At 39.9% G+C, this 144,179-nt stretch overlaps 1 protein-coding gene and 1 long non-coding RNA gene across 2 annotated transcripts in view; both read left to right on the forward strand.

The window, feature by feature from the left end:
- Window positions 1–1,871, forward strand: part of LOC142138520 (protein FAM200C-like) — a 1,938-nt gene extending 67 nt beyond the window's left edge. Inside the window, exon 1 of the mRNA XM_075195299.1 lies at window positions 1–1,871. This exon is cut by the window's left edge and continues 67 nt beyond it. Within this exon, the coding sequence (XP_075051400.1) occupies window positions 1–1,871 (1,871 nt within the window).
- A 62,955-nt stretch (window positions 1,872–64,826) lies between these two features.
- Window positions 64,827–108,896, forward strand: LOC142105816 (uncharacterized). Its single transcript, XR_012679722.1, has 5 exons — window positions 64,827–64,936; window positions 75,473–75,518; window positions 102,024–102,737; window positions 108,388–108,472; window positions 108,759–108,896. It is a non-coding gene; the product is annotated as an uncharacterized LOC142105816 (long non-coding RNA).
- Window positions 108,897–144,179: the final 35,283 nt, after the last annotated feature.

Genomic DNA, 144,179 nt, shown 5'->3' on the forward strand with positions numbered 1-144,179 from the left:
TTGTGGAGAGAGCAGGTTCTGCGGTGTGTCTAATTTGCAATGACAAAATTGCATCGATGAAACGGTCGAATGTAAAGCGGCACTTCGACACGCGCCATGCTACCTTTGCATCAAAATACCCTGCGGGAGACAGCAGAAAGAAAGCGGCCCAAGAGCTACTGAGCAGGGTGCAAGCTAGCCAGCAGCAACTCCGCGTATGGACCCGGCAAGGTGACTATAATTCCGCTAGCTTTGCTGGATCTTTAGCAATAGTGAGGAACAGAAAACCATTCACAGATGGCGAGTATGCTAAAACGTTCATGCTGGATGTAGCCAATGAACTTTTTGATGATCTTCCGAACAAAGACAAGATAATCAAACGGATACAAGACATGCCTCTGTCGGCAAGAACTGTTCATGATCGTACCATCATGATGGCAAACAAAGTGGAGGAAACGCAAGTGAAGGACATAAATGCAGCACCGTTCTTTTCCCTGGCTTTGGATGAGTCAACAGACGTGAGCCATTTGTCGCAGTTCAGCGTGATTGCAAGATATGCTGTTGATGACACACTGCGCGAAGAAAGTCTTGCTGTTCTGGCAATAAAAAGGTCCACAAGAGGTGAGGATTTATTCAAGTCTTTCATGGAGTTTGCTCAAGAAAAAAATCTACCTATGGATAAACTTCTCTCAGTGTGTACTGATGGTGCTCCGTGTATGGTGGGGAAAAACAAAGGATTTGTGGCGCTTCTTCGTGAACATGAAAATAGACCCATCCTAAGTTTCCATTGCATTCTACACCAGGAGGCACTTTGTGCTCAGATGTGTGACGGGCAGTTTGGCGAAGTGATGTCGCTGGTCATTCGTGTGATCAAATTTATTGCTGCCCGAGCCTTAAATGATCGCCAGTTTAAAACACTGCTGGATGAAGTTGGAAATAACTATCCTGGTCTGCTTTTGCACAGCAATGTGCGTTGGTTGTCAAGAGGGAAGGTGCTTAGCCGTTTTGCGGCTTGCCTGAATGAAATCCAGACTTTTCTTGAAATGAAAGGCATCGAGCATCCTGAGCTAGCCGAAACTGAGTGGCTCCTCAAGTTTTACTATCTTGTAGATATGACTGAACATCTGAACCAGCTCAACGTGAAAATGCAAGGCATTGGAAATACAGTGTTATCCCTTCAACAAGCTGTGTTTGCTTTTGAAAACAAGCTAGAGCTCTTCATTATGGATCTTGAAACAGGTCGTTTACTACATTTTGAAAAACTGAGCCAGTTTAAAGATGCATGCACAGCAAGTGAGCCCATTCAAAACTTTGATCTCCACCAGCTAGCTGGCTTCACATCCAGTCTCCTACAGTCCTTCAAAGCACGCTTTACAGAATTTCGTGAGCACGCTCGTCTTTTTAAGTTCATCACCCATCCAACCGAGTGTTCACTGAACACAGTCGACCGGAGTTACATTGCTGGTGTCTCCGTCAGAGATTTTGAAGCAGAAGTGGCTGACCTGAAGGCCTCAGACATGTGGGTGAATAAGTTCAAGTCACTGAATGAAGATTTGGAAAGAATCACACGACAGAAAGCGGAGTTGGCGAGCAAGCACATGTGGACAGAAATGAAAAAACTTCAACCCGAAGACCAGCTGATTCTCAAAACTTGGAACGTGCTTCCTGTCACATACCACACACTGCAGCGTGTGAGTATTGCTGTGTTGACCATGTTTGGATCTACGTATGCATGTGAGCAGTCATTCTCACATCTTAAAAACATCAAGTCCAATCTGCGATCACGTTTAACGGATGAAAGTCTCAACGCTTGCATGAAGCTTAACCTCACCAAGTACCAACCAGACTACAAAGACATCAGCAAATCCATGCAGCACCAGAAGTCGCATTAATGGTGAGTATTATAACAACATTATTTAAAAGAATAAATTCAGAGGCGTTTTATACTGACATTTAGTTGAATTCACTTTTAAAATATATTATATGGCTCTCACTGAAATAAATTTCCAAATATTTTGCTTTCATGGCTCTCTTAGTCAAAAAGGTTCCCGACCCCTGATCTAGATCATACCCTTCCCCAACTATTAATCTGTCCCCACATTTTAAATTTAGCTCCCCCTAGTCACAATCTGCCTCCTGCAGCTCCTGTCTGCCAAGAACTATATTGGACTTTTGCTTTTTAGGTATCCAACTTCCAGTACCACTGGTCCACCAAAGGGGCCACTGTGATATTTGGACTGCTCTCCTACCTGCCAGAGCTAAGCTTGTTACTCCTGGACGCTTAGCACCTGTCCCTGCCCTATTAAAACCTGCCTGTCCCAGCAGCCTTTGCCAGTTCAACTGTTGCCTTTAGTGCTGCTGGTTTTCCTGTGTATGAATCCTGATTTATTTCCTGATTTTGACCTCTGCTTGGTTCCTCATTTTGCACCTCATCTTATGACCCAGACGCCGGTTTTGTTGTGACTTCTCTTCTGCCGTCTCCCTGGTATCGTAGTGGACCGTATGGCTTTGACCCCTGGTTTGTTTAACCCTCCTGCTTTACTGTGTCTGCATTAGCAATCCTGCACCTACACTGGCATATCCTGTTCCTGCGTCTGCATTCCACTGTACCTCTAGCATTCCAGCATCTACTCTATGTTTCATATCCAGATCCTGTGTCTGCAGTTGTTACACCTCTGTGTCAGATCCAATCTACTGGGTGTCTGCCTATCTGTAACGCATCTGGTGCCTAGTGCCCCCCAAGTGACCTGCAGTCCTGACACTTGTGACTCATCCTGTACCTCGAGCCTCCCAAGTAACCTGCAGTCCTGACACCTGTGACTCATTCACTGCCTTGTGCCTCCAGAGTAAACCAGGTATCCTGACACCTGTGGTTTTTCCAGCTTATCAGCACTTCCTCTTTGAACTATATTACCATTGACCATCCTCTTCATCTGTGGCTTCCCGAGTAACCCTTGCTAAAACTGCCATACTCTGCTGACTTGTACTTGATGCCTTACCATTTATTGCATCCCTAACCTATGTAATCTGTGTAATAATAAACCACTTTCTTCCACTTACACTCTCTCAGTGGTTTTCATATTGGGAATGCTGACAGTATGAAGTGGCCTTAAAAATTGAATCTACTGTTGTACGCTTTTCACCCTTGCTCAGAGGATTCCCAGTTCGTTTATAAACACAGTATTCCTCTAATGCAACATGATTTTGCTAAGGTGCAAAGTTACTCAATTTTTGGTTTACTTTCCTTAATGAATCAGGCACATTGTGCTTGTATAATTTGTCTGTCTTTGCTAATATATTAACCAGTCTATATTAAATAAATATCGCGTCAAAGGGACGTTCATTGTTTGAGTGTCCTTTGGAGGGGGACCAGGTCTGATATGGGCAGGGGATCTACTTAATCAACCCCAAGTGTTCAAATTCCAAAAAGACAGCCCGGAGATGGAATTCAGGTTCAGGTGCAGGTGACTTAAAGGTGAGAATCACATACACAGTTCCTATTTACAATCACACAGCCTTCTACAGTCAAGGGCCCAAAAGGATGTTACAGTCAGAGTACTGATGGCATGTCGGTGCAGTTACAACAGGGAGTGGTGCCATTTGGAGGGCACAGTTAGGCATATTAAAGGCACAATGTTATATCAAGTGGGCACAGCGGGGCAGGGGTGGTTTTGAGAAGTATAACAGAGGGCAGGAAAGTAGCATAAACGCTGAGGTTGTCTAAACGGAGAAAAATATTATGCTTAGCAAGAATTAACTTAGCATGGAAGGTTTGGGTGAGGCTCAGTCAATCATTGTGAGGACTTAAGGAGGAGCTATAGCTAGGGAAAGATTATAAGGTCATTTGGTTACAATTAGTTTTCTCTTGCCTGTCTGGAATGTTCCTGGTGAGTATAGCCTTAACTGACTGGGCTGGTAAGTATTTATAGTGTTTTTTCACTGCACTTCTTATCGTAAAAATTTTTCTCTCTTTCTCTCAATTTTTATTGCTGTTTTTCTCTTTAATTTCCCTAGACCCCTTTCTATGAATAAACTTTAATCATTCCTTAGTCATTTTATTCCTGCTTCACTTATTCTTTAAGCATGTATATTTTCTTTACTCTTTATTGTATTGCTTTATACCCCATATTTTTTCATTTTCCTTTCCTTTTTGTCAGTATTACCTGCCTCTCCCCGATGTCGTGCGCATGCATTTGTAGAATCGGGCTGCCGCGGATGCGCAGACGGCTTCGGTATCCATTGATAGCTATTGATATGCTGCTAATTGTGCAGGAGAAACTGGATAAGGAGGTGTCATTGGGTAGAATGTGATGCCCTTTTCCTTTCACTTCTAAACACGGTCTGAGTCTTTCACCAGTGGACGTGGTTCCAAAAAAGTAATTAGGCAAATTCAGGCTAATCCAACATTTGTCACATGTGCCTGGTATGGCTATGAATGATGCAATTGCAGAATCTGAATGCTCAGTTGTGCATCAATCCTTAGAGGATGCTTTGTTGATAGTGTAGCGGTGTGGGTCTGGCACGCTGCTGGCGAAACTTCATATTGAGTCAGCATTTAGACTTTTGCCTTTCTATCCATCTCCATTTAGATATATAGGGGTTTCCTTAAATGGGCGGTTATTATGTGGACAAATGTTTGCCTATGGGATGTTCGGTGTCATGTTCATTTTTTGAGTGTTTTAGTACTTTTCTTCATTGGTGTAATATCGCCAGTTCTGGGCATCAGGGTGTGGCCCATTATTTGGATGATTTTCTATTTTTTGGTCCGAGTGCCAGGTCTGCCAGGAATTGTTTTTTCAGCCCAATAATTGTTTAGGGTCATGGGGGTTCCCATTGCAGCAGACAAGTCAGTGGGCCGACAGTAAAATTACAGTAAAATTATAGTATTTAGGTATTGAGATTGACACTCAGGCTGGGTGTTGTAGGCTACCAAATGAGAAAGTGGCTAAGTTACAGGATTTTTTGTTGTAAGCTGGAAAGGGCTACAGCTAGGGTAGCAAAGGTCCATCATTTTGTAAGGCTCTCTAAGGAAATTAAGGATGGTTTGGCTGTGTGGCGCCTTTTTCTGGATAATTTCAACGGGGTTTGTTGTGAACTCCTCTTCCCACTGTTGAGCTTCAACTTTTTTGGTGATGCTGCAGGTTCTTCTGGGTTTGGGGCTTTTTTTGGACGGTGAGTAGTGTGCTGCCTCTTGGCCCTTTTTTTTTAGCAGTAGGGCCTCACAAAGAATCTTTTGTTGTTAGAATTATTTCCAGTTATTGTTGCACTGGAATTGTGGGGTCATCTCCTAAGGGATAGTAACATAAATTTCTGGTGTGATAATTTTTGGGTTGTACATGCTATCAATAATCAAAGAGCCACCTCCCCTCCTGCTTTGAGGTTACTGAGACATTTGATTTATAAATAGTCAACATTTAACATTGTTTTAACGCCAGACCTGTGCCTGTTCTTCTAATGGGGTTGCGCATACTTTGTCAAGATTTGATTGGCGGAAGTTTCATTATCGAGCCCCTGATGCTAAAGATGTTGGTTTTGTCTGGCAGATTATAAGTCCAGTATAGATGACCTTGCAAAATATGCGGTAACCCCGGGTACTTTTTAATATAAGGAGGCCTGGTCAGCATGGGCATGGTTTTGTTTGTCAAGGAAGGCCGGAGGTAAGACTGATGAAAAACGCATTCTGTCCTTCATTTGGCATTGTTTTACCGTTTGGAAATCTAAAGCATATATGGTGACGGCCTTGTCAGGCATCTCCTTTTTCTTGCAGCTGAAAGGTTTTTGTGATGTCACTAAGATTTTTCTAGTTCGCAAGGCGTTAAAGGGTTGGGCTAGATTTTCTCCAATGTAGAAGATAGGAGGCCTATTGATAGGGGAATGTTAGTTCGATTGTTGACTGTCGAAAGTCGCTACTGATATGTTTGAAGCATCCTTGTTTTGTGTAGCTTTTTCAATGGCCTTTTTCGGAGCTTTTAGAATAAGTGAGTTAGTGGCTTCTTCTAAATTGGCTATTGGTTTGGGGTTACTTCATAAAAATGTTTTCGGCAAGGGTGATAGCATAGTTTGTAAGAGTAATAGGTCTAAGACTGACCTACTCGAAAAAGGGCAGTGGATCAATTTACAACGCAGTCAGGATCTTACAGTTTGCCCTGTGCAATTAACTATGTTGTATCGGAGTATGGATTCGGCCCCTGGTAGCAATTGGTTATCCTCTGACGAAGTTTCAGTTTTCTGCTGTTTTTAAAAATTGTGTATCTAAACTTGCTCTGAGTAGTGCTGATTATGTTCCAATATTTGGTTCAAAGCTTATAGCTTATGGATGTGATCTAAGGCTGATTGGTCTCCTTATATTTGCCACCATGTAAATATATTTTAATCTGTCAATAACTTTTTGGCCTTTCCTTTCACCAAAAAAGTGTCTTGTGTGGTTATTTATAATGGTAAGATCACTTTTGTTAGGTGTAAGAATATTAAGAAAGAAGCACACCAACTGATAAGCTGATTAAGGAAAGGTGTGTTGTGGGCACATTAATAACATGTTGGGTTCAGTGGACATAGTGATGGCATTTGGGGACTAGCTGATGAAATGAGGCTGGGAAACTGTTGCCCTGATGAGGCCGGAATGTTGGGAGGTATGCAGGGGCGGTGAGAGGCGTGTGTTGTGTGCAACTGATGATGTGACTATGCACCCTTTGGTGGTAACAAGGCAGTGCACAACCTCTATCCTAAGCATCCATGAAGGGGGCCCTAAAAAATTGCTGTACCAAGACCCAAAATTTCTCTTGGCAGCCCTGAGTGTATCAGGAACAGCAGCAGTGCTGGGGTTTTCATTGCATTACATGTGCAGAGAAGAAATCAGGCTATAGTACAGGCTGAGGACAATTATGGTACTGAAAGAAGAATATCAAAGCTTATTGTACCTTGTCACAAATGGGGTATGGCAGTTGAAGGCTAAATGACTGGCAAAAAAAAGAATTGGGTAGCAGTGGCTTAGAAATGCAAACACTGATCAGTGGAGGATTGGAGTAACATAATCTGGTGTGATGACTCCCAGCAACTGTTCTTTCACACTGATGGGAGGAACAGACAGTTGCAAAGACGGTTTAGGTCCATGGACCAAGTCTTGAAAGTGCAGGCTTCTAGTGGCAGTGAAATTGTTTGGTATGTTTTTGTGATACACTTTGGTTTCCTTGATATGGCTAGAGCAATGCTTGAAGTCTACAGAATATCTGAAGATCATTGCAGATCAGCTACATCTGTTCATGGCAGCAGTGTAGCCATATGTGAATATTTTTTAGCGAGATAATGCTCCATGTCGCAAAGCCTGAAAGGTCCAGCAATGCTTCTAGGGACATAATAGTAAATTTATGTAATGTATTGCCCCTCCCCCACCCCCTATTCAATCGATCCATCAACTAACAAATGAAATGGCACAAACTATTCAGATAATTTGCAACAATTATGGACCACAGAGGAGTTGGCAAGGGCCACATCCAATGTTTTCTGGAGGAAAATAGGGGAGCAACTCACTTTCAAGTAGAGGTAGCTAATAAAGTTGCCACTCAACAGAAGCATAATTCCTTACAATACAAGCAAATTTTCCCCAAACAAAGCTCACTTTTTATTACACAAATAATAACTTTTTTAAACTTACTAGTTATTTACTTAATACATTTTCTCTTTTTATTTTAAAAGACAAAAATAAAATGCATCACACTGTGTTAGATTGTCACACCTTGCAACTTCCCTGTTCTTATGAGCCAAGGACAGAACGAGGGAGATTGAGTAGAGTTTTGTGTATTTCACAGTTTATACCACTAGAATGTGCCAATGGTAAGAACATGTTTCACAATTGTGTATTCAAGTATTCACACCACTCCTGCTACATTCCAACCATTCTGTTGCTTGAGGCGGCACTGTAACCACATCACTACCACCACACCTCATTGATCTCATCAACAGCTGTTCACTGACGGAGAGAGATCAGTGACTGACATGGAGAGATGTGACTTATGAAGAATACTTCTACTTCATGGATCAGAACAGCTAGTGTTTTTTTTTATCAGGTTCTTAAATTCTGTGGTGTTTGACAGATACTACTAACTTTCCAACCTGATTTGCTACAACTGATTTCGATGATGTTTCATTTTTATACTCTTTTGATGTTAATAGTTTATTGTTTTGTATTTTTAAAAAAAAATAATTGGGTGACTATAATATTTACTATATTTAATCAGGATATTTTTTCGATTTATTTATTGATAGCATTTTTTCTACTGTCTCATGAATTTGCACTTATTATGTATAAGTTGTATTTCATATTTTGTATTTTAAAATGTGTAGGTATATATTCATTATGTTGTTCTGACGTGACTTTGTGGCAGCAATTATTGTGATTTAATTTGTTTTTGTTTCACTGGTTTGTTTTATGTCTTCAGCGAGGAAGGTTTCTTCCAAAATATCGCTTTATGACTGCTTTGTATTAATAAATACTTGAATATCGTGTTCACCTATATGTGAAGTGCAAAGATTTTTAAAGACTAAGGTGTCATCTTATTAAACTAAAATGCAGTATGTTACGCATAGTGTGGCGTTTGGCTATCTTTCATCACATTACATTTCTGTTTCTAAGATGTGGTACCCAGTAATGATGTACAAACTTGTAGAGAGAGCCTTAGATTAAAAACTCTGTTATTCCTATGGGAGCTGATTCTACTGTAATAGTGGTTAGAAAAATATTTGTACAGTTACTAATTAAGGATGAATTCCATGCCTATTTTTAAATTTATTTTTATATGCATTCATATATTCATAGAGTAAATCGGTAATAAAAACAAATGTTATTTTCAGAATAATTAATTGCAACTTAAACTCCCAATTGTTTACAATTTATTATAGGAAGCATCTGTTAATGGTACTTAACATATGTTGGAGATAACTTCAGACCTGTTAGCAATGCTGAAGTATTTGATTTTTAACACAATATTGCATATTATTTATTTATGTAAACCCCATATTTTTAATGATTCAGAGGATTTTTAAAAGAGACTATTGAATGATGAAAGCAGATGTCTGATTTATTACTATAGTTTTAATGCAGGTTTGCTCCTTCGAGCAACGTTAATAAACCTCACTGGACTGACACACTGGGGCTGCTATCCTGCATACTGCAGATGTGTTGAGGACACAGGGTTACTTTTAAGAATCAACTGTAGCAATTTCTCTGTACAAGTACAAAGAAGCTCAAGAGGGAATCCATAGCTCTTATCCCTCAAGGTTCTAGGTTCTATGATTGATTTATGAAGAACTTAAAACCTATGCTATATAAATATGTCAATCTGAGCAAAAATATTCCAGAAAGGTATCTTGGATTGTATTTGCTCGCTGAGAGTGTGGCCTGGTGAAACAAAACCTGTCTTATTACTCTTATACTCCTTATGTATGGGTCCATCATCAATGGCAAAAGCATGTGTGCAGGTTTACACCTTTTCTGTTGCAAGAGAGATGTGCACTATTGCACTATTTATTTTGTTTTGAGTTTGTTGACTCTCAGGCTGTGATCTTAATGCAGGATAGTTTGCAACTGTCTCTTATTTTCACACTGGACATCCAGGTCCTGGGTAGTATAGTATATGACCAGTACAGGGACATCATTTTTACTCCTGAGTCTGCTTGTACTCTGGAAAGTTCCTCTTGGGTATATAGATTGCAAGTTGTATTTTAGCATTCAGTTTCCTGGGGCTGTATTGTTTGGTAAATCCTGTGTTGTGAAACAGTAGATATTTCTCTCAAACTATGATGCAAAAGAAGAAAGGGCTGTATGGTATGGCTGTACATTATAAAATCTTTTTTTGTCTTTGGGGCAATTTGTGTACAGCAGATTGTCCCTGGTGGGACTGTGATTTTCAAAGGTAATCTCAGGAGGAGGATCTGAGTTTTTTAGGAAATGTTGATCCTGACCCAATAAGTATAACACTTATAGCAAACTCTACAGACCCTTTCTTAATCTTTAATTCATATAATTAATATTTTGTTTTGATAACATACATTTTACAGTTCTAAATTTAGATTCTATGTAGTGTTTAATTTCATCCATATTAATTATAATGAATGAAAGTACTTTTTAATTTTTATTTGCATATTTTTCTCTTTATTTGATTGATGTTGAGCTGTCAGTTACCAGACATACCGGCATCAGGAAGTCCTTTTAATGTTTGTCTACAATTGTATTAAAAGATCCATTTTTCATCAAGTATTTGGAAAATTTTATTTTATTTGAATACCATAATTATAAAGGATTTTATGCATCATGCCTTTTTTCTATATCATCTTGTAAGTACATACCTGAGAGGGGAGAGAGAGACAAGAAACAATAAAGACACAAGAAACAATAATCTATATGTAGAAGAAGTTCCCTTTTGGAAGATTATCTGAGTGTTGATGTTATAATGTGTACAATTATTTTCTTTTTAGTATGTGAATCCCCAAAAGGGGCCTAATAGGAATCCGCTCTAAAAGATTCCAAGGAATATTGCTATTTTATTATCTACTTTTGTGTCTATATTTGTTATATTCCTCATATCAAACAGTATTATGCTATGTTGTCTCTTTTATTTGTTTTCTATATGATTCCCACATGGAGAATAAATTTTATGTAAGAAGAATCTGATCTCAAATAATTATAAGTATACTTTTCCTATATTTGTTTATATTTCTGTATTTTATAACCCATGTTAGAACACTAAGAGCGCTTGAAGTTTCTAGCAATTGTATGTCTAAATCTTCTCTATAGGAAGTGTATATCCTGTTTTAGAATAGAAAAGCTGCACTTAGAAGGAGCGCAGTTATATCTCAGCTTTTTTATATTTATCTGTAATAATTGGTGAACCCCAAAAACCGTTGTGTTGCTTTAAGACCGAGGGGTTGAGACCAGTCCAAAATAGCCTTGAGTTTCTCAGGGTCCATTTGAAGTCCAGAACCAGAAACAATATAACCCAGGAATGGCAGCTGTTTAGACTCAAAAATACATTTCTCCATCTTGCAAAATAATTGATTTTGCTGGAGTCGCCTCAGGACAGTTGAAACATGTTCTCGGTGGGTTTTTAAGTCAGAAGAAAAGATAAGGATGTCATCTAAGTAGATTACTACAGAATGATAAAGTAAGTCCCGGAAGATCTCATTCATGAAGTGTTGGAATACTGCCGGTGCATTACGTAGCCCGAAGGGCATTACATTGTATTCGAAGTGACAGTCGTGCATATAAAAAGCCGTCTTCCATTCATCCCCTTTCTTGAATCAAATTAAATTATAGGCTCCTCTAAGGTCCAGTTTCGTGAAAACGGTAGCTCCTTTGATTCTGTTAAAGAGTTTGGAGAGGAGGGGTAAAGGGTACCTGTTTTTTACAGTAATAGAATTCAGCCCCCTATAATCGATGCAGGGGCGGAGTCCCTCATCCTTTTTGTTTACAAAAAAGAACCCGCCGCTCGCAGGGGAAGTCGAATTCCTAATGATCCTCTCTTCAGATTGTCAGCAATATATGTAGATATAGCCTGTGATTCAGGCAAGGAAAAAAGATAAATACGACCCCGTGGAGGGCACTGTAGCGATCTGCTTACAGCCCGCTGCTTGTATTGGCAGCTCCTGTCTCCTGGAGTTTTGGACTGTATTATTGTGTTCACTTTATGTGTTAGCAGCAGTACCTCTGATAACCAGGGGTGCTGCAATTGTGCCTGCTTTTGTGTTTTAGGAGTTAACCTTTCTGTTCATTCATTATCCCATGTACCTGGGTGTGTTCGATTTAAACCTGTTTCTCCCAGCAGTCATTGCTGGTTATTGTTGTCATATCCTGATGGTATACTCTGTGGTCACTTCCTCCTGGATTCATGCTGCCTGGAATCTTTCCTCACCTCCCATTTACCTGCAACTGCTGTACTTCTGGTAATTTCTGCAATTTCATTATTTGATCACCTGTTCATACTCTCCAGCATTAAACATTGTTGTTTTTTTCACCTTATCCATGGCTCCTTAGCTGTATTTCTACATTGATCCGTGACAGGCACTTCTCGGGTACTAATTCTATTGCACAATCCCAAGGACGGTGAGGAGGTAACCTGGAAGCTTCTCATTCACAAAACACATACGCAAAGATGGCATATTGAGCTGGGATGTCTAGAGAAGAATTATGTAAACATAAGGTGTTGTTAACCAGGAGGAGGACTTTCTGAAGGCATCGGGAGTGACAGGAAGAACCCCAGGAAAATACTTGAGCTTTTTGCCTGTCCAGGACAGGAGAGTGAGTTTTAAGCAAAGGGAGTCCTAAAACCAGAGGATTAACAGCCTTGGGGATCACCAGGAAGGAGATAGATTTGGTGTGAAGAGCCCCCAATTTGAAGAGTTAGAAGCGCAGTGCGATTCTTAATAGAGCCCCCCACAATCCTGCTGTCTATGGCAGTGATAGCAATGGGTTGAAGAAGTGGAACCGTGGGCACGGAGAACTTAGAAACGGTATCAGCAGAAATGAAATTCTCCACAGCACCAGAATCAATAAGCGCTGAGCGGGGAACTAGGGGATCAGAGAGATAGAGGGTAGTTTCAATAGAAAAATTGGCATTACACAGAGAGATTTCAGATATACCTAACATGGCTTCTCCAGAAAAGGTTAGGCACTCTCGTTTTCCGGGCGCTTAGGACAGAGATTTAGAACGTATCCGGGTCCACCGCAATAATGGCATAAGTTAGTTTTAAAACGTCTCTCCCGTTCTTCAGGCGTAAGTCGAGTACGGCCCACCTGCATAGGTTTCTCAATTGGTGTTACGGGAACTTGAAACCTGGATGCCAAGCGTGGAATAGAATTCCGGGAGACTTCCCTCTCCAGATTTCTCTCTTTAAATCAAATATCAATTTGATTGCACAGGGTGATGAGTGCATCCAAGATTGCAGGAAGTTCCCTACTAGCTACTTCGTCTTTTATCCAATCAGATAAAGATTTTCCAGAAGGTGGCTGTTAGCGCCTCCTTGTTCCACTGTAGCTCCGAAGCTAAAGTATGAAACTGGATGGCTTATTGTCCCAGGGTTAATGTTCTTTGACGTAGACGTAGGAGCTCAGAGGCTGCACTCGAGATTCTACCCAGTTCGTCAAATATTCTCTTGAACGTCTCCAGAAATTAGTTATAATTCGGGAGGCCCATGCCAGGGCTTGTCCTGATAAAAGAGAAATAATGAAAGCTACCTTTGTATTTTCAGTGCGGAAGTTGGCCGCTTGCAACTCAAACTGTATTGCATACTGATTCAGAAACCCTGGCAAGTATTAGGATCACCATCAAACTTGGCTGGATTTGGAATGCAAAGTTTCGAAGAGGTAAACGAAGTGACAGCAGCGCCAGCTACCAGAGGAAAGGAAGGCGGGGGGTTAACTTGGGCTACAAGAGTGTTTTGCAGGGTATCCATGCGTGTGGAAAGGAGCTGAGCCTGATTTTTCTCTTGTTCGTCAAGACGTCCTACTATTTGACCCAGGAGATCTTGTGGCAGGGGATTGCCCGTTTTATTCTTCTTAAGTTAGGTCAGAGCAAACTGTTATGCTCAAGGGAGTCCCTCAGTCAGTATTTACACTAGCCTAGCAGAGCACGGAGTCTAACAGCCTCTCAGGTCTTCATCAAGAACTGCGGCGGAGAAGGATGGGTTTGGCTGCTGAGAAACTGCAGGTCGCGGCCCCTGATTAAGCCTACTAATGTGGGAGACAGATAGAGGAAGCAGTAATATAATACAGGATTGGTACCTGCAGGAGGTTCTGGATCTATCGTTGAATAGTCTGAAAACAGCTGGTTCTGGTACACAGTCGCAGGTGTCAGACGTGCAGAGGAGATTCCAGCAGAGTGGTAAGGAACTAGCCAGTCTGGCACACGATAGCAGATGACAGCCGTGCACAAGGAGAATCTAATAGAGTAGTGAGGTTGTAGCCAGGTCTGGTACACAACAGCAGAGTAGGCAACAGGAGGTCCAAGGAGAAGGAAGCAAGGATTCAGAAGAGTAACCTGTTGCTCTCGGACACAGGGCTTGTGTCAGAGCGCAATCTTTTTACAGGCGGAGGAGGAGTTTGAATTCCCCACCAGAGATCACATGATCGGGACTGCCGCAACCCAGAAGTGACAAGCGGCCGGCGGAGCGGAGGATCGTGGAGCGGGTAAGTATTACATCATGACAATGAGGAGAAGGGTCAGTTGTAAATAGGGCATTAGCTCAAATAGCAGTTACTGAGAGAGTGAACAATTTTACAATACATGTGGAGCAGTATTCAATAATAAAGAAAACATCATAGCTGAGTGTAGAATTAAAATTGCCCAGAACACTGTCAAGTCTTTCATAAAGAAATGGAGATGATCTGGCAAAACTGTGAATTTGTCGAGAAGAGCTGTCCTCCAAAACTGAGAGCCTGTACAAGTAGGAGACTTTTTATGGAGGCCATTAAGAGACATTTGGCAACCTAGACAAAGGTAAAGTCTTCCATGGCATAGGTGGGAAAAATTGTCCATGAGACAAAAATAGACCAGGCATCTCACATATCTGCTCTTTAACTGGTGGACATTTGCATCATTATTATTACATCAGCATTTATAAGGGGAGAGGGATAGAGTAATTAATTATATATATTAGGTCTGACCAACATATATGAATATAATTATGAGAAGAAAAACAATATTATAAAGACAATTATTTTTGTATTGTGTTTTTAAGGTTGTTTATAGAATGAATAAAAATGTCCTGTGTTTTTATATAGAAACACCCACAAACTTTATTTTATGCTTTGTGCATACTTAGTTATATACTCTTTCTTATATACTCACCTAGTTGGTGAGCGCTGAATCTATCAATTTCTTCCTCCCTTTCATTTATATCTACAGGATACAGCTGGTAGAACTGTCTTTGTCAATTTTGAGTAATATATGATCCCGTGAGGGTTTCTTTTTGTTGTTCATATTTAGTAAATATTTTTTAACCATTTTATGTAAAGCATCATTTAATACTAGCATTTTTGGTTTTAAGTAAATGATTGGGCAGCATGGTGGCTCAGTGGTTAACATTTCTGATTCCCAGTGCTGGGGTCATGGGTTCAATTCTCAATCAGGGTGTGCAGTTTGTAAGTCCTCCCCATGTTCGTGTGGATTTCCTCTGGATGCTCTGGTTTCTTTGCACACTACAAAAACATTCTAGTAGGTTAATTGGCTGCTAAAAAAAATAATCCTTGTCTATGGGGCATATTCAATTGTCCGGATTCCCTGCCGCGTTAAAACTACTACCGTTATTACGGTAATAGTTAGCTCAGGGAGCTGCAAGCTGAAATCCAGCGAGAAAACTACCATAATAACTGTTTTTCCGTGCACTATTACCGTAATAATGGTAATAATGCACCGAGCACAAAATTTTCGACTTTTACGCCGACAATTGAATATGCCCCTATGTGTTAGGAAATTTAGACTGAAAGTTCCAATGGGACAGGGACTGATGTGAATGATACATATTCTCTTTCACTTTAAAGATGAAGATCTTATACACAATTTTGATAAGAGTTTCCTTAAAACTAACAAAAATAAACCAATATTTAGCACATGCATTTGCACTGAAATTCAATTACTATAGTGGGCAACATAGAAAAAGGTGGTCCTCTATATGGGTGATTTTAACTATTCAGATATAAATTACAATAATAAAAAAAAATGGTTAAGGCAGTTTTTATCTATTTTAAAACATAACTAACTTTTGCAAGCAGTATAAGAACCAACTAGCTGGGGGGGAGCTCATGGACTTGGTACTATCTAATAGAATGATATTATGTCTAATACACAGGTGAGGCTGCATTTAGGGAATAGTGATCACAAAATATGGTGATATTTGAGTTTCAATAAAATATTTTATAACAGAACTCCAACAATTATAAATTTTAAAAGAGCAAAATTTGATCGTCTCAAAGAAGCTTTGAAGCTTGTAGACTGAGAAATTTAGTCTTAAATAAATGCAAAGGTGAAATGGGAAGATATTTTTAATTAATACATTTGCAAGTATATTGCTGATTGGGCAACATTCCTAGGAATAAAAGGCAATCAGTGTGGTTAGATAAGTATTGGAGGTAATGAGGGAAAAAGAATAGCATGCAATTGCTAAAACTAGGAGAAACTAAAAATGCATTATGGAAATACAGAAAAATGGATTGCAGAATACATGAAGTCTACTCCTAAAATATTTTCAAGTACATACAGAGGAAGTGGAGTGGACAATGAAATAATACGGTGGGGAAGCAATTGTAAAAGATAAATAGAAAACTTATCTTTTACAATTAGAGGGAGGGGGACATGCAGTTATGATTAATCAAGATTAAAAGAAAACCTGGACTAGATAGCATCCACACCTCTGTGCTAAAAGAACTAGCTACTGTAATTGATAGACCACTATTTATTATATTTATGTACACCCACAAGATTGGCAGATAGCAGATGTAGTAGTTATCTTAGTAAATTATTTGAATGTACTTTAAGGGAAAGAGAAATATGCTTTTAACAAAGGCTCAGCATGGTTTTAAGAGGGACTGGTCATGTCTAACAAGTAAGATTACTTTTCATGAGATGGTAAGTTTCAAACTGGATCTTGGTAGTGCAATTTATATGATATATTTGTTTTTTTTGTGAAAGTGTTCAAAACTGTCCCACACAAGAATACTAAGCCTAGGGGGAAAAGCATAGGCGAGAACCGGTTGAATGATAGAAGACAAATAATAGATTCTTGCAGGGTCACCCGGCGTTGCGCGACTCCGATTAGTAATGTATAGCAGTTTTTATATATTAGCAAATTATTTGGTAAATAGGCCAAAAACGCTATTTAGAAAATAAGATTTGTTGCTTTGTTGCGTTGTTGTTATGTTGTGTTGCTGTGAGGTTTCCTTTCAGCAGTCAAACAATTGTTTACAATTGTTTACCCAAAATTATGTTTTCAATATTTGTCGCTTTGTTGCTATGTTGTCTGATAGGTTACCTTTTCAATACTAAATAACTATGTAAGATTTAGCAGCTCTACCTTGAGAGTTGTGGAATATATTCACAAACAAACAAACTTCTTCTTTTATATACAGTATATAGATAAGTAGAACAGTCAAACTGGGCTAAAGTTATTATATTGTGTACACAGGTATCGGTATTAGGCCGGTGCTTCTTTTTTTTTTTTCTTTTTAATAATGAGCTTATGGCCTAGAATGTATGGTGCCTATATTTGCTGATGACCGTAAGTTATTAAGGGTTATTAACATGGAGCAGCCTACTGACTTCTTACAGAAACATTTAGACAAAACAGTAAACTAGGCTGTGACATGGCAGATGGAATTTAATGTAGATAAATTTAGGTTTATGCATCTAGGTCAAGATAATAACTATGATACTTACACTTTAAATGGAATACAACTTGATAAATGTGAGATGGAAAAGGACTTGGGCATACTAGTGGGCAGAAAGCTGAGGAGCAGCACTTGACAGGCAGCAGCTGCAAATATAAATAATATCCCAGGATGATTAAAAATAACTCACCGTAACAAAGACATAGGAGGACTAGAGAGGGTTGAGACGTAGACAACTTTATTAATAATAGTAAAGGTTACATTATAATGAGGGCTAAAAGAACTAGGCTTGTTTATATTGGAAAAAGGTGCCTTTTAGGTGATATAATTAATATGTTTAAATATATTTGAGGTCAATACAAAGATATATCTAATGGAATTTTTCGTACCAAGAATTATACAGAGAACAATGGTTCATCAATTGCAAGTGCGAGAAGCACAGTTTCACATGTGGGGTTGATTAAGATGTGAAATCACTTATCATATAAAGAGATAAAGACAAACTCACAAACAGAATTTAAAAATTGCCTGCCTTTCTTACAAGAAATCGCATCTGCAGTGATTGGTAATTGGTAGAGCCTTCAATTTATTTAGAATACTTCTTTTTTTATATTATTTCTACTTTTGATTATGTCATCAGTATGTTTGTAAGTAGAGGTTTGAATATTTTAAAAGTAGGACACATCTTGGAGGAGTTGCTTGCAAACGGTGTATTGAACTGAAGGATAAACAGAGCCAAGACGTCATTAAATGTGGCAAGGTTAAAATATATGCAAGCAACGTACATATAATTGTTATTGTTATTTTCACTGTGTCACGAACCGCGGCTTCACTGTAGACCGTGACTCATTGTTTGCTGATGCCTCGCGTCCCAGCCGTAGCCATGATGACTGGGCATAGCCGGATTAAGGGGGGGGGCACAGGGGGCACGTGCCCCGGGCCCCCCTCTCTCTGAGGGCCCCCCGCCGCCATCTGATCGGATCACCTGTCAGTTGGTGATCCGATTCTGTTGCTTTTGCTTTGCGGCCATGGTGCCCCCCTGACGCAGGCGCACCGCCCCCCGCAAAATTTGACAGCTGTCCTGATGTACAGCAGTCGCGGTGCTGCTGTACATCAGGCTATTCTAAGATGGCCGAAATAGAGCTGCTGCGCATGTGCAGCAGCAGCTCCTCACATGCAATACCAGAAGAGACTGTCTGGGATGCTGTGCTGAACGTGGGTTCCTAGGTAAGTCCCACTTTCACTTGGAGTATGTATGTGTGTATTTATGTGTATATGTGTAATATATATTATATATATATATTACACATATACACACACATATATATATATATATATATATATATATATATTATAATATGTGTATGTATATGTTAATTGAACCTTTTAATAGAAGAGGCATAATTACTTTAATAATTACTGACAAAATAGGGGATCCCATAACATATTTGTTGTGTGTGCCTACGTATATACATATATTATATATATATATATATATATATATATATATATATATATATATATAGATAGATAGATATATCAAAATTATTGACATGTTATAAATGTTTCTTTCATTTTAATGTGCGGCATCATTGCTCTTTATGTATGTGTATTTATATGTATACATATATATACATTTATACACATACACATACATAAAGAGCAATGATACCGCACATTAAAAAGAAAGAAACATTTATAACATGTCAATAAGTTTGAGATATATATATATATATAAGTTAAAACTGATGTAATTTTATCAGTGTTTTTTTTTTGTTTTTTTTTAATGTGCAGTATCAGTACTATTAAATGAGGCGGGCTGGGCCGGGGAGAATAAAAAAGACTATTTTGGGCCGGTCCCTGCAATGGCCCAAGTCTCTATTACTTGGTGGATGGCCCCTCCTCCGAGACCAGCCACGTTCTATCATTGGCTGCAGATTCTTACAATCCGTTCCCCCCCTTCCCCTATGTGTGGCTGCTATTGTTGTCAGGGACGTGCACCACGTGACAGGTGCCGTCCCATTTGTGAAGAGAAACAAGGCCATACAGCGTGCAGATAAAACAAAGTTAGTGGGGGTAGTATGTTAATATAATGTGTGTGTGAGGGGGGTAGTATGTTAATATAATGTGTGTGTGAGGGGGGTAGTATGTTAATATAATGTGTGTGTGAGGGGTGTAGTATGGTAATATAATGTGTGAGGGAAGGGGGGTTTTTAATATAATGTGTGAGGGAAGGGGGGTTTTTAATATAATGTGGGAGGGAAGGGGGGTTTTTAATTTAATCTTGGATTGCAGGTAGATGCTAATTATTTAATGGGTGCTATTTTATTTGTGGAGTGATGGTGGGGCAATTTAATGTAATAGTGTGGGCTATCAATTTAAGATGGGGTGATTGGACCTTTAAATTTGATGCTGGGGTGGTTTGGAAGCTCATAAATGAATGTGGGGCTGTTTGGGGAAAATTAGGTCTGTTTATTAAATGTGGATATGAATTATTTAATGCAGTGGATGATTGTGCAAAATGGTTATATTTTTTAAACATAAATGCCATTTAATTTATTGATAGGGCTGTTTCGAGGGAGGGAAATATGTTTATATATTAAATGGGAATACTATTGATTTAATGCTGGGGTTGGTTGGAATTTTCTAATTTTCATGTACCCATTTTTTTTTCCAAATAGGGCCCCCATCATTCCAGTATCCAGACAAGCAGCAACTGAGCTAAAGGCACCAGCAGCCACAGGTGGAGAAAGTGACAAGAACAGGTAGGAGAGAGCAGGGCAGTCTGCCAACTGTCCTGAATCTGGTCGGGCAGTCCTGAATTTGGGTGACTGTCTCAGCGTAGTCAGGATTGGGTCCGACTACAAGGACAGTTGGGAGGTATGTCCCGCTTCACCTTGTACTGCTTGTGAAGGCAGAGCTGCGTGCACCTAACAGCAGTGCACACAGCATTGCCTGTGTGTTTGTCTAAAATGATAACCATGTTACATCATAGGGGCCCCCCTGCCTAAAGTGCCCCGGGCCCCCCAGAGCCTTAATCCAGCTCTGTGACTGGGACGTTATTTCCTGCCTCACGTCCCGGCTGTCACCAGGGCAACAGCTGGGACGCTGCTGATATTCACCACCAAGGCCTGGCTAGTTTGAAAGCTGGGCACGTGTGCACACTCTGCACTCCATTAATTAGCAGCCTCCTGTGGCTCCTCCTTGTTCACTGGTTCCCATATGTTTATAAGGCAGGGACAGCTTAGCCTCCCTGCCGGTTATAGCGTTCACTACCTGAGTTTTGCTGAAATGCTACTTTATCTTCTCACTATTTGATTGATCTCCTGTTGTAACCCGTGCCTGATCTTTGGACCTTGCTTGACTGCCTGTAGCCCCAACCTGATTATTTGACTTCGCTATTTTGCTTGTGGCCCTGACCTCTGCTTGAATACTGGACTTGCTTGTTAGCTGCCAGCCCTGACCCTTTGGCCTGTACCTAACCTCTCTGCCTGCCTCGGACCCTTGACCCCGGCCTGTTCTGTCAATCCGCTCCTATCTTGATTACCGCTTCCAATTCACCAGCTGCGATATAGTATATAAACTTCCACTACACTAGAGCTTAAGACCTGGGGGCATCCAAGTACCTGTGAGCATATAAAGCTCTACGGGAAAGGCGCCTGCTATAGGCGAAGACCTCTGTCTCCTGTTCTGGAAGTTCATATCTATAGCTGCTAGCCGTAACACACTTATAATTAGTTAGTAGAAACTGTTATGCGAACTATTCACTGTTCATTCCATCAAATTATATGATGCCTTCATGCTGATCTAAAGTATCTGTAGTGCTTTATTATATTGTGCCTCGGAAGAATAGAAGCTTCATAAAAGATATTTTAAAGTTTTAATGCAGTTTGGATCTCCGACAAGTAGTGGTCATTATGAGAATGGTTCAAATTGCATTTTTTGGGCCAGGAAATATTTTTTTCCTCAGAAGTTAGGTTATTTTGGCAACTGTCACATTAGAGGTTTTGTTTAGCTTCCCTCTGGAGTAATGTAATTAAACTTTTCTTACTAACCATGTAAGTATGAAACTGTTGGCGTTACTATATGATGAAGCTGTTAACTTTGACATTTTCAAATTACACAAGCACAAGTTACACTTTAGAGCTCAATTAGCCTCCAACAGTTGTGGTCATGACAACCCTGGTGGAAGTGTATCCTGATAAATGGGCAGCTCACTTTAAATCTAGATGTAATTTATGAAAGGAAGAATCTGCAACTTGCAAATAGATAATACACTATTTTTTAGCTATTCTGACTAGCTAAGATAACATGAGAGGACTAACAGGCTAAAAGGTTCACTGACTGGAACCTCTGTCGTTTTTTCATTTTAGATTTAAAACTGAGATTTTTTTATTCACCTCTCTTCAATCCTGAACATCTGCATAGAACCACTTCACTTACTATATGAAATATTTACATTTTATTTGGTATGCAGTATATTTGCACAAACAGCACTATAACTGTAACTAAACTTCCCTTTAGACTTCTAGTTGCTGTCTCCAGTCCCAAAAATATATATTCAATGGGAAAAACTTAATCCCTATGGCCTGAGAGTGGCTCAGTTGTAAAAACACTACGGGTCTGAGTCATTAAGGAGCGAATCTGCAGGAAGTAGCAAAACCCCACGCAAATAGGCTCTGCATACACCTGTAGTCAACAAGGAACGGATCTCTGTATTTTGACTGTGTTGTGCTCTACTTCACAGGACACTGCAAGATACTTATCTGTCAGCTCCTAGAACAGCTGGAAGCAGCTGGCGGGTCCAGTGGCATTAGATCCGCCGGCAAAATAAGAGTGTTTAAATAAAGCAGTTATAACAAAAAACAGTGTTCACCCCCTACCCCCCAACAGACCAGCCCTTGTGCTTTTTGTTCCTCCAATTTTGCAACTACCAGGCTACTAGGCTGGCAACGCAAGGATTAATCTGATTGCGAGGGGAAGGGGAATGCGGTTTTATATTTTTATTTATTTATTTAAACACTTCTAGTGGTGCCAGGCTTGGTGGCTGTAATGCCAACCAGACCCAGGGCACGCACTTAGACTAGACCCCCAGCTAGAGCAGGAGATATGGCATAAATCGCTGGAAACTGACTTGGATGTCCCTGCATGGGAACACCCTTACTGTATATTGGCTGTGTATGCCCATTCCCCACCCCATTCACTCCCCTAAATCGTAAGCTGTAGTAAGTCTTTTTTCCACACCTAAACCAGCAAGTTCTGCGCATGTGCAGATTGATTTTGCGGAATATACACTCAAAACAGCCAGATATGTTCCTTATAGACTTAGGCTCTACATGTTCACAAGCACCTATGTGACACCATCCATATAGAACAGTTATGGGCTTACGTGAAAGAGGTGGAGGGCTGCATGTGCATTCCTCCAGCCTTCAAAGGGGCCGCACAGAAGAAGAAAGGAGAGCACAGTGCACTATGTAGAGGAGGTCACAAGACACGGAAGTCTTCTGCCCTCTTCTAATAAGATCAGAAGCAGCTGGCTGGGGTGCAGCTCTCTGATCAATAAAGCAATTATAGAATGATTCTGCAGCATTGTCTTCATCAGGGCCCGATTAAGGGTTCTGGTCGCCCTAGCCTAATACAGCCCTACTGTCCCCTATGTTCACCTCCAATGTATAGTCGCATAGTATTACTTCTGAACATGAATATTCAGGAGTATTCTCCAGCAATCAAATTTAGACAGATTGTGCCATTCTTTCTTATCTGTTCTTGCTCTTCTCTCTTGCTTGTTCTTGCAGCTTTGTTGTCTTCTCGCAGGCTTCTGGATAGTTGGGGTCCTGTTTTGAAAAGGCAAAAATTGTATTTTAATGCAAAATGTTAACAAACTCTGAATGATTAGGCTCTTTAGCTAAAACAAAACACTCCATTATGGCCCTATAAAACTACCCAATTATACAGGCATATATAAGCAATATCTGAACATTTGTGGTCAATCAAATACAAACCTCTACCAGCCCCTTCTCACTAGTATTTAGTAGAGATGTTCACTGACCCCCATGTTTTAGTTTTGGTTTTGGCAAAACCACCATTGTGTGTTTTGGTTTTAGTTTTGAATTTGTATTTTTTAGAAAAAATTGCTAAAATATGCTAAAATCACATAATTTTGCTCTTTTTTTGTTTCTACATTATTATTAACTTCAATAACACTAATTTCCAGTCATTTCCAGTCAATTTTGACCACCTCACAGGTCACAATATTATTTTCATTAACTCTCTGACAAAGACTGCAGCAAGCTGGCTGGATGCTAAGCAACAGAGCAACGACACAAACACACGGCAGTTCATAGCACATCTAGGAAACATTGCCACACAGCAGTGGCAGAAAAGAAAAGTGGTGCAAGTTGGATATTGAAAAGGACATGTACCGTTTAACAAAGCAAGAATTCCAGCGAAAAGGAGTGCAAGTTTTATGACTGAAGTGCTTGGTTTGTTAGGGCCCCCCACAAAACAAGCTAACAATGGGCTTAAGGCACCTAAGCAACAGTGTTGTTCATGAACTCTACTGTGGCAAGTCATGCATCAGAGGAAGCAGTTCTTGCCAGTGATAAGAAGAAAGCCATTGTCATGCATGGGCATAAGACCAAAAAATCCACCTCTTATGTGTGGAATTATTTTTCCACAAATCATGATAACAGTTGTCTAGCCATTTGTAGCATTGTAAAGCCACAGTCAGTAGAGGTAAGGATCCTAGCCATCTAGGAACCTCATCCATTTTACGCAATTTGAAGCGAGTTCATGGAAATCTTTTGTGAAAACCAGAAACTTATGCAAAAAAATAACAACAAGAGGTCCAGCATCAGCTACCTCCCTTCTCTCAGCTAAATCCCAGCACCAGCAATCTACACCCCCAACACCTTCATCATCAATATCCTCACTAGTGATCGGAGTTAGTCCTGCACCCAAGTTGCTAAGGTGAGATGACTCCTCCCTTATCCAGGACTCCTCTGAAGAATCCTTGAGCGTTAGGTCCACTGCTGCTGCTCCTGCTGCTGAGGGGTGATCTTCAACCCAGAAGTAGACCAAGAAGAAGACTACTAGTAGTTTTCAACAATTGACTGTTAAACAATCCTGTGCAAGAGGAAGCAAGTATGGCAACTGTCAACCAGTCGCAAAGCTAATCACAAGCGCCATGGCAATTATATTAGTATTAGATCTGCATCCAATATCCACCATTATTGTAGCAGGAATAAGGCAGTTAATTAAAGTCCTGTGTCCCCGTTACCAAATTCCATCACAACACCATTTTACTAAACAAGCAATTCCTCACCTGTACAAGGAGGTTACAAAAAAGAAAATTATTGGGCTACAAAATGCCATTCTACCCACTGTACACTTAACTATAGATATGGGGACAAGCGGAAATGGGAAAACTAAAGATTATATGACTGTGACAGCCCACTGGGTTAGTAAATCGCCTTCAGCAGCAGGAACAACAGGAGCATCTAACAAACAAGGCCAGATCTTTCTCTGTGTATCGTCTGCTTCACTATGAGGCATACCACTGACAACCTGTTTGAAAAAAATGTCTTTGCAACATAGCTCATCCTGCTTGGACTCTCCTGAGGATATGTGATTTCTGATAACACCAAAAATATTGTTAGAGCATTACAGCGGGGGGAATGCCATCACATTCCCTGTTTTGCTCACACAATCAACTTGAGCTTTTTAAAAAATGACAGTGACATGCAGGTGATGCTGTCTGTGTGCTAAAATATTTACGGTCATTTTCGGCATTCTGCAACAGCACGTAGGAGAATACAGCAGCTGTAAGAAGAATATAATTTAGGGGGAATTTTCTTTAGTCCAACGCAATGAAGAATACTTTCCGTGTTGTGCAAGGTTGCCGAAACCTCTCGAAGTAGTCACCTGTGAAGAATGGAGACACTGTTAGCTTGAGTCAAGTGATTCCCCTAACTAGACTTTTGGAAAAGCAGCTACAGAAATTGAAGGAGGAAATGAAGCAAAGCAATTCTGCTGTCACTCACCAGACTGTGAGTGCTTCTTCCCGTGTGTTTAGGAACCGTGGTCGTCCACCATCCTGAGGGTCTGCGCATGCGCAGCCCTTTCAAAACCTTCAGTACCTGTTCCTTTAACTTAATTGGCTGATCAGGCAACACTCCCTATTTAAAGCACCTGCTGTCCATACCTCGTTGCCTGATCTTGGAGTCTCATCCCCCATGAGCCTCTGAAGGTGTTCCTGTGTTTCCTCGTGTATTCAGCGCTGCTGATTCCTGTGGTTTCCAGACCACTTCTACTCCTGTGGTTTCCAGACCACTTCAACTCTCCTGTGTTTCATCGTGACTGTTGCTGATTCCTATCCGCTGCCTCCGTGCACTACAGTCCTCAGACCACTTCAACTCTCCTGTGTTTCATCGTGACTGTTGCTGATTCCTATCCGCTGCCTCCGTGCACTACAGCCCTCAGACCACTTCAACTCTCCTGTGTTTCATCGTGACTGTTAGCTGATTCCTATCCGCTGCCTCCGTGCACTACAGTCTTCAGACCACTTCAACTCTGCTGTGTTTCATCGTGACTGTTAGCTGATTCCTATCCGCTGCCTCCGTGCACTACAGTCCTCAGACCACTTCAACTCTCCTGTGTTTCATCGTGACTGTTTGGCTGATTCCTATCTGCTGCCTCCGTGCGCTACAGTCTTCAGCTCATCTCAACTCTCCCGTGTTTCCTCGAGACTGCTACAACTGATTCCTATCCGCTGCTCTCCGTGCTCAACAGTTCCAGCTCAGCTCTACTCTCCCGTGTTTCATCGTGGCTGCACCTGCTGGTTGCTATCCGCTACCTCTGTGTACCTGCAGAGTCCTGCTGGCTGCTACTCCTCAGTTCTACTCGTGTCTGCAGCAGCTGATCCGCTCTCCGTGCTTCTCAGTGTTCCTGCTGGTCTCTACTCGCCAGTCTGCCTCGGATCTGCGCCTCACTGCTTTCATCTCGTCTCGACCATCGCTACTCTTCAGGGTCCTCCAGGAGTCCAGTTCTACATACTACTGCTTTCTGAGTATTTTTTCCCCTGCTGGTCTACCTACCTGTGCGCTGCACCTACTTGATTACCGCTTCACCCTCCAGGGACTTCGCATCCTGCCGGCCTCCAGCCGTTCAGGTATCTCTGCACTCCTGTCTGACAGCCTGCTCCTGAACCACGGTATGCATACTTCTCATTGACTGTGCTGGTGTATTGCATATCTTGCTGGACTGAGTTGTTCTCCTCTGGAGCTTACTATCCGCTGAGACTTTTGCCATCATTGACTGTGTTATCTTTTGCCCGGATAGTTTCTATGACTTTGTATTATTGCAGTGCTGTTCAGTCATTACTATATTGTGCATGTCATTGTGGATCAAGTTCAAGGTGCCCGTGTATCCTCTGTATTGCAGTCTCTCCCCGTTCTCCTCCTCACATATATATTCAGTGGTACAACTTGCTAGAGGCAGATCACTGATTCCTGTTTCCAGTGTCACCTGTTCCAGTGTCCTCTCACATAGCAGTGGTACAACTTGCTAACGCAGACCACTGACTTCCCGGATACCTTCAACTGGATCCTATTCCTTCACCCTAGCAGTGGTACAACTTGCTACCGCAGACCACTGACTACCCTCACGTGTCCTTTGTCCATTCAGTTCCTCGTGTATTACTACATATATATTACCAGTGCTGCTAGTCATAGACTTTCCCGAGCATCTCTATCATCAGCTGTCTCCTGTTCCGTGATCACCCCGCTACCAGAGTACCATATTACCACCTATACTGCTCTGGTAAGCTTATCACCTGGTGATCCCTGGGTAAAGACTCCTAGTGCCCGTGACATCTGCTAACTATTTTGGTCTTGTAGATTAAGTACTTTATTCGCTTTGCCTGGATCCAAGAGTTATCAACATCTTGAAATCAGATCATTACATTTTGGCAACTGTGCTTGATCATAAATTTAAGAGCTATGTCTTCTCTTTCTTTACAACTGACCCAGATCTCAAGAGATGCAATGAGCTCCTGGTCAGCAAGCTGACAGCTCAAGTAGTACATGACACAATGATGCCTCCTCCTTCAGTTTCTCTGGAAACTACTGCTAGGAAAAAACTAAGCTTTCCAAAGACACCCAGTTGTGATGCAGATGAGTCTGCACAACATTTTGACATTTGGCCTGGTCTAAAAGAATTGCCCACAAATCGTTACGGCTCTGCTTTAAAATGAACTACAAAATTCCACGAGGAAGGCCGTTACCGGCAATTACATCAAAGTACACATACTTCTGTGATGGTGGATTCCAGCAGGATGAATTGGTATTGTTTGAGATTGATGTACACACTAATGAGGGTGAATATGATGTGTAGATATGAAGTGTAGATTGTAGGTGCTGAGATCTAGCTGAGAGGAAGGAGCTAGCTAATGCTTCTAAGCTTGGTAATATTTTGGGTAGAATGGCATGTTGGCAATTTTATGTTTTTCTACAGTAAATTTTCACCTTAATTAGAGAGGTATTTTTTCTTTAAAAAGGTACAAGCTTTTTTTTTACATTTTTGTTTCCCTGACTTAAAACCACTATGCACTTGAACATAGGCTTTAGCACATGAGGTAGTGGGATTAGTATCATCATGACTGAGACTGGAGTGTGACAGAACAATGTGACTGAAGACTGGAGAGTGACAAGGACACTGCCACCTCTCCTGGTTCTGTATGAGCTATGGCACCGTAAAATGTGACTGGAGCCTTTTAATAACACTGCCAGCCCTATTATTGGAATTTTTATTTCAGCACTAAACACTGCCACCTCTCCTATTACTGGGTGAGCTATGGCACAGTGCAATGTGACTGCAGATTTAGAACAAGACTGTCAGCCCTATTATTTCTATTTCAGCAATGACAATTAGCAATGAAGCTCTCCTGTTTCTGTGTGAGCTATAACTCCGTAAAATGTCACTGGAGACTTTGAAGAACACTGCTACCCCTCCTCTTTCTTTTCTAGCTATGATTCTTAACTACACTAGAGACTGTCAGGAACCGTGCTACCCCTTCTGTGTCTCTCTGTGAAATGGAGCCAGTGGAGGGCGATACTTATAGAATCCAAAACCCTGGAGATTCAACAACATAACAATGACATTTTGCCTCGTTTTCAGTTCTGAGGGCACGCAAAAGTACAGATCCAAGTACCGAGTCGGCTCGGTACTTGGATCTGCTAAGTTCGTGTGGATTCGGTTCTCGGGGAACCGAGCCTGAGCATCTCTAGTATTTAGTATTCTGCTGATAACTGAGACCACAGAGAGCATCCATGTAGCTGTCACACAATAAAGAGATCATGCCCCCCAAAAGTTAATTTTTTTGCAATATCCCCTAAGCCATTTCATTACCCCTTCAGCCATTTTCATTACTCCCCTGCAGTCACTTTCATTACCTCAACCAGCCCTGCAGCCACTTTCATTACCTCCCACACTGCAGCCTTTCCCCCCTGCTGCCATTTTCCTTAACCAGCCCACAGCCATTGCCCCCCCTATTTTCCTTACATCCCCATTCATCCATTGCCCCCCCTGCAGCATATTTTCTTACCTCCCACCCTGCATCCATTTTCCTTACATCCCCCCTACAGCCATTGCCCCCCCACAACCATTTTCCTAACCTACCACCCAGCAGCCATTTTCCTTACATCCCTCTGCAGCCATAGCCCCCCTATAGCCATTCTCCATACCTCCCAGCTTGTAGCTATTTTCATCACCTCTCTCTGCATGAATTTTCCTTACCTCCCACCCTGCATCCATCCCACCCCTGTAGCAAATTTCCTTACCTCCTACTTTGCATTCACCCCTCTGCAATTTTCCTTACCTCCCACCTTGCATCCATTCCTCCCCTAACCCCTGCAGCTATTTCCTTCACTTTCTTCACCTCCTCTCTTGCAGCCATTCCCCTCCACCCAACCCACTCACTCACTTATCTCATTACAGCAGTTCCTCTTCTACGACAGGCCGCCTGCAGAGAAATCCACTTGCCTCTCAGTACAGGGACAGAGAATGCTTAGTCAAGTCTTGTGAGATGTGGTAATCTGGTGTGATGAGAACAGGTCCCATTGGGATAAAATTGGATCAACCTGGTCTGTCATGAGTGGGCCCAACCGAGGATATCAATTCCCTTGTACTGTTATTAAATTTCACCTGTTGGACAGATCCAGTACTACATGTGCCAAGGAGGGAGGGGGAGGTTGTCACAGGAAGCTTGGATCAGCTAAAGCCACTGTGACATCACAAAGTAGTGTAGGGGGTTAAACAGGGTAGGATGTGACCCTGATCTAAATACAGGGGGTGGATTTTATGATGGTTGTGGATGTGAGATGAAGCACCTAACCCCTAAGACTTGCTGGTGGTAGGAAAACCACAGGGGGACCTTTGTTGAAAATACACTCCTTACCACACCCCGGTCACCACCCCTATGCTGTTGTTACACCCCTATGCTATGCTGCTGTTACCAGGCTGTGGACTGGTGAAGAGGGCAGGGGGAGAGAGGGGTAAAAACACGGGTCCCAGGAGAGGGGAGGGGTGTGTGTGCTTAGATTTTTGAAGGAGCAGGAACTCTGTCTGGGATAAGGTTATTGAACTCTACCAGGGGAAAAATACTGGTTGGACTGGCTATTCCAGTGAGGAAGTTTGTTGGACCCTTACTCTATAGGGAGTCACTCGTGATCCAGAGGAAACTGGTGAGCCTACTTGGAGTAGAGAGACTGGTACTCTGGGTCCCATTAAGCTAGTGGAGAGTTGGCCCCAGCGGCCGGGATCAGCAAGATTGGAGGACAACAACTTGAGATCGGCCCACTGGCCATCCTGTGAAATAACTTTAGGACTCATTTGTGGCCTGACTGGGACTCTGTGGAACTTCCTGTGTCATGAGTCCTCTCCTATGTTCTGTTTGGCACGACAGCAATATTGAGAGACTTAACTGAAAAACAACTCTGGAGATATCCGATGGCATCAGAAGGCTGACAGGACCTCCTTCCGACTGCCCAGCTCTCCGGCATAAGTGTGTGACGTCAGTGCGACCTTCATACATTTAAATTTAAAGCAGCAATATCGGGACCCTTGTTTCAACAATTTACCTGCGGGGTCCCATCACAGTCTAGTCATGGGAAGTGTTTCCAGACCCCTGTAATCCACCCTGCATTTGCCTATAAAGCAAAATGCTTTAAACCCAAATTTTATTGTAGGTCTGGTCTGTGTCGGAGTTCTCGTAATCGTTCACCTGTAACCAACCCCTTTCAAAATATTGTACTTACATCTGGGGTGGAAGGAGCAAAGTTAAAAGGTCAGCAATATCCATTTGAAAGTTGGCTGTCAAATCATCTCTTTGTGTGAATGTCCATGGACTTCCCCATGATTGTCAATTCTCAATTGATTGTCGATTCTCAATTGTTCACCATTGAATGTACGTTAGAACATTTTCATATTTGTACTATATTTAGAAAGGTAAACATCTTTAATACTGTAATGAAAATTATGAGCTATGTAATTAGATTGCCAACAGCAGATATATAATTTACTTTGCTAATTACATAAAATCTAGCAAATTATACATACAAAAATCTTTAAACCTTCCATGAACAGTTTCCATGAATTGTCTGCAATTAAATTTGTATATATATTGATAACAGCTTTTAAATACATTTATAATGACTACTAATATAAACTTTGTGCTTGCCATTATTTTGTAGCAAACGGAGAATTGCAAAAACATTATAGGGTTATGTATTAGCTACCTCTATTACTTATAGTATACATGTGTTTTTTGGCTTTGTCATTTATGCCTGTTATTGTAAAATCATTTAATTTCTATAACTTTATATAAGCTGTATCGGGAATAGGCTGACAAGTATGACAGGGAAGGAGTGCACTTAGGGGGGTTTTCCAGTTGGCCAGAACATCCCCCATCACCATGCTCACATCACCATCTAGTCTTGCAGCCCCATTTACTTCAAGGAGGTTCCCCATTCATCCATACTATGGTCCATGTGTGCCATTAAACACAGCGGACGTGATCATCACCAGGATATCCCAGAATTCATTTGTCAGTTGGATTCCTAAAGCAGTCAGTTATCAACCCCTGCTGTAGCCTGGTAGGCTGAGCTGACTGTAGGCCAGGTCGTCCACAGCATACCTCTTATGGTGCGGATGAGACCTGCTGCATCTCCTTCAACGCCAAGTACGGAGGCACTGCCACTCAGTTGCTACCCAAGGAGAACCACAATAGAAAATGGTGGAGTGTGGATAACAGTCAGTAACTAATGGGAAAGAAGGCTATTATGTAGGCTTGACCATTATTTTTTGTCCCAGTATCATTATTTGACCTCATAAGGGATGTTAAAAACAAGGGGCCTGATTCATTAGTGATCTTATCTGCTGTTTCTTGCGGATCTTACGAAAATCATGTCTGCGTATGCCCAGAAAACAGAGATAAGAAGAAAAATCCAGTGCGTAAGTTAAGATTCTCTTAAGTTAAGATGAAAATCTTTCTTAAGTTCACTTAAGAAGTTCTCTGACCACTTAAGAAAAAAGGGTTGGGAAAGGGAGGGGAATGGACGGAGATTGGGCGGAGATTGTACTGACTTAAGAAGAGTAGGCGTTTACCACCGGATCCGTCAGATAGATAAAAAGAAATGCTTTACGTTTTTCTTAACTTCATGCTTAAACTTAAGGAAGCTTGGGGTCATGTTTAAATCCAAAAAACCTATAGCAGCTGCGCTGAAAAACAACACTAAACTGTTCAAAAAGCATTGTTCGTTTAAAACACTCTGTCACGGTTGGCTTACAGGAAATTGATCCCTAGGCTTTGATGAACATGGCTAAGCCCACCCATGGGCGCGGAGTCTAACAGGTGGTTTTCACTAGAGATGAGCGCACTCGGATTTCCTGAATCCGAGCCCACCCGAACGTTGCTGATCCGAGTCGGATCCGAGACAGATCCGGGTATTGGCGTCAAATGAAAAATTGAAACCGAGGCTCGGAGTCATAATCCCGCTGTCGGATCTCGCGATACTCAGAACCTATAAATTCCCTGCTAGTCGCCGCCATCTTCACTCGGGCATTGATCAGGGTAGAGGGAGGGTGTGTTAGGTGGTCCTCTGTTCTGGTAGATCTCGTGCTGTTCTGTTTAGTTCTGTGCTGTGCTGTGCTGAGCTGTGCTGTGCTGTGTTCTGCAGTATCAGTCCAGTGGTGCTGTGTGCTGTGCTCTGTCAATTTTGAGTTCAGTGGTGCTGCTGGGTCCTGTGTGCTGTGTCCTGTTCAGTCCAATGGTCCTGTGTCCCGTGCTCTGTGCTTCTAAGGGCATAGTTATTTCCCCAATATTCCCAAGTGTTTAAAAATTTTTTAAAAAAGTTAATAAAAAAAATATACAAAAAACTAATTAAAAAAAAATTTAATTACAACAAAATTTGCCAAACCAATCCTGCAGTATAAGCCCATTGGTACTGCAATATTACCAAGTTCACACATTCTGCAGTATCTTGTGCTACATATAATGGAGAGCAAAAATTTGGAGGATAAAGTAGGGAAAGATCAAGACCCACTTCCTCCTAATGCTGAAGCTGCTGCCACTAGTCATGACATAGACGATGAAATGCCATCAACGTCGTCTTCCAAGCCTGATGACCAATCTCCTAGTACAGGGCATGTAAAATCCAAAAAGCCCAAGTTCTCAAAAAAAAAGCAAAAAGAGAAACTTAAAATCATCTGAGGAGAAACGTAAAGTTGGCAATATGCACTTTATACGACACGTAGTGGCAAGGAACGGCTTAGGCCCTGGCCCGTGTTCATGACTAGTGGTCCATCTTCACCCAAGGATCTTAGCCCTCCTCCTCCTCCCCCTCCCTACAAAAAATTGAAGAGAGTTATGCTGTCAGCAACAAAACGGCAAACAACTCTGCCTTCTTAAGAGAAATTATCACAAATCCCCAAGACGAGTCCAAGGGTGTTGGTGGTTGTCAAGCCTGACCTTCCCATTACTGTACGGGAAGAGGTGGCTCGGGAGGAGGCTATTGATGATGTAACTGGCGCTGTGGAGGAACTTGATGATGAGGATGGTGATGTGGTTATTGTAAATGAGGCACCAGGGGGGGAAACAGCTGATGTCCATGGGATGAAAAAGCCCATCGTCATGCCTGGTCAGAAGACCAAAAAATGCACCTCTTCGGTCTGGAGTTATTTTTATCCAAATCCGGACAACCAATGTATGACCATATGTAGCTTATGTAAAGTACAAATAAGCAGGGGTAAGGATCTTGCCCACCTAGGGACATCCTCCCTTATACGTCACCTGAATAACCTTCATAGTTCAGTGGTTAGTTCAGGAACTGGGGCTAGGACCGTCATCGATACAGGGACACCTAAATCCCGTGGTCCAGTTGGATACACACCAGCAACACCCTCCTCATCAACTTCCTCCACGATCTCCATCAGATTCAGTCCTGCAGCCCAAGTCAGCAGCCAGACTGAGTCCTCTCCAATACGGGATTCCTCCGAGGAATCCTGCAGCGGTACGCCTACTACTGCCACTGCTGCTGTTGCTGCTGTTAGTCGGTCATCTTCCCAGAGGGAAATTCGTAAGACCGCTAAGTCTTTCACGAAACAATTGACCGTCCAACAGTCGTTTGCCATGACCACAAAATACGATAGTAGTCACCTTATTGCAAAGCGTATAACTGCGGCTGTAACTGCAATGTTGGTGTAAGACGTGCGCTCGGTGTCCGCCATCAGTGGAGTGGGATTTAGAGGGTTGATGGAGGTATTGTGTCCCCGGTACCAAATCCCATCGAGATTCCACTTCACTAGGCAGGCGATACCAAAAATGTACAGAGAAGTACGATCAAGTGTCCTCAGTGCTTTGAAAAATGCGGTTGTACCCACTGTCCACTTAACCACGGACATGTGGACAAGTGGTTCTGGGCAAACGAAGGACTATATGACTGTGACAGCCCACTGGGTAGATGCATCGCCTTCCGCAGCAACAGCAACAGCTGCATCAGTAGCAGCATCTACAAAATGGCTGCTCGTGCAAAGGCAGGCAACATTGTGTATTACAGGCTTTAATAAGGGGCACAACGCTGACAACATATTAGAGAAACTGAGGGAAATTATCTCCCAGTGGCTTACCCCACTTAGATTCTCATGGGGATTTCTGGTGTCAGACAATGCCAGTAACATTGTGCGGGCATTAAATATGGGCAATTTCCAGCACGTCCCATGTTTTGCCCACACCATTAATTTGGTGGTGCAGCATTACCTCAAGAGTGACAGGGGTGTGCAGGAGATGCTTACGGTGGCGCGCAAAATTGCTGGACACTTTAGGCATTCAGCCAGTGCCTACCGCAGACTAGAGGCACATCAAAAAACCATGAACCTGCCCTGCCATCACCTCAAACAAGAGGTTGTGACACGCTGGAACTCCACCCTCTATATGCTGCAGAGGATGGAGGAGCAGCAAAAGGCCATTCAGGCCTACACAGCCACCTACGACATAGGCAAAGGAGTGGGGATGCGCCTGAGTCAAGCGCAGTGGAGACTGATTTCCGTGTTGTGCAAGGTTCTCCAGCCGTTTGAACTTGCCACACGAGAAGTCAGTTCCGACACTGCCAGCTTGAGTCAGGTCATTCCCCTGATCAGGCTGTTTCAGAAGCAGCTGGAGAAAGTGAGGGAGGAGCTGGTAAACCATTGCGATTACACCAAGCATGTAGCTCTTGTGGATGTAGCCCTTTGTACACTTTGCCAGGATGCGAGGGTGGTCACTCTTTTAAAGTCAGAGGAATACATTCTGGCCACCGTGCTCGATCCTCGGTTTAAAGCGTATGTTGTGTCTCTGTTTCCAGTGGACACAAGTCTACAGCTGTGCAAAGACCTGCTGGTCAGGAGATTGTCCTCTGAAGAGGACCGTGACATGCCACCAGCTCCACCCTCATTTTCTTCCACATCTATGGCTGCGAGGAAAAAGCTCAGTTTTCCTAAAAGAGCCGCTGGCGGGGATGCTGATAACATCTGGTCCGGACTGAAGGACCTGCCAACCATTGCAGACATGTCTACTGTCGCTGCATTGGATGCTGTCACAATTGAAAAAATGGTGGAGGATTATTTTGCTGACACCATCCAAATAGACATGTCAGACAGTCCATATTGTTACTTGCAGGAAAAAAAGGCAGTTTGGAAGCCCCTGTACAAACTGGCTCTATTTTACCTGAGTTGTCCCCCCCCTCCAGTGTGTACTCGGAAAGAGTTTTTAGTGCAGCGGGGAACCTGGTCAGTTAGCGGCGAAGACGGTTGCTTCCTCACAACGTTGAAAAAATGATGTTTATAAAAATTAATAATCAATTCCTCAATGAAGTACAGCACTGCCCTCCAGATAGTACAGAGGGACCTGTGGTTGTGGAGTCCAGCAGGGACGAATTGATAATGTGTGAGGAGGAGGAAGTACACACTGTAGGGGGAGAGGAATCAGAGGTTGAGAATGAGGACGACATCTTTCCTCAGTAGAGCCTGTTTAGTTTGTACAGGGAGAGATGAATAGCTTTTTTGGTGTGGGGGCCCAAACAAACCAATCATTTCAGCCACAGTTGTTTGGTAGGCCCTGTCGCTGAAATGATTGGTTTGTTAAAGTGTGCATGTCCTATTTCAACAACATAAGGGTGGGTGGGAAGGCCCAAGGACAATTCCATCTTGCAACTATTTTTTTGGCATTATGTGACCATTCAACAGTCGTTTGCCATGTTCAAAAAGTAAAAGAAAATGTCAACAAATTCAAAAAATGTAATCAAAAGTTAAATGCCCTGTCATTATTTAAAACAAGAGAGTTTGACGTGCTAGAATTAGTGTAGTGTTAATATGTTATAAACACTACACTTGGAACTTGGAGGAGGTATTGTGGCCCCGGTATCAAATTTAGTACCGGGGCCACCCCACTACGCAGTCCAGATTTTTTTTGGGGGAATTCAGAGCCGTGTAGGGTATTTTATTAATTATATTGTGGTGACCCACTCCTCTACGCAGTCCAGATACATTTATTGGTGCGAATCATACAAGCTCAGGGTTTTTAATTTATATTGTGGTGACCACTCCTCTACGCAGTCCAGGTACATTATTCGGTGTGATTCATACCAGTTGATGGTTTTCTTATTATATTGTGGTGACCCACTCCTCTACGCAGTCCAGAAACATTTATTGGTGCGAATCATACAACTTCAGGGTTTTTAATTTATATTGTGGTGACCACTCCTCTACGCAGGCCAGGTACATTATTCGGTGCGATTCATACCAGTTGATGGTTTTCTTATTATATTGTGGTGACCACTCCTCTACGCAGTCCAGATACATTTATTGGTGCGAATCATACAAGTTCAGGGTTTTTAATTTATATTGTGGTGACCACTCCTCTACGCAGTCCAGGTACATTATTCGGTGCGATTCATACCAGTTGATGGTTTTCTTATTATATTGTGGTGACCCACTCCTCTACGCAGTCCAGATACTTTTATTGGTGCGAATCATACAAGCTCAGGGTTTTTAATTTATATTGTGGTGACCACTCCTCTACGCAGTCCAGGTACATTATTCGGTGCGATTCATACCAGTTGATGGTTTTCTTATTATATTGTGGTGACCCACTCCTCTACGCAGTCCAGATACATTTATTGGTGCGAATCATACAACTTCAGGGTTTTTAATTTATATTGTGGTGACCACTCCTCTACGCAGTCCAGGTACATTATTCGGTGCGATTCATACCAGTTGATGGTTTTCTTATTATATTGTGGTGACCCACTCCTCTACGCAGTCCAGATACTTTTATTGGTGCGAATCATACAAGCTCAGGGTTTTTAATTTATATTGTGGTGACCACTCCTCTACGCAGTCCAGGTACATTATTCGGTGCGATTCATACCAGTTGATGGTTTTCTTATTATATTGTGGTGACCCACTCCTCTACGCAGTCCAGATACATTTATTGGTGCGAATCATACAACTTCAGGGTTTTTAATTTATATTGTGGTGACCACTCCTCTACGCAGTCCAGGTACATTATTCGGTGCGATTCATACCAGTTGATGCTTTTCTTATTATATTGTGGTGACCACTCCTCTACGCAGTCCAGATACATTTATTGGTGCGAATCATACAAGTTCAGGGTTTTTAATTTATATTGTGGTGACCACTCCTCTACGCAGTCCAGGTACATTATTCGGTGCGATTCATACCAGTTGATGGTTTTCTTATTATATTGTGGTGACCACTCCTCTACGCAGTCCAGATACATTTATTGGTGCGATTCATACAAGTTCAGGGTTTTTAAATTATATTGTGGTGACCCACTCCTCTACGCAGTCCAGGTACATTTTTTGGTGCGATTAAGACCAGTTGATGGTTTTCTTATTATATTGTGGGGACCACTCCACTACGCAGTCCAGAAAGATACCTCGTTGCAACGTTTTGGACTAATAACTATATTGTGAGGTGTTCAGAATACACTGTAAATTAGTGGAAATGCTTGTTGTTGAATGTTATTGAGGTTAATAATAGCGTAGGAGTGAAAATAAGCCCAAAAACTTGATTTTTTAACTTTTTATGCTTTTTTCAAAAAAAATCCGAATCCAAAACCTTAAATCTGAACCAAAACCTTTCGGCAGGTGTTTTGCAAAACAAATCCGAACCCAAAACATCACGAAAATCCGAATCCAAAACACAAAACACGAGACACCAAAAGTCGCCGGTGCACATCCCTAGTTTTCACCAGGAACCCCCGCAAGGAGGTATGGTCTTAGCTGCACCAAGTCTGCAGGTCGTGGTCCTGTGAGTGAGTGTATAGCAGAATGATGTGGGGGAGCCAGGTGAAGTGGATGTAGACGACGGAGAATACAGGCACAACAGTAATATAGGCTGATGGTCAGCAGCCAATGAGTCACTAGGAGAATAGGTGCTTTGTGGTATAGAACGAGAAGACAGAGGCTGTCACTGTGAAGTACTCTGGAGATTGTAATGGAAGTACTGGAGCAGCAATAGTTCAACACAGCCAAAGCCTGAAGGCTGACTGGAGTGGTGGAGGTAACTCGTAGTAACAGCTGATGAGTCCCAGATGAAATACCAGCTCTGAACGGTAGTGTTGAGAGAAATGGAGCTGTCACAATAGAGTACACTGGAGATGGTAATAGAGGTACTGGAACAGCGATAGTTCAACACGGCTGCAGGCTGAGAGCAAACTAGAGTTATGGAGGTAACTCGTAGTAACAGCAGATGAGTCACAGAAAGAGCAGCGTGTCACAATGAAGAAGACTGGAGACGGTAAGAGAGGTACTGGAACAGCGCTGGTTTAGCACAGACCACGAACTGAGAGCAGACTGGACCACAGGCAAACCACAAGGAGAACAGAAACCAGAACCACAGGCTGCAGGAAGTGAGCTTGAAGAACAGGCATCAGACAGGTGAATCCAGGAGGTTTAAATAGTGCTCCAGAAGTGCTTAGCCAATGAAAAAGAGGGAGGAGGTCCTGAAGTGCAAATGGGCTTGCACCTGCACAGATCTGAATATAGCTGAATGAATGAACTGGAGAATGTCTGATGCTGGGACATGGCAGTTTCCAGATGAATGGACTGCAGGTAACGAGATAGGTACTATCTGTGGGACCGGAGCGTTACACACTCCCAACTAAATATGCACAATATACATCTTGATACACTTCACTCAGCATTTTATTTTATTTTTTAATATAAATGTCAAACATTAAACAATGTACTATTTTTTTTAAAACAAGCATGGTGGATACACAGTTGTAATAAATTGCAATGTGAAGTGGTTGATATGTAATATCTAATAGTTAGCCTATACCTTGTTTGATATTTTTTTTAAAACGGCTAATAATACGCTATTATAAATAAAAGACATTCATTTGTTAAAACTATATAGATAAAATGTGCAAACTCAAGTCATACGTACTCTTCCATAAGGAACACATAGGAAACCCAGACAAACATGGGCAGGATATTTAAACTCTACAGAGATAAGGCCATGACTGAGGATTTGAACTCATAACCCCATTGTGGGAAGGTGGATTGTCTAACCACTAAACCAACATGCAGATGGAAACAATATGTGCATGATATAGACTAGAACGAAAAGCTCAACAATACACCATTGCATGCAAGTGAAGTGCTCCTGGCAGGTAAAATGTTACTGTGAAAAATTAACAATTACTCACACCAGCACAGCCAAATAAGCCACCACACTAAACTGTTGTGAAAACAATGTTTGCTTCAAAAACCTGTAATAAAAAAAAATTATGCACAACATACACCTGCATACACTTCTCTCAAAACAAACTGTTTTTCTTGTTAAACTTTTATTAATGTCAATAATTATACAATTAAATACTTTGCTCTAATTCCATGATAGATGCACAGTTTTAATAATGTGCAATGTAAATTAATTTATGTATAATATAATAATAGTAATAATTGAACTTTAAATTGTTTGTCAAGTTTTGCCTTCTGCCTTTTTTTGGGACTTAGGTGTTGTTTGCTTTTAGCTGTGGATATTTTCTATTTGTTTGGATTCACTTTATTAGGAACAGCTGCTTGTCTCTGTTGTAGCTCCACACAAATTTCAACATGCAATATAGTCATATTCCACAAAATGGGTTAGGAATCGAACTCATGACCCCACTGATAAAAAGTGGATTGTCTAACCACTAAGGCAATGTGCAGATTGAGCATTACATACATTATATAGACTTAAATGACAAGCACCATGTTTGAAAGTCCTGGTAGGTTAAATAAAAATAAATGTGGATGCGAATTCAGCGGCTAATAATTTGCAATCATAAATATACATGCACGATACAATACTCTATAGACAGAGCCAACACTAAAGCATATACTAATGAGCGCTTCTATAAGTGACACATTGGAGTTAACCCACAGAAACATGGGGATATACAAAGCCCACACAGTTACAGGCATGACTCTGGATTAAAACTCATGACCCTACTATTGGCAGCTGGTTCTTCTAACCACTAAGGCATACTTCAGAATGAAACAAAGATATAACACAACACAGGCACAAGTAGCAACCTAAAGTGTTAATGAGCATAATAAATGAAAAATTGCACACACCTTCTTAATTACCGACATGAAGGATGATATTTTTTTTCAAAAATTTAAAATAAGAATGTCTATTCAAATGCATCTCAGAATAAATCAAAATCAGAAATAAATGCAAATATATTTTTAATCAGTATAAAATTAAACAACAGATATCCGTAAACAGCATTGCATAGACCCAGCATCAGATCTCATCGCTTGATACCATAGTGAGCCATACACCTGCATATACTTGTCTTGTCTCCTTACAATCCACTATAAAAGACTGCTTCATGCACACTTGAAGTTGGTTAGGAGTCTATAGTGGAGTTTAGTAGTGTGGATATATATATATATATATATATATATATATATATATATATTATATATATATATTGGACTTTTATTTGTATTGACAGTCATCTTTTATCTTACTCTTTTATAGGCACTTTAAAAGTTTGTGTGTAAGATATTTTATGTTCCACAATAAAATATGTCCTCGCAAAATTGAACTGCCTGTCTTATGTTTAATTTTCCAGACAGGTAAAGGAAACTCTTGCTGACACTTTTATGAAGATCGCTAAACATGGCGCGAAATGACAGACCACCATGTACGAGTTGTTATCAGTTTTGCTTTGGCCCTATATCATACCCCCTTTCCCCTACTATTGCATTCTCCTCCTTCTTTTCTCTCTCCACCATTCCCCCCTGCCCTCCCCCCCATGTTTTGTTTTTAGCAGGTCAACGGAGTGCATCACCCGACTTCTTGGTGTTTGGCTTCAATATGAACGCAACAGTGGGAAGAGACACTTCACACCTGAAATACCAGGTTTTTTCTTTTGTACTAATGTTTATATTGACATGACAAATTACATGTTTATACGGTATGCGACATAACATTGGTAATTGACTTATTTCTTTTTCTATAAACTACATACTGTTATGGGTCCCTGCTAGGATTCCTTCACAGGGAATTCTATACCTTTAGTTATTTTATAATAGAATCTGTTCTATCTGACATTCCGGAATAATACCCGACTGATAATGCCTAGTTGCATATGGCCACGTTGCTCATGGTTTGTGTTGTTTATATGTCTTTATGTTTGTTTTCTCTTTTCTATAACTCTGAATCACAATATTTTACCTTTTAAGGTTCGTTGTATTCAGCATCAGGCACCTCTGGTGGAGGGGGATGATAAATGTGTAATTGGAGGAGAGTTAAACATGGTAGCCTCACATGTACTGGATGGTTGGTGGTCCTCCATCACGTGCAATGGGTCAACGCAATCAGAGTATTCATTATATAACATTACATCTTTATTTGATTGACGTTTGGCGAACCCACAACCCTACATCACATGAATAAACATGTCTATCTGCTGCACATGGCACTCTTTTATGAATTGATTACTTTCTTATCTCCTCCTCATTTCTTCCTAAGTGTGAACATGTTGGCATGGAGCCCAAGGGACCATCGGACCACTCTCTTATCTGGCTTAAATTACAAAACCAGAATGTTAAGGGTTCTTACATACAGTGGAGATTCCCTGCCAAACTTTCAAACTCTTTGAAATTTTGCAACATGTTGATTGCGGCTTGGCATGAGTATCCCAATGATAATATTCAACATAGGGAAAAGCCTTAATTGCTATGGCAAACTGCTAAATCTGTACTACAGGGTCGTATCATGTTGTTTGTTAAACAGCAAAGAAAATATCAATCTAAACTATATCTAGAAGCACAGACTTGCCTAACCTCTGCTTATCAAAATCTAAAAACCAATCCCTCCCCTATCTCCAGATGACAATACATAGAAAAGAAGGCCTATTTTAATAGTGTAGTGTCACAAATCGGTGACACGCATACTTGAAGTACTAAATTTAAATTTTACAAATTCGGCAATAAATCTAGCCATTTGCTGACCGATCTTTACAGGGAGACAGGGCCCCAAACGTCATCTCTGCCCTCCGAGATGAGAGTGGTTCTCTTATATATGATAGGAGAGGGATTGCGGAACTAATGCAGATCTTTTACACAGACCTTTATTCCCAAGACGCTCTAAACCTCACTTATAAAGGCAAGTTCTGGGATTGCATTTAATTACCACAGATCACAGAACAACAAGCAGAGTCACTTACAGCCCCCTTCACATTAGGTGAGGTCCAACAAATCATCAAATTCATAAAAATATTGAAAGCACCCGGACCTGATGGTATGTCTGGGAAATTCTATAAGATTTTGCTGGGCCCTATCTCTGAGTGCTTGCGAGATTTCTTTAATGATATAATGAAACAAAATCTTCTTCCCATCAATCTTAATTCAGCCCTGATAAATGTACTGCCCAAACCAGGGCGAGATTTGGAAAAGCCAGCCTCATATCGCCCGATATCATTAGTTAATGTTGATTACAAAATGTTTACAAAATTATTAGCAGAGAGACTTATATTGATATTACCTGATACAGTGCATCTTGACCAAACAGGTTTCATTTGGGGCAGGCATTCTGCAACCAATGTGAGGAAGGTTCTGGCTGTGAATCAGCATTTACAGTCATGGGGGGACTCAGACCCAGGCATCGTCCTATCAATTGACGCCGAAAAGGCTTTTGACTTAGTTACATGAGATCATCTATTTGAGATGTTGCGTTGGTTTGGGTTCCCTGATGTTTCTATTAAAAACCTACAGACATTGTACACACAACCGATGACTCAACTTTTAACTAATGACTATCTCTCAGACATGTTTTCTATCCAGCGGGGCACACGCCAGGGGAGTCCATTGTCACTATTATTGTTTACCCTCACTTTGGAGCCCTTGGCAATTGCCTTACGAGCAAACACTAGTTACCAAATATCAAGGTTGGCAAAACCGATAATAAAGTAGCATTATTTGCTGAAGATATGCTATTATTGAAATCAGACCCTATACGTTCTATTCCATCTATATTGGACACCACTGAAGTGTTCAGTTCTTTCGCTGGTTACAAGATCAATATAGACAGTTAGAGGCTCTACTCCTTACTGACCACACTTCCAAACTCGAAATTCGTAATGCACTGTCCAAATTAAAAATAATTCGGAAATCAGTGGCAGTGGATACCGATTTTTAACGGTAATGGCATTCAGGCCTCTGTAATCAATGCAAGGGCGGAGGCCCCCATCTTTCTTTTTTACGAAGAAGAAGCCAGCCCCAGCTGGGGAGGCAGACTTGCGGATGAAGCCCCTTTTTAGATTTTCTTGGACGTACTCCTCCATAGCCTTAGACTCCGGGAGGGAAAGGGGGTAAACACGGCCCCTGGGAATGGGTCTACCAGGTATCAGGTCAATGCCACAATCCCAGATTCTGTGAGGGGGAAGTCTAGTGGCCTCTTGTTGACAAAAAACATCAGAGAAAGTTTGGTATGGTTCAGACAAAAGAGTCACAGGAATTTCTTGGGAACGTCTGAACTATTCGGAGGAACCACTCTCTGTAGGCAGTGAGAGAAGCAGGACTGTCCCCAGGACAATATGTGACCTGATTTCCAGTCCAAGGTGGGGGAGTGGAGACGAAGCCATGGAAGTCCTAGGATGACTGGGTTGGTAGATCTTTGAATTACTAGGAAAGAAATCTTCTCCCGATGAAGTGCTCCTATCTGAATCAGTATGGGAATAATGCGTACCAGAATGGACCCCTCAGGAATTCTTTCCCCATCAATGGCCATTAGAGAGATGGGTTGTTCCAAAGCTTGTGTGAGAATGGCAAATTGTTTAACTACCGCGGCAGAGATGAAATTTCCTACGGCTCCGGAATCAAGAAGAGCCAACTGCGGGAAAGTTTTTTGTCCTAACTGAAGGGAAATGGGAATAGACAGGCAATCATTACTACTGGGAACTGACTGACACTGATAAAAGAGGCCCAACGATACAGCTCCTGAACTCGTTAGGCCCTGTCGTTTCCCGAGCGTTTAGAACAAGAACTCAGAAGATGGCCGGTCTCTCCACAATATAAACACAACTTGTTCCGAAATCTCCTCTCCCTTTCTTCGGCTGACAGGCGGGTCCTCCCCAGTTGCATGGGCTCTTCAGGAGGAAGAACAGGGGTTTGGAAGTTGGGGGCCAAGCGAATAATGCTACGCCGAGACTGTTCCTTCTCAGAATTACGTTCCTTGAAACGCAAGTCAATTTTGACACAGAGGGAGATAACATCGTCCAAAGACGTAGGGAGTTCCTGTGATACCAGCTCGTCTTTGATTCGGTCTGAAAGGCCCTGCCAGAACGTAGCTACTAGGGCTTCATCGTTCCAGCTAAGTTCAGAAGCCATAGTTCTAAAGTGGACCGCATACTGTCCCACAGACTGGTTTCCCTGGCGGAGACGTAATAAGCCGGAAGCAGCATTGGACACCCTTCCTGGCTCATCAAATATTTTCTTGAAAGTAGACAAAAAGACGCTGAAGTTATGTAGAATGGGGTCGTCCCTCTCCCAAAAGGGGGAAGCCCATGCTAAGGCTTGACCGGACAATAATGAAATCACATAGGCCACTTTCATTTTTTCGGAAGGGAAGTTCCCGGGTAAAAGCTCGAATTGTATGGAGCATTGATTTAAAAATCCTCTGCAATACTTGGGATCTCCATCGAACTTGGGTGGGTTAGGTAACCGTAACTGTGAGGAAGAAGTTGCTGCTGCGGCCTGAGGTACAGGAGCCACTGCCGGCCCGGGTGATCCACCAGCCACTAGGGTGTTCTGGACAACATCCAACCGAGTGGATAAACTATTGAGGAATTTTAAAAGTTGCTCTTGGTTAGCTTCTTGCTTATCCATCCTTCCTACTAAATGCTCCAACAGATCTTTAGCTGTGGTATCCATGGTCAGAGCAAACTGTAACGGATTCTGGATACTATATTACTAATCTTGATTAGCGCTGGCTTACCTGAGGTGCGGAGTCTAACGATCTCCCCGGTGTTCACCAAGAACCGCCGCAAGGCATGGTGGGCTTCGCTGCCAGGAGTCGCAGGTCGCGGTCCCCAGGTTCGCCCCAAGATGTAGTACAGCGGAGTGAAGCGGAGGTAGCGGAGTCAAACAAGCCAGTTCGGTACACAGGAATGGAGTCAGGCAGAATCAGAAGGCAATTCGGAGTCAACGAGCCAGGTTCGGTACACGGGTCACAAGAATAGGAGAATGGTAAGCAAGCCGGGTCGGTACACAGGGGTAGGAGAGCCAGAGAAGTCAAACAGGCAGAAATCAGCACACAGGTAGATACTGGAAACTGGAAGACACTGCAATCCACGAAGAATAGGAGCCAGGAACAGGTAAGTGTTGCTCTGACACTCAGCGAGTGCCAGAGTGAGGTTTTTATGCTGAAGGGGATTCAAAATCCCCGCCTCTAAAATGTGGTCATGTGACCGCCTCCGGGTGCGGTCACGTGGTCCTTGATGCGGAAGTGCGGCTTCCGGATGGAGCGGCGGGGATAAGGTAAGTCCGTTACAATGTAATACCATATGGGGTAATCCCTCTTTTGAGCCACAAATATCCAACAAACATTTTTTGGAATGGAGCGAGAAAGGGATCTCCTCTGTCAGGGATGTGTTTGATCCTGGAGGATCTCTATACTCATTTCAGCAACTTAAAATATGAAGAAGATGGCGCTTCCGATTGAACAAAGTTTCTCACATGAATTCCTTGATGCGGACCAATTGTCCCAAGATGATATGAATATCTAATTTCACATATATGCTTCAACCCTAACCAAAATGTCTTCTTTGATCAGCTATAAGTGACTTAATTTCTCCACATAGTACATAGAAAGGGAATCAGAAAATTATCATAGTGCGACCCATATATTTCAATGTCTTGGATATCTCTCGATCCCACTTAAACCAATGTATAAAGCAAAGATGTACAAAAATCACCACTTGATACACTCCTTGGCCCCTTTTGGGTAAGCACTTACATGTAGAGAAAAAATATATATGTCTTATATGTCAAGCAATCATCCGACCGATTCTCCCCAAACCCAAATCTCCACTCCTCTCAAAATCTACATTTAGGCCCCTCGGGGCCAAAGTACCCCTGGAATAAATCATTTTCATTTCTGTTTTTCGCCAAATCGCTTTTTGTTTTTTTCTTTCTCTAATCCCCTAAAACTTTTTTCAAACCACAGAAAAATTTGATAGAATTGACATCACATTTATGTGTGTCTTTAAAATGAGATGACAATGAGTGCTGATCGTAACCCCTCTTAATAGTTCTTATGTGCTTATTCCATTTATCTTTCAATTTTCTCCCTGTTCTCCCTATATATTGTTTGCCACAAACACACTCAACAAGATACACACAGTTTTTTGTGTTACATGTTATAAAGTCCTCCACTTTGTGTACAAAACCATTAGAGTTGGATTTAACCTCTACAATTTTTGCAGAGTAACATTTGGTACTTCTACATCCACCACATGATCTGCATCTAAAAAACCCTTTGGTGTGAAACCGATCTCTACATGGTTTAGTAATTACACTTTTAACTAATATATCTTTAAGGGTAAGTACAATGTCCAATGTCGTTTAATAATCTTCTCTACATCTTTATACTGTGTGTTGTACTGTGTTATAAACTGCAAACTAGGACTATTCATTTTTAACGTTTTACATTTAGGGATAAGCAAATCTTCTCTCTTCATATTATATAATTTATTAATAGTCTGATTTAGTATTTCCTCCCGATACCCTTTTTGCACAAAATGATCTTTCAACATTTGTTCTTGTATTTGAAATGTCTCTGTCTCCGTACAGTTTGGTCTAATTCTTTGGAACTGACCGTTGGGAATATTATCAAGCCAATTTACATAGTGGTTACTGTTCTTGGGAATGGGTTTATTATAATTTTTTTGTTAATAATCTACCTTCCTGGATGTAGATATTAAGGTCCAAGATGTGTACTTCATTTTTACTTTTATCAAATGCTAACTTGATATTCAGGGGATTGTTGTTCAATTTCGCACAAACATTGTGAATATCCCTATCTATTCTTAAGTTGAACAACCAAAATGTTCTCTTTTGTGGGGGCCCAAACAAATCAAGCTCTCAGCCACAAAAAAAACATTCCATGTCACTGAAATCATCATCATCATCAGTTATTTATATAGCGCCACTAATTCCGCAACGCTGTACAGAGAACTCATTCACATTACTCCATGCCCCATCTCTAACAAACATACACACTAGGGTCAATTTAGATAGCAGTGAATTAACCTACTAGTATGTTTTTTGGAGTGTGGGAGGAACCTGGAGCACCTGGAGGAAACCCACACAAACACAGGGAGAACATACAAACTCCACACAGATAAGGCCATGGTTGGGAATCGAACTCATGACCCCGGTGCTGTGAGGCAGAAGTGCTAACTACTAGGCCACCATGCTGCCCACTGAAATGATATGTTTGTTAAACTATGTGCATGTCCTTTTTAAAAACATGGGTGGATGGGAGGGCCCAAGGACAATTCCAATCTGGACTATATTACATTATGGTCTTGGTATATCGACGTATCTGAAATGTCTATTAATGTCACGTTCATTGAACATTGAATACTTCCTCTTTATTTTCATGACACATGCAGGCTAACCTTTATAGTATTGTGTCCATGGTCTTTCTACTACCATTTCACTTCTGGGTGCAGCCCACCTTCATCTATCTACTTGTCTAAATGGCTATTGATGCTGCTATCCATCTAATGAGCTTTGATTACTGCATCTTTATATTCTGTGAAAAACGTTGAAAATATTTTGTTCATTTGTTTCCCCCACCTGAGTCAGGCCCACCTTCATCTATATTCTATTCTAAAATGAGCATCTTATTAGCCAGTGCTCTGCCACTTTATTTCATAAGGATTGTACCATGCAGTGTACACAAAGTTTGGATGTTCTTAGTCTCTTACAATATGAAAGGTCAGTGCAGTAAATGCTTTTTGCGGCCCATAAAATTTCTGGGCATTTTTGGCATTCAGCAATTGCATGTAGATTATTGCAGTAGCTTAAAAAAATGACATGTCATGACACCAACTGAAAAGAGAGGTAGTAATGAGATGGAATTCCACACTTTAGGTGCTTCAGCGATTTTCTCAAATCATTTCAGTTCTGGGGTGGGCCTACTCTTCTTTTGTACAATTACCATCCTATCAGCCAGTGCTCTCCCATTGTGTTTTAGAGGTGTCTTCTTCTTTATTAAACTGCCTTCCTGTCTGCCACTGCTGTACCACAAAGTTTCATAAGGATTGTATCTTTTATTAAACTGCCATGTATTGGTGATGCTGCTCTGTCACTAATTTTAGCCAGCCAGCTCGCTGCCGCCTTTGGCCAAATTTGGTGCAAATTTTGATAGTTCTGAAGAGATTGTTAGAAAATAGATTGTAAATGATTATAATTCGTTTGAACAAAAACAGCTCAAACTTACCTGATTTTAACGTTTTTTCAATTTTTTTATGAAATCCAGATCTAAGACCAAAAGCAAAACACATAAGAATATTAGTCCAAAACTGAAACCAAAGCACAAAGATGATTTTAGAAGCAAAACAAAAACACGGGGGTCTGCGCACATCTCTTCTAAGATCACATAACTACTGTACTGTATCTCTCTGTGTAGTTAATGAGCTACTCTTTTCCTTTTGCTTCACACACCAATATTTGCTATACATTTATGATGAATTGTTTATTGTAAATAATGGAAAAAGGTTACTGCAAATGAGAATATAATTTTGACAGATCATTACTAATAACTCAAATATTCTAATCTACTCTATTATGTTACTAGCTCTTTTTAAAATATTTTGCATACTGTAGGTTCTTTGTATCTATTGCACAGTCTGTGAAAATATGTTTTGACAAAATGTCCTGTATTTTATAGTACCTAATAAAATATGCCGCTGTCTCTTTACTTTTATTGCCCACCAGAGGCTGACTTTTCATTCTTTAGTACAGGGGTCAGGGAACTATTTTACCTTTTACCCCAAAATATATTTAGATACGCCGACGTTACCACCTTGATTTGAAAGGAAGGAAATCATATTATATTAATTATTGGAATTCAAAATTTTATTGAATCTATTAAAAAAATTTCTTTGAAAGCTTCAACTTCAAAACTTAAGATTTTGGAGAAATGATGTTGCTTCATTTCTGATACGAGAGAATCAATATTGGGGCATTTTGATGTCAGAGTAATTTCCATACAGTCTTCAGCGTCCAATAGATTTCTCTGCTTTGTTTTTATGTTCGTTAGAGTGGAAAATCCTTGTTCGCAAAGGTAGGTTGTTGCAAAAGGCAACAACTTTTTGACTGCCTCCTCATGTGCCATTTGAATGCCTTTGTAGCTGTTGACATCCAAAAATATGACAGATCTGCTTTGTTTTCAAATGCAATACATGCTTCATTATTGCTTTGAAGCTCAAGAAGTGCCTCTGCCAACCCTTCAGGCTCTTCTGGTACAACAGCAATTTCACATTTAAAGGGGTCTACAATCCAACTGACAGCATGTGAATCGACAGCATTACCCCCAGGAATTTCATTTTTACCCCATTTGGGGTAATTTACCCCTGTTCCCTGACCACTGCTTTAGTAGGACATTTTGATTACTTACTAAAAGATCACCATTATTTTGTTTTTGGTGCCAAGAACAGAAATTTCTGCTAAATCATCTAAGAAGTGACGGATGCTAAAACTCTCCTCAAGACACTGACCAATCAGAGGAAGGCATGTGGAAAATATTAAGCTAGTACTGGGATGAAAACCCAAATAGTAATTCCTAATCCTTCAATGACAAACATTTATTCATATTTTATTTAATCATTAGACAATCTTTACTAATGATGAGTAAACTGCCACTTTGCATTGGCTATATAAAATGTATTTTTTAGTACCCAGCAACCCAAGTTAATGGACACTACAGACAGTAGTTAACACTGGATTAAGATAATAAATAAGACACCACATTTTCTAAGTGCTCAGTCTTTATGCCACTACCATAGTAATAAACCTGATCTTGTGAGAATCTGTAAAAAGAACAAGATAAATGAGCTCTGGGTATACAACTGAAAGTGATGAGAAATATAAATTTGATGGTAGACCAGATAGATATTTAATGTGCCATCATCTGGCTGGAGCATTAAGTTTAATAACCTTCAGACAATAAAGAAGATTCCAGAAATTCCAAAGATAAAATGTATTGTGCTTATTTCAAAAGAAACCTTCAGTTTTTTTTCTCTTTTGCTTTTATTTTTAAGATGACATTCATTAGTTTACTTCTTTTCTTTTCTTTTTTTTTTTTGTTAGCTTGTTTCATTAGTGTAGCTATAGAAACATGAATCATCAACCAAAATAGCACTGGGAAGTCAAGAAAACCTCAACAAACCCTGCATTTTAACATGAAATATACATAAAAGTAAATAGTAAAAATTGAATGCAGAAAACAAACATTGTATATCAAGTATTTTTTGTACATTTGGAGTGTTTGCGACATTTCTTTAATCTGAGTAAATTTTGCTTGTAATGTAAAATATGACAAAACCAAAGAAATAGTAGCAAGTTATGGTTATTGCCAAAGAGTATATGTAACATTGGGTCTTGATGTACTTTGCTCAGTGCCACACATATAGGTAAAATAAAATATTTATTGCTTAGATGAATATTTCACTAGTCTTCTGTGCACATTCATTTGCTCTATAAAAAGAAAGAGAAAGAAAATGAATAAATAAAATCCATCCTTCTTGACATGACTCCTGAGTTACGGATGTAGGTGGGACATGTTGGATGGTTGTAGTCTTGTTCCTCATGGCACTGTCTGTATTCTTTCCCGTTATAATATAGAGATGGAGGATGTGCAGAAATGAACAAAAGTGATAGAAACGAATAAAATCTGGAACAGGCACAAATATTGCAAAAGCAAAAAATGTTAAATTAATCTTAACATAAAATGTTCCAATGTTAGAATAAAAACTGAATTTTTTTATCAAATGTTCCCAAATGTGTGGAGATGAGGGTTTCTGTTGAAGTATTCCACCAAATTGATGTCACTTACCAATTGGCATTAAAAATCATGCCAGTGTTTTCTAACACTAACAAAAGAGTATAAATGGGCATCGGTTCCAATGACTACATACCCACTTGCATTTATGCTTGTGGTTGAAAACGGTGGCGGCTAGCAGTACCATAAACAAATGACAGTTACTAACTAATTCTATGTGGTCTTTTGCAATGCTTCTTTCCCACCTCTCTGCACTAAAATTCTCCATTTTGACGCAGAGCTGTGTTATATGCCAGTTTAACATTGGGTAACGATCTGCGGATAGCGGAACACTAGGGGGTAAATGTATTTAACGGCGAGTTTAAACGTGGAGATGTAGCCTATAGTAACTAATCAGATTCTAGCTATCATTTAAGTAGTTTATTCTACAAAATGATAAATAGAATTTGATTAGTTGATACAGGCAACATCTCCACTTTTAAAACCCACGGAAACTCGCAGCTTGATACATTTACCCCTAGAACTTCATGTACTATATTATTTACAGGAGTTTATACATATATTAGGATCACTTGTATACATTAAAAATATTATTGGTACTTCTTCAAACAATAATATTGTGAAAATGCACCCAGTCCATTTTTATTTTTGTCCCAGAATCTAATATGCTTTACCATTTTCTTTTTAATAAAGTTATTTTTTTTATAATTGTTTTTTTAAATGTAATTTTTTTGTATGAATCTGGAACCGGAAACCAAGTAACACAATATTTTTTTTTAACAATACAAATAGGAAAAATAAAATAAAATATCTGTTTGCACATGATCCTGTTCCTTTTACTGTATGTAACTTTTAGCTTCCATTCTTACTGTGTGGACAAAAGAGTAGTACCACTTGAAATGTCCTTCATGTAAGACTCAGTCTTTTCACTTATTAAACATGGATATCTATTCATAGACATAGGCACTTTTCTTGCTCTGTATCCTGGATACAAATGTAAATATGTCCTTTTTCCTTTGTGTACAGAAAAAAATGTCCTCCTTCGCAGGTCACCAGTTTTCCCTCTCAGGACAACCAATTGGCTGAGCCGAGTCTCCTGTGATTTCATCCTACCCTGTTGTTACCATGCTTACATGATCAGCTTTTATATAAGCAGAGGTGAACACTGGGCAACACTCATTGAAAGTATTGAAGAAAATAGTGAAAACTGCTGCTGTAGCTGCACCTGAGGACCCCAATGCAGCACTGTGCAGATCAGACCTGTGGGACAAAGGAAGAACAATATCAAATGGTCTCAAAAATAATTATTACATTCTAAAGCTGCTTTGATCCTAGAAGACTAACTGAAAGGTCTAAAACCCCCTAAGATTTCTCCTTCGTCTTGACTTTACTTCAAGGGAAGATGCAACGGAGCTCTGAGCTGATCTGGCGGACTGATCAAATACTGATCAAGTACTAGTTACACCTATTAAACAACTTACTAAAAGGATGTGTTAGTAGCCCACATATCAATTAGACCAGGACAGGTCAGCCATTCCAACTTTCACCTTTTTTCCCTCCCAAAAAATGAAGTCTGATCAGCATAATCAGCAACCTTTTTGTGCGACTTGTGTTGATATGACTTTGCCTACCATTGCGTGTTGCATAGGCCTCGCCTAGCACTGATGATAATTTGGCTCCCCTCACATGAGGCCACTTCCAGAATGAATTCCAGGGATACTATGTTCCCAATCCACCCCTGCAAACAGGTCATATGTTCTGAGCACTTTACCAATGAATCTAAGGTGGTGATGAAAGAGTTAAAAATGGACATGAGTATCATTTAAAGTGTAATATATATATATACATGCACAAGCAAGTTACTGCCTGTGCGTTTTGCAAATGGTGACAGCCTTGATGTAGAAGGGAAGAAAGTGAAAAAAAACACTGCCTCTGACATTTTGAATCCAGAAATCTTTATATAGGATAAGTGTACATGCAAACAACGAGCCCTTATATACCTCACCTCCCAATCAAAAATTGTCAAAGGTCATAACTTTTTAATTATTGGCGTCTTCACTTGGTTTACCACTGAATTTAAACAGAGAGGCAAAGATTAACATACTCAGAAGTAATTTTTGCTGTATATAAGGAAAATTTAGCTTCAGCTGTGATTTGATTTACAGGAATAAAAGAAGTTCCATTCTGTTTTAACAGTCAAGCAGAAAATTTCTAATAGATGTTTTTAACACAAGAATGTGCGGATAAAGGAGTCCACTTTAATTGTGCAAGTTCCTTACAAATAATGAAGCATGAATTTATCAAAAGAATTGAGGGTTCACCCTATTGCAACAACTACTATTGTATATAGTTATAAAGAAATATTACAATATTCAATATATCTGATACTGATGTACATTGTTATTTTAATGTGACTGGGCAGTACATTATATTTAAAACTGGGCCAGTCAGTTACATCAAGCAATTCATTTCAAAAGCCTTTGTAAAATGGGGCTTGCATCGTATTACGGTCACTTTTTCATTATTACCATCTCAATTGTGTTTGCCACTGTATACAAATAGGGATTCAAAGGGTTAACTTGACTTCTGCTGTGAATGAGTCAGAGGAACAAAAAATAAGATTGTGTGAGTTCCATTCTGTTTTAACAGTCAAGCAGATAATTCATAATCGATTCTTTTACCACGACAATGTGGGGATAATGGAGTACACTTTAAGTTCCTTACAAATAATAAAGCATGAAACTATAAAAGTAAAAAAAGATTTGACACTATTACAATCACTGCTATTGTACATAGTTATAAATAAACATTGCAATAACCAATTTATCCAATACTGGTGTACATTCTTATTTTACTGGTGCACATTCTTATTTTACTGGTGCACATTCTTATTTTACTGTTGTACATTCTTATTTTTCTGATGTACATTCTTTGTGAATGGACAGTATATTATTTTTAAAACTGTGCAGTCGGTTACATCAAGCAATTAATTTCGAAAGCTTTGTAAAATGGGATTGGTACTTAAATGCTTATTATGGTCTTTATTACATCATTTTCAAACGCTCTTTTATGTTGTTCCTTCCTCTAACAACTAAATGACCTCATTAGTCTGAAGATCTTATCACATAGTTGTCATCATCAATCTATGGCTTTGTTACTTTCCAGCCTTGCGGGCAACAATTCTGTTCTTGAAAGAATGACATAATGATATAATATGTTGTAATTATATATGTAGTTTATGGAATGACAAGTTGAAATCTAGAAAAGAGAAAGCAACGTAAACACATACACAAGGCATGTTGGTAACACTCTTGTTTGGATTTTGTTATAACGTTTTGAGCAGCCCTTCAAGACATTATAAAAGTGTTTCTTACTTGCCTCATTGTAGCTGTCATTGTGTCAGGTATTATGTTAGATGTCTGTATGTAATGAAGAGAAAAATAGTATGAGTGTGCATAATGTACTAATAATACACATGTGACATAAAACAATAAATAAATCTGGTCCTCTAACTCCTGAACGCTTGTGAATGTGTCATTCATAGATGCCTGTGAGTTCTCTTTTTTGCAACAACATGGTTGGCAGATGCTGTAAATCTACTGAAGTGCCATCTGCTTTTGTACCGCTATATATCGCCATACCCTTGCATCCACTTTATCTCTAATTGGCTTAAAGGCATTTTAACCCTAGTTTTTGTTATCTTCCATTTACACATGTAACCCCCTGTCACTGTGTGTAGTGTGGGGTGCAAAGGTTACACAGTGCACCTCCTTCTCAAACCCTGGCTAGCTGATGGGCAGCACCGTGGCTTAGTGGTAAGCACTTCTGCATCACAGCACTGGGGTCATGAGTTCAATTCCTGACCATGGTCTGTGTGGAGTTTGTATGTTCCCACCATGTTTGCGTGGGTTTCCTTCGGGTGCTCTGGTTTCCTCCCAAACTCCAAAAACATACTGGTAGGTTAATTGGATGCTATCAAAATTGACCCTAGTCTTTGTTGTGTGCGTGTTTGTTAGGGAATTTAGACTAATTCTATTAACACTAAATCTGCACTTTTGTCACTGTTCATTGTTGTTTTTAAATATTGCGCTGCTAGTGGCTCATTGGCCATTTAGGGATCATTTCAATATATACCCAATAAAGTTTTTTATTTTAAAATATTACTTCATCACTCTAAGAGTTTTCTTTCTTTTTTCTTTTGTTATAATTTAGACTGTAAGATCCAGTGGGGAAGGGACTGATGTGAGTGAGTTCTCTGTACAGTGCTGCAGAATTAATGGCGCTATATAAATAGCTGATGATGATGATGGGTGTAAATGACCAGGGGGTCCGTGCACATGCAGGTGTTTCTTTGTAAGTAGTGGGATGCAGATGATGTCACTTTGCGGTGCAGTGCAATAAAAGTCAGAATAATTTGAGCACTAGACCATCTCTATCATAAACTGAACTCCTTTTTTACACTCTTCTTTCAGCACGATAATCATAATGGTTGCAGCACATCTCCTTACTCCTCCTGCACAGTTCTTAATGTTATCTAAGACAGTCCACATGTTTCCTACACTCCAATACTTCATACTTCACAGCAGTTCACTCCTTTTCTGCAGCTCTTACATCCCTTAGTGCATGCATACTGCCACTTGCAGCAATCCCCCCTTCTTTCCAGTGGTCTCTGCTCTGGGGACTCTCCCCCTATTCAGGTACCCATTCATAGTTGCCAATTCCGCTTATAACAAGCGGAATTGGGCTTCTTTTTTTCCCAAGTTACGGGTTTTTTTAGGCTGCCGCTTGTTGCTTCTTTTTGGGTTTTTGGACACACTGCCCACACATGGTCTCCTCAGACTGTATATTTTTTTTTCTTCTTTGGTCTGTTTACATTTAGTGATTGGGGCAATCACATGTTTTGTTTTATGGGTAGGTGCAGCGATATTCCTCCAATAAAGTGGCATTTTTGCTTGTTGGTGGGCGGAGTCAGAAGAGGACATGGAATAAATCATAGGAAGACGGATCTGCAACAACCTGCTGAAATAAGTGCTGTGTCTGTAATATTGCTGCACTTATAGCAGGTAACACTGCTATATACCCCCCCCCCCCCTCCCATTCAGTAGCTGCTCATGTCATACGACTGCTTTCAGAGCCCTAATTTTATACTGTTATATCATGGGGCTGTCTTGTACAGACATACCAGTGTCCTTGCATACATTATACTCAGTTCACGTATGTTGTGGATCTTTCCTTTTTTACTTGCCGGCCGAGGGGACATTGTCTGTGTGTATTATGTGTGTGTGAGGGGCCATTGTCTATTTGTATTATGTGTGTGTGTGAGGGGCCATTGTCTGTTTGTATTATGTGTGTGTGAGGGGCCATTGTCTGTTTGTATTATGTGTGTGTGAGGGGCCATTGTCTGTGTGTATTATGTGTGTGTGAGGGGCCACTGTGTGTGTGTGGGGGGGTCAGTGTATTTATATTATGTGTGTGTGAGGGGCTGTTTGTGGGAGGGAAATAGGTTTATTTTTTAAATGGTAACACTATTAATTTAATGTTCTGGTTGGAGGGAGGCCTACTTATAAAATGTGGGTGCTATATTGATTTAACACTGGGGCTGGTTGGAGTTCACTAAATTTCATGTACCCATTTTTTTTTCCAAATAGGGTCTCCAACATTCCAGGATCTAGACAAGCAGCAACTAATCTAAAGACACAGCAGCCACAAGTGAGGAAAGTGAGAATAACAGGTAGGAGAGAGCAGCACAGTCTGCCAACTATCCTGAATCTGGTGGGATTTATATTATGAGAAGGTCTGACTTGTTTAAATGTTGCACTATGGGATTCATGCAGAAGACTGACATATTAACATGATTATTACATTCCAGCACTTTTTCATGTTTCTGTAGGTAGAGGGTTTCAGTCAGTAACTGTAGTAGCGGACGGTCTATGATGTGGTAGTGATAGGAGACCGCTGTTTTTTCATTACTGGGCTTACTAACCCTGAACTACAGTTTCTTGACATGTTAATTATCTTTAACTAAACTTAGTTGTTAATCATAAAGTACAATTTGTGTGAATTGAAAGGTAAGCAGTGGTGGAAGTGGGGTGTATATGGTAGTAGGCCATACCGCTACTTCTCATGCTGCCTTCATTGTAAAATAATAAAATTCCATTCACTTGTTTACATTCCCATTACATTTTTCATACCGCCACTTCTAAACTTCCACTTCGACCACTTAGCTTAATATTCATCGTATGGAGCATATGACCAGCATAATTCAAAATTCTGGTAGATCCTTTGACAAAATATGGGGTCCATGGACATTATTCTTTAACTGCTGGGACCACAGTGTGATGCAGTGTAATGATAAAGGAGGGTACAGTGTGATGAAAGGGACAATAATGAGGGACCACAGTGTGATACAGTGTAATGATAAAGGAGGGCACAGTGTGATGAGAGGGACAGTAATGAGGGGCCACAGTGTGATGCAGTGTAATGATAAAGGAGGGCACAGTGTGATGAGAGGGACAGTAATGAGGGGCCGCATGGTGATGCAGTGTAATGGTAAAGGAGGGCACAGTGTGATGAGAGGGACAGTAATGAGTGGCCCCAGTGTGATGCAGTATAATGATAAAGGAGAGCACAGTGTGATGAGAGGGACAATAATGAGGGGCCGCATGGTGATGCAGTGTAATGATAAAGGAGGGCACAGTGTGATGAGAGGGACAATAATGAGGGGCCGCATGGTGATGCAGGAGGAGCAGCGTAATGTGCGGCGGCACATAGTTTACCCTTCTACTTAACTATAGGAGTATATGCTATGCTAAAAAAAATATAATGCTATGGATTGTTTCAGGGAGGTGGGGTTGTGGGGGAAGGGCTGGGGGGGGGGGGTGCGTGTGGGGGGCTGGGGGGGTGTGTGGGGGGCCCCGGGTGGGCCAAACCAATAACTTGCCTAGGGCACCATGAGGTCTAAATCTGGCTCTGACCCCTTGCTACAACCCCTCCTTCTTCTTAGTCACTAGCAGACTAGGCTGGGCTTTCACTATAGCAACCAGCTTAAGTCCCTTCTCTTTCCACAAACACCCCCTCCAAGTGACCCCTCCTGTATTCACTGGGTTGCATGGTTTACTAAAACACCATTAGGGGGCTTTACACACATATACATTTGTATGTAATGTAAATATTAAGGGTGGCTGTATTATAATATATAATATAGTCTGCTTACAGTACATTTAGTAAAGTTACCATTGTTGGTCTCTTTTCTCCATAATTCATTGATCTCATTCACTTCTTTCAATCCTATCATGAGGATGTATCTTGCAAGGACACTACAACTACATGTCATTTGTGTGAACCATGTCTACTTGAAGACTATTGGTACAACTACAAGTTATTTGGAGTAGCAACGACTACTTGAATAGAGTCAGATGATTATATTTGTCTAATCCAATGTCTAAAGATCCCTTTGAGGAACAGGAAATAATGCTCATATCACCCCTTCAGGCACTTACTACTTCAACCAATAAGTTGTGAATTCATTTTTATTGAAGCTATGGGATCATTTGTGTTGCTGTAGAGGAAACAAAAACACAATTTATCCTGCAGAGGACTATAGCAATGTAAGGTATTGTCATAATTAGCACAGCATGTTTTTACTGGTAAAAGTGCTAAATGTAATGTAAACATAATAAAAACTGGAAAAAAATCATCTCACAGACATATTCTAGCTGCAATAACTTGAAATGCTGCATGCTGCAGTTGAGGCTACTGTAATAAAAATATGGCTACATTAAAATTAATGTAATCTCTTCAGTAAGTCTCATACGTAGGTCATAACTCCTTCAGTAGCGCTTTATTCATCAATGTATTATGTAACCTTTCAAAATATAGTCAGAGCTGCAAAACGCTGAGAATCGTTTAATTGCCAATTTTCTGCTGAATTTTCAGAGGACAAATGCTCAGAACAAATATGTTAACACATTTAACTGCAGTTTTTTTAGATGCATGTTTCAGCCAGTTTATAAGCTCTAGTCTAAGAGACCCCATAAGCAGAACTGATATATTTTTTTGTGTGTAATTGAACACATTTGATGGACTATAAACCATACTTACGACTGAAGTGGGAGGCGAAGCACAGAGAATCGCGTCATTTTTACCCTTGTACCCACAATGCTGTGATGCAATGACATAATGGTGGCCTGCATCCTGCCCACTTCCTAGTAAAGTGGAGAATGATCTGCTCTACTGGGAGTCCAGGAGACCTACCCAGAATTAGGGGAGAGTGGGCGAGTATGCTGCATGTTCTATGTTGGTCTATCCACTTTCTTGAGTGTGCACAATATATATCTTATTTTCAGCTGCATACTGTCTGTAATCACCATATGCACAGTTGCCAGCAATTAAGAATAGCTTCCAGGGCAATTTTGCCTCCTGAGCTGCTGCATTTGAGCACGTTATGCTCACTACTATTTCGGCAGACCTGGGAGCACAAAAATCTCCATTATGAAAAGATCCTCAATTTGATTATAACATGTGTTTTTTTGTATATTAAATACTCATCTTTAATAAATATTAAGTTAGCATGCCAAATAATATTCATGTATGGTAACAACTGCATTTAAGACACAGAAACAAAATACATTTATTGTGCACTTGATTAATAGTGAAAATAAAGGATGGGAAAAATTTCCAGGATCAAACCTATAAAAACTGTAAAAACTATTTATATAGGTGAACTCAATACATTGCTTCATTTCCATTGAAGAGCTGCTTAAGTGTTAAGTTTCTCTATCTGACAATTCTTTAATGTATGGGTTTGTCAGTTTGTATCATTTTCATTTAGTCTATATTCAGACTTATTTAATAAGATGGCACAAAGAGAAATGATGTGCTTTAATCCGTAACAACCACTTAGACAACAGCTTTCATTAGTTTGACTACTATAGATTGTTACAAGCTGATATCTGATGAGGTCATGGTTTTGGTACTGACCAGAACCCAATCTGTGTGTAGATTGTTTGTTCTCCCGTGCTTGTGTGGGTTTCAGCTGGGTGTTTCTGCCCCAGTCCAAAAACATGTGGGTAGGTTGACAAAAAAGGTGTTAGTCATTATTGCGAACAACTACATTCCGACAACAGTTAGAATGACATGAAAATGCCGACTTCTGTAATTACCGACATGGAGGAAATCAGACTTCTTGAAACAGTGACATAGAAGAATTCCGACTTGTAATTACTGACATGGAGGAAATTAGAGTTCTTTAAAAAGTGACATAGAAGAATTCTGACAATGACAAGAGAGTCTCTAAAGACTAAAGCACTTAAACAGCAGAGATGTGTGCTTTTCCTTAACTTTACACTTACCATTGAGGATTAAATTATCCCTGGGCTAGGCCGACCAATAAGGGTAAAGTGGGAGGGCCAGGGCACCTTATATATTCCCAGGGAAAGTTAGTCTGTTCCAATCAGCTCCACAAGATCCCGCTCACCCACTCTATTATTGAAGTTCTCCTCCTTTGGTTCCTCGTGTTTAAATCAAAGCTTTTTCCTGCGTCTCAGAGTAGGCACAGTTGGTAGGTAGGGCACTGCGAAAAACAGCTGATGAATAAGGCGGTATCGCTGATTGGCCTCAGGTCACTGCCCCCTTCGAGGTAAAGTGACTCTTGATCCTTTTTGTGGGAGGGATCCTTTAGCCTGGTTAGAAGCAGGTCATTGTGAGTCAAGAGGGGCTGTGGTCACCTGCCACCAGATTAGCGCCGGCAAAGCATTTAGGGAGTAGACCCGGTTTGTTAAGTGGATTCAAGGCCAGTTTGCCATTCCACACTTGGTTCCAGTTATCAGTCGTTAGCTGTCTCACAGTGTATTTTTTCCTCCAGCAATTTCATTATAAATAATAAACTATGACCTAATTATGCCACGTGTTTAGTCTCCGTGACGTTATTTTAGTTTTGTTAAGTGCGGTAATACAAGGTATAGGAAAGGTAAGAATATAGGCACCCAAGTTATGCTGTTTAAGGAAAATACAAGCACTGAGATTTCCGTCACTTCAAAGGGCCACTGTTACATTGCTGCTCTCGACGGCTGAAATTCCTAGTAGTACAGATAGATACAGCAAAGAGCTGTAACTGGTGTCAAAATACAAGATTGAAGTACTTAGAAATATTCCTCAGAATGGATGGTGATAACAACAGATTCAAGCTTGAAAGGTTGTACACATACATAATATAGGACGAATAGAGTCAAAAGGAAAAGAGATTACGTGCAAATATTCTATGAGCAAGAGCAGTGTTGTGTGCAATACAAAATTTTATGCCTTATATACAAAATAAATACCTAAGAGTCTTGTCAGACAAAAGGATAATCGTAGCATTCCTGAGCAGATAAGGAGCACAAGTATGATGAAATACAAGGAATGATGTCATGGGCAAAGAAAATCTGAAGTTCCAATCAGTACTTCATATAGCAGGAAAGGGTTACAAGATGTCAGACTATCTCACCTGATATCAGATCCATTCAGGAAAACAAAGAATTTTTCAACAAATCAAAGAAAAGTTCAGGATCCCAGAGAAACATCTGATGGCAACAATCCAGAACACCAAAGTAAGTAGATTCTACTCTCCTTACAGAGATCTACAAGCAGAAGGGATAGATGCCCTATCATGACCTTGGAAGTTCAAACTGGACTTCCCCGCTGTGGCACCTTGGGATCTCAATATTGTTTTAGAAGCTCTAACAGTAGAACCCTTTGAACCATTACAGAAATTATCACTCAAAATGTTCACTCTCAAAGTAATAATCTTGATAGCCATCATATCCACGAGGAGGATAGGAGAACTTTAAGCATCGGGGTACAAGACACAGATGTTAGCAGGCGACCTTTGCAAGGCAGGAGCTTTGTCATCAGTCCATATGTTTTCCAGACATTATCTTATGGATGTTTCGCAAAACAATTGTATCAACAAAATCACGTTTTTTGTGCGCATAAATTGATCAGTGTTGATTTTATTTTTTGCCCCCACCCCCTCATATTAATTGTTTGGGTAGATCCCATATTTAAGGACTGCCGTGGAGTCTAATAAGGAAAGATGCAAATGATGTTACATGATAATTTATTTTCCTTGAAGAACTCAGTTCCAACTTTATACAACTTGGTTGTATAATATATACCTTCTGGGAGTCAACCAGTTTTCCTTCTAAACTCAGCTGTCTAAGGAACTAAACCCATATTTAAGGGCTGCCATGGAGTTCTTCAAAGAACAGAGATGATCAGGTAACATAATTTGCATCTTACTCACACAGCACTGAATCAGCTAAGGCCTTCCTAGTCAATATGGTAGTCTGATATTCCAGCCACCTTTATTAATAATGTTATGGGCATCTTTGGCAACACCAACAAAACGGTGTCTTTCTGTCATCTGCAAGAGCAGTGTTATTTCCGCTGCTAACCTTTTTATTACAAAGCGAAAAACATTTTCTATCCTGTTTTCACCAGCAGTAAGACTTTTTGCCCAATGATAAATCAACCCCCATTAATTGGGAAAAGCTTCTTAACAATGTCTGTATTTTAGGTTGTATCGCTGAGCAGGGTGGAATAGCAGCTTTGCCTGTCTTTCAAAGAATGGCTCTTACTTTATATAGTTAACAAGTGTCCCTAACGTCCATGAACAGTCCCAGTCTGTAAAGATTTGTTCCTTAATAATTTTCTCTTTTGAAATGTCCATAATATTCAATACTGTCCAACTGTACAGTATAATGCAGTGGCTAAATTATCATTAATACAGGGAATTCGGCTGCTATGGGGTCCACTAGTAATTGTTGACAGGCAAGGTCAGTCCACACTCGTAAAGGTCCTTCAAAATGGTCTTTACTGTGCATAATCTTGCCACTGCCCGTTCACAGAATAGCAGAGTGGAAACCTTGGGTGAACTGGCATTGCTAGACTATCCCTCAAATTCTCCTATAAGCCATGGCTATGCCATGTTCCATCTCTGGTTCAATGTTTCTTGTCATTCTGGATATTTATACTTATTCTCTAAGCTTTCTAAGTTCATATTTATTAAAGCTTAGTTTTTAAAATACAAAATATACAATAACTATGTTCAGTGAACATCCTCATGACCCGGACTGTAGTACACCAAGTTCTGCAGGGTGATAGTTGGCAGAGAGCATGATGGTGGTGATATAACTGAGTTTGCCTCTGAGGAAACAGCTTTGAGATAATGGAATAGCAGAGTGAAAATAGCAACAAATTAATATTATTAGAAAAGCATGTCAAGTAAATTTAGCTTTTTCCTCAATATTAAACTATGCTAACAGGTGGAAGAACTCATTAACAAGACAACAGGGAAAACTGTTTCAGGGTGATCTTTTCATATTTAATCCTACACTATTTTCTTCACGCAAAAATGGGTAGGAGCATATCAAAATATTAAATTACAAATTGATATACAGCACATACAAATATAGCACAAATACACGTACTTTCAGTATGCATACATAGACATGTGAAATGAGGAGATTTTCAGTCCATAACATGCATACATATGCCATTCTCACATCTAAACATAATCAGACATAGGAATTGCAATAGATATATGCATATACATGAACCCTTTGAAGCCCATTACTTCAAAGACAGATTTAGCAATGCCTTTGTAAAGGGCAATCCACACTTGGTAAAATCTAAATCTACTAGCTACAGATAAATAGATGAAAGAGTAATGTCAGTGGCTGAGATAAAATGTATAATCCACCTGAAAGTATATTTCTGATCCACTGCATTTCATTTCGCAATATTAATTTGACATTTTCACCACCTATTCTTGTTTTATTTCATTTATAAAGGTGAGATAATTTTGAAGCACAATTCTAACAACACTAACCTCTACTATGCCCTTTGCCCTGGGGCTGAGTGATTATCACTCTTGTATTAATACACAGATAGAAATGGTTGTAACTCAACTCTTTTAATTGCTCATAAACAACAGGGTTGCAAATAATTGGCAACGATAACATTGCTTTTAATAGCAGAGGTGTTTTTTTAATGTTAAACTGTTATTGGAAAAGGAAATGCAAAGGATAATACGTTTTGTAGGTAGCAAGCATTTTGGATTAAATACCATTTTAAATTAAATAAGGATTTGAATTAATTAATATTTTTAACCCCATTTTCTTCCTTTTTCTTTTCTCCCTTTTCTTTATCTGCACATAGTGTACCACCCACCTCTCTCTGCATCCATTTATCATTAGCAGTTATTTGTCAGGCATATCCCTGGGCAGTCCTAGGGGTCCTGAGGTATTCTGTCATGATTGGCTATGATAAGGGCTATGATAAGGGCTACATTGCCTGCTAGCTGGAACCAAGGGGACTGCTGAGAGGGATATGCATAAATACATCCACTGAGCAGAGATATCACTCTCTTGAGACAGGATTAGTGTGAAAGAAGCACTTGTAAGAGCATCCTCCCTGTCAGAGGTATGTCAAGCACACCAGAGTTGGCATATAGAGACAGTGAGTTGAGGGAAGCAGTAGCTGAAGGCTTCCAGCAACATCAAAGTGTACAAAGGGGCAGCAAGGTGGCACAGTGATTAGCATTGCTGTCTCACAGCACTGGTGTCATGGCTTCAAATCTGACCAGGGTCCTATCTGTGTAGAGTCTGTATGTATATGTAGGTTTCCTCCGGGTGCTCCCACATTTAAAAGATATACTGGCAGGTTAATTGACTTCTGATTAAACTAACTCTAGTGAGTGTGTCCCTGTGGTAGGGAATATAGACTGCAAGCTTCAGTGGGTCAGGGACTGATATGAATTGTTAAATATTTTCTGTAAAGCGCTGCACAATATGTAGGCATATTATATAAAAATAAAATAAATATCCATTCTGAGCTAGGATTGCATTATTTATTTATTAAGGATAGTTTCAACCAGTTTACGCAGGAATATCAGGGCAGAGAACCAAGTGTAAAATTGTGCGATAGAATATGTTATCAGTCTCTAGAAGATCTTTAAGTAGCAGAAGATGGGATCAACTTGGCCATTCTTAATCTTTCCAAATCATTGAAAATGATTGGTGTTTATAAAATTTAGTTTGTGTTACTGCTGTATTTTGAAAGTGGGAGTGCTAATTAATGCTTATTAATGCATGTTACGTTTTTGTTCATTGCTACAGTAGGTTAATGCTTGCTTGTATTAAAGTGTGGCATAATAGCTATAAAATAGTCATTTTCTCCAGTTCAGTGTAATTCACCTCTATATACACATGTATGTAAGATTATAGTTTATCATCATACATTATTACAATGCCAGCACAGAGCACTGAATTATATTGCTCTCTGCCCATACCATCCATTGTATTGGAATAACTAACTGCAATTCAAATATATAAATAGTCAATATTATAAATCAAGTTAGATCTCTAAATTTTATTTCATATATATAGATGTTTGACATCACAATAGTCCTACATTAGTTTGATCTATCAAATTCTTGGGGGTAAATGTATCATACTCCGATTTGTACAAGTCGCCGGAAATCGGCGTGTTGACAGCTAAAATTTAAAGCGGCGCTGCCTTGTAAAGGGAAACTTCCCTTTACAAGGCAGCGCCGCTTTAAATTTTAGCTGTCAACACGCCGATTTCCGGCGACTAGTACAAATCGGAGTATGATACATTTACCCCTTGGTCTGTGGCTTCCTGCTTGCTTGCATTTCCCTTCTTACATTATGACATTGATCTTGTCACATATAACTCTTTCCTCATTATCAGTGAATAGGCTTGTGATGATACCGGGTTTAATGTAACCCACTGCACCGTACAGCTGGCCTACCCGGTACGTATGCAAGGTTTAAAATCATCCAGGCAAATATTCGAAATAAACTAAATAAGTTTATTTAACAAAATGGTAGCACCAAACAGCAAAAAACATGTTTAAATAATAACCTGCAACAAATAACACTACAGTCTGGCACAGACAACATACAGGGTATAATGAAAACACCTTACCAGTATCCTAGCCACTCTCAGGGACTGCTGTCTTCTTTTCGCAGACACACAGTTCCCCAAGACTTGGAGTGGTAGATCATGGCAAAGGCAGTACTCTAGGGACTGACTGTCCCTTTCCTGTCAGGCCAGAGACCGGGGCCTCAACACCAGCCTTACTTCAGCTATCACTGAGTAGTGAATGCCCATTTGCTGTCCTCTGGAGCTCTCTTTTAAGCCCAAAAATTACCTACTCAGGAGTTTCAAGACCTGCTTTTTTTGTGTTTACCTTAGAGATGCTCACTGACCCCCGTGTTTTGGTTTTGGTTTTGGATCTGGATTACCGTCGTGTTTTGGTTTTGCCAAACCGTCATTGCGTGTTTTGGTTTTGGTTTTGGTTTTGTTTGGTTTGGTTTTGCTATTTTGTTTAAAAATCAATGTTTTTGGGCCTAAAATAACTAAATTTAGTGCTCCACCTGTTTCTTGGATAAGTAATGTAATTGTAAAGCTAATAAATTATCCAAAAAACAGTTTAATTCCTGGTAGGCCTTCATTAATTTGACACACAAACCAGATTGTCTTTCTCTCCATCTATGAATATTGGCAATGCAGCCATCGTCTTTGGATGTATATTACACCCTACACTAATACTTAAATATGTAAAGAAATGGACAAAGGCAGTTTGGTTTCTGTCTCTCTAGGACCCCCTCCACTTGTATAAAATACCAAAAAATTCAGCCGTTATAGACTGTACAATAATAATTGAAATGGAGAAAGCCAGTTTGGTTTCTGTCTCTCTAGGCCCCCCTCCACTTGTATAAAATACCAAAAAACTCAGCCGTTATAGACTGTACAATATTAATTGAAATGGAGAAAGCCAGTTTGGTTTCTGTCTCTCTAGGCCCCCCTCCACTTGTATAAAACACCAAAAAATTCAGCCGTTATAGACTGTACAATATTTATTGATATGGAGAAAAACAGTTTGGTTTCTGTCTCTCTAGGTCCCCCTCCACTTGTATAAAATACCAAAAAATTCAGCCGTTGTAGACTGTACAATATTAAGAGAAATGGACAAAGACAGTTTGGGGTAACTCTGTGTATGACACCCTACCCTTAAGGAGAAATTGCCCAAACAGCAGCCTTTCAAGACGGTACGTGATATGGAAATGCCCCAAGTCCCTTTCCTCTTTGGGGGTAGATTGCACCCTACACTTACATAGAAAGTTTTAAAAAGATGTTATCGTCATCATCTGGAGCTTCATCCTCACCCTCATCAGTGTGTACGTCATCATCACAGACTATCAATTCATCGCCTCTTGAATCCGCCATTAGAGAACAGTCAGTGCTTGGATGTCATGGATGGTGAAGGCCTTCCTCGTGGAATATGTAGTTCATTTTTATAAACATCATTTTCTCCACATTTTTGGGAAGTAACCTTCTACGGCGATCACTGACTAAGTTCCCTGCTGTGCTGAACACTCGTTCAGAGTACACACTGGAGGGTGGGCAGCTTAAGTATTGCAAAGCAAGTTTGTACATGGGTTTCCAAATTGCCTGCTTTTCTTCCCAGTAAGGAAAGGGACTGTCTGACATTTCCATATCAATTACCTTTTGAAAATAATCCTCCACCATCCTTTGCTTGTTAATACTCATATTGGATGGAGTTATGGGCAAGGTCACACATTTTTTAGAAAAATCCTTCAAACCAGCCCAGATGTTAAACTTTTCTGGTCTGCCCTCTGCGTCTTCCCTGCTTCTTTTTTGAAAATTCAATTTTTTACGAGCAGCAGCTGCTTGAGAAACTGAAGGAGGACATGTCGGCAAGCCAAGGCCCAGTTCAGCGGACAACTTGCTGAGCAATAGCTCCTTGCAAAAGTTCACATCTCTTCCATTTTGAAGCAAAGACTCAATGTAGGTCTTAAAGCTTGGATCAAGCACAGTGGCCAAAACGTACTGATCCGAGTTCAAGATCTTAATAACTCGAGGATCATTGTGAAGCGAATTAAGTACTTGATCGACAAGGCCAACATACTTTGCGGAATTGCTTGCTTTCATCTCCTCCTTCAGTTTCTCAAGCTGCTTTTCCAATAGTCTAATTAAAGGAATGACTTGGGTCAAACTAGAACAATCTGCACTCACTTCACACGTCACAACTTCAAATGGTTTCAGCACCTTTCACAGCACTGAAAGGATTCCCCACTGTGCAAGAGTGAAATACATGCCCCCTCCTTTCCCAATGTCATGGCTTGTGCAATATGCTTGGATGGCTTTGCGCTGTTCCTCCATCCTCTGCAGCATGTACAGGGTTGAATTCCACCTAGTTACCACTTCTTGCTTAAGTTGGTGGCAGGGCAAGTTAAACTGCTCTTGGAGCTGCTGCAATCTCCTACATGCTGTGGCCGAATGCCTGAAATGGCCTGAAATCTTACAGGCCACCGAAAGCATCTTCTGCACCTCACGGTTATTTCGTAAGAAGCTCTGCACCACCAAGTTGATGGTGTGAGCAAAACAGGGAATGTGCTGGAAATCACCCAGCTGTAATGCTCGCACTATATTGTTGGCGTTATCAGAAATGACATATCCTGGGGAGAGTCCAAGTGGTAATATATTAATCACATATCTTAGTTTGCGTAACAAACAGCTGTATGCCTGTTAGTGAAGCCGGTGATACAAAGAGTGGCCTGCCTGTGACAAATGTTACGTAGTGTTGTACATGCTGCTGCTGTTCCTGCTGGTGAAGGTGAATGACCAAACCAGTGGGCTGTCACAGTCATATAGTCTTTGGTTTGACCACTTCCACTTGTCCACATATCTGTGATTAAGTGTACAGTGGGCAGAATGGCATTTTTCAGCGCAATCTCTACATTTGTACAGACTTTTTGGTATAGTTGTGGAATAGCTTTACGGGAAAAATGGTGTCGCGATGGAATTCTGTAACGCGGACACAAAACCTCAATTAACTGTGAAAAACCAGTTGTGTTTATTGTGGATATTGGACGCAGATCTAACACTAACATGGCAGCCATGGCGTCTGTGATTCGCTTGGCGACTGGGTGATTGCTGTCAAATTTGCTTCCCCTAGCAAATGATTGTTTCACAGTTAATTGTTGGAATGTAGGACTGCTCTTTTTCTTGCCCTTCCTCTGGGCTGACGATTCACCCTCAGTAACAGCAACAGCAGCAGCAGTTGGACTAACGCTTTCTTCAGAGGAATCAATAATAGTGCAGGAGTCATCCAGCCTTAATAAGTGGGATGCAGGGCTAACTCCGAGCGCTACTGAGAATATTGATGAGGATGGTGTGGTGGGTGTATTTTGTAGTTGTCGGGATATTGGTGAGCGGAGGGTCCTAGCTGATGATGGAGTGCTTGTAATTTTTTTGGAAGAACTTTCAGCTTTTCCCAACACTTTGCCATGAACTCTCGTCAAATGGCGTAACATAGACGAGGTTCCAAGGTGGTTAAGGTCCCTCCCTCAACTGACTGTGGCTTGACATACACTACAAATGGCTATACAGTTGTTGTCTGGATTGGGGTAGAAATAATTCCACACATAAGAAGTGGATTTTTTTGTTTTATGGCCTGGCATGACAATGGCCTTTTTCTTGTTACGTGCCAGAACTGCTGCCACTGGTGCAGGACTTACACAAACAACCTCATCCTCATCAACATCCTCATTAGCGCCCTCATCGCTTACACAAATCTCCCCCTCATCCTCTTCTATTTCCATAGTGGCTTCCTCAATTTGTGTATCACCGGCTACACTCGGGCTGTTCAGGCACACATCAGCAGAACTGCTGAAAGGGTCCCTCTTTATGGGTACACTAACAGAATGCTCACGATTAGACATCCCACTGTTGGATGGACTCTCCACAGGGATTGGTATAATTTGTGAATCAGAGCAAACATTATCCTCTAATGCCTTAATGTTATCTTGCAGCTCGGCTTTGACGCGTAACAGTAGTTGTGCACCACTTGTAGGCTCCTTAACATTTTTGGATCTGCCACTAATAGAGAAAGGTGAAGGCCTCATTCTCTCTTTGCCACTGCGTGTGTAGAATGGCATGTTGCCATTTTTTTTTTTATCGGCACTTAACTTTTCCTCAGTTACTTCTTTTTTGCTTCAACACGGTAAATTTTATTTTGGGGTGTGTTTTTTTGACTGATTTCAAAAGACTGTGTAGTTTGACATCGCTTTGTCCAGATGACGTACTGGGAACACTACAATCAGGACTGGTGACAGAACCTGGTTGCTCATTCTGCTCATATGTGGACTGCTTTGAATCCATTCTGAGCCCAGAACAAATTGTTTTAGATACTGCTGGCAAATATGACTTTTGACAACCAGAAAATATTAATGCAAAAGAATGGGGGACACCCCAAAAGCACTTGCGAGTGCTAAATATTATATTTTAAGTCTGCTGACAGATAGTACTTTTGACAGCCAGAAATATTAATGCAAAAGAATGGGGGACACCCCAAAAGCACTTGGGAGTGCTAAAAATTATATTTTAAGTCTGCTGACAGACAGGACTTTTGACAGCCAGAAATATTAATGCAAAAGAATTGGGGACACCCCAAAAGCACTTGAGAGTGCTAAAAAATATTTTTAAGATTGCTGACAAACAGGACTTTTGACAGCCAGCAATATTAATGCAAAAGAATGGGGGACACCCCAAAAGCACTTGGGAGTGTTAAATATTATATTTTAAGTCTGCCCACAGATAGTACTTTTGACAGCCAGAAATATTAATGCAAAAGAATGGGGGACACCCCAAAAGCACTTGAGAGTGCTAAAAATTATTTATAAGATTGCTGACAAATATGACTTTTGACAGCCAGAAATATTAATGCAAAAGAATGGGGGACACCCCAAAGCACTTGTAGTGCCAAATATTGAAAAAAAAGACTCCTCTATCCTCCTCTCTTCTCTATCAATTGTTATCAGAATTGTAATCAGAATTGTACTCAGAATTGTTATCAGAATTGTATTCTCTGTCCCTGCTCTAATCAGCCTGTGACTACACCCTGCTCTCTCCCTCTGTCAAATGGCGATGGATTGCTGTGGAGGCTGGTATTTATAATTTTCAAGTATCGCGAGAACCAAGCCCCGAGATCCGACGACGCCACAATGACGTTCGGCCTCGATTTGGAATCCGAGGGGGCGGGAGAGTGGATAGGCAAAGTTCGGGTGGGTTCGGTTCTCGGGGAACCAAGCCCGCCCATCTCTAATTTTAAGTGCTATGGACTTTTAATGTAAGAACACCTAGGGGTACATTTATCAAGCTGCGGGTTTGAAAAAGTGGAAAAGTTGAATATAGCAACCAATCAAATTCTAGCTATTATTTTTTATAATATACTAAATAAATGATAACTAGAATATGATTGGTTGCTAAAAAAAATTGGCTTAGTTAGGCTGTCAGATGCAACGAAATCATGAAAAAAGCTATCCTCTCCTAGCACATCATACAAGAAGTCTGAGATATCCTTCCATATAGCTCATGTGCCACCGCTGGTGACATAGGTTAACCCTAAAACTCAGCAAAAAGCAGAATAGTACCATTGGTAGGAAAATTTAAACCATTTCACTTAAGTATTGACGGAAGGCTTTGCCATGCTGTCAATCAATGATCTCCACAGCTGATCATCTATTTCTGCATAAATCTGTGGCAGGAACATATTTTGATTTTTATCATAAAAGCTTTAGCCTTGATATATATGCAACATTTTGGAATCACATAATGTTTTTCTATGTGTTTATAAGCTAAATGTTTCTGATTTTCATATATGTCCTGCTGTTTACTTGCTAGTCTGTGTTCCTGCCGTGATATTTATTTTCCTGATCTTACTGTGATGCAGCTGGCTGCTTTGAGTGTTTTAAATTTCAAGTGGTGCTCTGTGAAAATGCAAAATAAACATTGAAGAATAAATGTGATTAAAAATTGATTTTCTCTTTCTATATTGTTCTTTTCACCCATTTACAGATTTTTTTTTATAATATTGATAACTGTACTATAGTTCTGAAATGTCACCTTAAAATACTAAATAGGGCTAAATGGTGGCTGGGCTCAAGATGCCCAGGGACTAATGTGAATTGTCTAGTTAAATGAGTGCCCATTGTTAGGGCACCTAGACTGCCTGGAGCGAGGACTTGGGAAGGTTATGTGACCAATTCAAGGCAGGTGGGTAATCTGAAGACTGCACTGATGAAGTCACAGCTCAGTGAGAACCATGCAGGAATAAAATTAGACATCGCCTCAACAACAAGTGTGTTCTCTTTTGCACAGTACAGATTAGGAGTTACGTCTCCTGTTGAGCTGGTGGGGGACCATGCTGGTGAATCAGGTCTTCCAAGTATCCATGGACCATTTTTCTTTGTGCACTTGAAAAAAGCGGGAACGTCTCAGGCTTGGTCTCTACCCTGCTGTAGAGGAGTCAAAATGTGTTGTTACACCTACCTCAATATTATGTGATATATGTGATAACACATTATAGTACTGTGTTATGCTGTATTGTGTTATCACATTTACCATATGATTTTGAGGAAGAAACAGGTAGGCAATATGGTAAACAAATAAAAATTTGCTGAATTTTTTTGCCGATCTACAAGATTTGTGCCCAAAACAACAATTCATGTTAAACAAATGAAATTCTTGTTTCAGAATGTGACATAACTTCCATTTGAAGCTGCAGGCTCTAGAGAAATGGAGTGTTTTTTCATTGGGTTTTTTTTCTTCTGTACATTACTGCTTTTTGCTCAGCTGACCAACCTAATTGACTTAAATCCAGCAGCACATATGAATAGATATGAGTGAAGTTACAGCAACATTTTGCGCTAATCAAATTTTGCTGTGGAGCAGGCCATTTCATGGAGATGAAGATTTCCAGTTATGCAGTCTTTGACTTCCACTTTTGCCAATTCATACTGTATTTGTGAAGTCTACGTTTGTGAACTTTATAATCCATAAATAAGACTGAAAGTGATAGTATAATTTCTTTCTCATCTATTATTAGGTTGGGTAGGGCAGGGAATTCTGGGAGGAACAAAATGATGAGCGAAATTTTGTACAGAAATCTTAAGGGGAAATTTAGCCAGAGTAATGTTCCTAGATGCTGAATAAGGTGAATACTTTTTGAACAGTTTAGAAAATTTTAGATTCCTGCAATCAAAAGTGATGATCCAAGTCAGTCAATAAAATCTATTACTCCATTATTTATGCCTGACTGCTGCCCAGTTATTTCTATTTTGCATTGGACGGAAACAAATATATTTACATAATCATATTTTGATGCATTTTGAAGTATCCAGTAACATGAAATATACATTATTACTTAGTCTCAGTAATAACATCCTCTTAGGCTTCCAGTAGTAATTAACCTCAGTGTTAATTATTGAACCTTAGTGTTAATCACTTTTTTCTCACTGTATTAAAGTTTAAAATTATAGGGATACTTGTCCTTACGGTCCCTATGTGGACTGAAATAATGGATAAAGACAATTTTTTCATCTTTAACTGGGGAGTGCCTGCAAAAACTATTACACCTCCAAACTATTCTCCTTCTGCTCAGGGGAGAGCTGGCAAATTTTTGCCATAGGGCAAGAGTCGACTCAGCAGCCTATTAGGAACAATTTAAAGGGAAAAAAATGCAGGTGACCCAGCCCAAAGTAGCCCACTATGGGACCGGCCCGGGGGGCAAATGCCTCCCTCCTTTCACCCCAGCCTGCCCCTGTTTCTGCTACACAATAAATTTATATTTTTGGCATCAAATGCTCAGGAAAGCAGAGTAGGGGACTTGAGAGGGTGGTCCACAACAGCAAGCAACGTTAGTAGACCACATCCATGACACTGTCAGCGGAGAGGAGCCAGGCAAAGCATAAGCACTGAGGTAAGTATTATTCAGGATTTGTAGAGGGGCAGAGTGTAGAGGACTGGAGAGTGGAAGGTATCGGTGGGTCCTGTCGTGCATCATGCAACATACTTAATCTGTGACATTAGCCTTGCAAAAGCCATTGCAATGTCCCACTACCTGCTTGTGACTGGAGTGGGAGTGTCAATGGCAGACTTCTATACAAATATGCAAATCTGAGTTGTGACACATTGAAAAGTTTTGTGCAGGTAGAGGGTACATCATATATCAGAATATGCAGTGAGTGGGTTCTGCATTTATCAATATACAGTATACAGTGAGGGCCTGATTCATCAAGGAATGTATCTAACAATTTTGTGCGTACCGTGCGCAAAACCACACTGCGCATGCCCAGAACTGGGAGTTACGTGTAAAAAAACAATGAGATGCGAACAAATAAGTAAGCAAAGTACTTCGAATTCGAGTGCAAGGACCACTTACAACACCGTACGTCCTTGGGAGTATAAAGGGGCATGTGATGGGCAGACACCACTGTGAACTACTCAAGGTAGGCATTTACCTCAGGATACGTATGATTCATACTCTGCTCAATGAAGCAATTTAAGTACTACCATTTGTAACACATATTGCCAGCGCTGAGTATATCCCTGTCTCTCACTCTCAGCATGTCAAAACCACAGCTGACCATACACCTGCATACACTTCTCTCATTACAAACAGTTCAAACAAACAAAGAGTTTTATGCACACAATTGTTGGGAGTTTGAAGTGGCTGTTGGGAAAGAATATATATAATAGTTATCAAATTTATTTACCTGTTTTTTTTCTCTTGAGAGTTAAGTCTTATGCTTTTTTTTAAATGTCTAAACTGTATTGATATTTTGGGAGCCACATTAACAATGCTTCTTTATTTTCCAATGTTGTTATGTGCCTGACTAAAAGTTTTTCACATGCTATATTTTAATGTTTTAAATTATTTTGTTTTGTGTGGCTTGCCTATGCATCTGTTATCTGTAATTGTTGTTTTACATTTTTGAGTAAGATGCTTATTCTATGCATCTGTTATCTGTAATTGTTGTTTTAAATTTTTGAGTAAGATGCTTATTCTATGCATCTGTTGTAACTCCGCAAAAATAAATATATTTTTTTATCCCCCCCCCTCTCTAGGAGTACCCACCCATGTGATAAAACTACTATAGCCCTTCCCTGATCGGTGAGTGTGAGGTAATAATAATAATAAGTACTTTGTCCCTGGTGCACTGCAAGTCCCAGGATGGCCAGGCTGCCATTAAGTAGCACTGTTACTACAAGCAAAAGCATACTTCAGGGCTGAAAATCCATGTGACCTGTAACGTCCCCAAGAGACATTTAAATACAACACAGACACAAGTGTAAACATAATTTTTAAAGTAAAAAATGACACACACGTTATTGGTCATCTACATGATAGTGTGATGCAAATAAAACAAAAACCCAGGGAGATGATGCAAAATCAGCTTCCCTGCAAAGTAAGCTCATTGTTAATACATTATTAATATTTTTAAAAATGTTTATTATTAAACATTTAAAATTATAATAAATTGTTCAGTGCAGTAGATTTTAGTTGTGTTGTGTTCTGATGAATTGAGTTAAAGTGACTCCTTATTGAACAACTTTGAGTATACTGTGCAGAACAGTTAATAATAATTATTACTTATAGTTAAAATTATTGTTATTTATGAATTCTTAATAATATAAAATCCAAATAATGTGGTATATACCTAAGAATGGTTCTGCACAATACACTCATTATAATAATTATTATAAAAGAAACTAATCGCATCTCAATATAACACAAATCCACAAAACTGATCTATTTGTATACAGACATTTAATTAAGTTCTCTAAAGTCCTTAGTCCATGCTGCCATCAGCACATGATTGCCGTGGTTAGATGCAAGAGCCTGTTGCATTACTTTTTACGTTGTGTAAGCGTCTTGTGACCAAATTCATCTTGGTATATATCTGGAGATCTGTTATTTGATGAATCCGTGCGTACGTTTCTTGCAGTCATCTGTGTATATTACATTACGCAAGTTGTACACAGAATACGTCCGCTAATGAATCAGACCATGAGTGTGTATGGCATGTATCAGTATATACAGTCAGTGTGTACTGTGTTTATTAATATACTGTATACATGGGTGCTACAGTGCTACTGCAGAGGTTAAAGTACATATCAGGCTGTATTAGAGATGTTCACTGACCCCCGTGTTTTGATTTTGGTTTTGGATCTGGTATAAGTTCTTGTTTTGGTTTTGGTTTTGGCAAAACCGCCTTCATGTGTTTTGGTTTTGATCTGTATTGTTAAATATGCTAAAATATGCTAAAATCACATAATTGTACTCTTTTTATGTTCCTATATTACTATTAACCTCAATACCACTAATTTCCAGTAATTTTCAGTCAACTTTGAACACCTCACAGGTCACAATATTTTTTTCATCCACTTTCAGACAAAGACTGCAGCGAGCTGGCTGGATGCTAAGTGAAAGAGCAATGATACAAACACACGGCAGTTCATAGCACATCTAGAAAACATTGCCACACAGCAGTGGCAGAAAAAAGAGAAAAGTAGTGCAAGATGGAATTGTCCTTGAGCTCCCCCACCCACCCTCATGTTGGATCTAAAAATGGACATGCACACTTTAACAAGTGCTTGGTTTGTTTGGGCCCCCACAAAACAGGCTAACAATAGGCTTAAAGCACCTAAGCGAACAGTGGTGTTAATGAACTCTATTGTGGCAAGTCATGCACCAGTGGAAGCAGTTCTTGCCAGTGATAAGAAGAAGGCCATTGTTATGCCTGGGCAAAAGACCAAAAATCCACCTCTTATGTGTGGAATTATTTTTACTCAAATCCTAACAACAGTTGTCTAGTCATTTGTAGCATTATAAAGCCACAGTAAGGAAATAGGGGCCTTAACCATCTAGGAACCTCATCCATGTTACGCCAGTTGAAGTGAGTTCATGGAAAACTCTTGAGAAAATGAGAAACTTATGCTAAAAAAAATAACAATAAGCAGTCCAGTATCAGCTAGTTCCCTTCTCTCAGCTAGATCCCAGCACCTGCAATCTACACCCCCAACACCTTCATCATCAATATCCTCACAAGTGATCGGAGTTAGCCCTGCATCCAAGTTGCTAAGGCGAGATGACTCCTCCCCTATCCAGGATTCCTCAGGAGAATCCTTGAGCGTGAGGCCCGCTGCTCCTGCTGCTGGGGAAGGATCTTCAACCCAGAAGTAGACCAAGACGAAGACTATTAGTAGTTTACAACAATTGACTGTTAAACAAGTGTTTGCAAGAGGAAGCAAATATGACACCTGTCACCCAGTCTCACAGCGGATACAGGCGCCATTTAGACTATACAAGTATAAGATCTGTGTGTAATATCCATCATTAATGCAACAGGTTTTAGACAGTTAATTGAGGTCCTGTGTCCCAGTTACCAAATTCCATCTCAACACAATTTTACTAGACAAGCAATTCCTCACCTGTACCAGGAGTTTACAAAAAAATAAAATTATTGGGCTGCAAAATGCCATTCAACCAACTGTAGGAGCAGCAGGAACAGCACAGCATCTAACAAACAACGTCAGATCTTTCAGAGGCATGCTACTCTGTGTATCATCTGCTTCACTAAGTGGCATACTGCTGACAATCTGTTTGAAAAACTAAGGGATGTCATTGCAATATGGCTTATCCTGATTGGACACTCCTGGGGATATGTGATTTCTGATAATGCCACCAATATTGTTAGAGTATTACAGCGGGGGGAATTCCATCATATTCCCTGTTTCACACAATCAACTTGGTGGTACAGAGTTTTAAAAAAAATTATAGTGGCATGCAGGGATGCTGTCTATGTCCCGAAATATTTCTGGTCATTTTCAGCATTCTGCAACAGTATGTAGGAGAATGCAGCAGCTGCAAGAAGAATAGAATTTGAGGGGTAATGTAATTTAGTCCAGTGCAGTGGAGAACACTTTTCGTGTTGTGCTTGGTGCTGAAACCACTCAAAGTAGTCAACTGTGAAGAGAGTGCAGAGACTGTTAGCTTGCGCCAAGTGATTCCACTAATACCCCATTCATACTGCACCAAAATCCCGGGTTTTTGCCGGGGCGAGCTCAAACGACCCGGGTCTTGGTGCAGTATGAATGGTACAAGTCAAAAATCCCGGGTCTAAAAACCCGGGTCTTCAACCCGGGATTTATCAACCCAGGTTGCACAGAAAACAAGCTGATTGGCTGTCTGCCTGTCTCTGGAGGATGATGTCATCGGTGGGAGCCCGTGGAAGATTCGAGAAGGAGTTTAGGAGAAATGGTGGATGGTGGAGTGCAGATCAAGCTGAAGCAGAATCGGAGTTTGTTGGAGAAAATTGCTTTTATTTCACTGAAAAAGTGTGTATTAACAGTAAACAATCACCACCCACTTTTGCATCATCTTTATGCGTCAAAAAAACAGTCACCTTTCAATGACATCACCATTTTTCAGCCAATGAAAACTGCTCTGGTGATGACTTCCACAAATTGCCAGGGCACAGACTTGTGCAGTATGAGTGGGGTCAACCCGGGAAATTCCCGGGTCCGAGGTGCAGTATGAATGGTGTTTCTGAGCTGGGACGCTCCGAGCCCCGGCAAAAACCCGGCTTGAAAAACCCGGGACATTGCCAGGGCGGCAGTATGAAAGCGGTATAACTAGACTTTTTGAAAAGCACCTAGAGAAATTGAAGGAGGAAATTAATCAAAGCAATTCCGCTAAATATGTTAAACTTGTATATCAAGTACTTTATTCGCTTCGCCAGGATCTGAGAGTTATCAACCTCTTGAAATCGGATGACTACATTTTGGCAACTGTGTTTGATTCTAGTTTTAAGTGCTATGCCTTCTCTTTCTTTCCATCTGACCCAGATCTCAAGAGATGCAATGAGCTTCTGGTCAGCAAGCTGATAGCTCAGGCGGTACATGACACAACAACGCCTCCTCCAGTTTCTTTGGAAACTGCTACTAGGCAAAAACGTAGCTTTCCCAAGACACCCAGTGGTGATGCAAATGAGTCTGCACATAATTTTGACATTTGGATTGGTCTAAAGGAATTGCCCAAAAATTGTGACAGCTCTGCATTAAAATGAACTACAAATTCCACGAGGAACGCCATTACCGTAAATTACATCAAAGTACAAAGTACACAGACTTCTATGATAGTGGATTCCAGCGGAGATGAATTAGTATTGTTTGAGGATGATGTACACACTGATGAGGGTGAGGATGATGACAGTGTAGATTGCAGGTGTTGGGATCTAACTAAGATAAGGGAGCTAGCTGGTATGCTTGCTAATATTTTGGATAGAATGGCATTTTGGCACTTTTATGTTTTTCTACAGTAAACCTTCACCTTTATTAGATAGGTTTCTTTTTCTTTAAAAAGGGAAATGGTTTTTTTTTGTTTTTTTTTTACATTTTTGTTTCCCTGACTTAAAAACACTATGCACTTGAACAGGCTTTAGATTAGTATAATCAAGACTGTAGAGCAGGGTTGTCCAACCCGCGGCCACATGCGGCCCAACACGCCTGTAAATGTGGCCCAGAAGGAGTTGGATGTGGCAAGGGGGCAGCGCTCTTAATGGAAAAAAAAAATCCTGCAAAACAAAAGAAAAGAAACTACTTACCTTGCGGTCACGCGGTCACGTCAGCTGGTACTCAGGCTCCCTCCCTTGTCTCCTCCTCCGTGCGGCGCTCGCAGTGAATGTCGGGCGTGATGTCATCCATTGCGGAGTGCAGCACAGAGGAGACACCCTCGCGAGAAGAACAATCAGCAGCACAGAATTGGAGAAAAGAAGAGAAGAGGACAGGAGAACAAGCCGATTAAAAGGTAAGTTAGGGGGATTTTTTTTATTATTTCAAGGGACGCTGACAAGTGAATAAAAGTCACCTGGTCCTGGATCATCATGGACCTTATCTCCCTGCTACATACTTCTACTTGTATTACTAATGGAGCATTATATATTATTCTCTTTGGCCCATTATAAGTTGTTATCCCTTAACTAACATAGTGGTGTAATTATCAAAACAGGTCACAATTTGGGGTCACAGTGGTGTATATGTCAGGTACCGCAGGCCTGGTCAGGGCACCCTAATATACAATGCCTGGCTTAAATTATATTGCATCGAAACAATACAAAAAGTGATTATAGTATAATAACTAGAGAGGATTTTTTTGAACAGGGCGATTGAAAGGTAAGTATAGGGGGATTTGAAAAAAAAGTGATTATATATATATATATACATATATATATATATATATATATATATATATATATATATATAAAACTTTTTTTCTCATATATATATATATATGTTAACTATGTTTTCTATGGTTTTTTGGATGATCAGCTATCGTTATTGTTATTGTATCTTATGTGTGGCCCAAACCAACTCGTCGTCTGCCAATGTGGCCCAGGGAAGCTAAAAGGTTGGACACCCCTGCTGTAGAGTGACAAGAACAATGTGACTGAAGACTGGAGAGTGACAAGGACGCTGCCACCCCTGTTTCTCTATGAGCTATTGCACAGTTCATTGTGATTGTAGACTTTTAAACACTAACAATGAGCAATGGCATGTAGACTGACAAGAACACTGGCACCTCTCCTGTTTCTGTGTGAGCTATAATGACACAGTACAATGTGGCTGGAGACTTTTAAGAACACTGACAGCCCTATTATTAGAATTTCAGCACTGAACACTGCCACCTCTAATGTTTCTGTTTGAGCTATATCGCTGTAGAATGTCACTGTAGCCTTTGACAAACACTGTCATCCCTATAATTTGTCTTTCAGCACTGAAAACTGCCACCTCTTCTGTTTCTGTGTGAGCTATATCTCTGTAGAATGTCACTGGAGACTTTGAAGAACACTGCCACCCCTCATTTTTCTGTTTTAGCTATGACGCTGCCCAACTGCACTGGAGACTGCCAACAACCCTGCTACCTCTTATGTGTCTCTCTGGGAAATCGCACTGAATCTCCGTGAAGGGCGGGATTTGTAGAATCCAAAACTCACGAGATCCGACAACGTGAAGATGACGTTTTGCCTTGTTTTCAGTTCCGAGGGAGCACGAAAGTAGTCAAATTGTCTATGTTCTGGTGGCCTCGGTTTTCCAAAAACTGAGCCCGAGCATCTCTAGGCTGTATAGGGCTACATAATTAATTTGCTTGGTAGATCAGCTCAATAAAATATATTTACATTAGGTATTTGTTAAAAATGTATTTTGTCAAAATTTACATTTCCTATATGTCCTAAGAGAAACTGGACATTTCACCTTACCATTGCCTGAATGCAGAGTAGAGCAAAAATAATTACTACAGGAAAATCAGAAACATATTATTTTTTTTCTGGCAAAATTCGCCTTGAAAGCCATTCCCGTTTTAAATTTCCTCTGCAAACTCGCCGAATATAGGTAATTTTCAGAATCCTTTGCTTAATACATTTATCCCCTGATGTTTCCTCATTCTCATAAGGCATAAATGAGATTAAATTGAGACAGTATTTTAGGAGCATATTGTGTTGAAAGTGTTGGTACTAAATGGTAGAAGGTTTGGACTTTGATATGACCGTTACACTTTTGCATAGTGTACCTCTAAAGATCTTTCTGTCATTGAGGTGCACTGCTGTTTTGTAGAGGTGTCTACCAAATGGGGAGAGTTGACATGCACCTTGATTTGTACAGGTAAAAAACCAACATTTTACATCCTTGAGAGCACTTCATAAATGACCTCCTGTGTAATCAGACAAGGTTTCCCCCTTTCAATGTTCCCCAAATCTTGGGTAATTTCATAAACATACTATACCTCTTGAAACATAAAACACTTGCTACTTTTGATTAGCAATAAATACATGAGCTAAACTTTGAGGTTGGGCTTTTATTAGACTTTTTTTTATTTCTCTACATGTTTTACAATTTTTTGACTAATGGATAACTTTAGTGCTCCTTTCTAAAATAGCAAGTAAATGAGTTTGTGCTCTCCATAAGAGATATTTTATGAAAAAGCAGCATGAATTCCTGTAGAAAAACAAACATACTGACAAAGTGGAATATGCTAGTGTTTCATAAATGATTTTGTCTATTAGTTTTTACTACCAGAGGAAATTATCAAAATACCGTTTTAAGAGATCTCAAGTGCTGACATAATTATAAATATAATTTTAAAAAGGATGTAAGTTCATATAAGCATCCTTACAAAGTGTAGATTCATTCTCTGGGTTATTCTTTAAAACAACACCGCCCAAGTACTATTACCAGTACTACGGTAATACCTGTACATTATTACGGTTACTATGGTAATTTCTCGCCTGATTTTTATTCGCAAGCTCTGTGAGCCGCGAGCAAAAATCTGTGCTAAAATTACGTAGTAATGGTAATAATTTGTGGCCACGTTGTTTTAAAGAAGAGTTGTATATTAGATTTGCAAAGTTGTGTGTAGTGTGAATAGAATAATGCTCATATTTAAAGCAATATGACAATAATTTTATTCCATATTGGCAAGTGCCGAATCCTACTTTTAGAAGAATGCTTGTCAAAAGACACATATCCTTGATTGCATTGATAGATGTGCGTTAGTTATAGAATGGGAATGTTTATTCATTATAACACACATCTCATCTCTTACAATGTGCTTTTTTTTTAAAAAAAACAAACAAACAACAAAATAAATGTGTTTATGCATATGTGAAATGGGTCAATGTCTGTTACTTTTTTGTATTTATTAGTGAAATGTGATGTTGTGTATTGTCCTTTTTCCAAGCAGTGCTTTGCATCACAACTTTATTAATTTTTAACTACTTACTGTCTTGACTCATGTGGCTTTAGAATAGAAGTTAATCAGCTCCTCTAAACCTGGAACATGTTTCAGAAGTGCTAGACACTAACAGCACAAAAAATACATTTTGCTCAAGCACAGTGATATTTACTGTGGAATCTTTTTAATTCATCACCTGCAACACAAGAAGGAGGGAAATACCTGGGGGCTTGCCTAACAGAACACTGGAGTAAGGAGCTATGGGGCCCCGACAAACTAATACTGCTGAAAGAGACATGCTACACACATATCCTAGGCTTTTGAGTGGGACTATACGAGCAATATTAACCTTCTTCAGACTAGTTGGCTTCTTAGTGTCCCTATGCCTTAGTCCCCTACTTTTTAGAATAATAGGTTCCAGGGCACGTTCTGGTTGAACTGCCCGTCTTTAATTGTCTTGAAAACTACACTACTCTTTCACTGCCAATCAGTGTAGTGGGGATGACACCTCTGCTTTCTGGGAAAAGGTTCAAGCCTTTAGAACTGATGTGAACAGGTAACAGCTGCATTATATGTTCTAACTACAACCTAAAAGTAAGTTGTAAGTTGGTTGGTTGAGATCCAAACTGTTAACATAAGTTCTCTATATTTCATCTCCACATGTACTGCACATGGCCAAAGGGGAATCTTCAACACAATTTACAGGATTTTTGCTGTATTTAGTTATGCCATTAACTGACTTGGTTAAGTGCTCCCTATTAACAGGAGTAAGTCTAGCTTATCTAGAGTGTAGTAATAAACTAATGAGTAATTTAGTCCATACACTCAAATACACCATATGTATGAAAAGGTGCATCACCGCTGTGAATAACTATACATAATATAGAACTAGATTGGAAGAGCACACTTTAAACACTGCAAACATACTACTTTAATCACAATAACAAACATTTGCATATAAACTCTGTCATATTAATATTCAATATAATATCTAAAATAAACATATTTTTATCAAATTGTGAACGCCCATCTAGCGTGACAAGGTGACCTCATTCAGATTGGTATTTACACTAACAATTAATTTCTATAATACAGGTACATACCTGTTTCTGTTGTATCTGCATACATGTTATAGATATTTCTAGTTGGACCTTGCTGAAAAATGTACTAAATAAAAACAACTATGAACAAATGATTTGGGTGCTAGGCCGAATTGAAGGCAGCCACAGTCCTCAAATTGCTAATCAGAAAATTTTAAATAATAGCTTTAACACTATCCCACAGCAAAGACTGATAAATTGGAAATCTTGCCATTGGATTCAAAGGTTGTTGAGTAGATATAATATTAGTTTAAAAATAGATGACAGAGTTGTAGTAAACAGAATGCATTCAGAAGAGGTTACCAGTGAATTATAGCAAGGATCTGTTTTGGACCATTGATCTTTAATATTTTTATTGGCTACATTACTAATTGTCGTTTAAGATAAATTATGCATTTTTGGAGATGACACAAAATTATTTAGCAAGTTGACACACTAGGGTGGAGTAACCAAAATGATTGATGATCTAGGTAGAAAATGGTCAAGATGGTCAAGAATGTTCAATGTAAGCAAAATATGCAAAATCATGCACTTAGGTCTCAAAAATGCAAAGGCTTAATATAGTATTAATGATATAAAAGTACTGAGGGGCAAAGGGATCTAGGAGTCATTATTTCAAACCAAAAAGACAAGCAAGATGCTAGGTAGCATGGGAACTGGAATTAGCAGAAACAATGGTTGAAGAAGGGCGGTATGTGCCTGTATGGCATACCGCCACTTCTCAGTCACTCAGTAAATTCAAATAGCAGTCCCAAGAGACTAAATTAGAAATGAAAGATGAACAAATGAATTAAACATGTAACAGATGAGGCAGACACTCTAGCACCATGTTCCTTCATGTGTCTCCATTGGGGGATCCATGTGACAGATGCACTGGCAGAGGGAAAAGGACAGATTCCTCTGAGAAGGATGGATGGGAGGAGGAGGAATAAATAATATAGATCATGCAGAGATATAAATCTGTCTTTAAATAATAATTGGTATTAGAGTCATCATCCCAAATGTAGTCTTTAATTTATAACCAATAATATATTGGATAAATGAGAATATGTCTCAATATGTTCTAGAATGGAGCAAATCCCAGTTAAAATATATATTAAAATCGCTGCAAGATTTCAATAATGAAAACTATTTTTGGGGAGAGAGAAACTGGCAGAGAGCAGATGATATAATGTGAAAATAATATGCAGCAAGTTCCTTGGGATCACTTAGCTTAGAAGCAATTGATGTGTCCAGTGGTATCTCACCAACTCTCGGCTGAATGTTCCTCCGGTAATTCAAATTTATTTTCCGTAGTTCAGTAAAACTATGGAAGTCATATCAGCAGACGTTTGAAGATTGACTGGTGGTAGAAATGCAGCACTTGCATGGACTTTGTGCATAAAGAAGTTGGACCGTTATAGTACACCCCTCTAAACAAAGTGGATTCCTCTCCCCGAACTAGAAAACGTTCTTTTACTTGGCTTTAGTTAGATGACCTTTCATTTTACATATAGGTCTTCCCACATGGGTGCTTCAGGATCTGAAACATCCATGGATGCTTTAGCTGGCAATGGAGTTAATGTTGATTCTAGTCAAGGCTGGTGCTAGCATGTCTGGCACCCCACTGCAAAAACTAAATTTGCGCCCTCTTCAGTTATAAATCATTTGCTCATTCAATAATGATTTTTCTAATTTTAATACAAATCATATAATAAACTTTAATAACAAACTTTTATTGCTATATGAATAATATAAATGAAGAATGTGTATTCTTTGTAATAAAATGTTATGTTTTTGGCAAACTAGTTTGGTGAGAAGAGAAAAAAATGTCACTTTTTCATCACACTTTTGCACCTTCATCACACACTACCCCCCTTCATCACACTGTGTCCCTCCACCATCACAGTTTTGCTTGTCCATCAGCACACTGGATCCATGCTTCATCACACTGTGCCCTCCTTCATTTTTGCTCTTACACACTATTCCCCCTTCATTGCGCTGTTCCCTCCTTCATCTTTCTGTGCCTTCCTTTATCACACTGTGTCCTTCCTTCATCACACTGTTACTGCTTCATCACACTGCCCCTCGTTCATAACATTATCATACTGTGCCCCTTCATCATCACACTGTGCCCTCCTTCATCATCACACTTTTGCTCCTTCATCACACTGGTTCCCCTTTATTACACTTTATCAAACAGTTCCTTTCATCAAACTCTTGCCTCTGCATCACACTGTGTCCCCGTCATCACACTGTGCCCCATCATCACACTGTGCCCACTCCTTAATCACACTGTGCCCGCTCCTTAATCACACTGTGCCCACTGCATCATTACTCCATTGTGCCTCCATTACACTGTTTCCCCTTTATTACACAGTGCCACCTTTATCAAACAGCTCCTTTCATCACTCTTGCCTTTACATCACACTGTGCCACAATCATCACACTGTGCACCCTCCTTTATCACACTGTGCCCCTTCATTATCACACTATAACCCCTTTCATCATCACATTGTTGCTCCTCCATCACACTGTTTCCCTTTTATTACACCCATATCATACAGCCCCTTTCATCACACTCTTAGCTATCCATCACACTGTGCCCCCTCAAAAACACTGTCCCCCCGTCATCACACATTCCCCCATCATCACACTTTTGCTCCTCCATCACACTGTTTCACCTTTATGCCACCTTATTCAAACAGCCACCTCGATCACCCAGTGCCACCTCCTGTGCCTATCTCATCACACTGCTCCTCTCTGTTCTTTACTACTTTACTTTACTTTCTAGAACTTTCTTTTCTTCTGTCTCTTCCTCTTCTGTCTTCTGTCTCCTCTCTGCACCATAGAAGGGAGCAGGGAGGAGGGCACCGGGTGGCGGCGCCACCAGTGGTGAGTGCAGCCATCAGTATTTCTATTTTTACTGACCCGGTGGACTGGTCAAGTGGGGAAGGCAGATGGAGCGGAGCACTTCTCAGGCATGGCGTCCCCTGACTTGCTTACCCCACTTGTCACTTTCACTCCGATACTGGTGGAACTTGGTAAGTGGGGTAAGCAGTCGGGTAAGAATGTGGAAGTTTCTATTTCTGGTGAAGAAATAGAAGCTTCTATGATATCAGAGAGTCAGTTGAAAAGAGAGGGTGGATCAAATTTATTCGCTACTGCACTGATAAAGATACTGGTATGATGAAGAATGAGGTGATTAGATTCTATTAGAGGCATCGCTCACTCCAGAGCATTTACTTTAAAACTCATTAATATGGTTGTCACTTGATTAAATTGTGTGGCATAATGTTTAGGGTTGGAAAGGAACTGACTAATACACTGCTCTGTAAGAGCAATAAATTACTCCAGCTTCCCATCAATAGTCAGTGGCTGAACCATGGGAAGATTAGAGGCAGTTTCCTTGGAAACTTTATCACAGAAGTCCTAGGCTTCTGAACACTCTGAATACTTTACCTGTACACCCTGAAGCCTTTGGCTGCGGGTCAGTGGCTGGGCACTTTGACTGCGGGTCAACGGTTGTTACCTCAGGCTGGGCAGTTGCTTAGGAGACCTTGGGCTGGGCTACTGATGATAGAAATGCAGCACTACACCTGTATAGACTTAGCCTTGCAGAAAGGGGTCAGACCGTTACAATATTGTTAGTTATAAACTAAAGCTTACATTTGGAATGATGAAACATGATCTATGTTATTTAGACACATAGGGCCTGATTCATTAAGGATCTTAAATAAAGAGGTATCTTATTTCAGTCTCCTGGACAAAACCATGTTACAATGCATTGGGTGCAAATTAGTATTCTGTTTTGCACATAAGTTAAATACTGACTGTTTTTTTCATGTAGCACACAAATATCAACTTTACATTTCAGTGTACAAATAAGCTATCAAGTATTTGTGTGCTACATGAAAAAACAGTCCGTATTTAACTTATGTGCAAAACAGAATACTAGTTTGCACCCCTTGCATTGTAACATGGTTTTGTCCTGGAGACTGAAATAAGATACCTCTTCATTTAAGATCCTTAATGAATCAGGCCCATAGGGCCCGATTAAGGAAAGTGAGGCAATGAAAAGAGAACGTTTTCTTCCGGACAGGCCATGTAACAATGCAAGGAATGCACATTAGTGTAGCACATTAAAAACATAGCCAGAATACTGTGGAAAAAAAAGGAATTCATGGTGGACTCAATGCTTGTGAAGTGTCCTGTGACTGCAAAATTACATTTATTCATCATCTCTCCACCATCATGCTTGATGGTTAGTATGAGGTCCTTGCAGTGATACACTGTGTGAAACACCATTTCACTTTTGTCTATGCAGATGACATTATTTCATTCAGATGCAACTTTACAAACCCAAGCCGTAATACAATATTTCTTTTTGGAGAAAAGGGACCTTCTGTTGGCTCCCCTTTCATGAAAGACTTTTTCAGTCTTTTTATAATGGTAGAGTCATGCATTTTAGTTGTATTTTTGGTGATTAACTAATAAAGAGCACGTTATTAGCATCAACTGACTCAAATTACCCTTTTTATTGATATGGACACATTAAGAGTGTACTGACTTCTTCATCGTGTTTTTACTGTTGTTGGATACTTACACAGTAAAATCTGTTATTGGTTATTTGTCACATGAGATTAGATCTAAACAAATTTTAGGGCTTTGTGAGGACTAAATGGTTGTTTTTTTATGTCCTGTAATGTAAAAAAAACAGATTTAAAAGAGAGCGTACTTCCTTTTTCACAGGATTGAATGTAAATGGTGCTAATTAACTCAACTGTATTATGCATTGTGCACTTCAAATTACTTTATTTATTTACTGCCATAACATTTACCTAATTAATGCTCTTATCACATTTATATTTTTATTTTTATAGTACGCTGTTTCTTTCTATAGCTCGTAAATTGCAGTTGAACTGAAGAGGTTGTTAACAGTCATTGACATTCACTGTAATTAATTACAATAAATAAATAAATAAATTACCATGCCTGTTCTATTTCATATAGTATACAGTTTTCAAATAAATATTGTCCAGAATTTATCTATTATATCCCTTACACATCAAAAATTAGTCAGAAGATGCTAATGACATCATTCAAAAAACAATGAAGCACAGCCAAACAGAACTTAAACAGAGTATAAACTGCAATACAAAGAAAATCCACACCCCAGAAGCCTGGACTTAAATGTTTACCCTCAAGCTTCCCCATAGCCACAACCTCCTGTTGCTGTTACTCTCCATGGTGCCAACTTAAACCAAGTCCAGTATGTATAAAATAAAAAATATAGAATTCTCTCTAATATGAATGGTCATGGTTAAATGTTTACAATATTAAAATGATACATTTTAATATATAAATGTACTGATTAAAAATAAATAATAATATATACATATTAAAACATGTAGAATAATATACACAAAATGGTACGTACACTGGCGCTCCCGTTCTTGAAACACAGAGAACTTCTAAATCAGAGAGATACACTCCCTCAATCCTCTCATCATGTGAGGTACATAATAAAAAAGAAAGAAAACCAACATAGCATAATAACGTAAAACATCAAGTATAGTCCGCCACCACTATGGGCATGTATGGAGTGTTCAAAACTTGGTGATGATAATAAGTTTCAATACAGCACCCGTGATCCTTCCTCCAATTTCCTCCCCCTCAGGGTATGAGCTTACATTCAGGAAGTCAAATATAGGCCTGTAGAATAATTCTCCGTTTCCTTACAGACGTCTCAGCACGTGTGTTGTCACACTCCACTCCAAACATATAGAAATATACAAAAGAATAGGGAGCATGTGGCCGAAGTACTAACTATGCTTCGCAGGAATCATCTGTACTGCAAGTTGGAGAAATGTTCGTTTGAAGCAGCTTCTATGCCTTTTCTAGGTTTCATCATTTCCGGATCCGGTCTACAGATGGATCCAGAAAAGGTTCAGTCCATTCTAGACTGGCCGCTGCCAGCTACACTCAAAGCCATTCAACGCTTTCTAGGCTTTGCAAATTACTACCGATAGTTCATCTTAAATTACTCCAGCATAGTGGCTCCCATTACAGCCTTCACCAAAAAAGGGGCTAACCCAAAGAAGTGGCCAGTGGAGGCCTTAGAGGCTTTCTCTTATCTCAAAAAGGTTTTTTCTTCAGCGCCCATTCTCCAACAACCAAATCTTTCACAACCATTCTTGTTAGAAGTGGATGCATCAGCAGTTGGTGTTGGAGCAGTCCTCTCCCAACGGTCATCTACCAACCACCTGTTGCCGTGTGCTTTTTTCTCTCGAAAGTTTTTACCAGCAGAACAAAATTACACCATCGGTGACAAAGAATTACTAGCTATGAAGTTGGCATTATCAGAGTGGCGATACCTTTTGGAAGGGGCTCAACATGTAGTAACTATTTTCACTGACCATAAAAATTTGCTGTATCTACAAACGGCACAATGTCTCAATCCTCGGCAAGCTCGATGGTCTCTCTTTTTCTCTCGTTTTAATCTCCATGTCACTTTTAAACCTGGACATTTGAATAAAAGAGCGGATACTTTGTCTCAAGTCTTTGATACTTCAGCAGATACAGATCCATATACTTATCGCCCCATCTTGGATCCTAAGTGCTTGCTAGCTTCTACTGTGTCTCAATCTCCTCCTCCTGGTAAATCTTTCGTTCCAAAAACACTCCGGAAAAAATTATTACGTTGGTACCATGCTTCTAAATTTTCTGGCCATGCATGGTTTCAGAAAACCTACGAGTTAATTTGCCGCTCCTATTGGTGGCCATCCATTCGTGGTGATGTTAAGGACTTTGTTGCTTCCTGTGATGTTTGTGCACAGCACAAATCTTCTCGCCTGGCTCCTATGTGACCTCTGTTACCCCTTTCTATACCTTCCAAACCATGGACTCACATCAGCATGGATTTCATAACTGATCTCCCTACCAGTAGAGGTCATAATACAGTCTGGGTCGTGGTGTACCACTTGTGGGCTTGCCTTCTTTCTCAATCCTGGCGCAACACTTCATCCAATAAATTTTTCGACTGCATGGGTTCCCTCAAGAGATTGTTTCTGACAGAGGAGTGTTCTCTCTCTTGATTTCTCTCTCTAAAATGCATATCGATTTTGTTGCACAGAGAGAAAGGGCGTTAAGGGAGGCAGGAAGTTCACGACCTGCAACTTCATCCTTAATCCGATCAGATAATCCCTGCCAAAATGTGGCTACCAAAGCTTCATTGTTCCACTGTAACTAAGCAGCCAAAGTACGGAATTGAATAGCATACTGACTGAGAATGAACGATCCCTGACGTAAGCGAAGAATACCAGTATGCTAAAAACCCGACCAGGTTCATCAAATATCTTTTTAAAAGTTTACAAGAAAGTGGAACTATTGTGCAACAAGGGGTCCTTTTGCTTCCTCAATGGAGAGGCCCATGCTAAGGCTTGTACATACAGAAGGGAGATAATAACTTTAGTCTTCTCAGTAAGAAAATTTCCTGGCTGTAATTCAAACTGTACTGCGCACTGGTTTAGAAATCCACCACAGGCCTTGGGATCACCATCAAATTTAGGAGGATTAGGATCCGGAGATGGGAAACCGTGGCTTGGGCCACTGCTGGAGTTTGCGCCTGAGGCGAAGGGTCTGGTATATTGGCTTGTGAAGCCAAGGTGTTCTGCAGCGTATCGAGGTAAGTAGTGAGACCCTGAATGTATTGTAGAAGGTGTGCTTGATTCTTCTCTTGTTCTTCTGGCCAACCTATAAGATACTCTAGGAGATCTCGCTGAGGAGGTTTTCTGGATCCCTCCATTGTTTGGTCAAAGCAAACTGTTATCCACACAGATAGGTACCTCTAGTCAGAGTCAATGCTGGTCTACCAAGGCACGGAGTCTAACAAACTGCCCGGTCTTCACCAAGAACTGCTGCAGTGGGATGGACTTAGCAGCCGGGAATTCACAGGTCGCAGCCCTTGGATCAGCTCTCTGATGTGGAAGATAGGAGGGAGGCAGCAGCAGTAGGAGAAAAGAATTGTAAGGTAAAGAACAGCTATAAAGGACGAAGAGAAGCCATGGTAGAGAATAGCCTGGGTCTGGTACACATTCCAGTAGTGCAGCACAGGGAGAGCAAGCTGTAGTCAAAAGGGTAGTCAGAGGTCAGACACAGGGTATCCAATGCAGGAAGTTAAAACACAAGTAGAGAGGATACCGGAGTCAGATGCTCCATAATAACCTGTTGCTCTGACACTGGGCAAGTGTTAGAGCAGTTGATAAATAGCATAAGGAAGTTTAAATTCCCTGCCTGTGACCACATGATTGCACAGGAGAGAGAGCCACGCACCTGGAAGAGATAGTGCGGGAGTGCTGAATGGACGGGGAGCTTTGAGCAGGAAAGCTTTCCTCACAGTTCCCTGGCAAAGGTGTATAATGCCAGAAGCTTCACTGGAAATTCCTCCAGGCTCATCAAAAATCTTTTTTAAAGGTTTCTGTCACAAACACGCTCCCAGCTTTCGTGACTTTGGGGTGTTTGCTGTATGAAGTTACACATGATTCCAGCCTGCAGTCTCTCTCTACCTATCACTCAGGTTATAGACCTACTGAATTGCCCCCACACATCGCTCTCACACCCCCACACACGTCAGGATTGCCATCACCTATTGAATACTGGCGATAGGACCCCAATATACTGTCCCACACTGGCACACAAAGCTTCCGGCTACCTACAGGATAGCAAAGCCCCCCCAGCAATCAAAGGGTTTACTCGTCACACCTCCAGACTGTTACACAAATGTAAATGCAAGCACACACTAGGCTTGTTAGTCAAATGCATTAATAAATCACACACCGGCATTCACAGGGTTAACTTGGTCGAGCTATATTCTTTTTATCAGGCTAATGGATTCGTTAGAGTATCAAGGACTCCACTTACTAAGTTTATAGATTTAATATACAAAGGTACAGGGCATACAGATTTTTTAAAAAAATAAACAATTCACATAACATACACAAGCAAAACAGTTTAAAATAAAAAGGATTAGATTCAGAGTATAACTTACATGGAAGTGGTATATTCTGAGCCAAGGGAAATTGGCTTGAAGATCGACAGGTTAACAATGAATAATTGATTTCCCAAAAGACTGACAATTTCTCCCTTTACAACACAGGTTTTTAAGCAAACTCAAATGGGACTTGATTCACAGGGGGCAATGTGGATGCTAATGTGGGGGCAGAAATGTTTCTTCTTTGTCACATAAGGCTTGTTCAAAACTATCCCTAAGTTTTGATCTGTCTTAACTTTCTCAAATATATCCCAGAAACATAACTCTCCCGTCAATAAACCAGTCATAATCTCCCGCACGTTTAAATATCAAACATGGTGGAATCAAGCAATATGAAATTCCTTTCCCAAAGACATGTGTTTAAAGCTGTTCCCGTGTAACGCTAGTAAGTATAAATCACAACATGGGTGTGGTTTTTGCCCCTCGGTATGGAGGGACACCCAGATTTCCCAAAATATGAAATATGAAGACATTTTCCTTTTGAAGTTCCTATTTCTATATACCTGTATAGGCAGCCTTCAAATGCGGCCTTTGTCTGCAAGGATGTGGGACTGTGAACGGCCCCACAAAGTCTATTCAGGTGTCCAATAAACTAACTTGTGTCAGGATATAGCTCACAGCAGGGGCCCTTTGGAGCTGCTACAGGCGACACTGCTGTCTTCTAACACTGGGATGTGCAGAGTCACTGAATACACACACATCAGACTTTCTGACTTCCCATTTTACACTTTAGTTGCTTAATTTATCAATATATTCATTTGATATTGCATATTTACACCGCTGATTTAGGCTTTATTCCACACAATTATGTGATGGGTTAACCCTTGTAAATAACTGTAAGTTCTCTATGTTCTTGACAGTTTCCAAAAAGGTGGAGCTTATGCAACAGGGGATCATTGTGCTCCCATAAAGGAGATGCCCAAGCCAAAACTTGTCTAGACAAGAGAGAAATAATATATGCCACCTTTGTTTATTCTGTATGAAAAATCCTAGATTGTAGATCATATTGAATGGCACATTGATTTAAAAAATTCTCAGTAAGCTTTAAGATCACCGTCGATCTTAGGAGGATTTAGAGAGGCTACAGGTTGGGTCACCACTGAACTTTGCATCAGGGAAGAAGCAGCTGGAGGTGTTACTTGTGAGGCTAGTGTCCTCTGAAGCGTGTCTAAACTGGTGGAAAGACCATGCAAATATTGCAATAGCTGAGCCTGGTTCTTCTCTAATTCTTTGACCTGGCCTACAAGATTCTCAAGGAGATCCCTCGGAGAGGGGTTGCCAGATGCCTGCATCAGTGTGGGGGTCAGAGCCTACTGTTACAGTCACGGAAGATTATATTGTCAGTCAGGTTTTGCACAGGCCTTTCTAAGGTGCGAAGTCAAATGAACCCCTTAGTCTCCAAAAACCTCCACAAGGTGGAATGGATTTTGCTGTCGGGAGTTCGCAGATTGCAGTCCTTAGGTTAGCCCACTGATGTGATAGGTGAAAGATGCAAGGCCGTGGCAGGACACAGAACGGTGGAGCAGGATTAAAACACACTAAAGCTAGCTAAACAGTAGCTAAACAGTGTGGAAATAGGGAGAATCTGGAGTCGTAGCCAGAATGGATTAGCAGAGCTCTGGTATACTGTAAGAGTCTGATAAATAAGGAGAATGGCTTAGCAAACATCTGGTATACAGTAGCAGTGTTGTACAAGGAAGAATCCGGAGCAGTGGTCTGAATGGATATATAACTATAACTATAACTATAATGGCATTATTTAATTATTTTTAGGGTGGTTTGAAGCTTATTAATTTAATGTGGGGCTTAGTTTAGAGAGAAGGAGCTCTAATTAGTGATTGTGAATACTCATGATGTAATATTGGGGCAATATGGGGTGACATAGGTTTAATTATTAGATGGGAATACAAATTATTTAGTATTGGGATGTTTGGGGGTAAATACATGTATTTATTAATTTTGAGTACCATTAATGTAATGGCAGGGGAATGTGATCTATCTATTAAGTCTGAATGATAGTTATTTACTGATGAGGCTAAATGGGGGGCAAGCTATTTATTAACTGTGTATGCTATTAGTTTAATGTCGGGGCTGGTAGGGAGGAAATAGGTCTATTTATTAAATGGGAATGCTATTAATTCAAGGTTGGGGCTGGTAGGGATGAAATAGGTCTACTTTTTATTTGTGAATACTAATAATTTAATGTTGGGCTGGTTTCAGGTAGGGGAGGCCTAATTATTAAATGTAAGTGCTATTGATTTAACATCTGGTTTGATTGGGGAGGGAGGCCTAAATGGGCTCATTCACTGCTATACTTTCCGTATTTTATGTATCTCCCTTATTGCGAAACAGGGCTCCAACATTCTAGGATCCAGACAAGCAGCAAATGAGCTTAAGATACCAGCAGCCGCAGGTAGGGAAAAGTACAAGAATATGTAGGAAACTGCAGCACAACTGTCCTGATTCTGGTGGGACAGTCCTGATTTTGTGCAGAATCAGGACAGTTGGCTACCATTGCCCATAAATTTGAAGGAGATGGGAAGAGATGGAGAGCTGCCTAGCACTGTTTTAAACGAAGGCACGCCCTTTTCATACACTCTGGCATTGTGGAATAGAACCTCCCCTCTAGAAATTCTGCGTTTGCCCCTGATACCTGTTTTCAAAGTAAACGTTTCTTGAGATCCACTTGTATTTGAGTACGGGCGTAAGATTTTAAAAATGCAAGTTGCGCTCACTTTGCGTTCCTTGATGAATCAGGCCCTGATTGCGTACTCAAACCTGTTGTGAGGAATGATATGATAAGAGTCCAGTATGACTGAATGCTACTGGATTAGGATCTTATACACTGTTATATACAAGTGTACAGAAAAACAATCATATTTATACAAGGATTTTTTGGTGCACTTTCACAACCTTTATAAATAAAGTATTTAGTGTTATAAACAAAATCTTAAATTCTACCATAGACAAAGTCCATCAGTTATAATTTATATAGTCCATAAAAGATTAAAGATACGGATCCAGTTTAACACAATGTGAGGAGTGTGGCTATGATATTAAGACCGGAGCAATGAAAGTTAATAGCACTGAGCTCCACTTAAACTGGCTAACAGCTGTCCCTAAAGACTCCGACAAGGTTTCGGGAATCAGGATCTTTTTTGCACAAATCAGGTTATAGAGGAGAAACATTTTTATGCTCACAAAAAGCAATGTAATTAAAGATTCAAGTAAAATATGAAATAAATATAGCCATATTTTTGTGCAATTAATTTAAAAATATGGGATAACACCAATTAAAAGGAAGCAGTATTATAAAGGGACATTTTTGCTTTGCTGGAATGACCAACTACATTCCCGCAAATGGTAATCAAAGAATCTTCGTGGGAGCTCTTCCAAGAAGTTTGTTCTTCTGTCTAGTGTTAATTAAATTATTGATTTTTTGTTATGATCTCTCTAGTAATTATTTTGACCTAACATTTAATTTCTGTGTAAGTAATTAGATTTTTCACAATCTGTGTATTAATAGCCTCAGTTCTTAGACATAGATAGTTATTATAATCTACACCTTTTTATTTCCATTAATTAGTGAGAAATGCTGAATATCCTAAGTACGGTCTCCAGCTAGAGAGTTTAGATATAGAACCTTTGCACAAAACACATACTCCCACATATTTATCACACATGCAGAAATAGGTCTGCATCATTCAGTCCTACCTATCTTATTATCATGGCCTGGGTCTGATTTGCATTCTTTTTTATCATCATATACCTTTTTAAGCTGTGCTGATATTTGCATTCTGTTTCCTTTCAGTAGAAATTAATGCTTAAGGCTAGATGTACTATAGAGTGTTTATTTAGATGATTTTGAAACCGATGGTTTTACTAACGGCCATACACCATGAAACCTGCCTGAAAACCGTCATTTTACAAAGCACCATCTCTGTCCTGATTTTCAACATGGTAATAATGTTGACTATCAGATTTATTAGGATATGGTTTGACAAACAGCCAGAGAAACAGCCAGAAAAAAGAGTTGGTTGTGAGAGGCGAGATTGCTGTCTTTCCAATCACAACAAGAGACACCATTGACTTATGAACTATGGGGGAAATAATTATTGATTAAGGGGGCAAAAATAATTTATGGGGCAAATTTAAGTTTTCATTATATAATTATTATTGTGTTCCTTAATATAATGACAGTTAATTTTGCCTTCATAAGTTAATTATAAATTCATTTTTACTCCTTAATCAGTAATAAAACGATTGCCCCAATAATTCATAAGTCCATGGTGCCTCCTCTTATGCCCTGTAGGGCAAGATAGCTGAAACAGCATTCAGTTCGAGCTATCTAGTCAATAGAAAGCAGGATTAAAGGGATCTAGTCGGAATGTCCAATGTACAATGTGTAAATAATGTCGACTGAGATAATGTCTACATGTTGACCAAAGAAATGCAGACACGAACAAAATGTCAACAAACATAAAATACCTAATGTCGACACAAATCCATAATGTGAAATGTTGACACATGAGATGTCCAACAGGCTTATTATTATGTCAAAATTTTTTGGTTAAATTGTCGACATCATAAATTAAAGTATACAAAATACAGATAATACAGTGATGTCTGCTCATTGTCAGACTGTGTTGCCCGTTATTGTAGAAATGGATGCTCTAATTCTTTGCCACTGTTAAATGTTGCAGCAAAAAAAAAAGAATTTTTCGCAACCATTTCACTCCACTTAAAATCCCACAACCATGCCTTTTCTTATTACTGTAAAGTAACTGACAACCAAATAATATTTTATTGACTTAGTTTAGTACATCTGTTTTATAACTTGGATGACCTGTAAAGAATTAATTTCTATATTATTTGGGCTACCAGTAATGAAACACTATACACTGCATAGTGATTTTTTTTGCAATTATTATCTTCTAGTCTGCCATTAGCTTTGTTAAAACACTATGATGGCATAACAAAAATATGTATGTATTTAACCAGTCATCAAAGTCATTATTCTAGTTACCACATATGAAAATCGATAATATTATGAGAATTGATAGTATAAAAAGTAATAAAAAAGGAATAAAAAGCCTGAGCACAATATTCTTAAATATTAAGTATACACCAATAGCCCGGGTGTGGGCGCCATTTCCTAGAAGATCAACAACAATATTACAACTATATCAATATTTTAAGTCTAAGCATTAAATAATTTAAGAAATACATAGATAAAGGTATTACTGACAGAATTATATAAATCAAATGAACATATATACTACATATAATTTAAGAGAAACACATAAAAAATAACTATCAAACTAATACAAATCAGAAGAACAAACATACTACATATGCACCAAATACCTAAAAACAAATATATACACAAACATAAATAAATGATATACATATAACCCTACACCATGAGATATATATGAATATTGAAAGCTAAAAAAATACAATTAATCAATGAAAGAAGCCAATTAATAGGCCTCATTTAGTCCATAAGGAGCCAAAGTGTTTAATCTGAATATTTAAAACATTTCTCTACAAGTGAGCTTATTAGCCAAATCATCACCTCGTGAACCTAATAAAACATTCTCAATATCCTTTAACCTAAGACCGCTAAAATCAGCATTATGGTATCTAATAAAATGTTTAGGCACCGAGTGTAGTTCAGATTTGTTCTTGACAGCTCTCACATGCTGTTGGATTCGTAGTTTCAACACCTCTTAATCTTCCCCACATACTTCAAATTGCAGGGACACTCTAATATGTAAATAACTGGAGTGGTTTGGCAATTAATTAATTTCTGTATTTTAAATTCTTTGGTATTAGAGGAATCAAAAAATATTTTATTGAAAGTTGTCACCAATTTACGCATATTGCAATTAGAACACTTAAAAAATCCTTCAGTGTTTTTCTTCAAAAATGTCTCACTATTACTTAACTCAGTGCTAGAAAAGATTTCAGGTTTTTTGCCCTTTTAAATATAATGTCAGGTTTTTCCGCAACTAAAGGACCCAAAATAGGATCCATATGAATTATCCTATTTTGAAATTACTCAATGTTACCACATAAAATCAACAGTAATACAAAAAAAGGAAACAAAATAAAATTATAGGTCCATATGATATTTCTTTTAAATCTTCTATATCCTTTCTAAAATTCCAGAGCATATAAAAACATCAAAAAAATATATATAGTGTAATAATTCAAAACAAATAAATCTTATTTCAAATAATGAAGTGTACTGTTACATTTGTGGTAAAAGTCTGTATAAACACAAACAATGTAATTCCAAGACCAAAACTCCTAATGATATGAATAATGATATTTCTCAAGCACCAACTGTGAAGGAAATGTGTGGTTAAATAATATCACTATTGTGTTTGTTGATTAATTAGTGTACTCATTAAAATAGGGGACAGGAAACACCTTGTAACACATAGCCTTGAGAAGACCAGGCTCTTCACCCTGAGGACATTAGATTTCTGCTCTTTCTGTTTCATCTGCCACGTAGTGGGGCCCTACAAGATATTGCTTAATGACACTTACATCTTGTGTCTTCTGGTAGGCAGATAGACTCTTTTCTCTTCTAAGGGAAATCTGTTACCTGTTTATGTTGTGTGTCTGATTTAAAATTTTGATGATCAAATAAAGTGAGATAATGCACTATGTGCACCTCCTTTTCCATCTAAACTCCTTGATGATCTATATAGGGCCAGTGGAAAGTCTTCAGTGTTTTAAAAATATTGGTATTGGATTTACACATGCCTATTAATTTAGGAGTCAAGGAAGTCCAATCACATAAGGGGCAAACTCCATGGAAAATTCCTTCAAATTAGCTGCTTGAAAAATATCTTTATTCATATCACAGGGAGTTTTGGTCTTGGAATTGCACTCACACCATTAGTTATTTTTTTGTGATTTATATAGCCTTTTATCACAAGGTGAAATTTGTTAATGCCTTGATAGGCTTTATGATTGATGGTATACATATGATTTGAATTTCATTGTTTGAAATCAGATTTATTTGTTTAGAATTTACTACACTATCTATCTATCTATTTATCTATCTATCTATCTATCTATCTATCTATCTTTATCTATCTATCAATCCATTTTCTCACTGCACTCTGAGAAAATGGAGCTGAAGGATATTAAAAATTTTCTCTTTCTGGAGAGACGCTTTACAATAGGTCTTAATGGTCCTATGAATTGTCATACTATAATCACATATTTAGAGGACCAGACCCTAGTTACTACTAACAACCACGGTACTATACGAGTTTTCTATTTGATAACATTGACCGGCTCCCCTTTTTGGGTCATTTTTTAATTCTCTTTACACTATATTTCAATTCTATTCACTTGTATATTTTAAATTCACCGATCCAGGTGGGATTTAGCTATTTGTCTATGTCGCATTTTTAAGTAACTATCAATAAAGTTGATTTTATATTGATATACCCTCTCGGACAGGAGTGCCTCACACACTACTTTGTTCAGTTGATATCTATTGTCATCTGTATTTGTTATTTCCTAGATAATTCTAGTTATGAGAGCACCCCCTTGGATTATATATTATAATTAAACATATCTAATTGAGGTTTGTCCGGACCTTGGAGCGGATTGGTCCATTCCCCTTTTTCATGCATATTAAACATTGCAAGGAGCATTCAACTATTTACTTTTGGGCAGCATAGTGGCTCAATGTTTAGCACTGCCTCACAGTGTTGAGGTCATGATTTGGAATCCTGACCAGGGCCTTACCTGTGTGGACTTTGTATGTTCTCCCCATGTTTGCATGGGTTTCCTCCCACAATCCAAAGACATAATGCTAGGTTAATCGGTTGTTGACAAAATTAACCTTAGACTATGAGGGAAATTCAGTTCAGCACAAGATTTTTTTTCAGTCACATTAACCTGAAAAATAAATATTGTGCCATGTTTTTACCTGCCACAGAGAAAAAAAATCTGTAATTCAATTTGAAAATAGTGTCTGCCTCCGTACAGCGTTAATCGTTGGAGGAAGTGAAAAGAAGCAAAAATACTTGTAAACTTATCTGCGCCAATTCAGTCGATATTAAAAATAGATCACGACTTTGGCTGCCATTTGCTGAGCTTTATCGATGTTGCTGGCTTCATCTGTACCAGAAGCTCTTCTGTTTTCTGACAACTTTTCTCCTAATTTGTTGGATAATGGTGATTCCTGCACTATACACCCTATACACCACAACACTGTTGTTTATTCTGAACTGTACAACATTATTGAAAAATTTATTAATCACATTGATTACATTTATCTATAGCACAAATCTATATCCATAGTAACCCAGCACTTAAAGTTCAAGCACATACACTTCAACCAAATACACACACATTACACACAAACACATTACATACATATACATATCATAGTTGACAGATAAAATTAGTTTTCTTTATTTAATAGTAAACATGCAAATATTTTATATAGCTTTAATATATATTATTGTGTGTATATTATTGTGTTGGTTAGAAGATAATTTTGCTAATTATATTTACATTGTTTTTCAGTAGAAAAAGCTATATATTACATATTATTTTATTTATTTATGAGTGTATTGTGTAACTTAACTGATCTAGGAACGATATAAATAAGATTTAGTACTTTGCAGTAAATTAGAATAATTAGAAAAAGCAATATTGCACATTTATTTAGATAATTATTTTTATAGAGCAGAATGTCTATAATACTCTTATCCACAGGACAAGCAGGCTGAAGATCCAGAAGGGACAGGTGGTAGTGATGGAAGAGTGGCTACTTGAGACAGAAGATCAACAGGGGAAAAGAGGAGACAGTATATTGTGGATATCGTTGCATCCTCTGCAAGCACCCAAGCAACACAGGATGCAGAAGATGACAGTGATGTCAATGAGGATGAAGCTGCTGCAGCAAGAGCCCAAAGAATGGAGGAGAATGACATCCTTGTCACTGGGGTACTGGAGAACTATGATACAATAATTTAAGCAAATGCGCAGTCCATCTCCCAAAAGCAGAAGTTGAAACGTTGGAGCAAAATTGCAGCATCCATCAGTGCGGTAAAAGTCTGGCATAGAACCATCAATGTTGTTTCTGCGATTGTAAGCGCATCACAAAAGATAGGAAGGACAAGGTACCCAGACATTCCAGGGGCACAGGTGGCGGCCAACCACTGCGGGTCTGCTTCACGACGTGGGAGGAGAAGATGTGCCAGCATCCGAGTCCAGTTCTTGTGGAAGGAGTGGAAAGGACAGTGGATACCATGGAACCATCCACTTTTAGACCACAAGGCAAGTTTTAAAAACATGGGAAAAATACTAATAATGTGTAATATGTGTTAATAAATTCTTGTATTACTTTAGTCTATAAAGAACCACCAACTCACCCTACAGAAGATGTAAGGGATCCAGTACTCTAGAACAGAAAAGCCAAATCAGCAGGTAAGAGTACAGCAATTGACTGTCTCAGGCCACTCATTTTCTACCACCACACTTGAAAGTTTTAAGTCCTGACAGGTCACTGCTTCCCCTGCTACCCCAACCTTGACACATACATTACCCAACAGATGTGCTAAAGCCCTTTTTGACCTGTCACATACATTTAACCTTGTCACTGTCACGACTAATGCTTCCACCTTAAATAACCTTTCTTACCCTCTTAACACTCTTCTATAAATAACTGATACCAACACATAATTGTGACAAATTGTCACGATCTGCCCTCAGCTTATGCATTACATGCTGCTTTGCATGGCAGCTCCTGCCCTTTGTATCCTATTATTGTATTGTACTGCAGCAGTACCTCTGATTACCAGAGGTGCTGCTATTATGCCTTTCTTGTTTGCCTTAGGGGTTAACTTGTTCACCAATTATCCCATGCACCTGGGTGTGGTTTCCCCTTTATATACCTGTCACTCCCAGCACACAGGGCTGGTTATTGTTGTCCCATCCTGTGATGTCCTTTCCTGTTGTCCGATCCTGATGTAATTTCCTGTTGTCCTTACCTGATTGTTTCTGGACATTCATGCTACTTTCTGCATCAGCTGGAACCTGGTATTTTTCACTGCTCCTTATTACCTGTTGTTAATACCTACCCTCTGCTACCCTGCATTACCGTTTACCTGGTTGTTTCTGGACATTCATGCTACTTTCTGCATCAGTTGGAACCTGGTATTTATCACTGCTCCTTATTACCTGTTGTTAATACCTCTCTGCAAATAAACACAGAGTGTTTTCACCAAATTCGTGACTCCTAGCTGTACTTCTGTTTGAGATCTGTGACAGTATAACCAGCCCAAAAAACAGCTTTGGAGTAAGGTGAAAGTTTTGTTTTTTTCTGGGACTTTTTTTGCTGCAATCAAGTTTTCATTTGTCTTTTGCAACATGTCTGTTTTACCAATCATGGAATTACCACTGCTACAAACCTTACAAATGGACATTATATTGTTACACTCCCAGCTGGCCAAATTTTCCCCTTTGCTTTTGGACCCACTCAGGAGACTATCAGAGACTGTTTCACTGAAATCTAATACTGTTGATTTGACCCAGCCAACTCTGTCTGCTGCTGAATCCGTGCCGCCAACACCTTGCAATAATACCATGTCAAATTTGCATTTAACTAACAACTGCAGTTTAACTAATGCCCGGTTCACAAGTGGGCCACGCCCCCATCTGACCGAAGTGGAGCGACAGCGCAGAGTAACCAACAAACTGTGTCTCTACTGTGCCAGCAAGGCACATTTCTTGCAGGACTGTCCTGTCCGTAGACCACGTCAGCTTCCTGAATCATCTCCTGTTGTTTCCTCTCGGCACTCCAAATCTGTTTATGCTCCAGCATTCCTGTTCTCTGCGAAGAGACCCAATCTGCTAGCTCCAGCCGCCTGTCCTGAGGCACCCACTCCCTCTGTCTCCTGTGCCGAGGTGCCAGCCTCTGTCTCCTGTGCCGAGGTGCCAGCCTCTGTCTCCTGTGCCGAGGTGCCAGCCTCTGTCTCCTGTGCCGAGGTGCCAGCCTCTGTCTCCTGTGCCGAGGTGCCAACCTCTGCCTCCAGCTCTGAGGTGCCAGCATCTGCCTCCAGCTCTGAGGTGCCAGCCACTGTGTCCAGTTCAGAGTCTTCAGCCGCTGTCTCTGTTCCTGAGCTCCAGTCTGCTCCAGAGGGGGCGCTGCCCTTCCAGTCTGCTCCAGAGGGGGCGCTGCCCTTCCAGTCTGCTCCAGAGGGGGCGCTGCCCTTCCAGTCTGCTCCAGAGGGGGCGCTGCCCTTCCAGTCTGCTCCAGAGGGGGCGCTGCCCTTCCAGTCTGCTCCAGAGGGGGCGCTGCCCTTCCAGTCTGCTCCAGTGGGGGCGCTGCCCTTCCAGTCTGCTCCAGAGGGGGCGCTGCCCTTCCAGTCTGCTCCAGAGGGGGCGCTGCCCTTACCGTCTGCTCCAGAGGGGGCGCTGCCCTTACCGTCTGCTCCAGAGGGGGCGCTGCCCTTACCGTCTGCTCCAGAGGGGGCGCTGCCCTTACCGTCTGCTCCAGAGGGGGCGCTGCCCTTAAAGACTTCTCCAGAGGGGGTCCTGTCCCTCCAGTCTGCTCCAGAAGAGTTGCCAGTACATGCGGTCCAGCCCGAGTTGCCAGTCCATACGTTTCAGCCCGAGTTGCCAGTCCATGCGTTCCAGCCCGAGTTGCCAGTCCATGCGTTCCAGCCCGAGTTGCCAGTCTATGCGGTCCAGCCCGAGTTGCCAGTCTATGCGGTCCAGCCCGAGTTGCCAGTCTATGCGGTCCAGCCCGAGTTGCCAGTCTATGCGGTCCAGCCCGAGTTGCCAGTCCATGCGGTTCAGCCCGAGTTACCACTTGGTGCTGTCTGCCCTCAGGCTTCTCAAAGTGCTGTCTGCCCTCAGGCTTCTCAAAGTGCTGTCTGCCCTCAGGCTTCTCAAAGTGCTGTCTGCCCTCAGGCTTCTCAAAGTGCTGTCTGCCCTCAGGCTTCTCAAAGTGCTGTCTGCCCTCAGGCTTTTCAAAGTGCTGTCTGCCCTCAGGCTTTTCAAAGTGCTGTCTGCCCTCAAGCTTTTCAAAGTGCTGTCTGCCCTCAGGCTTCTCAAAGTGCTGTCTGCCCTCAGGCTTCTCAAAGTGCTGTCTGCCCTCAGGCTTCTCAAAGTGCTGTCTGCCCTCAGGCTTCTCAAAGTGCTGGCAAGTCTGCCGCCCAGTCCGGGCCAGCTCCCAAGCCTGCCGCGCAGTCCGGGCCAGCTCCCAAGCCTGCCGCGCAGTCCGGGCCAGCTCCCAAGCCTGCCGCGCAGTCCGGGCCCCCTGCCAAGTCTGCCGCCCAGTCCGGGCCCGCTGCCAAGTCTGCCGCCCAGTCCGGGCCCGCTGCCAAGCCTGCCGCCCAGTCCGGGTCTCCTGTCGGGCCTGCTGCCAAGTCGTCTGCCAAGTCCGAGCCATCTGTTACCGAGGATGCCAAGTCTGAACCGTCACCTTTCTTTGAGGGGCATCCTTCCCAACTTAATGCCCTTCTGAGGTTATTTGCTTCAAAGATCCCCTCCACACCAAGCCTTGTTAGTAGCCCTAAGAGACAGGTGTTATTTCTAATATCCCATTTTAGGGGAGAGGCATTAGATTGGGCAAACCCATTTATTGAGAAGCATCACCCCATTTTATCGGACTTTCAATCCTTTATTGAGGCAGTTTTCAACAAGTTCGTAACTGTCCCGGCTATACCATCTTGCGGGGCCTCTGCAATATCACCAGTACCACCCATCTCACCTGGCCAAGAGATGCCTTTGTGCTCCACTCAGTTGGCTCAGGCCCCAATTCCGAGAAAGTCCCGTAAGAGAGGAGGACGTAAGAGGAGAGGAGGTTCTGCAGTTCTTGAACTGGCAACTGGCATGGCCTCCTTTGCCCTTTTGCCCATGGACGAGGACTTTTCTGCCGGGCCCCCAATTGTAGACTATGATTCCGATGAACTCAGACATTTCTGGTAATTAGGCGTCTGGAATCCGCCCTTAAAGGAGGGGGTACTGTCACGATCTGCCCTCAGCTTATGCATTACATGCTGCTTTGCATGGCAGCTCCTGCCCTTTGTATCCTATTATTGTATTGTATTGCAGCAGTACCTCTGATTACCAGAGGTGCTGCTATTATGCTTTTCTTGTTTGCCTTAGGGGTTAACTTGTTCACCAATTATCCCATGCACCTGGGTGTGGTTTCCCCTTTATATACCTGTCACTCCCAGCACACAGGGCTGGTTATTGTTGTCCCATCCTGTGATGTCCTTTCCTGTTGTCCGATCCTGATGTAATTTCCTGTTGTCCTTACCTGATTGTTTCTGGACATTCATGCTACTTTCTGCATCAGCTGGAACCTGGTATTTTTCACTGCTCCTTATTACCTGTTGTTAATACCTACCCTCTGCTACCCTGCATTACCGTTTACCTGGTTGTTTCTGGACATTCATGCTACTTTCTGCATCAGTTGGAACCTGGTATTTATCACTGCTCCTTATTACCTGTTGTTAATACCTCTCTGCAAATAAACACAGAGTGTTTTCACCAAATTCGTGACTCCTAGCTGTATTTCTGTTTGAGATCTGTGACACAAATATAGAGTTTAGCAACAAACAGTGTATGGTGTGTAAGAAAACAGTAGGCAGTATGGCTAGGCCCCAAAACCGCATATATCCCCTCGTGGGTCATTTACCCTCTGCATATTAATCAAACTGGGTACCATTTTCACCCGGGAATCCCTGAACACGAATCCCTTCTGGGCTGAAAAGAGTTCAGAATGCCTCAAACCAGTGTAATGTGCACCCACCAAGCGTTGGCCACCAACTGCATACACTGCCACACCCAGTTCCTCAAGAGCCAAGTACCGCCACCTTGCCTAAACCCACACTAACTAAACTCCTATAAATCTGCCCACTAACAAACCAGAACCTCATCTGACCCATAAAGATGAGCACAAAGGGATTTAAGTTAAGGATGCTCGAACCCCAAACCACCAAAAATGATGGTGGGGGGGCACCCAAACTTTGCCTTCTGAATTAACTGCCCTCCTCATCTTTCTAATGAACCCTAATGGAAAAAGACCTCCATATTCCCCGGGGAACTACATTGGTCCAGCAGAGGATCAAGAATCCATAAGAAATGTATCCATGCCCGGTCATATCCAAACAGGAAGGCTTTAAGGCATGTCATAATGGAGGAGCCCAACACAGCACCAGACCAGAGTGGCACAGAGCAAAGAGCAGGCTACAGGGCCAAAAAGATCAGCAAGGAAAAACAGGCAGAGAAAAGAAAAAGGGGAGAAGAAAGAACCAGAGAACAACAAAACAAGTGAACAGGAGACAGTGAAGGTAAAACCATTAAAACCTTGTGCCAACAGCTAATCAGGCCCACTTGTAGAGGAAAAATAAGGTAAAATTCCTTTGTGCCCCTGCATCCAAAGCAAGCGACCAAAGCCCTGTGTCACCCAAAGTCAGGAAGAGCAGAAAAGGCAGAATAGAATTCAGGATAGAGAAAAATGCCGTGCAAACTACAGCTGTGGACGTGGCCGGACTAATCCAAAAGAAAAGTTTGCCAAACAGTGCATCATCCATACCCCTTAAATTAAGTGTTCCCTTAAAAGCAACCGTAAACAGGCATGCCGGGTCTTGGATGTTAACCCATCACAAAGATCCAATTATGCTTCCGCTGCATGTGGACTCTTATGGGCAAAACTCAGGGGCAACTTTAAACCAGGTAACCCAAGTCATTCCTCCTAGGGAACAAAGTGACCCACCACTCCTGGACTAGAGGATAAAGTTTGGGTACGCATACTTTGCAGACCACGGGGGAATCAGCAATAATTAAATGCATAGCAAACATGACAAAGAATGAAGCAAACCTGGAAGAGGCCACCAATTAGCTCACATGTACTAACTCTATTATGTTTTTCTATAAACAGACGAAGATTCGGGATCAAGCCGTCCTGCAATGTATATATGTAGACGTTTGGACAACATTGAAGCTACATTTTGCTGATCAAAAACAGACATTACACTATTTAAAGTGAAGATTGTAACACTAAAGTGATTAAATGCATGTAAATACGTGTAAATATATATATATATATATTATCCTTTTATAGTGAACATCTCTCCTGTGGACCATGGTGTAATCACAAGAAGAAGACCAGAAGATAAAGGATCAGTTTGGACAATGGATTGACCAAGGTAAGTGTAAACTTCACTAGTTACAAACGTAAAACATTGCATTGTAAATAATTATCTTTTACAATTGTGCAAATGAGTGTAAAATGAATACTACAGTGTTGGTGAAGATAATGATGGTAAAATAAACTTCGCAAAAGTTACAGGATTATTATCATGAACTTTACAAGACAGAATACTGAAGACAAGTTTGGATGAGGATAGATTGTCATTGATGATGATGTTTATTTGAAGAAGTTATTTCTTAATAATGTTTGTTATTTATTTTTTTAACTTTGTGGGTTCACAGGTTACCAAAGAGGATATACCAATAACAGTGCCCTAAACACCAAAGAAAAGACCAAAGAAAAAATGTATAAACATGTATTAGCAATAATCAAGTGACTATTTAAAATAATTGTTTGCAGCATAAAAAATTATAAACTAATAAAACTTTTAAGTTTTCTGAAAAAAATGTGTCTTTCTATATTATATTATATTGTATATATTTAACATGGCACTATACCGTAAAAACAATAAAAAAAAGTGTACACCATCCCTTCCAGGGATTAAATGTTACAGGTAGAATAAGTGGCAGATGTATGTGGTTAATAACTTGGTCTGTTCAGATTGTCCTAACTTCAGCACTTAACAAAGCCATGGCACCCTACTGTACAAAAACTATAACAAGTGTACACCATCCTTCCAAGGGGTTAAATGTTAAAGGTAGGGTAAGTGTCAGATATATGTGGTAGATAACTTGGTCTTCCCTTCCACACTTAACAAAGCCATGACACCCTCTAGCTAGACTAGTATTTAATGATTGACTAAAACAATACAGTGATTTTAAATAATTTGAACACAAAAAACGTATTTTAGAAAAAGTTTTTACTAATACATTTTCAACACTATACAAAATTTTGAATACAAATCCATACATTTGTAAAAATTTTTACATACAATCAGAAAACATTTTTTTCTTTATTTTAACATACAAATTCTAAAAAATGCGTCATGAGTGGGTCCGTTGTGCAGCTGTTTGGTTCATCTATAATCCCCAATCAATAGTGTGTGGTAGGAACAAGTGTGAGAAGGGAAACCCAAAAAGAGAAACACAAATGTCAGTCAGCAGGAGCATGTGTCAGTAAGGATACCTTGACTAAGGGGGCATTACACAGAGGATAGATAGTGCACTTTACAAAAGATCACACCCACCTGACCAAGAGGGTACTGCTAATGTGTCTGGTCCTCACTCAAGCTTTTCCTTCAAAACTTTAAAAAAAAATGTTAGTAACACCAACAACTATAAAAAAAATACAATTACATATATGAACAATAACTTTAACAGAATACTGTACGATGCTCTTGTGATCAATGTCCAAAAGTCCAAATTAGTTTTCCTAAAAAATAAATAAAAAAAAAATAAAAAAAAAAATAAAAAAATTAAAATGAGTTCTTCTTGAAAGATTTTTTAAGATTCTTTTTAGAATGAATATTGGCCACCTACATGAAAAAAAATCGGATATTACACGCTGGCGCTCACGACTTCCAGTTTCCATGCCCTTTTCTGACGCTGATAAAAGTTCTTAATCCTGCAAAACGTCAGGATAAATCTCAACCTCCAAATTATTTGCAATACAGATATTGTGCAAAATGCTGCAAGTAATAACTATAAGGCAAACTTTTGATTGTGAGTATAAAAGCGCAAAACCGGCTTTTAAATTTGCACAAAGAAACGCTCTGTTACACCTCTGGTGGCTATATGTGCCGCTTAGTACCTTCTTTCAGCACTAGACATAGGATTGGACACTGGAGTCAGCAACCAGGGCCGGTTCCCATATCCTGCATCACCTAATAAAAAAATTAAAGGAAGACTATTTTTAAAGTTCTTTACATTCATTTTACTGTTAATAAAATACTACAGTTTTTATAACTTACCCAGCCATCCACGAGGAATCTGTCTCTCTTAAAACCTCGAGAATAGTGCTGAATTCTGCAAAATAAATGAATCGTGAGACGATCCAGGGAATCCAACACAAACATTCCAAATTTTTGTTCTAGCATCACACCCCATCTGCACATTCATGGAATGGAAGGGCTTTTAGTTTCAATAGATCTCTTCCATTCTGTGCGGAGGTGTGAGTGCCACATGGGTGCAATCTTTTGCACCCAGGACATTCGGCATACGTGCTACAGTATAAAAATCAGATTTGACCTCCTGCAATTCAGTTTCAGACTGAGGAAAGTTGATAACTTTCCCAGTATGTTTTTTAATGGCTTTCAGGACCATGAACAGGCACCTTGAAAATGTGGGTTGGGAGAAACCCGCAATTACTGGCAACGTCGGTTGAAACGTTCCAGACGCAAGAAAGTGCAATCCCAATCCTGGCACAACATGGTTTGTGGGGACTGTTGGTTCCAGGTCCTCTTTAAGGAGGTTATATGAAGAAAATATTGCATCTGAGGATAGGCAATATAGTCTTATCACCTCATTCTCAGGGACCCCATCAAGTAAACCGACGTGTGCGGTATCGACGAGGCTGGGGGACCCAGACGCCTGACCTCAAGTAATGGAGCCATTGAAGTATCTACAGCATTGTCTACCTCATTTGCTCCAACATGCACTGCTACATTCTCCTCACTTTCTCCCACATTTTCTTCCTCTCCCTCAACTATGAGGCCAGCATATGTATACTCCTCCATACACGCTAAATACATATACTGCCAAACTGTGATAGTAAATGGATCCATTACTAAATTAGGAAATTAAAAAACAAAAAAATATGTACAAAAAAAGATATTAATTCACTAGATATTAACCAAACTATTCAAAATAATAAATTATTAACAATAGTGTAAGAAATACAAATCCTGTTTTCCACAGTCAGCAGCTCTCAGGTGACAGTCTTCTCTTCTTCTCTTGTGTCAGTTGACTGTGGAATGTAACCAATTTAAAACTTACTGGACTATTCCATTTCAAATTATCCCCAGGGGATGTCTTGTCATTTGGTATAAATGTAAAATTAAAAAAGATATTTTTAATACATTTTCTAATAAGTTTATTATGCATTTAAATTCCCCCCATAAAAATAAGTTTTGTAATTTTAGAGTACCTTGATGCTTTTCCACCACCTTCAATGGTGCGATCGAAAAAACGCCAAATCGCGAATAATGACAATTGAATAGCTGAAGCAAACCCTGCCTGTACTTGTTTTATGGCCTTGCTGTGAAAAAAAAAATTGAGAAATTTAATAGCACAGACTCTATACAAGCGCTAAAGCGCTTTAAATTGGAGCGAAAATTACAATTTGAAGATAATTAAAAACCCCCCATAGGGTTAATACACATCATATTGTTATTATCTGACATGATGGAGTGTCATTAACAAACGCTGACCATTACCGGATCATTCACCTTTTTATCGTTGTAGCTGCTTGCCTCTCATTCTATCCGATGTTTCCGGAAATGTCCATCCTACTCCTATCTAATAATTAATTTAAATAATATATTTATTATGAAATGAAAATTAACATGTTTTTTAATACAATGATTTATAACTAAAACTGTGCTTATTTATTAAAGTAATCAAATTAAACAATTTTAATATATAGTTAGTAAATAGAAGAGATAGAAAAATTTCCAGATGTTCAGGGCTGCCATTTGCATTCTTACAAAACATTTTTAAAAATAGGTATTACATAATTTAATATGTTACACCTGCTACATTTACATTATTATTTTAACATGTGTCACAATTAAAATAACCTACACGCAAAGAATTCTGAATTTACATGCTGATGTACCCAACTACCAAGCTACACAACATGTACGGCCTCAGGAAATAGGACCTGTCTAAACAGCAAAGCCGACTTTTAAGGGCCCCAAAGGGTTGTTCTCTAACTCTTCTGCTGGCAATGCAAACTGCTTGATACCTTTTGTCTGCGGCCAAAACTGGGTTGCTTATCTGCTGCATCACCTATATTGCTTTTGCATTGTAATCATGTTAACTCGTTTTTTGCCATCCTGTTCATCCCATTTTGCACTAATTTGCATAATTTTTATTGTTAAATAGAAAAAAATGTAAGACTTATCACTAATTCACTTACCCGGCAACCATCCATTTGGGAAGGAGCCTTCTTTATTTTTTATGGACAGCGCTGACTACTACAGGATAAAGGAATCATGCAGTGACCCTGGGAAACCATCCAGAACATTAGAAATCATTTGCCTAGCATCACACCATGTGTACATTTAATGAATCAGTGTTTTCGGTTTACGAAAAATTTCTTCCACCCTACGTGGCGGTATGAATGCTATGTGAGTGTAATCCATTGCACCCAGGACATTGGGCATTTGAGCCAAAGCTTAAAAATCTGCTTTAAGCTCACGCCACTCAGTGTCACACTTCATTTTACAACATGTGCAGTATGCATTTTGATGTTCTTGAGGACCTGAAACAAAATTCTCGAAAAGTGGGCTGTAAAAAACTGCAATTAGTGCAAAGGTAGGCTGAAATGTTCCTCATGCTAAGAAATGCAAAGTACCAAGTAGCTTGTCTAGTCCAGGTGCTGCATGGTTTGCAGAGACATGAAGTTCCAGGTCATCTTATAAAATCTCATAAAGAGAATAAATGACAACAGGCTCCACCTGTTGTGTGTTAGGATCTGCCTTCAGCTGCACTGCCATTATGTGAACCTGGCCTGCAGTACCCTTCTACCACCAGAGGTGCTGCTGTTTCACCACTGTACATTCCACCTCAATAGCAGGAGTTCCGTCATTGCTTAATCAGCACCAACACCTGTTCAATGCCATTATAAGACTGTCTCTCCCAGTAATCTGTGGCAGTTCATTGTTGTGTTTCCTGCTGCTGCTGATTCTTCAGATTTTCCTGTATCCTGTGTTCTGTTCCAGTCTGATTTCCTGGTTTTGACCCCTGCTTGTTCCTCGGTTTTGCTGCTTATCTTCTGACCCAGACCCAGGCTCTGTTCTTAACTATACTGCAGCTCATTCCGTCTTATCTTCATGGAATCCGTATGAATCCTTGCGAGTTCTTGCGAATTCTTGAAAAATCCTTTCCGGTAAAATGTAAAATATAGCATTTGATTATCTCCTTTTATTACTGAAAAAAGTGAATAAAAGGAAATGAATATGATTGTTATATTTAAAATAAATGGGCTGTACTAATAAAGTTGTCCTAGGGGAGATAACTAATCTTTAGAGTATATATATATATATATATATATATATATATATATATGTATATATATATATATATATATATATATATATATATATATATATACATATATACATCTTTTTAACCATTTTTTACTTCTTTAATATTAGAAACATCAATTTATTGTTTTACAATTTATTTTATTACTTTTGATATGGTTTACATATTTTTTCATCTACATTAAAGGTGTGAGAAAAAACTGGTTTTGTTACTGTTAACAGCGCCTCATTAATGCGAGATGTTGGTAAATTGAATTGATTTCTCCACCCCTGCCTATACTGTCAAAATCAAGTGCAAGGTGATTTTTTAAAATGTATTACATCCCCACTATAAATGCTTAATTGAATTGCGGGATTGCCATATCATGTTGGTAACTCAAAAAAACAGTCTTTGCCATGAAAAAAAATCTTGCCCTGAATTGAATTGCCCCATTGTGTGTCTGTGTATGTTAAAGAATTTAGACAATAACCTCTGATGGGGCAGAGACTTTTGTGAATGAGAAATATTCTCTGTACAGCGGTGTGGAATTGGGGGCGTTATATAAATAAACGATGATGATGAAAAATGATGATGATAATTATACTATCTTGATTGAGGCGTTTGTAAGAGGAGTTTCTATGGGAAGACCAATGCACATAAATGATACATAGAGAAGGTAGCCCTAGAGAAAGTGTGAGCAAAAAGATAAGAACATTTAGTTGTCAACAAAAGTTCATCACCTTTATCCAATTACTCCTCAAATTGCAAAATTAAAGAACTAGGATGGTTCTTGTAAGATAATTTACTCATTAGGATGGCAGAGTGAAAGAATTAATGTAGATTTGAATGAAACTGTTGTGTTATGAGTCACTTTTAAATTGGTTCTCTACTTTGGTTGCCTTTATTTATTTATGCTTCTTTTCTAAAGACTATAATTGGTAGGCTTCAAATTTGGTCAGTGTATTATGATCTACTGACGTAAGTTACTCTTTCTCACAGTTTTCTGTTCCACTGTATTCTTATAGAAACATTCTATTTTCTGTTTACTCAATTGCAACTTTTCTGATGACCTATATCAGTAGCTGTGTTCTGAGTTGTAGTGTTATTTATTTACTGTATTGTTCTGTTATACCATGTACTGACTTGTTGTTTGCCCTCTGTACGGTGCTGCAGACTTCATGTGGTGCCCTATAAATAAAGACTAATAATGATAATAATTATTATGTTTTTTTTAAGGTATGACTAGTGCAGCTATTTGTTATGAGCCATTATCTCCTGATTGTTAGTGTGCTCCCAGGTTTCATCATAATTGAAGAAATCCAATGCTGTCAGCTCTGCTCCGAAGAGCAGAGCTGGACAGCGCATGTGTGGAGGGATCACATGATCCCTCCCTGTCACTCAGCGCTCTCTCTCTGCAACGATAGTTGCAGAGACAGAGAGGGGATCTTTGTGCGCATGTCCAGTTCTTGGAACTGGACATGCGCAATTGAAGAACGAAGAGAAGACCCGGAGACAGCGCTTCCGAAGAGGGGGGTAAGTATGATTTTTTACATCACAGAAACAGCAGTTTTTCGGAACTGCTGTTTCTGTGCAGGGTTGTACATAAACGTGAGAAATAGTTCAATCCTTATCATTGCGATAAGGATTGAAAACTACTTTTCACTTTATGTGAATATTGATAAATGTGCCCTAGTGAGTCTATATGAATCAGTCACAGAATAATGTTGATTTGGGAGCTCATATGGTTATGTAGTTATAGAAGAAGAATACATGTAAGTTTGAGTGAACTGTTCAGGAGGGTGATAATCTGTAAGAAAAGCATTTGGCGGTTACTGGGGTGATTCGGGCACTTGATAACCTTGACTGCAGAAGTGAGTTTTAAAGGAAATCTTGAAGGTTTAGGAGCTAGGGGAAAGTTTTATTATATGAGGGTGTGAGTTCCATGGAGCAGGTTGCAGCCCAAAAAAGTCCTGTCAAAAAGGTTATCAATGGTTGATACAAAACAAACAGTAAATATGCCGAGCAGCTAGTAGTATGAGGATAAACCACTTCCTCCAACAACAATAGGAAAAAATGTATACATGCAACGCTCTAAAATATGGTCAAAGTTGAAATGGCTAATGCGGTTGGTCAGGTATGTGCCCCTTCTCTCACTAATAAGGAGCAAGTGACCATATGATTAAGCATTCCATGGGTATGCAACCAGTTTTCATATGGCATACGATGTACACTCTAAAAGTTCAGTGGATAAAGCGGGAGGTGTGTAGATAAGTAACAAGCATATAACAAGACAAGGATGTATATGCTAGTTACTATCCCAATCCCATTGAAACTGTTGAATGGAAAAAAAAACAGATGGTAACTTGAAGAGATGCTAACAATGCTAACCGGACAAAAAGATTCTTGGTTGTGCCGTCACAGTTACCTCCATGAAAGTGTGCTCATCGGAACCCTGCGTGAGGTGAGGGGTTGTAAGTACCTTGTGGGCATATTTATCGTGTGTGGATCTGGTGGTGCTTTTTTTCTGATGCAGACACTTTTTCATTGTCTCTATCCGGATTCTGGGGTCCTTTCTGCCATGTGTCATGTGTGTTCTATCCACGCATGCATGAATCAGCTGCTCGAGAGATAAATATTTCCAATCAAAGTCAAGTAAGTTTAATCAAACACTTTAATGCATATTCAAAGTTCAACTTTCCTACAGGTACAATCAATCCTAGTTTTTTTTGTCTTTCTGAAGCTACAAGTACGCAAATGTCAGTCTCTGTTAGAAAGTTAAAGTTGTAGTTACCGACGCATTTCGTCCTCCGCCAGATGTTTTCAATTCCCGTAACCTGGAATGGAAGAAATTAATAAATGTTTATAAGAGCTACAGATCATGGACAGCATGGAAAGGTCGAGTTGGGAGATCTTGAAAAATGTATGCTGGTGCACTTTTGTTAATGGGCTGTATGTTAATACAAGTATTTTATATGGAATACAGTATAATCCAAGCAACCAATGTAGGGACTGACAGAGCAGAGCAGCAGCAGAAGCATGTTTTGCAAGGATAATTAGTCTAACCTAGATTGTAAGATCTAGTTAGGGGAAGACCAGTAAGAATGGAATTGCAATAGTCAATGTGGAAGAGTGCATGAATTAAAGTTTATATGGTGTCTGGTGTGAGAGAATGGAAATGTTTCATAGATGTATATAACAGGAGTTGGATAAAAATTGACTGTGGGGAACAAAGGACAGTTCTGAGTACAGGATGATATGTAGGCTTAGATCTTGATGGGTAGGGTTTATTGTCATGTTGTCAACAGAAAAGAGATTTTATATAGGTAATTTCTGTAAATATTATTAGCTCAGTTTTGAAAGGTTGAGTTTGAGATGACGAAAGACCATTCAACATGAAACGGCAGAAAGACAACCAGTAATGTGGGCCAACACAGTTAGTGAGAAATCCTGAGATGATAGATTTTGGGTATAATCTTCATTGAGATGATACGGAGGTAATTAGTTTTTCAAGAAACGCGTTATAGATAGAGAAGAGCAGAGAGCCTAGTTTTATAGTAATCAAACTGATAGATCAAATGAAGATGAGGTGGAATAAGATAAACATTAAATAAAATAACAAAAAGCTCAATTAGAGCATTTGTTTCTGTAACTCAACAAAATTTATATTAGAGATAAATTAAATCCGATGTCGTGACTCATTTTCTTCTGCCAAACTTGGATCTCAAAATGAGCAAAAACGTAATTTCTAGGAATTTATTTTGGCAAATTTTGGATTGCCATATTTAGTATATACAGTCCTCCCTCGTTTTCTTAAGTGTCATTATAGAACAGACACTGTGTAGGGAGGAGGTTAGCTGCAGTGCTCTGCTCATAAAATAGCATTCAGGGTGAACCAGGGACATAGGAAAGCAATAGAATCCTGTCACTATTGTAAAGCAGTTCTGCAGAGAATAGTCAGCTACAATAGTTTGCTGATCAATTGCTTTTAATTTCAATCTTAAAATAGACTTTACACAGACTAGTGGCTACTGGCTGTTGTTAATGCATTGCTTTGCATATATATATATATATATATATATATATATATATATATATATATATACACAGTACTAGTATATTTAACTAGTTATTTAACTATTTAACTAACTAGTATATTTATTTATTTGAGAAAAGTAGTGTGCTGTGAAAAAAACTGGGTGTTTGCGTGTGAGATTCAGTAGTAGTTGCACACCCCAAAAAAGGCTATATATTCTAATATTTTCTATTTATCAATACTTGTCTATTTTGAAAGGGTTATTCAGTGAAATCTATATAAAAAAAATGGAGTTTGTGTGTGAGGGTCAGCACACAACTGCAAACCCCCCAAAAGCTATATATTCTTACTTTTTCTATTTTTCAATACTTGTCCATTTTGGAAGAGTCATTCAGTGAAATCTATATTTAAAAAAGGGAGTTTGTATGTGAGGGTTTTTTTCTGGGCATTTTCGACATTCAGTGACCACATGTAGAACATTGGAGCAGTGGCACAAAAAATGTCATCTGTCATGCCACCAACTGAAGCAAGCCCAATTGATAATTTAAACAACAACAAAAATTTAGTGTACGGTGCAAGAGATTAAAATGTTGAAACACTACACACACACAATAAATTTGGAACTTTAAACAGCAGGCAATATGGAGAGTGAAGAGGTAATAACAATCCAATATCATTATATAGACAAGTAAATACCCAATTGTAAACAACTACCTAATTAACTGTCGCTATATAAATAAATGAGGATGCTGAGAGATTAAGGTGGCTATATGCCAGAGTATTTATTGGTTGCCAAGAGCATGGCTTTGATTACCTTTGTTTACTTATATGCTCTGTACCATAATGCTGCTCTTCTGAATCAAACCAGGGGACTCATATATATTTATGGGGAGGGAGGGCTGACAAATCAAGTAGAAACTTCATCCAAGCCCAGGGAAATGCCAGAGATTTGCAGCCGAAGTGGTCCCCAAAATACATGTATATATAAATATGGCATGGTTATTAATAATATTTATATGTTCTATTAGTGACATGTAAGAAATATGTAAAAGAAACAGTTCAGATGGGCCACTAATTGCTCTTCCCACACATGTAAGTATGTATCATGTTAACATTTATACAGATTAGGTTGTCCAAAACATGTCTTGACAATGCAATTGAAATTCAACATTCTGAGAAATTAACAGGACAGATTTTGGACCTGGAAAAGAATACTAGGAGAATATCAATAGTCACTTTACCAGGAGAACCATAAAAAATATGGTTAATTATTTTTTTAATTGTATTGGAGAAAGCAAATGCACTGGTGGCAGATTTACAAACTTCTTCATTAAGACAACAGTGAACAACTACAGACAGCGGCATTAGTAGACATTTAAACGATGATGAGAGGGTACAATGTTAAATGGTGGAATTTAAGATGGCATTGTCCTTGGGCTGAAGGTAAGCTCTTTCCAGCCCAGAGGTAAAGGGGACTGTCTGAGACTTGCAGCAGAGGTAGTTCCAAGACGGGCAACCGGGATGCCTCACACTGTTGCTGCGTCCTGGATAGTGACATTGGTAGCAAAGAGCAGTGCTTTCCTATCTTGTTTTTATTATATGCTCTGTGTCCTAATGCTGTCCTTCTGACTCGTAAATATTTCTGTGTGAGGGAGGGCAAAAAATTAATTGCCCCGGGGTAAGCTTCGTTCAACTAAGAGGTAATAGGGACTGCCCAAGACTTGCAGCAGAGGCGGTGCCCAAGAAGGGGTGTACTCACTCTGACTTGAGGTCAACAGGGACACCTAACACTGATGCTGCGTCCTGGATAGTGACAGGCAACCGGGGCGTGCAGCTGTAATTAAGTTATTGCTGCCTCCTGAGTGGATGTGGGGGGCCTGCTAGTGGCCCTATTTCTTCTATCTCCGTGCTACTGGTTAAACCCTGGTGCCATTCAAGTACCTGTGAGTGTGTCCATCTCTATGGGAAAGGCAGTTGCTATAGGTGAAGACCTCTCCTGCTGGTTCTAAAAGCTTGTGACAGTTACCAGGAAGCTGTAACATCGTAAAGGCTTATTTCCTGGGACCAGTAGTGTAATAGCAATCTGACCTTCCACTGTTTGGTTTTGCTATTAGTTGCTAGCTGACTTGCATTCCTCTCTACAGCACCATTTTTGTTTAAATAAAAACTGTGAATTTTTGCCAAATTTATATTGGTGTCTGTGTAGTTATTTATTTATTTATTAATTTACAGTAACAGTAAGTCTGAACATGCAGAGGAGGTTTTGATGCAATGAAAGGGAGATATCAATACTATGCAGTTTATTATTTTTTGAATGGAATCAGAGAAATCAAAGTTACAAAATCCTTCATTGAGACAGCTCGCTGCAGACTTTGGCCAAAATTAGTGAAAATGGGGCAGTTGTGAAGGGATCATTAGAAAATAGACTGGAAATGACTAAATAAATAGTAATATGAGCAGACACAGCTGAGAATGACATTATTTTACACATTTTTCACAATTTTTAATTAAATCCAGATCCAAAACCAAAACCTTTCGCATTTATTAGACAAAACTTGTAGCAAAGCTGAAACACAAATTTGGTTTAGAACCGACAACGGTTTCGAAACCAAAACACGAAGGTCAACCGACATCTCTAATTTACATCATATGGCCAGATTATTCAAACCAACATCAGGGACCCATTAGAGTCCGAGTGTAGTGAAGTCACATATTTTTAAGTAAAATCAATCAAGATCTTATTGGAATATGCATGCCAGATTGACATGTATAGTTTTTGTTTGAATAAGGCATAAAAGACAAAGCCAGTTTTCAATTAATCAGAAAAATATTATTTTGTTAAAAGACAATGGGCTTCTTTTGGAGTAGTCTGCAATTGTGAGATCCAAACTTACACATAAATGTACAGACATGAAACTGCAGCCTAATGTGTCTTTTGAATTACTCATAACATGAGTATTTGGCTACACAAAATTAGGGATGAGCAGGCTCTGATATCTGAAATCCGAGCCCACCCGAACCTTGCTGATCGGAGCCGGATCCGAGACAGATCCGGGTACTCCCGCCAATTGCAAAACTGAAAGCGAGGCTCCGAGTCATAATCCCGTTGTCGGATCTCGCGATACTCGGATTCTATAAATTCCTCGCTGGCCGCCGCCATCTTCACTCAGGCATTGATCAGGGTAGAGGGAGGTTGTGTTAGGTGGTCCTCTGCCCTGCTATATCCTGTGCTGTGCTGTGCTCAGTCCAGTGGTGCTGTGTCCTATGCTCTGTCCTTCTGAGTTCAGTGGTGCTGCTGGGTCCTGTGCTGTGTCCTGTTCAGTCTAGTGGTGCTGTGTCCTGTGCTCTGTCCTTCTGAGTTCAGTGGTGCTGCTGGGTCCTGTGCTGTGTCCTGTTCAGTCCAGTGGTGCTGTGTCCTGTGCTCTGTCCTTCTAAGGGCATTGTTATTTCCCCATTATTCCCAAGTTATAAAAAATTTTAAAAAAAGTTATAAAAAAAAGAAAAAAAAAATTATTATAAAAAAAAGAAATGAAAAAAAAATATCCAAAAACAATCCTGCAGTATAAGTCCATTGGTACTGCAATATTACAAAGTTCACTGATTCTGCAGTATAAGTCCAGTGGTACTGCAATATTACAAAGTTCACTGATTCTGCAGTATAAGTCCAGTGGTACTCTCCTGTGCCGCATATAATTTTTAAAGGCTTTGCCGAGTGTGTGTGGCTTAGGGGTACGCTCTCTTGTGCTACATATAATGGAAAACAAAAATTTGGCGGATAAAGCTACGAGGAAAAAGCTCAGTTTTCCTAAAAGACCCGCTGGCGGGGATGCTGATAACATCTGGTCCGGACTGAAGGACCTGCCAATCATTGCAGACATGTCTACTGTTACTGCATTGGATGCTGTCACAATAGAAAAAATGGTGGAGGATTATTTTGCTGACACCATCTAAATAGACATGTCAGACAGTCCATATTGTTACTGGCAGGAAAAAAAGGCAGTTTGAAAGCCCCTGTACAAACTGGCTCTATTTTACCTGAGTTGTCCCCCCTCCAGTGTGTACTCGGAAAGAGTTTTCAGTGCAGCGGGGAACCTGGTCAGTGAGCGGCGAAGGAGGTTGCTTCCTCACAACGTTGAAAAAATGTTGTTTATAAAAATGAATAATCAATTCCTCACTGAAGTACAGCACTGCCCTCCAGATAGTACAGAGGGACCTGTGGTTGTGGAGTCCAGCGGGGACGAATTGATAATGTGTGAGGAGGAGGAAGTACACACTGTAGGGGGAGAGGAATCAGAGGTTGAGGATGAGGACGACATCTTTCCTCAGTAGAGCCTGTTTAGTTTGTACAGGGAGAGATAAATTGTTTTTTTGGTGTGGGGGCCCAAACAAACCAATCATTTCAGCCACAGTTGTTTGGTAGGCCCTGTCGCTGAAATGATTGGTTTGTTAAAGTGTGCATGTCCTATTTCAACAACATACGGGTGGGTGGGAGGGCCCATGGACAATTCCATCTTGCAACTCTTTTTTTGGCATTATGTGACTATTCAACAGTTGTTTGCCCTGTTCAAAAAGTAAAACAAAATGTCAACAAATTCAAAAAATTAAACCAAAAGTAAAATGCCCTGTCATAATATAAAACAAGAGGTATTGACGTGCTAGAACTACTGTAGTGTTTATATGTTATAAACACTACACTTGGAAGTTGGAGGAGGTATTGTGGCCCTGGTACCAAATTTAGTACCGGGACCACTCCACTATGCAGTCCAGATAGAGGTGTATCAGATATTAAACAACGTTGACTGCTGCTGCAAAATTTTTAAATAATATTGTGGGGAACACTACACTATGCAGTCCATAAACTTTTTTGGTAGAATTCAGACCCGTGGAGGGTTTTTTAATTATATTGTGGCCCCAGTAAAAAATTGTGTACCGGGGCCACCCCACTACGCAGTCAAGAAACTTTTTTTTTGGAATTCAGACCCGTGGAGGGTTTTTTAATTATATTGTAGGGACCACTCCTCTACGCAGTCCAGATACAATTTTTGGTGGGACTCAGACCATTTGAGGGTTTTTAAATTATATTGTGGTGACCACTCCTCTACGCAGTCCAGGTACAATTTTTGGTGGGATTCAGACCATTTGAGGGTTTTTAAATTATATTGGGGTGACCACTCCTCTACGCAGTCGAGGTACAATTTTTGGTGTAATTAAGACCAGCTGATGGTTTTCTTATTATATTGTGGAGACCACTCCTCTACGCAGTCCAGGTACAATTTTTGGTGTAATTAAGACCAGTTGATGGTTTTCTTATTATATTGTGGGGACCACTCCTCTACGCAGTCCAGATACAATTTTTGGTGTAATTAAGACCAGTTGATGATTTTCTTATTATATTGTAGGGACCACTCCTCTACGCAGTCCAGGTACAATTTTTGGTGTAATTAAGACCAGTTGATGGTTTTCTTTTTATATTGTGGTGACCACTCCTCTACGCAGTCCAGGTACAATTTTTAGTGTAATTAAGACCAGTTGATGGTTTTCTTATTATATTGTAGAGGGACCACTCCTCTACGCAGTCCAGATACAATTTTTGGTGTAATTAAGACCAGTTGATGCCGGTTTTCTTATTATATTGTGGGGACCACTCCTCTACGCAGTCCAGGTACAATTTTTGGTGTAATTAAGACCAGTTGATGGTTTTCTTATTATATTGTGGGGACCACTTCTCTACGCAGTCCAGATACAATTTTTGGTGTAATTAAGACCAGTTGATGGTTTTCTTATTATATTGTAGGGACCACTCCTCTACGCAGTCCAGGTACAATTTTTCGTGTAATTAAGACCAGTTGATGGTTTTCTTATTATATTGTAGGGACCACTCCTCTACGCAGTCCAGGTACAATTTTTGGTGTAATTAAGACCAGTTGATGGTTTTCTTATTATATTGTGGTGACCACTCCTCTACGCAGTCCAGGTACAATTTTTGGTGTAATTAAGACCAGTTGATGGTTTTCTTATTATATTGTAGAGGGACCACTCCTCTACGCAGATACAATTTTTGGTGTAATTAAGACCAGTTGATGCCGGTTTTCTTATTATATTGTGGGGACCACTCCTCTATGCAGTCCAGGTACAATTTTTGGTGTAATTAAGACCAGTTGATGGTTTTCTTATTATATTGTGGGGACCATTCCACTACGCAGTCCAGAAAGATACCTCGTTGCAACGTTTTGGACTAATAACAATATTGTTAGGTGTTCAGAATACACTGTAAATTAGTGGAAATGATTGTTATTGAATGTTATTGAGGTTAATAATAGCGTAGAAGTGGAAATAAGCCCAAAAACTTGATTTTGGAACTTTTTATGCTTTTTTCAAAATAAATCCGAATCCAAAACCTTAAATCCGAACCAAAACCTTTCGGCAGGTGTTTTGCAAAACAAATCCGAACCCAAAACCTCAAGCAAATCCGAATCCAAAACACAAAACACGAGACACCAAAAGTCGCCGGTGCACATCCCTACACAAAATACTGTGTACGTATGCGGCTGCAATGCAGATACACCTGTAGCCATCACTCACTTGATGATGATGGCTGCTGTTTAAACAAAAATAAAAATAAATAAAAAATATTTTTCAAAAAGGTGCACCCTCTCTTAAAGTAACCAGCACAAGTGGTGGTTATATCTGAGGCTGGTTACTGCTAGCACAGGGTGCCTACAAAAAATCACCAGCCAGCACCAGGCTATGCCAGGATCGCCTGGTCACACTACAACACACGACACACTATGGTCCTGTTATAATGGACACCAGGAAAAGCTTGGACAGCATTCCTAGGGAAATCAGGACAGCAACAAAATGTGCAGGCCCCTCTCCTAGGGAAAACCAGCCCATTCAATTTTTTAGAAAAATAAAAATTGTATTCAAAGAATAATACATTTTTAAATTATTTTGCTCACAATTGTGAGGTGATGATAACAACAAGCTTTGCGTAGGTACAAATACCATCTGAGATACTTGTTTAATAGGCTTACACATGCCGTAGCGCTTTTTCCCATTAGATAATTCATTTATTAACTCTCCTTCCCTGTCTCTCTCTCTCTCTCTCTCTCTCTCTCTCTTACCAGTTCGATTTCTTATCCATGCTGTATTTATTTCTTCTCAACCTCCCTGTGCGCATGGCAGATCAGCTGAGAGACTTCACCTCCAGGCTTGCTGTAGTCTATAAATACAGCTGTGCTGATATGGGAAACAGCATGGTAAAGTTCCTGTGCTGATCTGCTGTTCACAAAGGCTTTTTAAAGCTTCACCAAGGAATCAGATTTATGGCTTTTTTGTTTTTAATAGAAACTCCAGGAAAACCCCTCAGTGGCTTTTTTCTGGTTAAGACTGGTATGTGTATATATATCTATATCTATATCTATATCTATATCTATATATCTATATATATATATATATATATATATATATATATATATATATATATATAACCACAACAATAGATATACACTGGCGCTGTCCACCACATCAGTTAGTATTGTATATAAAAAGGTTCACAGTACTATATAGTATCAGAAATTAGTAATTAAAAGTCCACAATCACTTCACTCATGTATGAGTGGCAGCCACGTAGAAGCCTGTATCCAGATGGTCAATCCAGAAGAAAATAGTCACTAGAACAAAGCACAAGCGGGGCGCCTCATAGTGTTATACCAGGACAACAAGAAAAAATGTGTATATATATGCGTACCGTCAGGTAAAGATGTATCATCTAGACTTGAGTGGATCCTCTTAGGGAGTTGTAACACTGGATCTCAACTCAGGAACAATCCAAAGGCATGGAAAAAGGCAAACATAGTATAATATTGTAATGCAAAGAATAATGCACCACGTGAAACACCACAGAATGTTCAACCAGGTGTGGTATTAAAGAATGCACCAGGATATATGTATAGAACAACGTAGCCCAAAAAAACACACACCACTTTGTGTATAAGTAATAATTCATATGCGTACCAGAAATATGAGCATAATAGCCAGAAGATGTTTTTCTTTAAAAGCAGCTGTATCTCATACAATGGATACCCAGATATACAGGCAAAATAGCCAGAAGATGTTTTCCTTTAAAAGCAGCTGTATCTCGTGCAATGGACACCCTTCCAGCGGCGGTATAATAAATGGAAGGGAATACAATTGTAAAGAGCAATAAAATTTAATAAACAAAGTAATACTGAACTCACATATAGTTCACCAGGTACAGCTGATCAACAGTAAGGCTCGACGCGTTTCGTCTTGATAATCACAAGACTTCCGGAAGTCTTGTGATTATCAAGACGAAACGCGTCGAGCCTTACTGTTGATCAGCTGTACCTGGTGAACTATATGTGAGTTCAGTATTACTTTGTTTATTAAATTTTATTGCTCTTTACAATTGTATTCCCTTCCATTTATTATACCGCCGCTGGAAGGGTGTCCATTGCACGAGATACAGCTGCTTTTAAAGGAAAACATCTTCTGGCTATTTTGCCTGTATATCTGGGTATCCATTGTATGAGATACAGCTGCTTTTAAAGAAAAACATCTTCTGGCTATTATGCTCATATTTCTGGTACGCATATGAATTATTACTTATACACAAAGTGGTGTGTGTTTTTTTGGGCTACGTTGTTCTATACATATATCCTGGTGCATTCTTTAATACCACACCTGGTTGAACATTCTGTGGTGTTTCAGGTGGTGCATTATTCTTTGCATTACAATATTATACTATGTTTGCCTTTTTCCATGCCTTTGGATTGTTCCTGAGTTGAGATCCAGTGTTACAACTCCCTAAGAGGATCCACTCAAGTCTAGATGATACATCTTTACCTGACGGTACGCATATATATACACATTTTTTCTTGTTGTCCTGGTATAACACTATGAGGCGCCCCGCTTGTGCTTTGTTCTAATATATATATACATATATACATACAGAGAGAGAGAGAGAGAGAGAAAGAGAGTGAGGGAGAGGGATGGAGAGAGATGACTGTAGATAGGTATAGGTATATATATATCTATATATATAGATATATATATATATATATATCAGGTGTAGCAATTTGAAAATTACAACCTGAAATAAAACAATGTGGAGGGGATTGCCAGGGCCAAGCTGATGGTGATTCCATAAGGAGAATTTAAAATGTACCTTTCACAACGTTATTATTATTATTATCATTTATTTGTTAGGCGCCACAAGGTATCCGCAGCGCCGCACACAGTACTAACAGTAGACTATACAGGGTGAAACCATACAGAACAATGAACAAAAAGTACCAATACTTGAGAAACTCCGGCCAGTCATATGCAGTAAAGATGGAGCGGAAGAACAGGTATGGAGACAGGAGGGGATGGGGCCCTGCTCATACGAGCTTACATCCTAAGGGAGGGTAAACAGACCAGGCACAAGAGGAGCCAGTTGAGGCAAGAGGAGAGAAGGGAAGACGAGCAAAGGGAGGAGATGGGGGTTAAGTAGATGGTTGGTAGGCTTTGAGGAAGAGGTGAGTTTTGAGTGCACGTTTGAAGGAGCACAGAGTAGGAGAGAGATGGGTTGGAACGAGGGAGGTCGTTCCAGAGAAGGGGGGCTGCACGGGAAAAGTCTTGGATTCTGGAGTGGGAAGAGGTGATAAGGGTGGAGGAGAGGCGGCGGTCGTTGGCCGAGCGCAGGGAGCGGGCAGGAGTGTGAATGGAGGGAAGGTTAGAGATATAAGGGGCAGTAGAGTGGGAAAGAGCCTTGTAAGTGGTGGTGAGGAGTTTGAAAAGGATTCTGTAGGGGAAGGGGAGCCAGTGTAAGGCAAGGCAAAGAGGGGAGGCAGAGGAGGAGCAGCATGAGAGGAAGATGAGTCTTGCGGCCGCATTGAGTATAGAGCGGAGGGGGGAGAGATGGGAGTGGGGTAGGCCAGTGAGGAGGAGGTTACAATAATCAAGGCGGGAGATGATGAGTGCGTGGATGATAGCTTTGGTGGCATCCTGAGAGAGAAAAGGAGGGATGCGGGCGATGTTGCGTAGTTGAAAGCGACAGGCTTGGGCAAGGGAATGAATGTATTTAGGTATGTATTATTTATATATAAGCTCTTAAAATATAACGTAAGCATATGTAGACAACGTGATATATACATACTGCTCTTTAGAGTCAAAAGATCACAATAATATAAGTACTAAAGAGAAGAGCAAAAGTTTTTCTTCATATTTTAATCAGAAAGTTTGATCTAGAAGAGAGATAAATGGTATCTGTAATTTAAAAAATATCAAACATTTGGCTGATATCAGACTAGCAGACAGCAACTAACATAACATATGGTAGATATACTGTTCTTGCTAACCAAGTTAAAACAAACAAGAATGCAGTGCTGAAAATATGGAAGGATGCTAAGGATGGTGGACAGGGAGATACTCACACTGCAATCCATCAATGACAAGATTGACACGAGAAGGACTGAGACAGCCAAAATTCCTTTTGTTTCCTGGATACATAAAGAACCAGGTTTAGGGGCATTTTTAAGAAGCTCCTTTGCCTCTGTTTTTGGGAGGACAGCTGCAATATGAAGGATTCCAGCCAGGGTGTCAGACTGGGGCATGAAAGCCCACGAGGGGACTGCAATGGTAGGGGCCCACCAGAGGTGGTGTGGCCACCCACCATAGAGGCGGGACCAAACACTAGAGGGGAAGTGGTCAGCCCATGAAGGACATAGCTAGCAGCATAGTGTAGTATATAAAGATATGCAGTGTATATAAAGAGTGCATAGTCTAGGCACCTTAGATTGAGATAAGAAGTTGGCAGACTGTTCTGCTCTCTCCTACCTGTTTTTGCAGCGTTTACTACTTGCTGCTGCTGATGTCTTAAGTTCAGTTACTGTCTGGATCCTGGATTATTGGGGTCCTGTTTGGGAAAAAGGGAGAGGTACATTAAATATGGAAAGCCTAGCAACCATATATCCCATTTAAATATTTCTTATTTTATCATGCTGATAACATAATATTAATAGTAAAGCAACCAACATATAAACGTTCACATTATGCCACACAGTAGTGCCCCCAATTCACATTATGCCACAGAGTAATGCCCCCAATTCCCATTATGCCACAGATTTATGTCCCCATTTCACATTATGCCACAGAGTAATGTCTCAAATTCACAATATGCCATGCATTTGGACCCCAACTTCACATTGTGCCATATAATTTTGCCCCCAATTCACATTATGCCACAGATTTATGTCCCCATTTCACATTATGCCACAGATTTATGTCTCCAAGTCACATTATGCCACAAAGTAGTGTCCCCAATTCACATTATGCCCGCAATAGTGCCCCCAATTGACATATGCCATGCAATACTGCTCTCAATTCACACACACACAAATAGTGATAGCACAAAAAATCTAAACAAGTGGTTAAAATCTATTTACCCATATGTTGATTGCTGCAGCCTCTCTTCCCCTTCTTCCTACAGCAGCAGTGGGAACATCAGTGTGACGTCAGGTCACACAGTCATCTGACAGGAAGAGTGGGTGGGTCACATGATTGCAGGTCTGCGATCGCATTTGACAGATGCCTGGCTGTCACTGACAGCCAGGAACGGCAGTAGAAGGGACGTCAGTGAGGACAGCGGGCCTCCAGGTGAGCGGATCATCTGACAGGGGGAGGGGGCGGGTCACATGATCGCAGGGCTCGGATCGCATTGGACAGATGCCTGGCTGTCACTGACAGCCAGGAATGGCAGCAGTGGGGATGTCTGGAGGACAGCGGCCCCCAGGTGAGGACAGCGGGCCCCCAGGTGAGCCGGATGGGCTCTCCCTAAATAGAAAAGGGGGTGTGGCCCCAAGGCAGCAGGGCCTTCCGGTGACTTACCCGGTATTCCTGTGTGCCAGTCCGATGCTGATCCCAGCTATTTATAACTAAATGGTAACAGTGGGACCTCAGCAGATATTGAAGATTTCTGCTGCGGTCCCATTGTTATGGTTTACAAAAGCAGTCCCAAAAACTACTATTGGGGGCTACTATTTAGCATAATTTGACAAGTTACAAAAAATCTAAAATTTTCTAAACTTGTGCTTGAATGCTAATGCCATCTGAATTGCATGAGCCATTGAAGCCTATGGGAGGAACATTGCTTTAGAGGTGGCCACTTTACGATAGGGACCACAGAGGAGATAGGAGATAAGTAAACTGTGTTCGGCAAGACATCCATTTATTGTGACTGATGTTAGGGCAGAACATTTTTCATAAATAGTCAAGATCTTTCATTTTTTATAATTGCGATAAGGAATGAAAATAATTGTGTCAAAAATGTTTTCATTGTTAAATATGTCCCTTAATCACGTGGCTCCTATTTGCTAGTGCGGCCATAGGACTACTAGGCAGGGAATCATCTTTCTATTTATTGTGGCTCTGACACTATATCAGTGTCAGAGCCAGACACTATCAGACTTCAAACCTACAAAAATGTTATTCGGATATGTATAACACAAATAAAAAATTGGAAGCTAACTCCGATCAATGTAACACAACCCTCACCCTTCACGCTTTCTAAAACATAGACACTGTCTTGACAAGTCTCACCAACTCCTTAACCTATGACACATGTTTCTCTATGCAACATTTCATCCCTCCTGCCCCTATGCAACGTTTCTCCCCTCAGGCTCCTATGCAACATTTCTCCCCTTAGGCTCCTATGCATCATTTCATGGCTCCTTCCTCTATGCAACATTTCTCTCAGGCTCCTATGCCACATGTTTACCCTCATTATCCACCCCAAGTTTACCCTCAATATCCACCCCAAATTCACCATCTGTTTCCACTCTGCCCTCTGTTGCCTCTTCAACCTCTGCTGCCACTCCACTGCCTGATGCAGCACCTCCTCCTCCAACATCGGGGGAATCATTATCACGGGATAACCCGTAGTTAAAAAAAAAGTAAACACCATGCAAAATGTTGGCTCAGGGGCCAAGCATGGCCGCCAATCAAAATAGTATTTTTTTTATCATGTGTGGTTTTGCTTGTCATCTCTTTGATGTTCTTTGTTTCACATGATACACAAATTTCTCCATTTACTTTAAGCATTTGAAGCAAAGACCAAAACTTACTTACATGAAAAGTATGATAAAATCACATATTTTATTCCAGATAAAAAGAAGCATCAATTGAAATTTAAGAAATATAACAATTTCATGAAATAGTTAAAAAAAAAAGAGAACCACAGTACAACAGTGTGCACATAGGCATACATAGTAGAAAACATAGGCAAGATTTTAAAATGCTTTTACAGCACACAACTACAATGTAACCACAATGTATGGAAGCATGTAGGAACTAGACAATACGCACATAACATTTTAAAACAGACAAGCATTGGGAATGTGTGATATTACTACATTAAATGGATCTGAAAATAATTTTAAAATAAGAGACAATTTCAAGCAATGCATGTACTGCTTGTAAAATATATTTGATTGAAGAATCCTATAATATTATAATATAATATCCTAAATGTTAGCACACAGCTTCTGTTTGACAAATTGGCACTGTAGAAATCTACCTCTGCCAATCTTTTACAGTGTTGTATAACAAGATGAGTGGTGTCAGGTGTGTAGGTATGCAGGTACATAGTCAAATTCTCCCGTTAGTGAATGGCTGTGTTGATCATCACTATCATCCATGAATTAGTCTGGACCTTAAGCAGGTGCAAACCTTACTTCTGAAATACTGCATACTTCTGCATGTGCTGGAGCGTGAAACGCACGTATCTGCCAAGGAACGCCTTTATTGTAAATTGACTACGTGCATACCCCACCGTGCCTCTGGAATCATAGGCTGTTGCAAGGTTTCTTTGTGCTCGGAGATGATTTGGATTGTGCTGCGTTCACTAGCATATGGTATGTTTCTAGGCAAGTCCAAAGCAATTTTATGCAAAATATGGCACATATCGGCATTTACACTGCGTAATGAATTAGGGCCATTTTGATTTGTTGATAGCCTCAACACAGATTTCCCTAAGCAGCATATATTTTTATAGTTAACCAAATGTATTGCCCATCATTAATAGGAACAACATATACTCAGCTTTAATCTATTACCTATGTGATATGTAATAGATTACTAAAAGAAAAAGGTGCTATGTAATTGCTATTGATAATTTTAAGATTATAAATGATAAGCACACAAATGAATCTAAACATTGTTTTAAATATTTGGATCATTTATTGTGTTTAATTTATTAAGACTACCCCATAATAAAGTTTGTCCAAACTTTTTTTGTAAGCTGTGTAATGAAAAACATATACAGTTCACATAGTGAAATTTGCAGCAAAACAGTATATTATTTATTGATTTACATTGTTAAAAAACTGAACATAAGTGTGCATTTGTTAGGAAATCACAGGAACTAACAAGGTTATGTTATAGTAAAAAGTAATATGGAGTTCGGAGGAAATGCAAGATTTGAACAATGTCTCAAAAGAAATACTTATGCAGGTTTATATAGTCTCAGGCAATGCAAAATAATAAACAATGTCTCTTAGAGTTCAGCACTGCAAAGCCCTCACAAGAGAGCAATATATAGTTACCGCTATCCAGGTAACAAGAGACAAATGAATGCTGAGCCAGGAACAATAGGTGTAAGGTCATGAACAAACTGACCACATGTACTAGAACCATAAAGCTAGCCTGTACAACAATATCACTAATATTGAGTGCATGACAAGTCAGGGTTTAAATCCTGGAGTCTTCCAATCAGCTCACAGAGGAAGACACAGCTGAAGTGCTTAGCAGATCTGAGTACCCAGTAGGATGCAAGACAGATTTAACCTTAACATAGTCTTTTAGGGAATGCTAGAATGTAACAGAGTCCAGGGATCACTACGAAACCCCCACAGAGAGAGCAATTGATAATTACCTCAGTCCATGCCTGGGTAAAGTATCACTAATCCAAATTAAAATGCACAATTAGTGTACACATCTGTTGATCTTTGAAATAATGCAATAAATAATCACCTGTCAGTGTCACATTCTGTGAAAAATTCTCTCACACTCAAGTCATGCAGCTAGTAATAATAGCATTAGCAAATCAGTATAATCACAATTGAAAAGTAACTTCCCAAGTGCAAATCTTCTTTTAATAATGGGGTAATTCAGTTCATATTTTAGCTTTAGGGCAAGAGATATGATTGAATATTAAACAATGCTTCCCACTTTAAAATAGATAGGCCCAGCGGTACTTAACTGAAATTTAGATCTTCCACTGATGGAGAGACAGATCCTATGCGCAATGTGCAGTGGACCACCGTTCATGCAGTATATATTCCATGCTTATAGTCCATGTGATTCCGAAATCACATGGACTACAAATAAACGGGTCAAAACACGTCAGCTAACGTCGGTATCACACATCTCATCGGTTTAGTTCCATTCTGACCCTTATGTACATTGGTTTCCCTTGGTTACTGCTATCTGTTGTATAACTCTATGCTTGGACACCATCTTGCCAAGTATTCTGTACATGCGCAACCCCGGGAACCTTTAAAACTTCTGCTTTGCGGTGATTGGATGATCACCAGCCAGTTCCCAGCAAGGTCCTCCTCTTTCTATGGGTGTCAGATCATCAGGTCTCCCTGCCTAATAGGAAGTATCACCTCTGACTCCTGTTCGTGCTTATACTTCCCTCTGTTCCTGACTTTGTGGGTTAGGCCGTTCCTTCATCGGTTGCAGCTTCACTCGTTAACGGTCCTGTTACAGAGTTATAATACCTGTGTGGATCTCAGTGCTTCAGCTCTCTGCAGTTCATCGTTTCACAGCATTACCTGTCCAACTTATTCCACAGTCAAGACCTGTGGCCTCACTGCAGAGCAGTGCTCATCATCTGTCCTTTTCCAGAGCTATAGTACCTGTGTGGATCTCAGCAATTCTACTCTCCGCAGCTCACCACTTCACAGCTATTCCTGTTCAGCATAACCCGCTGCCAAGACCTGTGACTATTGGGCTTTGCTCAGCATTTATCCTGTTTCTGAAATACTACACTAGCATATACCTCAGTCCTTCTAAGTCCTGTAGCTCATTGCTTCACAGCATCATTATTCAGCTTATTCTGCTAAGACCTGTGACTATGCTGCATCGCTCAACCTCTGTCCTATTCCTGAACTACTACACTAGCATATACCTCAGTCCTTCTCACTCCTGAAGCTCATCGCTTCACAGCATCATCGTTCAGCTTATCCTGCTAAGACCTGTGACTATACTGCATCGATCAACATCTGTCCTGTTCCTGAATTTCTACACTAGTGTATATTCTGGTCCTTCTGTGTCCGGCAGCTCATCGCTTCACAGAACTACCTGCTCAGCCTAGTCCACTGTCAAGACTCGTGGCCATACTGCTGATCATCGCACAGCATCTGTCCAGTTCCTGAATTTTCATATACCTGAGACTACATTCCATTCCGCCTTACAGCTACTTTGTGGTTCTCCAAATTATCTGCTCTGCGCCCTCTAGAGGACCTCGACCTGCAGTTGAGAGCAGCTAAGACCATATTCCCTTGTGGGAATCACTGGTCAATACCTCTCCTCCGTTAGAATCCGCACCTCTCTGGGGGTAAACTGTCAATCAAGCAGAGATCAAGACCATTCCCACTATCTGGCTTTAGTGACAGTCGGCATGCTCAGGCTTTTTCCAAATACCCATTTGTTTTCTACTGTACATCTGCTGTATCTACTGAAAATCTACTGTATGTGACCTGTAGTCAGATCTTTTACAATTTTCAGAAACATTGGACCCCTGTATATCATCAGTTCTAATTCTTTCTCCAGGTACTGGATATATATATATATATATATATATATATATATATATATATATATATATATATATATACATACATATATATACATATTGTGATAAAGTACAGCAATCACTGGAATCTCACACAGGTTTGCTGAACCATTTCACTGTTTATTAGCAGTTGTCAGAATGGCTAAATAGTTTCAGCGATGGTACAGCAGTCATATCCAGCAAAGGTATCACAAAATCTCCCACCACCTACATCTGGCTAAACATTAGTTCCCTGACTGCTAGCCGGCCACTTACTGGCATTGGTGGTGCTGCCCACAAATACAAACAGTGTCTTTATTCTGCAGACTAGCTGTGTTTTTACCTATTTTCTTATAGGGGAACTGTGACAAATATGCCTCTTTGCCACATACCCTTCCACTTAGCGTCGACAACCTTGGCGGCGCTGACACTGCCACTGCATTTTTGTGCAGACTCCCTGGCCTATGCTCCACTGTGAAGTGGTAGGGCTGCAGTGCTAAGAACCACCTAGTTACCCGGGTATTCACTTTCTTCTTTCTATGCATCCACTTCAGTGGTGCATGGTCAGTGACCAAGGTGAATTCTCTACCCAGGAGGTAGTACCTTAGAGCCTCGGTGGCCCATTTGATGGCTAGGCACTCCTGTTCCACCGTGGAGTATTTCTTCTCCCTGGGCAGAAGTTTGCGGCTCAGATAGAGGATGGGTTTCTCTGTCCCATCAAACCTCTGTGAGAGCATAGTACCCAAACCTACTCCGGAAGCATCGGTTTGGAGATATAATCTCTTGCTGAAATCTGGTGCTTGGAGTATTGGTGCCTAACACAGAGCCACTCGCAGATCCCGCCAAGCAGCCTCCGCTGCTTCCGACCAGACAAACATGTCTGGACAAGCTTTTTTAGGAGCTCGGTATAAGGAGCAGCCCTAGTGGCAAAATTAGCCATAAACCGGCGATAGTACCCAACTAGATCCAGAAAGGTTCTCAGCTGGGTCTTCCGCACAGGCTTGGGCCAATCTCTGACAGCCTTTACTTTGTCAACTTGGGGTTTGATATCTGACCTTGTCCCACAACATACCCCAAGTATTTGGCCTCACGCATGGCCAATGCACATTTCTCCGGATTGGCGGCTAGACCCGCCTCCCTGGGTGAGGCTAATACTGCCTCCACTTTGGGTAGATGTGTCTCTCAGTCCTAGGAGTGGATGACTATATCATCTAAGTATGCATCTGCATATTCCTGGTGTGGTTTTAAGAGACAATTCATTTGGAAGGTGGTGGGAGCCCCATGTAGCCTGAAATTCAGAACTTTGTACTGGAATAACCCATCTAGGGTTGAAAAGGCTGTCTTAACCTTGACAGATGGCGTAAGGGGAATTTGCAAGTAGCCTTTGGTTATATCTAATGTTGTGAGGTACCGACTATTGGCTAAGGTTTCCACCAATTCATCAATTCGGGGCATCAGATATGTGTCAAAATGGGAAACTTAGAACTGTCTGGTTCAGGTTTTGTGGTAAATCATGGCACTTTCCATTTTCTGTTCCCTCAAGCTCCTCCATCAAGGCTGGACTTTCGACCAGTGCTTCAATTGCAGACGTGTACGGCTGGATTCGCTCATGGAGTTCACTACCAGAATCTACCAGACCCCTGCACCAGATGGTGATTCACAAACACAGTCACGCGGAACAAGGACTTCACGGTAACCAAACTCATTGTACAGCAGGTCAGATAGGTTAGTTGTGTGTGCGCTAGTGAACAATCCATAGTATCTACTAACGTTAGGCACTTAGCCCTCAAATGTCCAGGCTCTTTGCACTCAACGCAGATTGGACTTAATGCAGGTTTGGCTGTCTTTTTATTAGGCAATCTCTCCTCACCAACATCCGGTCCACTGTTCCATATGCCAGATTTTGACTGAGGCACAAACTTTGGAGAGGGGAACGGAAGTTTGAGCATATGCTGCAAGGGACTGTATCTCTCCCCTACAGCAGCCAATTCTTCATACGACTGAGGGTCCGCCTGCAGTGGCCACCTTTGGAGCTCTCAGTCCATACCCCGGATACAATGGTCAATGGCCAGAATTTCACTCTGCCCGCAGTGTTCTTTTCTGGCTGCAACCACTTCTTTAGTGTTCTACCAAATTCAGCAAGCTGAGCCTGAACCGGTAAATCTTTGGAGAGTCTCCAGTCATGATATCGTTGGACCTGCTCTGGTGACTCCAACCCTCACTAAGATGGTGGCTTTCAGTCACTGATAAACGTCAGCCTGGTCCTCATCTAGGTCTATATAGGTGCGCTGTGCTTCTCCTGAAAGATAGGGAGCCAGATGTTCGGACCAAGTCCCAGGTGGCCACTTGGCTCGGGTGGTGGGACGCTCAAAGGCTGTTAGATATGCTTCCACGTCATCATCAGAAGTTAATTTCTGTAGCGTGGGGGTAGCTGGAGTCTCCCTGTCCCATCTCCCCTGAGCGATCTCCTCACGAAGAAGCTGGGCACTGCGGGCACATTCACTAGGGTTCTTAAAATGTCTTCCATTCCCACAGGAGTTTGTGCTGGGAAATGAAACCTACCTTCTCTCAGCATTCAGGTAAGCATCAAAACTTTCTGGACCACACCCAATTCACAACTAAGTGACCCAAAAGGTGTGGCACTACATTTACCAGAAAATAAATAAATTTGCTTTTGTTTGTTTTTTTAAATCCCTTTTTTTTCCAAAGCCTACATGTGCTTTAGAAACCTTCACTGGTAAATAGCAAAGGAACAAACTAAAAAAAATTATTAACATTTTTTTGGAGACCACACCCAACTCACAGTTTGAACCTTTAACAAGTGTGGCACTACAATGACCAGCAGTGTTTAAACTTTTGCTTTCTTTTGCAACAAAAACAGCTGCAAATCAGTTCCCAGTACACAGGTTTGCCTCTTCACAGTAACAACATTTGAAACAAAGCATTACAACAATTTAATGCATTATAGGGGTTTTTAACAGACTCCATTCACCAGCTTTGCGTCTGGAGGCTGGGAGGACGGCTGTATCCTACACATCCCACTATGACACCACATGTAATAAAGTATGGCATTCACTGGAATCTCACAAAGGTTTGCTGAAACATTTCACTGTTTATTTGCAGTTGTCAGGATGGCTAAACAGTTTCAGCAATGGTATAACAGTCATATCTAGCAAAAGTATCACAAAATCTCCCACCATCTACATCTGGCTAAACATTAGTTCCCTGAGTACTAGCCGGCCACTTACTGGCATTGGTGGTCCTGCCCACCAATACAAACAGTGTCTTTATCCTCCACCCAAGCACTACAAACAAATCACAGCAAAACAAGCCAATTCACCCATGTGGAACACCTGTGTGTATATGTGCTGAGAGAGGATCCCAGGGAACATTCAACTCTGTCTGCAGCCTGCTGCTGCGGACTAGCTGTGTTTTTACCTATTTTCTTATAGGGGAACTGTGACAAATATGCCTCTTTGCACATACCCTTCCCCTTAGTGTCGATAACCTTGGAGACGCTGACCTCTTTGCCACAATATATAAATATATATATATATATATATATATATATATATATATATATATATATATATATTCACACACAGCTAGTAATAATAGCATTAGCATACCAGTATAATTTCAGTTGAAAGGTAACTTTCCAAGTGCAAATGGCCAGCTTACACAAGAAGAGTACATGTCACATAAGTACCGTTCACAATATGAATGTATGTATGCTTCTCCGATTGTGCAATTGTCAGATGCACACAGTGACACAACTGCGAAAATCTAACTGCAGTGATTAGTGTCTTATTTTAAGTACTATTTTGTATTACTTTTGTGCATGTCTTATAGCAGATTTGTCTATGTGATAAACCTGTTATTAAATTTTTACGTTTTGTTAATTATATATTATTTAGAGTTGATTGATTATTTCCATTTATGATTATGTTGTATATTAAAAGTTCCTTTTTTAAGCCAATTCAATGAGTCAGTACATTTCGCAATTGACCTAGTCACTTTAGTTATGCATTTAGGCTTTTAATAGTTTCCATTGTATAGCTCTGTCCTCTTGTCTTTTCTTTTGTGGTTATTAAAACAATACATATGACAAAGCCTTTGAACAGACTAATAATGAGCACCATTGCTCACAGTAGAGCATTGCTTAGAAATTCTGTCTCTATGTCTAAGGTAGTAAAACTTGTAAAACATAATGGCAACATCTGTCTGAATGATAACAATGTAATTATAAGCATTGAATATGAATGTCTGGTTATAGGTAATATAATTATGTGCATTCATTATAAAAAAAAGTCATTTTAAGAACAATTACTGTAGCAGTTTATTACATTTCACGCGTGCAGTATAGACTATGAAAACATATTTTTTTCACATAGAGCTCACATAGAAATATAAAAGTGCATACATTATATAATGTAATAAATACAATAATATGCTGTTCATAAACCATAGGTAGTATTCCCTTTATTATGACCTGAATTACTCTTGCATCTTTTTTTATTCTATCATCACTGTTGTTGTGATAAATGGTGGTATTATAGGACAATAGTGAGTGGTCCTGGTGCCAGAAAAAGTTGAAATTATCTGTATAGTGGACAAACTGTGGCATAGCTAGAGGCCCTTGGAAAATTCTGATCTGAGACCCTTTCTACATCTACCAGATACAACACAGATCACACTTGAAAAGTCTACTGATCTTTTACATGTGTTGAATTACACACAACTTACATGACTTTTCAAGACCAAAACGCACAAAGTATTCGCATTAAAGACCATCCCAAATCCTTCCTAGTGATATGCAATCCATGTACATTATTTGGTGTGTTATTGTATTCCTTCTAATTTGTTCTACTTACTTTCTCTACTAGGTGGTTCTCCTCAGAATATCTCATGAAACAGAAGAGAACAAAGTATTCTGATTGGGGCACTCTTGGATTTGGATCAAAATTGTTAACTGAAACTTAATTTTATTTGTATTAAATTTAAAATAGATTTGAGATTCTGACCTTACAACCATGGATTTGCAAAACATAAAACCTCAACTTGTGACTCAACATGTATTGTGAAATGTCCTTTAATTAAACTCATTTAAGACCTCAACAACCGGTCCCATTGATTTTTCTATCCAACATTAATTATTATTCTTACATCATGATTCCATGATGTGTCTTATTTTTTCAAATGGTTTTCTTATATAAAATTAAGCTTTGGCTATAGGTCTCAATATAGGTAGTTTCCAATTATTTCTTTATGATTATTTCATCACATAGTATACTTTGTCGATCATGGAAGCTTAGAGGACCACAATGATAACTTTATTATAAATACATTCATAACTTAAATGTTTATTTTGCCTCAATGAGAGCACTTGTGTTTGTTCATTGTTTTATCAGATTCCTTATTTCATATCTGCCCATACAAGTGTGGATTGTGGTGAGTTGTGATGCGCAGCAGTTGCTGGTTATTATGTGATAGTTTACATCATTATAGTTATAGTGACCAATCACTTTCATTCAATTTCTGTGTGGTTTGTTTCTCTCCACAAATCCTTGGCCACAGTTGTGCCCTCAACAGCTATCCTATCTATCCACCTTCCTTCTATATCACTTTTATTGTTACCTTGCCTGTAATTTACAGTACTAATATTATTCAGTGGAAAAATCTAATTATTAAATCTAGGAGGCTATATAGTTTGGATATATGCACACAGTGTGTGTCATCACATGTTTCTCTCATTTAGCTTACTCAAGGGTGAAATCTTTATCTTGGAATGAGCAATTTATAAATGCATTCATTCATTATTACTATTGAGTGACTGCTGATCCAGCCAATCAGGACATCAATATTTCCATTGATGTTAAGTTATGCACAATTTGAGACTTCTATTAGTTGATGCATTGCCAGGAAACCTATCCAGCATTTCTTTGTTTTATTGCACTGATAGATATTAGCTCATTCTCTAGCTGCATCAACTTTATGTTGGTAACGCTAATGCTGACAGGTAATTTTTATACTATAACACTTAACATTCATTATATGGTTTCAAACATTTTATACTGCCATTCACTTATATTTTGCATCGCCATACATCTCTACAGTAAATATATAGAACAGTTCCTATTGAAGCTGTTTGTATTTTTTTATTGTGCTATTATCCTATCCCAAAATGCAGTGTGATCAATCCTCTGTATTAATCCTTTAATAAGACATGTATTAGTTATTAAATCTTTATTTTCAAGGTGTATTTGTGTACTGTGTTATTCCATTCTGATCATGAGTACACTCATGCATAAAATCCTGTGAGACTGTGAGAACCTTGCGACCAATGTCAGCATGCTCCAGTATGCATTGTGCCTTTTATGGTCTTACAGTCATCATTACATATCTCTTTCTACATGAGCATACAATAAAATAAAAGACACCTGCAGTATGATATGTAAATAAATCATAATTCCAGTCACATTGATCTTCAACTGTCAGAATGTGGATCATAAACTAGCATGTATTGCTTTTAACACATTTATTGGAACCTTTACTATGTTTTTTTGTTGTGTAGTGACTGTGTGCTACCATATGCCTTATATTCAGAAAGCATCTCCAGCTCATTAATAAATTTGGTCTTCCTTTGTCCTTGTACAGTAAGAGCACCGACCAGTGTTTCTGTATTATCTGCTTTACCCCCCTCCATTCATTACAAAATGACCAATAAATCTAAATTTACTTTCTACCTTTCCTGGGGAAAGGTAGAGAGAGACAAGTCTTGCTTTCTTTTACTGTAACCCCCCTCCAGTAATCTATTTGTTAATTCTGTTGCTCTTTTTGAGAATTGTTTATACTCTGAGCAATTTTTTCTTAGCCTTAAGAACTCCCCTTTGAGTATTTCCCTTACTATCTTCTTTTACTATAATTTTGAGATCATGCAATGAATGTTTTGACTCATTTTAAATTTTAAGTCTTAGATTCAAATAATTGTTGTTCAGTTTTTTTAACTCTTCAGATCTCTCTCTAGTCCCTTCCCTTAAAATTATTATGTCATCTATGAAACAAAGTTAAAGTGTAAGGTATTTAGTGCTTGTATCCTCATTTTCCTGAGATAAGACCTTTTCCTGCTCCCATTGCCCCCAATATATATTTGCATATGTTGGGGCACAAGCGGCACCATTAGCTGTGCCTCGCACCTGTAGGGAGATTTTATCTTCAAACCCCAAAAAAATCTTTGTTAATGCGAATGTCATGCGTTCCAAAACAAATGTTTTAAAGCTTGTTATCTCTTCCATATCTAATAAAATGTTCATAAGACCTTTAAACAAACTTTTCTAGGTGAATATGATGATCTTTTGGGGGGTGAGCTGGACTCCCATAATGTCTAAAAAAGATTGTAAAATTGTAAGCTCTTTTGGACAGGGCTAACTTTAGCTTCTTTTTCATGTCATTGTAGGCAATTTGTTTGTGTCCCTCTATGCACAGAGTTGTGTTATGTTTGAAGCTTTATAAATAAAAGATAATACTACTACCATTCAATATTAATATTAATATTAAAAATGAGACAAGCATAGCAATTAGAAACTATATTTGGGACTCTTAATTCAATGCAGTATATTCTGTTCTGACGAGTTTTATGCTTACAAAGTGAGGTTTTAAGTACTGACGCCTGGAAAAAAGTACAATTCTGTCCAACTTAAGTAAAAGAGCTGGGGTTCATTTAAGATAAGGAGATGGCTCTTGAACAGGTTCTGGCAAGATCCCATGTTTTTGAGAGGGGGACTAGGCTGTCTTGAAACACACAGCAGTGATTGTAGGTATGGATGTCTTGTATGTCTTGTATGTAATGAATAAAGTGTCATCCAACAAACTAAAGGCTTTTAAGAAATCACATATCAGACATTTGAGAAAGTTAAATGTGAATATTCTCCCACCATAGGACATTGTTATCCTTTTATGAGTGTGTATAACTAGGGCTCCCAATGAGTTACCATCCGTGTTGAACAGGTGCTTGAACATGTGGGATTGTTGTCTATTTGCTATTGAGCATTTTACATTGGGGTTTTCTGCTGGTGTGACTCTTTAATATGAGCAATCATCCAAAGAGTGGCTGAGACAGTGAACAACTACTCATAAACCTGTTTGGTGTCGTGACACAATGGGTGAAGCACTGGGTGGTGTGATGAATAAATAAGAATATTAGTTAGTACTAAATAAATGAGAGTAGATAGATAAATTAATGCATTACTAGAAAAATAAAGTAATAAATAATAAATAATAATAATAAATAATAAAATTATATGAACAAGCGATTAAACAAGAAATGAGTATCAATAAATATAAATAAATAAATATAAAAAGTTATAAATACAATATAAATAATAATGTAAATATAAAATAAACATTCTAAATATTTGGGTGTTGGTATGCAATGTTATTGTAATTCCCAAAAAATGTTGATACCAAATCATCGCTTTATATGAGTAGGGCTGCAAAAATGCACAATATCTATTACCTCATGTGTTTTTATTACTTGGTACAGGTTGTATTATACCATAATGGGATATGCTAAGTTTATTTTAATTGTGATGAGTTCACATCTGTGCCAATTGTATGCACAAATAGTGAGAGACTATATCGAGGAAAGATTTGATACAGGTGACATATTGTATATAAGTCACCTGACTGGGCTCAAGATGTACACACATCTCTTCTATGTCTCCATGTGCATCCATGGGGGCATCTGGCATGGATGTCATGAGACCCTTGTTTGGCAATGGATGTGTATGCTCACTTTTTGTGTCCCATGCATCCAACACCATGATGTTGCCAATGTTGGTATGGATGATGTGGGAGAGCAAGGTGTTTTCTAGTGTTGGGGTCAATAGGAGGAGCATGATGAATATGATAAAGGTATAATAATAGTAGTAATAATACTACAAATAAAGTTAAAACAGAAATACAGATACAAATTAAAAAAAACATTAAAATAATAATACAAAATAAATTAATCATTTAAAAATAAATATTATTAGATATTGAAAAAAAAGAATAAATATTAAATGTAAACAAATATATATAGACAAATAGATTGTGACTACAGCTGAAGGATGACAGTTAAAGTGCACTGTAATTAACTGCAGGTACAACGCGCAAAACCCAAAAAATATAGAGACATTTTTTCTTTAACCTTCCATTTTGATCCCTCCTTAGATGTTTATCAAGGATAAATACAAATGCAATATTTATCATTTATTATTAAGTGCAGGACTTCTCTACAAGAATCAGGATCGGTGACAGATTGTTCCCCCACATTCAATCTCTCTCCCAATCCAAGTCTGTAACATCTCCCTCATCTGGCCCTTCCTATCATCTCAGGATGCCACTAAAACCATTATCCATGAAGTTATAATTTCCCGTCTTGAATACTGTAACCTTTTCATTGCTGGCTACCCCCTCTTCCACCTTGCCTCCCCTCAGGTCTATACTCCACGCGGCTGCAAGACTTCTCTTATCCCGCCAATCCTCTTCTGACTCCCCTCTCTGCCTTGCCTTACACTGGCTCCCCTTCCTCTACAGAATCCTTTTCAAACTCCTCACCCTCACAAGGCCCTCTCCCACTCCACTACCCCATACATCTCCA

Source organism: Mixophyes fleayi, chromosome 1, assembly GCF_038048845.1.
Source record: "Mixophyes fleayi isolate aMixFle1 chromosome 1, aMixFle1.hap1, whole genome shotgun sequence".
NCBI lineage: Eukaryota > Metazoa > Chordata > Amphibia > Anura > Limnodynastidae > Mixophyes > Mixophyes fleayi.